This window comes from Sarcophilus harrisii, chromosome 2, assembly GCF_902635505.1.
Source record: "Sarcophilus harrisii chromosome 2, mSarHar1.11, whole genome shotgun sequence".
NCBI lineage: Eukaryota > Metazoa > Chordata > Mammalia > Dasyuromorphia > Dasyuridae > Sarcophilus > Sarcophilus harrisii.
The window spans coordinates 30236794-30377892 of record NC_045427.1 but is presented as its reverse complement, the minus strand read 5'-3'; the positions used below and the strand labels follow the sequence as shown (position 1 = coordinate 30377892).

The 141099-nt window shown below is 48.0% G+C and overlaps 4 protein-coding genes across 11 annotated transcripts; 2 read left to right on the top strand and 2 right to left on the bottom strand.

Moving 5' to 3' along the window:
* Window positions 1–17188: 17188 nt before the first annotated feature.
* SH2D6 (SH2 domain containing 6) lies at window positions 17189–26529 on the bottom strand. 3 transcript variants are annotated; one of them, XM_031949775.1, is made up of 15 exons: window positions 26366–26529; window positions 26259–26284; window positions 26030–26094; window positions 25570–25640; window positions 25271–25379; window positions 24569–24618; window positions 22190–22244; window positions 21455–21533; window positions 20936–20978; window positions 20486–20510; window positions 19596–19704; window positions 19381–19427; window positions 18068–18192; window positions 17743–17901; window positions 17189–17393 (listed from the first exon to the last, which is right to left on the bottom strand). In XM_031949775.1, exons 1-15 carry the CDS (start codon window positions 26366–26368, stop codon window positions 17277–17279), a joined length of 1083 nt encoding a protein of 360 aa, XP_031805635.1. In that variant the 5' UTR covers window positions 26369–26529; the 3' UTR covers window positions 17189–17276. The 3 variants fall into 3 exon arrangements, with proteins under 3 accessions (XP_031805635.1, XP_031805636.1, XP_031805637.1); XM_031949776.1 differs by lacking the exons at window positions 26030–26094; window positions 26259–26284; window positions 26366–26529 and adding an exon at window positions 23519–23573 and having other exon boundaries at window positions 25570–25641; XM_031949777.1 differs by lacking the exons at window positions 26030–26094; window positions 26259–26284; window positions 26366–26529 and adding an exon at window positions 23519–23573 and having other exon boundaries at window positions 25271–25406; window positions 25570–25635.
* Window positions 26530–74511: 47982 nt separating this feature from the next.
* Window positions 74512–97135, top strand: CAPG (capping actin protein, gelsolin like). Of its 2 annotated transcripts, none has more exons than XM_031949769.1 (10): window positions 74512–74810; window positions 84534–84573; window positions 85192–85364; window positions 85559–85713; window positions 86231–86398; window positions 91026–91175; window positions 91351–91443; window positions 92557–92689; window positions 95723–95811; window positions 96314–97135. In XM_031949769.1, the coding sequence occupies exons 2-10, from the start codon at window positions 84551–84553 to the stop codon at window positions 96377–96379; spliced, it is 1050 nt and encodes a 349-aa protein (XP_031805629.1). In that variant the 5' UTR covers window positions 74512–74810; window positions 84534–84550; the 3' UTR covers window positions 96380–97135. The 2 variants fall into 2 exon arrangements, with proteins under 2 accessions (XP_031805629.1, XP_031805628.1); XM_031949768.1 differs by lacking the exon at window positions 74512–74810 and adding an exon at window positions 80468–80486.
* Window positions 97136–97947: 812 nt separating this feature from the next.
* Window positions 97948–122131, bottom strand: ELMOD3 (ELMO domain containing 3). Of its 5 annotated transcripts, XM_031949774.1 has the most exons (13): window positions 119279–119375; window positions 114513–114704; window positions 114188–114371; window positions 112166–112240; window positions 111021–111090; window positions 106784–106858; window positions 105978–106069; window positions 104793–104916; window positions 104370–104492; window positions 103853–103983; window positions 100727–100803; window positions 100169–100296; window positions 97948–99735 (listed from the first exon to the last, which is right to left on the bottom strand). In XM_031949774.1, exons 3-13 carry the CDS (start codon window positions 114239–114241, stop codon window positions 99557–99559), a joined length of 1128 nt encoding a protein of 375 aa, XP_031805634.1. In that variant the 5' UTR covers window positions 114242–114371; window positions 114513–114704; window positions 119279–119375; the 3' UTR covers window positions 97948–99556. The 5 variants fall into 5 exon arrangements, with proteins under 5 accessions (XP_031805634.1, XP_031805633.1, XP_031805632.1 ...); XM_031949773.1 differs by lacking the exon at window positions 119279–119375 and adding an exon at window positions 121884–122131 and having other exon boundaries at window positions 114188–114704; XM_031949772.1 differs by lacking the exon at window positions 119279–119375 and adding an exon at window positions 120132–120193 and having other exon boundaries at window positions 114188–114704.
* RETSAT (retinol saturase) lies at window positions 119554–139888 on the top strand. The gene is made up of 11 exons (XM_031949767.1): window positions 119554–119831; window positions 124993–125175; window positions 126894–127135; window positions 127976–128177; window positions 128822–129019; window positions 131800–131919; window positions 137290–137428; window positions 137714–137823; window positions 137912–138078; window positions 138316–138475; window positions 139575–139888. The coding sequence occupies exons 1-11, from the start codon at window positions 119666–119668 to the stop codon at window positions 139718–139720; spliced, it is 1833 nt and encodes a 610-aa protein (XP_031805627.1). The 5' UTR covers window positions 119554–119665; the 3' UTR covers window positions 139721–139888.
* Window positions 139889–141099: the final 1211 nt, after the last annotated feature.

The window sequence follows — 141099 nt, the reverse complement described above, 5'->3', positions numbered from 1 at the left end:
ACCCAGTCCCAGACCCAGACCCAGACCCAGAACCTGCCCAGGCACAGACCCGGGACTAGGCCCAGAAACCCCAGGCCTGGAACTAGGCCCAGGCCCAGACCTAGAACTAGGCCCAGACCAGACCCAGACCCAGACCCAGACCTAGAACTAGGCCCAGGCCCAGGCCCAGAACTAGGCCCAGGCCCAGACCCAGACCCAGACCCAGACCCAGGCCCAGGCCCAGAACTAGGCCCATGCCCAGACCCAGAACTAGGCCCAGACCCAGTCCCAGACCCAGACCCAGACCCAGAACCTGACCCAGGCACAGACCCAGGACTAGGCCCAGAACTAGGCCCAGGCCTGGAACTAGGCCCAGGCCCAGACCTAGAACTAGGCCCAGACCAGACCCAGACCCAGACCCAGACCCAGACCTAGAACTAGGCCCAGGCCCAGGCCCAGAACTAGGCCCAGACCCAGACCCAGACCCAGACCCAGACCCAGGCCCAGGCCCAGAACTAGGCCCAGGCCCAGATCCAGATCCAGACCCAGAACCAGGCCCAGACCCAGAACCAGACCCAGACTAGGCCCAGACCCAGACCCAGACCCAGAACCAGGCCAAGGCCCAGGCCCAGACCCAGAACCAGACCCAGACTAGGCCCAGACCCAGGCTCAGACCCAGACCCAGATTAGGCCCTGCAGAGGGCCGCAGACAGCAGGGGAACGCTGGGTGAGCCCTTGGGCTCAGAGGGAACCTGCTGACCCTGTCTGCTTCGGCTCCCCATCTCCCCCAAGGGCTCTTCCTTCCTGAGGAGTCGGGGGCGTGACCACCTGTTGAAATAAGGATGCTTCCAGCAGGTGCTGACTCCGGGGAGCTGGTGAGACAATGGTTCTCTAGGTTACATGTACTTAGTACTTAGCCCCGCGATGTGATAGTTCTCTAGCTCACACATAATCAGTGTGTGGTAATGATGTAATTGTAATGGGGTATTTAAACTGGGGACAGGAAGTCAGACAGGGGTCAGACAGGGGTCAGACAGAGGTCAGACAGGGGTCAGACAGCACGACTGCCTCTCAGTCTCCTTGTATCAGCCTCTCACCGGAGGAGGTCCATTCTGGGTCAGATCCAGCAGCCACTGGTGGGGGCTCCTGTATCACCACTATCTGCGGCCCTCTACAGGGCCCTCGTGCAACACCAGGCTCAGACCCAGGCCCAAACTCAGGCCCAGACCCAGATTTAGGCCCAGACCCAGACCCAAACCTTGGCCCGGATTTAGGCCCAGGCCCAGATTTAGGCTCAGACCCAGGCCCAGACCCAGACTCAGACCCAGGCCCAGATTTAGGCCCAGAACCAGACCCAGATTTAGGCCCAGACCCAGATTTAGGCTCAGACCCAGGCCCAAACCCAGACTCAGACCCAGGCCCAGATTTAGGCCCAGACCAGGCCCAGGCCCAGAACCAGACCCAGATTTAGGCCCAGACCCAGGCCCAGAACCAGACCCAGATTTAGGCCCAGACCCAGGGCCAGGCCCAGGCCCAGATTTAGGCCCAGGCCCAGACCCAAACTTAGGCCCAGATTTAGGCCCAGACCAGGCCCAGGCCCAGGACTAGGCCCAGACCTAGACCCCAGGCCCAGACCCAGATTTAGGCCCAGACCCAGGCCCAGAACCAGACCCAGATTTAGGCCCAGACCCAGGGCCAGGCCCAGGCCCAGATTTAGGCCCAGGCCCAGACCCAAACTTAGGCCCAGATTTAGGCCCAGACCAGGCCCAGGCCCAGGACTAGGCCCAGACCTAGACCCAGGCCCAGACCCAGATTTAGGCCCAGACCCAGGCCCAGAACCAGACCCAGATTTAGGCCCAGACCCAGGGCCAGGCCCAGGCCCAGATTTATCCCCCCCCCAGTTCTCTCCCTGCTCTGGGACCTGGGCGCTGGAGCTCGGGGCCAGGATTGTCTCCCCAGGGAGGGGGCCTTGGCCGGCAGGAGGGCTGTGGGATCGGGGCGCTGCTGGCTTACCTGTCAGCATGGTCCAGGCTGAGCTCACTGGCTTCTCGGATTGCATCAGCTTCAAAGGCAGGAAAGATGGAGGAAGGGATGGGGGTGGGGCCTGGGAAGGGAGATCTGGAGGAGCCAGGGAAGGCGCAGGAGGAGGGGGCTGGCAGTAGGAGGAGAAGGGAAAGAACCAAAGGAGCCGCGGCCGCCCGTTGCTCAAGCCCCCCAAGCTGCTGCTGGCCTGTTGTCATCCTGGGACACTGCTGGGATCCATCCCGGGCCTGTGGAGGGAGGGCAGGAACCCCCCAGAATGCACCACCCCTCTCCTGGGCGAGGGTCAGGAAGCGTGTCTGAAGCAGAGCAGTCCCGGCCCAGGCTGAGCAGTTTCCTGGGGCATCCTGCCCACCCCGGGGAGCCCACAATGGGCCCAGGACTAAGGAGCCGGGGAATTCCCCGGCCCCTATTGGGCCCGTGCAGCCCCTGGGGATCGAACAGTCCCCAGGTCACAGCCTTGGTGCGGTCCCACAGTCTGCCCTCTGCCATCTCTCCTAGCCCGTCCCCCATGAACTTCCCACTAGAATTCTCCCGGCCAATTTTCTGCTTGGAAGGGAGGACGGGGTTTATTAGCTCTGCTTCACGAGGATCTTGGGACATTAGGGCCGCTATTGTTTGAGGGAGAGCGGCCCCATGGCCAGGCAGGCTGGGGTGAGCCTCCGAGCGTGGGAGGGATGGGAGGCAGGTGTGGGATCCTGGAGGGTCCAGACCCGCTGAGCTCACTGGCCCGGAGGGTTGCGTCAGCTGCCAGCTGGTGCTGCCAATCCTTCAGGCGAGCAAAAAGGATTCCCAGAATCCGTCCATCACTGCCTCCCACCCTTTGGGAAAGGAGGGGGAAGGAGATCTCTTCCCAACCAGAGGTAAAGACAGAGGCGTTCTGGCCCACCGAGGGCTCACCATCCTGGGCTTGAAGTCTCCCCAGAAGGGGCCCCCGCACCTTCCAGGGCAGCCCCGTATATGTGGGTCCTGCCCTTTCACAGACACACAGAGCTGTGCAAAGGGTGGAAACTTCTTGGTGGTTGGGCCTCCTAGAAGTTTCCTCACGGCTCTCTGTGGGGGCTCTTTTCTCTGCTGCCATTTTATGGGGTCCACCTAGGATCCCAGAATGCTTCCTCTCTCTATGGTAAACAGTCATCTCCTGCTTCAGTTTCTAGTCCGGAGCTCTTTTAGTGAGAAGGGAGGCTCTCACGCCTGATCAGACTAAGGAAAAATGGCTTTCTTTTCAGTCTAGGTTCTAGAACAGTGGTCCTCAAACTTTTGTTCTCAATATCTTTATCCTGTTAAAAATGATGGAGGATCTGTCCAAAGAGTTTTTGTTTATGTGGGTTCTAGTTATAGATATTGATCACATTAAAAATAAAAACCAATTATGAATTTGTAGACTCTCTGAAAGGATTTCAGAGATTCCGGGGCTGCTCTGGACCAGGCTTTGAGAACCACTGTTTCTAGAATCTTGGAGATCTCGAAGGCAGGATTCCAGGAGGGGGCTATAGCCTGCCCCCCCCCGGAGAAATCTTGAGATACTCTGGTATCAAGATACAAACTGAAGGAGCTTCGGGCATAAAAGTTATTGGGAACTGATTTATGCTATGAGCTGAATTCCCTTCCCTGCCCAGAGAACGCTGGGGGTGGGATTGTACCCCACGTGTTGGGAAGGATATGTGTATATTTGTTTCTATTATAGCTTTTATTTTATGACTTTAAGTGGTTAAGCAAAATTATGGGAATGATGTAAAATTCTTTTAGGAAATTAGGAAAGAGCCTGTTTCCTTGGATTGAGGTTCCTGGCTATGCTTGTTTTCCAACAATTTGTGCTCTTGGATGACTCCATCAGAGATCAAACTTACCCTTCCAAGGGACCGAGATGGAGGAATTGATTGAATTCCTGAGGGAAGAATCCAAAAACCTGATTAGTGGCCGTCAGTGGTGCAGTATTAAATTCCAGGTGAGCTATGACTACTGGGAAGCCTCCAGGTCACGGACATCCAGGGAAAGAGAAGGACAAGAAAACGGGACTAAACTTAGGTGCTTGTCACAGAAATAACAAATGCTTATTGACGGATGAGATTTGCTTCTTTATAACTTTGACTCATTGCTCCCCTATCTTACCAGAGACCTTAAATGACCAGGTTAGTCCCTAAGCCAGGATGAGAGGAACTTTTCCACCCGGGCTGGAGTGAGGAAAGGGGGCACCTGCACTACATGAAGATGACTCTGCTCTTAAGTAATTTGTAACCTGTAACTGGAGGGTTAAGGTTACCCAGTGCTATACTTTAAACACTTCTCAGGGGCAGCCGGTGCAAATGATCTAATCCATGAGGAGCAGCCCTCGTCTATAGAGCCGGGCCTAGAAGGCAGCTGAGTCCATGTTCTTCCTCTCACACGTACTATCTATGTGACCTTGGGTATAACCTGCAGGGATACAGGGAGTTTCCTCATTTGGGAATTCCCTCTGTCAATTAAATGACAGGTCTCGCCCCTCTCTCCATTTAATAAATAATCTAGCGAGGGCATAAGGGGTATTTGGAGTGAATGACTGACTAGTAGAAGGTAAAATGGTGTCATAGATGGAGGGACTAGGAGGCTGGCCATCAGAAACGCCAGGTCCGGTTCTTGAGCCACGTTACCAGGGACGAGTCCTCAATATCACAGGTCAGTTGCCAGTGTGTATTAGTGGGGGCAATTCCTTAGAGAAAAGAAAGAGATTTATGATTTATTGGAGTAATTGGGCACAAACTCCTGAAGGGCAAAGAAATTCTACCAAGTTACCTTCTTTGCAATTTAGAGTCTGGAGAGTTTGTCCAGAGTGATTTGCCCAGCGTCGTGCTGCCCGGATGTGTTCAAGGCAGAATTTAAAAGCAGTTCTGAAATCACAAGTCTGGGGCAAAATACAAATATATTCAAATAGGACACAACTTTTGAGAGACAAAAAGTATTACAGAGTTTTTTGTCTTTTTTTTTTTTTTTTTTTTTGCTGAGGCAATTGGGATTATGTGCCTTGTCCTGGGTCACACAGTGTTAAGTGTCTGAGGCCAGATTTGAACTCAGATCCTCCTGACTCCAGGGCTGGTGGTCCTGCACCACCCAGCTGCCCCTACAGAGTTTTAAAGGAAGAAACATCCTACTATCCACTGGAGGCACGGCCTTGACTCATAAATGTCCCTGGGTAGCCAGAGAGCAGAGGAAGTTGCGTGCTTGGGTTGAGTGACTTTGAATTAACTTGGGCCTGGGGGAACATTGGGCGGTTAGGCCTGGAAACTCTTCTACTTTCCTACAGGACGGGACTTTAGGGAATTAAAGCTCTTCTTCCTTCTTCTTCCCCCTATCTCCTAGGTAGGATTTCAGAAGAAATTTTCCATACCCACAATTCCCTTCCCTCCCAGAAAAGGTCTCTGCTCTCTCTGCTGACTTATGGCTGCATTTTGGGGAGAGTTTTGAATCTAATTTTAAAGAAGCCCTGAGCCCTAAGTAAGTTGTTCTCAGCCCTTTACAACTCAGCAGAAAGGATGAAAGAGGTCACTGACTTGGAAAATGACGGGAACAATGGAAGCCTGGCTTTCAAGACAAGTTCTTCTACTTTTATCACCCATTGCCTCAGGCCAGCCCTGGAGCACGAGGATTAAAAATTTAAAATATTGCCCACAAGGGGGGGGGGGGGGGGGGGGGAGGTAGTATCTAGGCAAATCTGCGGCTGAGGAGCAAAGCAGGTTGGAGACCTAGGGTCCTAAGAAACCAGCTAGTTTTAGCTCTCAGAGGAGGCCCCAGAGGCCACAGGGAAGTAAATGACTTTGTCTTATGATCTTTTGTCTTCAAGGTCTGTCACTCCAGTGGCTGAACCTTCCCCTTTGGGCCGAGTTCTTAAAACAGGTCTCTCTTCTCACCATGGGATGGCCGATTTCCCCAGTTCCTGCTGGCTTTGTCCATGTGGGCAAAGGGCTCTGGGCTCCCTGCAGACCCTCCCTCAGAGCTGGGCTTGGAAGCCACCATCAGGAGCTCCAAATCCTCCCCACTCTCTATATTTACTTAAAGGGAATGTTAACTTTGTTTCATAATTTGCCTTTGGACTAATTGTACTCTATATCAATAAAACTAGAAAGCAATCCCTATCTTAACTGCCAATCATACCACCCAGCACATTGGGAAGCCTTTCATAAAAGTGTGTGGGTCAGGGGCAGCTGGGTAGTACAGTGGATGGAGCACCCGCCCCAAAGTCAGGAGGACCCGAGTTCAAATCTGCCTTCAGACACTTAACACTTCTTAGCTTGTGACTTTGGGCAAGTCACTTAATCCCAATTGCCTGAAGGGAAAAAAAATGGATTAGTTGAGAAATGAACTAGTTAAACAAAGTTCAAGGCCATAACTAGGCTGGGGCATCTGGGGCTTTGTATCAGGTACAGGAGTTTAGGGGGCACACCACTCAACCCTTTTTGGTAGCCAACCAGCCGCTTTTATACTCTTCTTAACCTGCCCAACTTTGCCCCCAGGAGAGGTTATAATTTCCTTCCCCTCATGGGCTGCACTTTTATTAGGGCAGGAACCTCCGGATATATTTCCTTTCACCCAGACTGTAACCAGGTGAGCCTCTGGCCTGCCTTCCCTTTTCCCAGGTGAAAATATTTCTACTTATGGTGTCGCCAAAAACTGTTTTCTCCGAGGTTTTAACTTTCCAGTACGGCGTCCTCACCTCTCTGCTTTTCCTAGGTTTCGCATCTTTAGCTGGGGAATGAGAAACAGTGGGATGGAGGAGAAGTTTTCACCAAGAAGCCTAGAAGTTGGTGGGGTGGGAGGTCGGCACAATTCCCTTCCATTCCTGAGGGGAGCCCTGGTGAGACGCCGCTCTCTGACTTGGAGAAATCTAGGGCAGATTTCTGGGGCTCAGAGACACACGTGTCTCTGGGAGTGAAGCGAGCGAGGACAAGGAAAACTGATGGTGGACAGAAGAGAAAGAAAGGGTAAGAAGATGAAAAGGGGGAAAGAAAAAAAGGGGAGAATGGTGTGGAGGTGGGGGATGCTTTCCTCCTCTCCTAAGCTTGAAGATTAAAAAAAGTAAAAATGAAAACATGTGAAAGTCTCTGGGTTCTTAGTTCTTTGTTTTTTCTTAGAAACAAGACTCTCTCCTTAAAATGGGAGAGGAGAACTGGAGTAAAACAGGAAGGCCCAACTTCCCCATTTGCCTAGAATTCAAGCAGCTGGGACAGGGTGCCAGCCGGAGGGATCATATGCTGAACCCCAAAAGGCTCATCTCTCTAGAGGAGTTCAAGCAGCCCTCACAGAGCAGACAAGTAAGAGCTAAGCAGAATGTAGGCTCCTTGAGGTCAGGGACTTTGTGTGATGTCTTTCTATCTATATCTTTTTTTTCCCCTTCACCATGTAATTTTACTCTCAAGGCAGAAATTCTCGCATATCGGCCATTCGGTCTTGGACAATCGCCTGGAACAGGATTCTGGCCATTAATACAATTCTTGGACATCAAGGGAAAAATGTGAAAGAAGGTGACCTAGATCCCAACTCTATTATAAAGTAGTAATCATCAAAACAACCTGATATTGCTAAGAAACACGGTGGTAGATCATGGAATAGATGAATACAAAATGTATAGTAGTAAATGATGAAAGGGATCTAGTTTTGGATCAACCCAAAGATCCAAGTCTTTGGGACAAGAATTCATTATTTGACAAAAACTACTGGGAAAATTGGAAAATCATTTGGCTGAAAGTAAATATAGATCAATTTCTCACACTGTATACAAAAATAAGCTCAAAACGAGTACATGATTTAGACATAAAGGATGATGCCATAAGTAAATTAGGGGATTGTAGAACAGTTTACCTGTAAGATCTATGAATGAGGGAAGAATTTCTACATTGTATACAAAAATAAGCTCAAAACAAGTACATGATTTAGACATAAAGGATAATGCCATAAGTAAATTTGGGGACTGTGGAATAGTTTACCTATAAGATCTATGAACGAGGGAAGAATTTATAACTAAACAATAGGTAAGGAGCGTTACAAAATATAAAATGGATAATTTTGATCATAAAGTAGTTATCAAAACAATCTGATATTTCTAAGAAACAAGAGTGGTAGGTCAGTGGAATAGATTAGTACATAATGTATAGTAGTAAATGATTAAAAAGATCTTGCACAAACAAAACCAATGCAGCCAAGATTAGAAGGAAAGCAAAAAATTGAGAATTAAAAAAAAATAGCAAATGTCTCTGATAAAGGTTTCATTTTTCAAATATATAGACAACTGAATCAAATTTGTAAGAATACAATTCATTTCCTAATTAATAAATGGCCAAAAGATATAAACAGTTTTCAGATGAAGAAATTAAAGCTACCTATAGTGATATGAAAAATGCTTTAAATCACTTTTGATTAGAGAAATGCAAACAACTCTGAGGACTGACTTCATCCCTGTCAATCAGGTTGGCAAATATGACAGAAAAGGAATATGATAAATGGTGGGGGGATATGGAAAAATTGAGATACTAATACATGGTTAGTAGAATTGTGAACAATTTAAGGACAATTTAATCATGCATACTCTTTGACCCAGCAATACCAATACAAGGTCTTTGTCTCAAAGAAATTTTTTAAGTGGCAAAGGACCTATTTGTACCAAAATATTCATAGCAGCTCTTTTTGTGCTAGAAAAAAATTAGAAATTGAGAATGTCCTCAATAGGGAAATGACCGAACAATCTGTAGTATATGATTGTGACAGGGTACTCTTATGCTAACAAGAAATGATGAAGGGATGACTTCAGAAAACCTGGACTTACATAAATTGAATGAAGTCAACAGAACCAGGAGAATATTATACGCAGGAACAGCAATATTATATGATGATCAATTGTGAATGACTTGGCTGTTCTCAGCAATACAATGATTCAAGACAATCCCAAAGGACTCATGGTAAAAAAAAATTCTGTCTGTTCCAGAGAAAAAACTGATGGAAACTGAACGGAGACCAAAACACACTATTTTCGTTTTATTTTTTTCCTGTGGGTTTTTGCCACCCAGATACCCAAGAGAGAGCTCTAAATAACCTGATCTTCAGGCCCAATCAGCAGGCTTGCTTTGTGACAGCTCCCTGGAGGGCACAGCAGGCAGCCCAGTGACTCAGGTCAACAGGCAGGCAGGTGGATGGAGCAGGTTCTTAGCTCTCAGGAAGCCTGGATGGGTCTTGGTACCTAGACACATACCTAGATGGGTCTTAGGCTGCTGCCTTCCAGAATGCAAGGGTTCCACTCTCTGGATAAGCAATGCAGCAGAGTCAGAGTTTGCCTTCAGCCCCTTCCCCTCCTCACCCCCATAATCTTACCCCTCTGCCTCTCCTGCTCTGCAAGCTGCCTTCTGGTTGCCTGGCCCTGTGCCGCACTAACTTCTATTGGGTCATTTAAATTGGGTCCCAGCATAGAGGGCACTGGGCAGCTAGGGAGCACCAGAGTGCACAGAGCACTAGGCTGCTAGGGAGCACCAGAGTGCACAGAGCACTGGGCCTGATGAGGATTCATCATTCAAATCCAGCCTCTGACACGTCTTATATGGGTGATCCTGGGCATGTCACTTCACCCTGTCTGCCTAAGTTTTCTCATCTGTAAAACGAGCTGGAGAAGTAAATGGTAAACTCCTCCAGTATCTCTGCCAAGAAAACCCTAAAAAGGATCACGAGTGATCTTACACAACTGAAAAACAACTGAATAACAATAACAAGAATATGGGCCTCTGGTCTGGAGGCTATTTTGCTATTTATAAACTGTGTGACATTGGAGCAGTCATTTGCCTTCTTACTCCCTGTTAGAAATATACTCTTTTTATTTATTTCTAGAAATACATTTTGGGTTTTTTTGGCTGAGGCAATTGGGGTTAAGTGACTTGCCCAGGGTCACACAGCTAGAAAGTGTTAAGTGTCTGGGGTTGGATTTGAACTCAGGACCTCCTGATGTCAGGGCTGCTGCTCTATCCACTGGGCCATCTAGCTGCCCCTAGAAATACCCTCTTAACACTGAAAATCAGATATTGAGGGAAATTTAGTAAAAAAGAATCTTAAGGAATAGTCTTCATGTTTCTGCCCAGAACTGGGCTCTGCAACTCTCTGGGAAGAGGGAGCACTCAGTACAGAAACAAGAGGTTTTATACTCGTTAGTTTGGGTGCAGTCCCTCCCTTCAGAGACTGAATCGGTCCATTCCCTTCCGGGTTATAACCTTCCCTTATACATGTCTCCCCCTACACATGTATAATAAGCATGTTCCTCCTCCCTTGTCATACATCAAAAATGGCAGAAAGCTCTTCCTACTCGGTATGGTCTTTAATATTCAATTGGCCTATTAAGCAAGTGCAGTAGTGATTTGGTCAAGTCAGGTACTGACCCCAACTAGTTTGGGTTGGATGACTGTTATCCTAAATTTGTGGTTTTCTCAAAACCAGAAGACTCTTTTTGATTGGCTGAATCCACCTGCTAGCTCCCCAAATCCTTATTTGCTCAGGGCTTCTATTGATCACTTAATTGTTCAATGGAACCTTAACCTTCCTTAATCTCACATTCTGAAAACCACTTGGTCAGTGGTACCCACGATCCCACACTACCTCGAAAAGCTCTAGGGGAAACCCCCCCCCCCCATTCCCACATCTCTAAAATGACAAAGTTGGTCTCAATAATTTCTAAGATCTCTTCTTAAGTACTTTGTACTTAAAGTAATATTTTGGTACTTTGGTAGCTTTAAGTATTATGGTACCATGATTTCCCCTATTGTTGCTATGATAGATTTACACTACTGACACCCCCCTTTCAAGGATGGTCTGAGCAAGGGAAAAGCTAGAAAATTAGTTCATTTAAGATACCCCAATCTATCCTGTCCCTTCCCTCCTTTTTAAAATTAAAAGTTTTTTCTTTATTATTTTATTTTTTTGGCTGAGGCAATTGGGGTTAAGTGACTTGCCCGGGTTCACACATCTAGGAAGTGTTAAGTGTCTGAGGTCAGAGCTGAGCTTCTTCTTTTGAAGTAATCAGAGTTGAGTGGTCACACATCTAGTATGTGTCAGAGGTGGGCTTTGACCTTGGGTCCTCCTAAGACTGGTGATGTATTCACGGCACCACTTAGCTGCCTCTCTCCAATTTTTTTTTTAAATTTTTTTTTCTTTACTTTTCTGGTTATCCATGTACATTCATTTTTTAAAAATACACATTTCTTTATAAATCATCTTGGCAGAGAAAAATCAGGACAAAATGGAAAAACCATGAGAGAGGGGGGAAAAAACAAGAAGAAAAAGGGGAAAAAAAGTGAACATAGCATTTGTTTTCTTACTTCTTATAGTACTTACTAACTCTACTACTCAGGATAGCCTTTGTTCTTACCAGTTGATCCTGACACCCAAGAGACATTTCCCATTTACTGAATGAATAACCCACCCTGGACCCTTTTCTCTTCTCCCTTTCTATTACTTCACTAAGAAATTACATCAGTTCCCATGGATTCAATTATCATTTTTATCCTGATGATTTTCAAATCAATTTATCCAGTCCTAAGTGTCTGTTAACCTCTGAACCCTATCTCCAACTGCCTATTATTTGTCCCCTAGATATCTTACACTTCCATGTCCAAAATGGAACTCGTTATCTTTCCTCCCCAAACCTTCTTCCTATCTTCTCTTTCTTCACCCTCCTTCCCATCCCCCAGACTCCCATGTTGGGAGTATTTCTGGCCCTGTCCCTCTTTCATCCTTCCCCATCTCCCCACATCCATTTTATTGTCAATAAAATCGCCCCTATTTAGCTGACTAAATTGTAACCTCTTTCACCTCCATCCCTTCTCTCTCTCCTGCTACCACCCTTGGGCCGGTTTTCACCGGACTGGTCCAGGGCGATGGCCTGCCAGCTACTCTGCTCGCCACAAATCTCCAATCTAGACCACTCCCCCACTTGGCTGCCCACACTCCTCATTTCAGGAATTTTCGGGCTGTCCTCCAGCCTGGAATACTCCCCCTTTTCATCTACTTCTGGCCGCCTTTAAGTCCCAATCCTTCCCTAATCTTCCTTAATATCGACCCCTCCCTCTTTTAAATCTCCAGCTTATCTTGGTTTGTAACTAGTTCTCTCCCCTGTCAGTCCCTTGTGAACTCCTGGAGGGAGAACACTATCTTTTGCCTTTCTTGGTGACCCCTGTGTTTAGCATGAGGCCTAACATATAAGTAAACACAATAAATTCTTAGTGACTGATAGGATGGAAGATTGAATGATTTAACTGAAATTAAATGAATGATTCAAGAAAGAACTGATTAAATCAATCGTTTGAATGATTGAATAAATGAATGAATGACTATATTCATAAATGAATGATTCTAGGAAGCAATGGCAAGGGTATTGTGAAGTTAGATATTCCAATGGACCACTGGATTGCAAGCTCTGGAGCAAAAAGACACAGACACTCGTGTCCACGTGACCGCAGGAGAGACCCCAGGGGGTTTCTGGCCCAACTCCTGCAAGCTTTTATCCCAGTGCCTCAAATTTTACCATTTGGGGATATTTCCTTGGGGTTTGGAAGTTTTCTGACTTTCGGGATCCATGGCTAAAATGAAATACTCTAGAAACATGAGTTGTACAGAAAATAAAATAAAAAGACTTTGGTCATATTCTCATCTAACCTCATTTTACAGCTGGGGAAACTGAGTCACAGTGGGACGAGTAACTTGCTCGTTGGTCGCAGAATGAATTAGTGACAGGGCTGGGACCGGGTTCTCCCATGTCATATCTGGAAGAAGGGAGCACAGAGGTCTCCCCGATGACAGGAAGACTTTGTAGGAAAGGGGCTGGATGAATCCCAGGAGGGGAGAAAGGGAGAGAGCAAGGGACAAACACAAGGTCTGTCCGGAACCAGCTCCATGAACAAACTCCCGTCGTGGGGCCTCTGATCGGCTCCTGGTTCCTGTAAATTATATTGGATCATGAATGTCCCAACCGCAGTTGGAGGCCATTCATTCATTCATTGACAGCGGAGACTGAGGACTTCTGGGTGAGGTGACAGTTGTCCAAGTGACTAGAGGCTGGAGGCCATCGGAGCTCTAACTAGAACCTGAAATACCCGTTCCCAGCCCAGGGCCGCCTCAGCGCCAAGCCAGAAGTTCCCCTTTTTGTCACTCCCAGGACTGCCGGCAAAGGCTGGGTTAGGAAGGGCTTTGAATGACAAATGAGTGTTTTGTGTTTGATCTGGAGATGATAGGGATTTATGGAGGAAGGAGGTGACCTTGACTTCTCTGGGCTTTAGAAAAGTGACTCTAAGGTCAGAGTGGAGAATAGATAGACTGGAGTGGGGAAAGAATTAAGGGGGATAGACCCACCAGCGGCTCAATAGTCCAGGGATCCTGAGATGAGGGGGCACTAATGTTGATACGAGATGAGCTATGGGGTAATATAATATGAAATGATATCATACAACATAATGTAATATAATACAACATAATATGACATGGTATAAATAGAAATGATATCATACAGCAGAATATAATGTAGTATAACACAATGTAATATGGCATGGTATGAACAGAAATGATATCATACAACATAATATAATATAGTGCGACATTACATAAATAGAAATGATATCCTACAGCATAATATAATGTGCAATATAGCACAATATAATGCCATGCTAGAGGGATACCATATATATAATACCACATATATTAGATTACATGACATTACATATCACATATTATTTACTTTTCTCCCATTCAAAGTCTCGGGCAGCAGCCCTGAGCCCGTTTGAAGCCATTTCCCGGCACCCCCCTTGCTGTCAGCTCGCCGGCATTTTACTAAAACCTCAGTTAGAGGAGCTTGCAAAGTGCTGTGGGGACTATCTCAGCTGAGCCTCAGGGCAGCCCTGCCCCAGGTGCGCTCGGTATCTGTCCCATTTTGGAAATGAGGAACTTGAAGCTCAGGGAGATTGAAATACTCTCCCCCACAACCTGGTGACAAGAGCTTTGATTGCTAGAGGAAGCCTTCATGAATGGGGGGGGGGGGGGGGGGGGGGGGGGGGAATTGGGAGGGCCCTGAACAAAGGCGTCCAGGTCAGGGCCCAGGGAGACCAGGCTCCTTCCGAAGACTCACTGGGCCAAACGTGGCTGGCTCTGGCCCCGCCTGGCCCCCAGCCCCGGCCCTTGCCAGGTGGCCCCGTGGGGCCTCGGCCTCCCCGTTTCAGAGGGCCCCAGCCCCGGGCGATGGTTTAGGGCCAGCTCTGGGAAGGGAGAGCCCTCTGCCTTTTGAGCAGTTCCCCGGGAGCCTCTTGGGCTCCTGCAGAATCCGTCCCTTTGTCTGGAAATGGTTCAGCTTTTGCTGAGTCACTGCCACATGGAAGCCATTCTGGGAGCCTGGCCAGAGCCGAAGGTCCGGCCTGGGCCCTCCCCCAAGGAGCCAGGCCCTCATCAGGGAGGGGACCTGGCCACCAGGACAGCTTAGAGGCCATGGAGGGACCAGCAGCACATCATGCAGCCTGCCTCTGGCCTGGGGCCCCTCGCCCACATAACCAAGGCTTCTCTTTTCTCCTGGAGGCTCCTGCCCCTTCTTCTGGGCTCGGGGACCCGTGTCTGCACCTGGAGAGAATCTCGGCCGCCACCCAGCCCCATTCCTTCAGTTACAGATGAGTAAACTGAGGCCGGGGACACGAAGTGGCCGTCATCTCCACAGACACTGCCCACTCCAGGCCAGGTTGCCATTAAACCATCACCATAACCATCCCAAGCATCCCTCCCTCCCCCTCCTACAAAACCCTCACCCAGGACAGGTGGTGCTTTTTGAGAGTTAAATATGAATATCTGTTGTGAGATTTAGGTGTTGTGGTCTTGGGGGGTGGGTCATGAAGAATACTCAACTGGGAGGTGAGAGATCCCCAGTGGAACCCTTACTTTGCACTAATTGGCACCCACTAATACCAAGGGTGAACTTGGCAAAATCACTCCCCGAGTTCAGCATATTCACCTGTGAAATGGAAGGCGTCGACTCTAAAACAAGTGAGAAAAATGAAGGTGCAAGGCCCTGGAAAAGCACGAAAGAGTTTCTAAGGTGTTATGGGAAAAATCCAAATAAAATCTGTGGCTAGAGCTTTGCAAAAGGAAAACAAACAAACAAACAAAATTCTGAGGATTTGTAATGACTGGTCCTGATGCCAGAAAATTCACAGTGAAACAGACTTGCCCCCCACCAGTGAAGAGGTGGTGGAGGACGGGTGCAGAGTGGTGGATACCTCGGCCTTCATTGTTTGCTTCCTCGCTTGCTACAAGGGAAGAATGGTACACAGGCTCTTAGGTTCATGGATTTATAATTGGAAGAGCCTGGGAGGGCTTGTCAACCCTTGTTTTATAGGTCAGGGAACTGGGGTGCAGAGATAAAATCGCTTTTCTAAGGGAGTAAGTGAAAGAGGCTAGATTTCAGGTCAGATACTAAGACTTAAATCCTGCACTGTTTCCATGGGGAAAGGGAAAGACTATTAAAAGTTACTCATTATGAAGCCCTAAAACACGAAAACAAGAAAAAAGCATTGGGATTTATGGGCCCCTGGAGGTGGGAAGTCCCCTCAATGTTTGGGGGGTGACCACCATCTGTTTGGTGACTTTCTGTCCTCCCCTTCTGTGGTCTGGGGCACAGGAGAGGTTGGAGGCTTTGTCCACCTGCCCTGGGCCTGCTCCCTGGTTGGCAAGTCTCTCCTTGGCAGGGATGGCCATTTTTGCCCCCTAACCTCCCTCTTCCCTCCATCTTTCTAGCTCTTCTGTACATTTGTCTTTTCTATTGGAGAGTAAGCTCCTTGTGGGCAGTAACTCACTTGACTGTGTATGTATCCCTTAGCATATTCTTTCTTCCTTCCTTCCTCTTTTTTACTTATTCTATCTCTTTAACTCTCTTTAGCTATCTCCTTTCCTATCTCCATTTCTTTACCTTCTTTCTATTTATTTCTCTCTATCTTTATTTCTTTATCTCTTTTGCTAACTATTAACTCAGGAATATCTGTTTATTAACTTAGGAACTTCAAACCAAAATATTGGATGTCACTTGGACCTATACCTTCATTTTACAAATGTGAATTCACCAGTGTAAATTCTATCTCCCTAGACCTCTATGATGAATTCCTAGAGCAGAACTTTTTTTAACTGAGGCAATTGGGGTTAAGTGACTTGCCCAGGGTCACACAGCCAGGCGGTGTTAAGTGTCTAAGGTCAAATTTGAAGTCAGGTCCTCCTGACTTGAAGGCTGATGCTCTATCCACGACACCACCTAGCTGCCCCTTGTTTTGTTTTTGAGCAGAGCTTCAAAAAAAATTTTTTTAACAATAACTTTTTATTTTCAAATACATGCAAACATAGTTTTCAACACTCACTCTTGCAAAACCTTGTGTTCAAAATTTTCTCTGTCCATTCTTTACCTCCCCTTTCCAATCCAATATAGGTTAAACATATTCAATTTTTCTAAACATATTTCCCTATTTATGCCATAGAGCAGAGCTTTTGAACTTTTCTGTGTTAAGAGCCTGGGGCAGGCTGGGAAAGCTTCGGGACCCCTTCTAACAATCATGTTTTTAAATTCATAAAATAAAATATATATGATTACAAAGAAAATTAGTTACGCCGAGATGCTGTCATCAAACTATGAAAATATTTTATCTAAATTTGTCATTTTATTAATAGGGGGTGGGAATAGTTGCTTCTAAATGTTTTTTAGTTTTAAAATAAGGAAGTGCTTCTCCTTAGCCGCCATCTGGCCCTACTCTCTCTGCTCCTTGAGGAAAGTCCTGCCTTTATTTTTTTTCTAATATGTATTCCCCCCCCCCCCCTAATATGTGGCACATTGTAAGCAATTAACAAATGCCATTTAATTCCTTTACTCAGGACAGTGACCAGAAGCAGATTCAGGAGCAAACGGCCCCTCTTGCGCCCCTGCGGCCCTGAGAAAGTTTCTGCCAGCCCCTGCAAAGGCAGCAGAGGCCGGGGCGGGCCCTTCCTCGGGGAGTCCCGGAGTGGCTAAGCTGGAGAAGGGTGGGCCATCCGGCTATTCTCTGAGGGGCATTGGACCCACAAGCCCAAGGAAAGCCCCCCACCTGGCCACAGCTTCCGGAAACGCCAGATGCACTAGAAGAATCGTGTCACGGGGAAGAAAACAATTTACAACCCGTTCCTTTGCTCAGCCAGCATTTATTAAGCGCCTCCTATGTGCTGGGCACGGCTGACCCCGCGCTCCTGCCCCTTTGCTCCGCCGGGGGTCAGGCCTTGGTGGGGAAGAGGAGGCGGGCGTGCTGCCGATCGCCACCGCATCTGTTCACCAGGAGCAGGGGGTGCTGGGAGAAATGCTGGACCAGGGAAGCCACGGTGGGGAAGAGCTGTGGGAGGCAGGCTCAGCTCCAGAGCCCGCCGGAGAGCTCTCCCGGGGAATTCAGGGGGAAGGGATTGGGGTTCGCAGTGGCTCAGCCACGGGCCCTCCTTTTGGACTGGCCATGCCCAGACTCCTTCCCGTGCCTGTGGGGCCTGGGAAGGGCCGGATCCCTGTGTCCCCCAATCCTGGGCGCCCCGCCCCCCCCGGGCGCTGGCTCACAAGCCCGGTCCTCCGGCACCAGGGCTTGGGGGCTCAGACTCTCAGACATAGACCATGGGGGGGGGGGGCCACCTCCTATCACAGAGGACAAGATCCTGGCAGCTGGGACTCTAAGCGGGGACTCTGCCAGCACCCACCTTGTCGGAGCTCCTGCTCTCCCGGCCCAGTGCGTACTGTCCCTGGGCTTCTAGCCACCGGATGGGGATGTGGTAGACGTGGCCGTGGGAGAACACAGCCAGGGTGAAGGGCTTCAGTCCTTGGGGATCGGAGCTGAGCCTGATGGTGTAGGAGCCGTCCTGGGGGGTGGCGGGAGGTGGCTCCAGCTAACTCTCCGGCTGGCCCCCAGGCTCCCCTTCCCCCCCTCACCCAGGCCATCCCAGGGCCCTTGTCCCCAGAGCCCGGAGTGAGGAATTCCCTGCACAGTTAAGGGGGGACAGGAGAGGTCGGGGTTTCCAGACCCACCTTTCGGAGCAAGAGAAGTGTGTTCTCCACAGTTTGGCGGTCACAGTGCGCCGAGTACCAGGGCTGAGTCAGCAGGCCGGCCTTCTGGGCACACACACAACACAGAGGGTCCCACTGACCCCGAGCTGCCGGGGGGAGGGGCTACTCTGAAGCAGGGGGACGGGAGTTAAAGACTTGTTTAGGACATGGGGACTTTCCGAAAGGGCCCGTAAGAATCCAAATTCAATTCACTTCTAAAAGCATGTTCTAAGTGCCTACTATGTGCCGGGAAGCGCCCTCTTCTCCCCTTCTCTATAGTTCAAAGCCCTTTGACATCACCGCTTTCTCTTTCCCTTCACTCTGTGAGGAAGAGGGGACCCTTTCCCCTAGGTATCACCCCCATTCTTTCCTCCTTCCCCCCATTCTCTCCTCCTCCTCTCCAGGATAGACATCTCCCCCCCCCCCCCCCCCCCATTCTCTCCTTTAGCCTCTGGCGAAGGAGGTGGCCCTTCTCCTGCCCCACCAAGGCCAGCCCCTCTCTACATCCCCTCGCTTCCACCCCCTCCCCACTATCTCCCTGCCTTTCTCAGGGATTTCAGTCTCTCCCTCCCTCCGGCCCCATCCTTCCCACAGGCTCCTGTCCCAGCCTCTCACTGGAGTCTCTCCCCTCCTGCCCCAGGGGCTCTCACCTCACTGACTCCTTCCCTCTTCTAGCTTGGTCCCTCCTGCTTTTCCTCTCCCTCCTCATCTCTTTGTGGTCTGGCTTCCATCTCCTTTTCTTGACTGACCTGCCCTCTCCTAAGTCCAGTTCCCTCTCACTGTTATCACTTACTATGGCCGCGTCTCCTCCATTTCTCCACTCCCGTGGCTGCCCGCCCCCATCAGGCCCTGGGCCCCTCTCACCCGGACTGTGGCAAAGCCCCCCCTCAGGCCCCTGCCCCATTCAGACCTCCCTCCTACATCTGGCCATTCAGGGAACTCCTTACTTCTAGGCCCAACCAGAGGCACCTCTTTGGCCCTTCACAACCTGTTTTTTTGGCCTTGTTGCACCCTCCTCCTCATGTTCTGGAGGCTCCGGCTGTGTTGGGTGGGGTCCTCCTCCCTCTCCACAAGGCCTGGAATCCCTCCCACCCCCCCTCAGCCCTGGTGGGCCCCAAATTTCCTTCAGACCTCAAATGCTCCCATCAGCCACCCGGGGCTGCTCGTTATGTAGGTTCATTTTGCCCAGAAGGGCCACATGGGTGCATTTCCGCCTCTCAGAGGGCGGGGCTGTTCCCTTACTTTCACCCCCAGGGCCTGGCACAGGTCATAGTAGGCACTTAGTAAATGCTCACCAATTAATTGATTGACAGCTATGATTTCATTCTTTTTCTTTGCATCTCTGAATGTGGAGGACACATAGTAGGTGTTCAGCAAATGCCTCTTGATTAATTGCTAGGCCCTGGTGAAACAGGCCCCAGGAGCAGGGCCCGGAAGGAAAGGGGGGGGAAGGGAAAGGGGAAAAAGGGGTACTCTCCCTTGCCCCCCGCCCTCACCCCATTTCTCTCACCTCCTCTGCAAGGGGTTTCCCCGTGAATGTACTCCTCCCCACTGGAAGAAGATCACTCGGTGGGGCTGGGGCCAGAGTAATAAGCACATGAGAAGGCTGGACCTGAGCTCTACGAAGGGACCCTCAAGATCAGCTCCCCCATGGTCCAGATAAGGTCCATTTGGGGGAAGGGGCCCCAGCTAGTGAGGATCAGAGCCAAGAATGGGGTCTTGGTCTTCCTGGCTTTCAGACCAGCTCCCTCTGCACTAAGAGGTTTGGTTTGTTGGTGGTTTGTGTAGGAGCAGGGGCAGAAGAGACCCTCGGCTCAGTTATGGAAAGGGACCTGGATTCCCAGAGCGGGGCCAGGCTAGGGAACAGCAGGGAGCCCGAAGGCCTCGGTGAATGAGAACTCGAGGGACCCTGGACTTGGAGTGTATAACCTGAATGGGCTGAGATGGGAGGGGGATATCTGGGGGTCTGGGGAAGAAAGGGAAGTATGCTTGGGAGGGCTGGGGGGTAGGTGGGATATGTCTGGGGGGGGCTGGGGGGTAGGTGGGATATGTCTGGGGGGGCTGGGGGGTAGGTGGGATATGTCTGGGGGGGCTGGGGGGTAAGTGGGATATGTCTGGGGGGGCTGGGGGGTAGGTGGGATATGTCTGGGGGGGGCTGGGGGTAGGTGGGATATGTCTGGGGGGGCTGGGGGGTAGGTGGGATATGTCTGGGGGGGCTGAGGGGTAAGTGGGATATGTCTGGGGGGGCTGGGGGGTAGGTGGGATATGCCTGGGGGGCTGGGGGGTAGGTGGGATATGTCTGGGGGGGCTGGGGGGTAGGTGGGATATGTCTGGGGGGGCTGGGGGGTAGGTGAGATATGCCGGGGGGGGGGGGCTGGATGAAAACTCTGCCATTCTCACCATTGTACGCGATGTCCCCTGACCCCTGGAATACAGGAAGGGACGTTCAGGTCAACTTCTGCCCATCAGACCTTGTCTCCAAACCCCTCCCTCTTGAAACAGGCAAAGTCCCAGTCTCCAGCTCCCTGCGGTGAGCACCTCCCAAGCTGCCCCACACCTCCCATTATTTCCCCTGTTGCCATGTGGATTAAATGGATCAAAAATCACATGTGTGCACACGCACACGACCACCTGGACATCAATGGTGATCCTTTGGGGCGTGTGTCTTTATATTAATGTCATTAATTTTTAAATGATAAAAAAATTGTCATTTTCAGAACTGCCCCGCCCTGAGTGTTGCTTTTTGACAAAGAAGGCAATGAAGTAAAAGCAACCCCACACTTACAGTTCCACACTTGTGCCCCCCCCATTGCCAGCCCCCCTCCCCTATTTTTCACTTCTCATACTCACACTCCAAGCTTCCTGGGGGCCAGAGAGAGCCTTGTAGGCAGGTCTGGGGAAAGCAAGTTGGGGGATTAGGTTAAGGGCCCCTGAATTAGAAGAAGGGTCCCAGGGGATCTAGAACCCTCCTTTCATCATCTCCCGGGGGCCACCAGTGCCATCTCCCCAGGGAAGAAAAGCGTGATTTCTAGGCATTCCGCCCCCATTCTCGCCTTCCTCATGTCCCGGAGCCTGGACCCCAGGTTTTCATCTTGTGTGGAAGGGCCCCGGATCCCTGGCCAAGGTCTGGGCTCCATCCACATTAGGCCACTGAGAATCTCCATCTCCCTGCACCTCCCCCCACCCCCAGCTTTCCCTCATTACTGGAATTGGATTAGAACCAGACTCTGAGGGTGGGTCTGCCGCCTGCACTGGTAGCTTCATTCATTCATTCAGTTTTCTGGATAGTTAGGGCCCAGGCCAAGTGCAACCCCTGCCTCCTCAGGCCCCCGCTTTGGGTATCTGAGAGGGGGCCAGCAGACCACTCACCTGGGGACCATCGTGGGTCTTGGGATCACGGCCGGGGTGGATGGGGCCTGAGGCCCCAAGTCCTGTTTTAAAGGTGAAACTAAAAAGAAAGAGGTTTGCCCTTAGCTTCCAGTAGGTGGGCAAACCCACGGGGGGGGGGGGGGGGGGGGGGGGGAAGGAGGGAGAACAGCGCCTGGGACTGCGCTCCCGTTCCTGGGCCTGAGCATCTCGGGGAGGCCGGAAGGGGCCTCCAGGGGCTCCAGCCCGACAAGGGGCCGCCCAGAGCGGACAGAGGCTGAGAGCTTGGCCGGGGGCTTTCCGGATGCCCAGGGCTGGGACCCCAGTGTCTGGGGAGGCGGGCCCTGCCCCCAACGCTGCCCTCTTAATGAGGGGCCCGATCCGGAGGGGCCGCGGCTGCCCAGGACGGGGCAGGTGTTCAGCAGCAGGATTTAAGCCCACCCCTCCCCCTCCTGTCACCAAGCTGACGCCGGCTGGGCGATATTTAGAGCTCCGGGTCTCCTCCTCCCGAGTCTGGGCTGTTCTGGGAGCTTCCTGCCCAGAGTCAGGGACTCTCCATGCTGGCAGAGAACGGACGCCCCCAAAGAAAGAGTGGGAACGTGTGGGGGGGAACATGTGGGGGGCAGCGGGGGCCCCCATCCAGTCAGCAAGTCTGCAGAGAACTGGATCAGAGAGCGGAACCAACCCAAGAGAAAGGCCGGGGCCCGGCCTGGTCCCAGGCAGAGAGCTGGGGCTCACCCAGACTGGGCTCCAGGTAGATGGCGTCCTCAGAGTCTTCTTCTTCAGCTGGATCCTAAAAGGAAGGGGTGAAAAGGGAGGAGATGGGAAAGAAGGGGGAAAGGTCCAAGTATCCAGTGGTGCCAGTGGGCCGGGCATGGGCTGATCCCCATGGGAGGAGTCAGTGGTCCTAGTGGGCCGGGCACGGGCTGATCCTACAGAGGAGTCAGTGGTCCTAGTGGGCCGGGCACGGGCTGATCCCGCGGAGGAGTCAGTGGTGCCAGTGGGCCGGGCACAGGCTGATCCCGCGGAGGATCAGAATTTCCGTGACTTCCCTCCTTCCCCTTCCCCCCTCTGAGGGCCGGAGTGTTTGTGGCCTAGGGCCCTACATTACACGGCAGAAAGGACTTTGGGCCGGGACCCAGCACCAGGACCCATCTAAGGCAGGACCTGAAGCCGGGTTTTCCCGGACCGGGCCCTAACCACTGTGTCGCGCTGCCTCCCGTCTCACGTCTGAGACAAAGCTGGGGGGGGGGTGTGTGTGACCCCTCAGTCCCCTCCCGGCCCCCTCCGGAGGCTGCGTGGAGGGCCTCCCAGGGAGGTTCTGGGCCTTGCCCCATCCTGGGGCCCAATGGGCCTCGTCCCCACGGCCCGGGCCTCAGGAGGGCAGGGGTGGGGGAGGCGGCTGCGGGACGGCCATTCCCCAGCGCGCCGCAGGGGGGGAGGGACGGAAATCCCCAGGACCCTCCCCAGGAGCCCTCGTGGTGGGGCTTGTCTGTGCTCTCTGCCGGGGAGAAGCCCCTTAACGCGGAGGACTCGGGGCGGCTTCCGGCTTGGAGCCCTGTTCCGAGCCCCGGGGAACGCGCTTTCCTCAGTTTCCTCCTCTGTAGGATGAGCCGGAGGCGGGACGGCAGCCGCTCAGTGTCTCCGTGGGGAGACCCCGGACCGAGCGCCAGCTTCCCAGTGCCACTGACTGGGGAAGGGCGGCTGGGCCTTCCGGCCTCCCCGTCCCATCCCTCTGAGCCCCGGCTAGGGAGGCAGAGGAAGGGCCCCCACTACTCACCGGGCTTCGGGCCGCAGCCAGCCCTGGAAGGAAAAGGGCAGACTGGGCTCTGGCCGCCCGGCCTTAACCCCGTCAGCGGGGCTCCCTGGGGGCTGGCTAGCCTCAGCTCCCAGCCCCCCACCCGGCCTGGTGAGTCCTAAAGGGGACGGATCCTGCCGAGACCCAAGGCTCTGGGCGCTCCGTGGGTGGCTAGCCTGGGCGGGGCCCTTCTCTCACTGCTTGGAGGGCTTTGCCCAGCGGACCGCGGTGGCTGCCGGGACGGACTCCCGGCAGCCTCAGCGCGTTACCTTTTCTCCCCGGGCCGCCGCCTGCAGCCTCCTGCGAGCTCGGGGCCGGCCGCGGCTGCGGGAGAGGGGCCGGGTGAGAGGAGTTCGGGCCTGTCTGGGCCGGGCCCCCCAGCTAAGGAGGGGCTGAGACCTTCCTGCTGCTCGGACCCTCCTTCTCTTGGGGCAGTAACGGGAAGGGGGCCCGCGGGCCGGAACCGGAGGCCGCGCGGGCCCTCAGCCCTCTCCCGGCACAGAGGAGCAGGCCGAGGCCTGGCAGTGACGGACCCTAAGTGACGGAGGGGGGAGCGGCCTCGGCTTCGCGGCTCCGGACGCAGGCCGGGCGCTGCCGCATCTGCTCCTCCTCCTCCCGGGCCCCTGCGCCCCGCGCCCGGCTCTCTGTTCCGTCCCCTACTAGAGCTCCCCCTTTCGGGGGCGAGCCGCGCCCGCCGCCTCTAACCCAAGGTAAAGACTTGGGCTTTTAGGAGCCCTGAGCTCCGCCCTGGGCCAGAGCGCCGCGGGAGGCGGAAGGAGCCGGTGGGGGGGAGCGTGTGCGTGTCTGTGCGTGTGTCCGTGGCCACGAGGCACTGCCGGGCGCATGCGCACGGACAAGGGTGAGCTCACGCCCGTGGCCACGGGCGCACATGCGTGTGTCTGTGTGCATGGGCACACTGAGCCTGAAAGGCGCGCACGCGGGCTGGGCGTGCCGGGCACTGCTCTCCTGCAGCGCGTGCACACGTATGTGCCAGAGCACGTGTCGGGGAGAGGCGTCGTGGGCGCATGCGTGTTTGCACGTGCGCATGCGCGTGGTGCGGTGGGGGCGTGTGTATGTGTGCGCCCTAGGAAGGCGGGACGGAGCAGGAGGTGGGGGATGGCTGACGGGACGGGAGATTTGGGGGAGCCTGATGGGCCTGGGGACAAAGCGGTTGTTCCGGAAGCGGCTGGGGAAGGAACCCCCTCCCCCCAGTCTCGGTGTCCCTCAGATGTAAATATAGGAAACAGGTCACTGAGCCACATCCTGGATTTTCCAAAAACTCTGGGACGGGGGAGGGGAAAGAGGGCCCGGCTGCTCACCCGGGAGGGCCGGGGCTCGGGCTTGGGAGGTCCAGCGGTGACGGATCGATCTGGAACAAAAGCCCCGCCCCCTGTGATGGCTGGTGGCCACTCAGACCCCAGGCTTCCCTTCCCCCCTCTTTGTTCCCGTGTCCTCTCTCTGCGCCCTCCGGCTCTCCCTTCCGGCTGGCTCGTGCTTCCTGAGAGCCGCATCACCATGACAACGGAAGGAGGCCGGCCCGGCCCCTCTGGGCAGCCAGATGCCGGTCCGGGAGCCCCTTCCGGGACCGCTGGGAGAGGGCTGCTGCTGCTGTCTCTCCAGAACCCCCTCTGGCTCCCCTCTCCCCCAGATATACGAGGTTCTCGGTTCCCCGGAAGACTCAGTGATGGGCAGGACGGGAGCAGGGCGGGGAGCTGTTCCTGCAGGGGTCTATGCCAGGGCCGTACTCATTCCCCCATGGCTTCCTTGGTGACGTGGGGAAGGGGTCGCCTCCTCCCCGCCCCCGCCCCCGTTCCCTGGTTTCCAGCCTGGGCCGGGCCGGCTCCCCCCCCGCCCCCCCCCCCCTTCCCAGCAGCCTCCCCGCAGTGAGACACAGAATGGCTTCAGCTCGGTGGGAAAGGGGCCCGAGCCACATCCGGATGCGGGACCCAGGGAGGGGAAGTGGGACGGAGGAGATCAGCCCGGGGAGACGAGAGGCCGTGCCCACCCCCATCAGCCCTCACCCAGATACAGCTCGCTCTTCTCCACAGGGAAAGGGGCCGTGTGGGCGGCCAGGGATTCGCAAGGAGGGAGCTCGTACTCCCCTTCTCCATCCTCTTCCTCCTCGGCGTCCTTGGGGGGAGAGAGACCCCCGAGAGGCTGGAGGGGGAGGGGAGGCGGATGGGGGGCTGGGAGGAAGGAGCGGGGGGGGGGGGGGGGGGGGGGGGGGGGGGGGGGAGGGGGGGGGGGGGGGGGGGGGCGGCGGGACTGAGACCCGGACACAGCACGAGGGCGGCAAAGTGTGCGAATCAGAGGAAATTACCCATTGGCTCAAAAGCCCCGCAGAACCTGGGGAAGCCGGGAGGCAGGCATCCTCTCTCCAAGATGGGGAGACTGCGAGGAAAAGCAGCCGACTTCCATGATCTCCCCCAATCCTGCTTCCCTGCAACCCCCTCCCCCCCCCAGCCCTGGAGACCCGCAGCTGGGAATAGCCCCTCCCCCCCACGTGCGCTCCTTCCTTCAGTCATCCACGTCCTTTAGGAAATGTTCACTACGGGCCCCGCACCGGCAAAATGGGGGGGCCAGGGCTAGCGAACGATGGGAAAGCTGGGGGGGGGGCTGCAGAGGGCGGGCCGGCACCGGGAGAAGCTCCGGGACCCAAGGGCGGAGGGGGGCCTCTGGGGGACTATCTCCTCCCGCAGACGGACACGGAGGGCGCGCTCCGGCCTTCGCCAGCCAGTGTGAGCACGCTGAGTATTTGAGTCTGAGGCGGGTTTGCTCACCTCCACGGGCTGCTCCCCGCGGGGGCTTCCCCGGGGCTCTGGGGGGCGGCAGGGGAGGCTGGGACCTGCAAGCAGAGGCTGGTTAGCCCCCCAGGGCGCCCCCGGACAGCGAGGGGCCAGCCCGAGGCAGGGACCCGGGGGCCGCGGGGGAGGGAGGAAGGGTAAGAAAGGCCGGGGCGAAGGTGGGGGGCTCATGGGCCGGGGAAGGCGGGGACAGGGCATCACTCACGGGGTCCCGTTCCCGCCGGTCTTGTCCTGCCAAGAACACAGAGGCCTCAGGGAACGGCCCTGGCGCCCCCCCCCCCCTTCCCCGCGTCCCAGGGAAGAGCTCCTTACCATCAAGGGGAGCTGAGGAGCGAGTGACTCCCCAGGGCCCGGCCCGACCTTTTCAGCGGAGGCAGGATCAGGGGAAACAGGGACCCCATTGTGCCCGAGATTTGCATCTCTCCGAGCCGCAGAAGGCCCCGGATCTGGGCACCCCGCCCCGCTCCCCGCTCCCCTCCCCCCAGCCAGCGCCCCAGGACCGGAGCGGGTCTGGCCCCGCATCCAGCCGGAGCCGCACCTCCCCGTTAGGCTCACCGGAGGTGGGGGGCGGGGTACATGGGGACAGGTTCTAGAGCCTCTGGATCCTTCTTCCTGCCCCTTCCCTCCTCCTGTCCTAGCATCCCCCACCCGGCGGCCAGACACCCCTGAAGCCCCATGACTCTCTCCATGACGAGCGAGCGGTTATGTTGGGACCCGCTGTGGGGAGAGGAGACAAGACGCATTCGCGATGGGCGCCCGGGGGTCACTGTGGGAAAGGCTGGGCGCTAGATCCCCTCCCCCATTTGTATTTTAAAAGTCGTTAAGTTGTTTTTAAGGATTTCCTTTAAGGAAGGAGCGGTTTACCGGTTCCTTCTTCAGCTCATTTGCCAGATGAGGAAACTGAGGCAAGTAGGTGACTTGGCCAGGGTCACACAGCTGGTGAGTAGCTGAGGCTGGATTTGAACGCATGAAGATGAGTCTTCCTGGCCCAGCCCTCTGTCCGCTGAGTCCCCAAGCTGCCCCGGTTTTTATTTGGGGGTTTTCATGCCAACATAAAAAGATGGGTTTAAAGAAGAATTTCCGGCGCTCAGGCTGGGAACAGTTTCCCAAATAGGTCTGACAAACCTCGTTCCTCCTGGGAAATCTCATCAAAGGCTCGCTTTCATGGGGCAGATGTGGTGCAAGGTTTATTGCTCGATAAACAAGCGGGTCTCAAGGCTCTGTCCCAAGTGCGGGGGGCACAGCCATCCGCAAAGCCGTCCCTGCCCTCACGGAGCTTACCAGCCACTGGTTTTACGGTCTTCTTGCTTGTCTTTGTTCGTTAATTGGGATGAGCAGCCTAAGGGAAAGCGCCCTGGGCTGGCGAGGGGACGCAGGGAGAGAGCGCTGGCCTCGGAACCGGGGGTGCTGGGAGTGCACTCCTGCCTCTGACAATTCCGGCTGTGATGGCCAAGTCACAACCTCTCTGAGCCCTAAAGCCCGACGGGAAACTCTCCCGGCCGAGCCGGGACCCGGGGAGGGCTGCCTGCTGAGTCAGGGCCGGCCTGAGAACTCGGGGCACAGACGCGAGCCGGGAGGGTCCCTGGAGGCCAGCTCCTCACTGGCTACCCGAACCTCGGGCCCAGAGGACGCTGGGAAGTGCCCGAGGTGGATCCAGGACTCAAGTCCAGCTCCGGGCATTTCACTGCAGCATCTGCCCAAGCCAGGAAGTCCTGGAAATAGTGATGGGCTGATTGCCAGTTACTGTGTGTGTGTGTGGGGTGTCTCTCCTGCATAGGTTGACAGTTCATTTACATTTACCCCCAATCCATCCCTCTTTAACAGGTCCTGGCACCATCCCCCACCTCCACACTGTTGTACAGGCTGCTGGCCCTTTGGGGAATGCTTTCCTATTCATCTCTGCCTCAGAGAATCCCTAGCCTCCTTCAGGACCGTTTGGGACCTTTCCCAACCTTCCCTCCCTCAGCCCAGTTAGAAGCACTTGATCCCTCTTGAAATGGTTTTATAGGTATAGGTTCATCAGTAGACTGGAAAATTTTGCAGATTAGGGTTTTCCTTCCTTCCTTCCTTCCTTCCTTCCTTCCTTCCTTCCTTCCTTCCTTCCTTCCTTCCTCCCTCCCTCCCTCCCTCCCTCCCTTCCTTCCTTCCTTCCTTCCTTCCTCCCTCCCTCCCTCCCCCCTCTTTCCCTATCCCCCTCCTTCCCTCTGTTCTCTGTCTCTCTCTGTCTCTGTCTCTCTGTCTCTGTCTCTCTCTCTCTCTGTCTCTCTCTCTCTCTCTCTCTCTGTCTCTCTTTCTCTATCTTTCTGTCTTTTGGGAGTTTGCCCATAGTAGGCACTTTATAGAAATGATCATTGTTTTTGTGATGGGCCTCATATCTGGCAAAGGCCTTGATGAGGCCACCTTGATTCTTCAATCCGGCCCCTTCCACGGCAAAATCAGGCCTTCTTTAATTTGATCAGGTTGCCTAGGGAGCAATCAGGCTCTGGGGAACTGCTTCCTGCTAACCAACGTCACAAGAGGCTAATTTGTCAGCCACTTTATCTATAACGGGAGGACTATCTGGCCAGAGAAGCGGTACCCATCCTGAGAAAATGCAAGGTGCTCTTTCCCAGTGGGCACACGCTTCCGGGAGATCAGATAAGAGCTCAGAAGCCTGCCTGTGAGCAGAGGGGGATCCGGGAGAGTTAAGACAGATTTCCTGAGGGCTATTAGGAAGATTCTGGCCAGCTCTGGAGGCCTGATGAACAGCTCCTGCTTATTCTAGCCTCCAAATAAATACCCCTCTCCTTCTATTATTGTATTTCCTCAAGTTTGCATGGTACCCCTCCTGTTCTCTCCCCCCTTTTAAAAAAGACTTTTTTGTATTTTTGTTTTCTTTTTGATCCAGATACAAACCTCTCTGTTTGGCATTCAAAGCCCTTCCTGACCCAGCCCCCTCCAGAGAAGCCCCCTCCTCAGTCTTCTCAAACCTTATTATGCTCCACTGTGTATTCCTGGATCCAGTAATACTGAACTCTATGCTGCTGTTCCAACAACAAGCCCCTCCGTGTCTCAGCTCTTCCCGGTTGTCCCCCACACCTCCCATCCACTTCTAATGACTGACTTCTCTGGCTTCCTTTAAGTCTCAGTTAAAACCCCACCTTCTCAGGAAGTCTTCCCCCAAACCCCTTTTCATTCCAGGGCTTTCCTTCTCTCTGTTAATTATCGCCTATTGATCTTATACATAGCTTGCATTGTATATAATTGTTTGCTTGTTGTCTCCCCCATTATATTATTTCATATCATGTTATATTGAGCTATATTACATTATGTAAAGTTCAATTATATCATGTTGTGATTTGTTAAGTTCAATTATATTATATTATGTTGTTATGTTGTATTAATGTTAAGTTCAATTAGTTTAAATTATGTTATATTGTATTATGCTCCCTGAGGACAGGGATTATTTTTGGCCTCTTTTTTTGTTTCCCCAGAGCTTAGCACAGTGCCTGTTAATAAATGTTTATTGGTTGATTGATCCGGGGATATTCTTATCTCCCTGATTCAGTTCTTCCATTTTTTTTTTTTTTTTTTTGATTCTCATTAAAATTAGAAATCCTTTGAGGATGGGACCTAGTTTAGTGTGTTTTTTGTTGTTTTGTTTTTACTTTTGTTATCTTCAGGCCTCACACAATACTTTGGAATGGATGAATGGACATTTTGTTTGTTTTGCTTGTTATTGTTCAGTTGTATCCTACTCGTTGTGACCCATTTGGGGTTTTGTTGGCAGAGATCCTGGAGTGAATAGTTCTCCATTTCCTTCTCCAAATCATAGACAGATGGGAAAACCGAGGCAAAGAGGGTTAAGTGACTTGCCCAGAATCACACAGTTAGGAAGTATCTGAGGCTAGATTTCAGCTCTTGAAGATGAGTCTTCCTGACTCTAGGCCGAGTGCTCTGCCCGCTGTACCCCCCAACCTCCCCAGAATAAAGATTTACTGAACTCGTCGTGGTCTCCTTGGATGCGAGCCCGTGTTCTCTGTACTGGAGCTCTTAGCCCCCTAAGCAGCCGTGGCACAGTGACTAGAGTGCTGGGCCTGGGCACCGAATTTAAATCATTCACCCTTTCCCAGGCTGTTTCCTCATCTGTAAAATGGGAATTCTAACAGATCAAGTGAAATATTTTTAAAGCTCTTAGAGCATCTGGCACATAGTAGGTGCTCAATAAATACTTATTTCCTTTCCCAAGCACCAAACACCAAGTAATGAAATGAGACAAGTAAACATGTAACGTGTCCCCAACAGATCTTTTCTTTCCTCTGAAACCCACCCATGTCCCGCCATCCTCCTAGCATCCTCAATGTCCCGCCCCCTTCCCCATATCCCATCTTGTTATCTCGCCTCCAAGGCCCTCCCCTCTGACTTGGACTATCCTGGCAGGCTCCTCAGTGGGCTTCCTGCCTCCAGCTTCTCCTGATTTTGATCCATTCTCCGCACAGACTGGAGCCCAGGGGACTCTGGAGGTGAGAAGGAGGCTGGTGACTTTGCAGAGCTCCATTTCACTGAATCCAAGTCACTTGCAAGTCACGACACCCCCTCCTGTGTCATTGGGTCTGGGGCCCAACGAACCTACTGAAAAAGCTTCAGCGCCTTCCCATGATCCTGAGGTTCAAATGCACCATCCTCTATTTGACATGTGAAGCCCTCCACACCGTCTCTAGCCCACTTTTCCAATCCTTGGCCATTACTTTCCTTTCTGTACTGCATTATTATTATAATAGGTCATTATCATTATTGCTATTATCATCCCTATTAAATAATGATAATAATATTCATTAATTTTATTCACTTCTGAAGTAGTTGAACAAATATTGGCAAGAAATAGTCCTGGAGCGCAGTTAAAATAAATCCAACAAAATTCACACATTGCTTCCTGCCCGCAGTATTGGAGGCGGCTCAGGGGAGAGAGCACTGGGCCCCAAGACCTGAATTCAAATTCATTCTCAGATAATTGCTAGCTGTATGACTCTGGGCACGTCAGCTTCCTTCTGTTTTCCTTACTCTGCTGGAGAAGGAGATGGCAAGCCATTCTGTATCTCTGCCAAGAAAACCCCAAGGTCGGTATTAGCAGGTGTGAGTCCGTGACATCACAGATCATGGGACCCAATTGAGGAACTGCTCTTGCAATATATTTTTATGGAACTATCAGTGGATTCCTTCGTAGGGACTGCTGCCTATGAAGACCCTCACTGTGCAGAGATTCAGGAGGCAAAACCCAGGTTTATTATCCTTCAGCAGAGATGCAGAATTAATTCCGGACCCTGAACAGAGATTTCCTAAAGTCTCGTGTAGTTTCGAATTACATCTGAGAAGAGCAGACCTTCTGGATTAGAGTTGAGAGAGAAAGGAAGGAAAAAGTAGAATTTACATTACAAAGGTAACGGAAGGATAATATTGCAGATCTAGTTTAAATTTTAAAAAAATAACAAGGAAAGAGTCTGGAACTGGATATTATTAATTCTTTTACCCCCATCTGGTTTCTTATTTCAATTAAAATAATTGGGAGTCATAGGAGAAAATGTACCAGCTAGATGATTTTCCTTACAATTAAAGTGACCTTGCTGGACCCAAATTGAGAAATAAAAACAATTGCTATGGGGATATGGTGGCAGTAGGTAAGGCCTTGAGTGCACAAAGGCAAAAAGAGTCAGTCCCTGCCTTCAAGGAACTTACATTCTATTGGAGTAGGGCTAGGGGAGAAGAGAGAAGACCTTCAATTCAATTTCTGGAGCCTTTCTTGAACACTTACTGCCTGCCCAGGCCTGTGCTAGGGCCTGGGTTACAAAGGGAAGCCCTGTCCTCCAGGAGCTTACACTGGGCATCCCATTAACGGGAAAGAGGCAAGACTGAGAAATGTAGTAGCTGTTTCTGGGGCATCATTTCGTGGCTGGAACAGTCAGAAGGGTCCTAGAAGTTGCCCCAGAGAAACCAGGAAGTTATCCAGTGGCAAGCCGGTTCTCCCAATGGGCAGGAGTCACCTGGTGGGATGGCACTGCTGCGGCTGGCCCAAGACTTGGTGTGCCAGGGGCTGGGGTCAGAGGGGAAAGGCCTCAGTGTTGGGTGCCCGGATGCTGAGACAAGGCCACATAGAAGAGACTGGAGCATTTGGGACCCACGGCTCTCAGAAAGCCCATGGTGAGAGGAGGAGAAGCCATCTTCTCCCGATGGACTTCCCTTGGCTTCCAGGGTCATTCATGATCCAGCAAGGGGGCCGGAGACCGTTCTCCTTCGTCCTCTCCATCCCAGTGAGGAGAGGCTCAGGAGGGCATCCCCATCACCCTTACTTAGGAAGGCAAGCAGGAGGAGCTTGAGGAGATGGTTACAAGTAGAGCATTCGGTGAAGGGGAACTTAAGGACCTTGTGATCACAGAATGTTGGAGGGATTCTTGGGTCCCACTTGGGTGGGAGAAGAAATTCCAGGGGTATGTGGGGGGAGGGGGAGCTCAAGCCATTAAATTTGGGGTAAAATAAAAATCCCTAAGCCAGGAAACATTCAGCTCTTTCCCCTGCTATTTGGGGGAACGGGTGGAGAACAAGCAGGGCTGTTTTGGTAAATATCTAACAACTGACTTTCTGGAAAAAAATACACAATTTTAAGTAATTCATCAACTTCTTAATTTCTAAACAATTGATGAAAAATAAATCAATCCATGGCTTGGAGTATTTGTGGATTTTCTCACTTGTCAAGTGCTCCCATGGAATTTTTAACAATGGGTTCTAGCCAGTGGGGGTCACCTTAGGATTTATGGACTGAACCCCCTCTGGTGACCCGAGGAGATACTGCAGCCTCCTGCCACAGGTGTACCAAAGAACCAGCTTGGTGGGAGCCAGGAGAGGGCCAGCTGATGGACGTTATAGTCCCTCACTGGATAATTGATACAGTGACAAAGCTACTTTTCTGGAGCTTGGGGCAGCTCGGTGGCACAGTGGTTAGAGCACCAGCCTTGAGGTCAGCAGGACCTGAGTTCAAATCCAGCCTCAGTCACTTAACACTTCCTAGCTGTGTGACCCTGGGCAAGTCATTCATTCCCAATTGCCTCTGCAAATATATATATATATAGAGAGAGAGAGACAGAGACAGAGAGACAGAGAGAGACAGAGAGACAGAGAGACAGAGAGAGACAGAGAGACAGAGAGAGACAGAGAGAGACAGAGAGAGACAGAGAGAGACAGAGAGACAGAGAGACAGAGAGAGACAGAGAGACAGAGACAGAGAGACAGAGACCTTTGTCTCCTTTGGACCATCACTAATGGGGGTCATATGATGTGCAGATAAAACACCCATTAATGAGAGGTCACTTGAGAAAGGAGAGATGCAAACGAGCTAAAGGGAGGGTTTTCATGGAGGAAGCCGGCTGGAAGGAAGAAGGTGGTTTTGAGAGGTGCAGAAAGAGCACAAAGCCATCCAGAGCTCACTGCCCTCTGCTTTGAATCCTCATGGGACTCACTAACCGCCACCTGCGCGCGCTCTCTCTCTCTCTCTCTTGTTCTGTCTGCCCCTATCTCGGGTCTTTACCTCCTGCCATTTGCCTATGCAAAACCCTCCACCCAGAGAGGGAGGCCGGGCCTGAGTCATGGAAAACTCGTGCCTTCTCTCTTTGTCTGCTCTGGGTCCCTCCCAGGCCCGGGAAAGGTCAGTCCCAGGGAGGAGCACGGAGTGGGCCTGTGGCCAGGATGACAGGGCCCTGCTTTGCTGCTGGGGGAAGTGACCAGCCTGGGGACGACAGGGATGTGGTGGCTTAAAAACTGTGGCTCATTTCCCGAGCAGGGCTTGAGCTAACCTGCCAGTGACTCATGGCTCAGAGACCCAGACAATGTGGGTGGACTCGTTCCCGGGGGGAAAAGTAGGAAATAGTCACCGACAACCCTGTTCTTCGGCCTTTCCAGATCCGGCGGCCTGAGAACCAGAGCTTGCCCAGAGTGGCCTGAGAACCGGAGCTTGCCGGGGGCGGCCGAGAACCGGAACCTGCCCAGGGGGCCCAGAACCGGAGCCTGCCGGGGGCATCCAGGCTTAATGGGAGGTTCCAGATAGGGAACCCATCAGTCTCCCGGAATGAAGGGAAATCCGTGCGGGCCCTCACTCTTCCTGCTGATCCCCCCATATCCTGCAGGGGACAGCAGAAAGTTCTGAGTCACGTGTCAAAGTATAATTTTTAGAGCTTGGCTTTTTAATTGCTCTAGAAATAGTAAGGAATAATATTTCTTTAACTTGAAACCCTTTCCAGATTTTTCCCTTTGACAAGGGGGAAGAACAGCGGTCAAGGTCATCCCTTGGAAGGGAGTAAGGAGGATAACCAGATTTATCCCTGGTCTAGGTGACCCACTTAACCCACCCAAGAACACCTGTTTTGAAATTCAGAACTGAGATATTGGTCACAGAAAGAACTCTTTAGGGAATGAATGGGAACCATTCTAGAATGTTACTCAAAGTTGTCTTTGTTCATTTTAGGACCTTTTCCTTGTTTAAGATTTCTGAAATTTTGGGGTAGCTAAGTGGTGCAGTGGACAGAGCACCAGCCCTGAAGTCAGGAGGACCCCAGTTCAACTATGGCCTCAGATACTTAACACTTACCAGCTGTGTGATCCGGGCAAGTCACTTAGCCCAATTATCTCAGTAAAAAAAAAAAATCAAATAAATAAATACGGTCTCAGATACTTCCTGGCTGTGTGACCCTGGGCAAGTCACTTGACCCCAATTGCCTCAGCAAAATAAAGATTCTTGAAATTTTGTTGGCAGTACAGCGGCATTTTGGAAGGCAAGGACCTTGCCAACTTGAATATTTCTCTCTCTCCATTAGAAATGGACTGGAGATTAGAGGTAATTTTGATAAAACAGTTTCTGGCCTGCTTGAGCCCCAAATCACCAAAACTATTATTTTTTTCTTTAGCACACTTGCCCCACTGGATCATGGGAAGCATCACAAGAAGAGGCCTTCAGGCCCATCTCTTGAGAAGTGGGAAAGCAGGGAAGCTCCTTGGGAGAGAAGTCTCGCCAGCCGGTGGGATTTCTGAGAGCTGCTCCGGCTTTCCTCCGCTGCACTGATGTCTCAGGTTGGGGACACCACTTGCCCAAGAAAGTGCGATTTTACCTTCTTCCTCTTTGATCCCAATCACTGGCACATCAAGAATGGCACCTTTCAGTGCCGATCCCCAGGTCTCAGCCCGTTTGCCCTGCGGCTCTCAAGGCAGCCAAGAACTTAGAACTTCAGGGCAAAGGAGGGAAAATGTGTTCCCTGCCTACACATGCCAGGCCTGTCCTGCCAAGTGACTCCCTCCCTCCCAGGACAAGTGCCCAGTGTCTCTGGGCAGCTTCTGGGATCCCTCTCAGATACTGCTGCAGAAATGGCAGCTACATTTCTTGGTCTGGGTACCTGTTTCTCCTTAACAGAATGGACAACACAAGCTCCTGGACAACTGGGCTGTCACCACTTTTTACCGTTGTAACCCAGGCCCTAGCTGGTCCATAATACATAGTAGGGGTTTAAGAAATGCTTGATGAATGGGAGACCCATGATCTTCCTTTTTTTTCTTTTTTTAAATTAAAGCTTTTTATTTTCAAAATATAGACATTGATAATTGTCAACATTCTTGTGTCCTAATTTTTTCCCCTCCCTTCTCCCTCTCCCTTGGACAGCAAGGGATCCAAAATATGTTAAACATGTGCAATTTACATATTTATACAATTATCTTGATGCATAAGAAAAATTAAATCAAAAAGGAAGAAAAATGAGAAAGAAAACAAAATGCAAGCAAAGAACAATAAAAAGAGTGAGAATGCTATAATGTGATCCACCCGCAGTTCCCACAATCCTCTCTCTGGGTGCAGATGGCTCTCTCCATCACAAGACCATTGGACCTGGCCTGAATCATCTCGTTGTTGACAAGAGCCACTTCCATCAAACTCCATCTTGAAGACCTCTCTTCTCTCTTTCCCCACCTTCCCCCCCAGTATAACGTAAATTTTTGAAGGCAGAGATCTTTTTGGCTTTTGAACACTTGGGGCCTAGTCTAGTACCCTGGACCAGTTCGTGAATATGTTTGATTGAATTGAATACGCCTGGGTTGTTGCTTATCAATATCAAAAGGTGATATTCAAACCCATTTCTATTTCTTGTCTCACTTTATCAGAGACACCGAAGGTACTTTCCCTTCCTTGTGTAGAACTCAGGCTTTGGGCTTGTTCTCTTATTTTGGGGTCAGGTTCCCCAAAGCTCACATTTACTTCTTTCCCCAAGGTTCTGAGGGAGGGTGAACTTTAGCAGTTGTGGAGTTTTCTTTAATGCTATTGTGGATGAGACCTTATGCTATGTGTTCCCCAATATCAACTCTCCAATTAATATCCCTCAAAATCAACTTTGACCAACTGATCCCTTTCCAATATCAGTCCACCAATGAACAGCAATTAAATTTTACTAAGGGATATTTATGGAAAAGATACAGCAAGAACTAAAACACATTTGCTTGCATTTTATTTTTGTTCTCATTTTTTCCTTTTTTATCTGCTTTTTCTTGTGCAGCAAGATAATTGTATAAATATATATGCATATATTGGATTTAATATTTCTGCCATGTTTAACATATATTGGACTACTTGCTATCTAGAGGAGGGGGTGGGGAGAAGGGGGAGGAAATTGGAACACAGCATTTTGCAAAGGTTAATGTTAAAAAAACTATCCATGCATAATAAAATTTTTTAAAAAAGAACTAAAATGCCGAAATCTCTAGAACACAGAGCCCGCTCTCCTTTATCACTTCCATGGGGGGGCGGGGGGGAGAGAGTGGACTCAAACTTAAAGATATGATCACCAACACTGTCTGTAACAAGGTCATTTCTGGGTGGAGTACTGCTGAGGGACAAGGTAAGGTGCTCCCAAATTTGGAGGAGAGACAGATAGAGAGACAGAGAGAGAAAGAGCAATGGGGAAAGGCGAGAAAGAAAGACAGAGACACAAAGAGACAGAGAAACAGAGACAAACACAGAGAAACCTAAATATGCATGTGTATTATATATATATATATATAGAGAGAGAGAGAGAGAGAGAGACAGAGACAGAGAGAGAGAGAGAGAGAGACAGAGAGAGAGAAGAAGAGAGAGAGAGAGAGAGACAGAGAGAGAGAGACAGAGAGAGAGAGAGAGAGAGACAGAGACAGAGACAGAGAGAGACAGAGAGACAGAGAGCGAGAAAACACTCTTTACTGTTTAAGCCTCTGTCACATACAACTTGTTCAGAAGGGCACCAGACAGAGTATATTGTACATGTTCTAAGGACTGGGACCTCATTGCCAAGTCTTCCCATTGTACTTGTTTGTGCTTTCAACACATATTAATTATTTACCTCCTAATAGCATTAGCACTTACAAAGCTAGGTCAGAGAGCCTGCCCTTGGGGATCTTACAAATGTATTGGAGGAGACAAGATAGGTAGAAAATGAAACATTCAAATACATTCAATCCTCAACTTTTGGAATAATGTCTCTTGAAAATGGCACAAAAGTTTAAAAAATCCAAATGTTGATAAATTTAAATGGGAAATAGGGGGTTAAGATTCTGCAACCACTAATTGTGAACAGATCCAACCATTCTGGAGAGCAATTTGGAACTATGATCTAAGAGTTAACAAACTGCATGTCCTTTGATCCAGCAGTGTTTTTTTTTTTTTTTTTTTTTTTTTTTTTTTTTTTTTTTTTTTTTTTTTTTTTTTTTTTTTTTTTTTTTTTTTTTTTTTATTTAATAGCCTTTAATTTATAGGATATATATACATGGGTAACTTTACAGCATTAACAATTGCCAAACCTCTTGTTCCAATTTTCCCTTACCCCACCCCCCCCTCCCTAAATGGCAGGATGACCAGTAGTTTAAATATATTAAAATATAACTTAGATACACAATAAATACAACCACAACATTATTTTGCTGTACAAAAAAATCAGACTCTGAATTATTGTACAATTAGCTTGTGAAGGAAATCAAAGATGCAGTTTATAAATATAGGGACTGAATTAATGTAGTGGTTTTAGTCATCTCCAATTCTTTTTCTGGGATAGCTAGTTCAGTTCATTACTGCCCATTAGAAATGATTTGGTTGATCTTTGCTGAGGATGGCCCGATCCATCAGGACTGGTCATCATCAAATTGTTGGAAATAATGATCTCCTGGTCCCTCATTTCAAGCATCGTTTGAAAGCTTCAGGTTTCTGAAATCATCCTGTTGGTCATTTCACAGCAGAAATTCCATAATTTTATATAACTTTATTCAGCCATTTCCAACATGGAATCCTTCAGTTTCCAGTTTCAAACCATACAAAAAGGGCTGCCACAAACATTCAATAAGTTTCCCTTCTTTATAATCTCGGGATATAATCCCAGTTAACAGATCAGCAGTGTTTCTACTGGGCTTATCTCCCAAAAGAAAAGGGAAACACTTGCAAAATTTTGTGGGAGCCCCTTTTTGGAAAACAAACGAATTTTATCGTGGAAAATTTGAAAAATGGGATATAATGTTTGGAATATTTTTCTGTAAGAAAAAATCAGGAGGAGTTTCGAAACCTGAGAGTGAAATGAGCAAAGAACCAAGAGAACATTGTAGACAGAAATAAGATTATGCGATGATCAATTCTGATGGATGTGGCTTTTTTCTTTTTCTTTTTTTTTTCCAGAGAGATGAAAGGTTTCTTTTTAAAATTTTTTTTTTATTATAGCTTTTTATATACAAAACATATGCATGGGTAATTTTTCAACATTGACAGTTGCAAAGCCCCTCCTCTAGATGGCAGGTAGTCCAATATATGTTAAATATGTTCAAGTATATGTTAAATACAATATATGTGTATATATTTATAGTTATTTTGCTGGACAGGAAAGATCAGATTTAGAAAGAAAGTAAAAATAACCTGAGAAGAAAAAATAAAAATGCAGGCGGACAAAAATAGAGGGATTGGGAATTCTGTGTGATAGTTCATAGTCATCTCCCGGAGTTCTTTTGCTGGGTGTAGCTGTTCTGGTTCATTACTGCTCTATTGGAACTGATTTGGATCCTCTCATTGATGAAGAGGGCCACATCCATCAGACTTGATCCTCATATGAAGTATATAATGATCTCCTGGTCCTGCTCATTTCACTCAGCATCAGTTCGTGTAAGTCTCTCCAGGCCTTTCTGAAATCATCCTGTTGGTCATTACTTACAAAACAATAATATTCCATAATATTCATATACCACAATTTATTCAGCCATTCTCCAACTGATGGGCATCCACTCAGTTTCCAGTTTCTAGCCACTACGAAGAGGGCTGGGATGTGGTTTTTTTCAACAATGGGATGATTCAGGCCAATGGTGTGGTAAAGAAAGGCATCTATACCCAGAGAGAGGATTGTGGGAACTGAATGTGGATCACAACATAACATTCTCACTCTTTCTGTTGTTATTTGTTTGCATTGTTTTGTTTCCTTTCTCAGTTTTTTTTCTTCATTCATCAGATTTTTGTTGTGTAGCAAAATAACTGTATAAATATGTATGCATATATTAGATTTAACATATATTTTAACATATTTAACATGTTTTGGATTACCTGCCATGAAGGGGAAGAGAGGGAAATTTGCAACATAAGGTTTTGCAAGGGTCAATGTTGAAAAATTACCCATGCATAAATTTTGTAAATAAAAAGCTTTAATTTAAAAAAGGAGGGAAAAAAAGATTCTGCAACCAAAAATCATAATTTTTTGCTAAAGGTTCCTAGAAATATACTTTCTGCATATAATTCTTCATGTCTGCAAACTTTTCTTAACTGTAACCATGAAATAACCCACAAAGTGCAGTATGCAAAATAAAATTGATAACATACAAAACATTTTTTTCTTGCTAGTAATTCCTTAGTATTCTGTGACCTTGTGTGCTAATATCTAAATTTTTTAAAAAAATATTTCAGACAATTGTTACTTTTTTAATGATTGAAATCCATGGTACCATAAATATTATACAACAAATAAAATTCCCAAAACTATTTTTAAATCTTAACCTTACCTTCACATGGCATATATACTATATTGCTGTGAATCCCCACCTTGGCTGCCCTCTGAAAACCAAAGGGAAGATTTTTGTTGGGACCTTAGTTGCAGCTGTCAGAAGACGTGGAGACTGTTAAGATCTTGACATCACCTCTGACACTCTGTCCTTCATGACTGATAGATGGTGTTAGAGGTCTGGAGGGACCCACCAGCTTGAAATAATCCTTCAGGAGGGTCTGCTTCCTGAATTTTTTGAGATCCTTAAGGGTCTCCAAGTATAAGAGAATAACAGAGGCTAGCTAATTCATATTTAATTTTGATGTTGCCATTGATAGCTCTGGTCAACTGGTCGATTAGGTTCAGTCTTGGAAACTGTGTCACAATCTTTCAAGTATGCTCATTGTTATTATCTTTTCTGTCCTAAAGACCTTGCTGAGCCAATTTCTCATTTATAAGCTCATGGGGTCGCTCCTCTGGAAAGTCAGTGAGATTTTTCTCTTTCTTTCTCTCTGTCTTTCTTTCTCTCTCTTCTTTTTCTCTCTCTTTCTCTCTCTCTTTTTCTCTCTTTCTTTCTCTCTCTCTTTTTCTCTCTTTCTCTCTCTCTTCTTTCTTTCTCTCTCTCCACACACACACACACACATACACACACTATATATATATATCTTTGAATCTTTTTGCCTGGGTTGATGTGTGCTAGACATATGATTGCCTCAATATTTTACCTTCCTGTTTCATCACACCTTAAAGCCTTCAGAATACTGGATCCAACCAGGCTGAGTCTTTGGGTTTTTTTTTTCCCAGCAGTTGTTCAAAGTACCCTGTGAAAAGTTTTCCTAGCTATGACTTGAAGCCTGGTGACAGAAATCCATTATGGTGATTTGCAGGTTTGCTTCCAAGTATTTGTAGCCATGGTAGTAGATTTCTCTGGTAGAATGGGACTTGAAGGTTTTTATGATTCCTTGATCCTTAGTTTGGGTCAAAGAAGTGATATTAGGTAGCATAAAAACAACATCTATATTTTCATGGGCATTTTCCAGCTGTTCCCAAATATGAACCGGTACATTGGTGAATATTTTTAAATTAAAAGAATCTATTAAAAGAATCTTGAACTCAAGGTTCCTTCCCTGCAGATGTCATTCGGCCTTTGGAAAGAAGTGGTTGTTGGACCAACCCCAAAAGATCTCTGCAGTCATCCATGGTTTTTTGTTCCAGCTCCAAAGTGCTGACATTCTAATCTTTTTTTCCTTTCAAAACCCTGGGATTTGGGGCTCAGTAGGTCAGTAGGGGCTTATGCTGGAAGTCTCTAGTGGCACACAACAATAGGGTCAAATGATTTGTAAATGCCTTGGACCCAGGATGTTAGATAATGATTTTTTTTTTTTTTATGTCTGTGCTCTTTCTTAACTGTTTTCATACCCAAACCAGTCTCACAGGCAATAAATGTTTGTTCTAGGTGCTTTTTTCTCAATCAGTATGGACATGTTTTAAAACTCAGCAGCAGCCACAGCAGCGACAGAACCAGCTTCACTACCAACTTTCATATTTTTAAAACTATACTATAACTTAAAATGACAAACCCAGCCTTGGTCAGCTGCAGAAGCTTCCCATTTTCTTGGCCCATTGCTACGTGTGTTGGGCCTTCAAGTTGGGGGTTAGCTGGATGGTTTTTATTCTTCTACCATCTCATTTATTTACAGACTTAGCTGGTTTTCCGTCTTTTCAATTCCCTCATTACACATTTGAGAGGTTACTTTAGCACTTTCTAGAGCCGATTCAAGAACTCTTTTACAAATACTTTCCTCCTTTTTTTTGTGAATATAAGGGACCATTCATACTTAACACAAGTTGTGATATCTGTAGATATTCTGGCATGAGTTTCTCTTAATGCCGTTATTTTCCCACCAAGCCCTGTCGCTGACTTGGCCCACTTGGGCTTAGAGTCCTAAGGACCTGCACTACGCTTTGGGGTACAACTGCAGCCCAAAACTTGAGTTTTAAAGACAAACAATGAAAGTGGGCAACAAATTCTATTAAGACCAGTGGAGCACTTAGTAGGACCACCAGTATGTTCCCCATACTTGTGGCCTGTGATACATCTCATTTTTTTTCTTTACCATGCATAGCCAGGAATATGTGCAGCAGCCAATGAGAAGATGAAAATGAAGTTCCTAATAAGTTCATATAAATCCTTGATGTTGCAAAAGTTAAACGCGCTAAACGAGAATTGATTGTAATCGTATGAAAAAATTCTGATTGACCACTGATCCAGAGGGCAGGTGAAGAGTACAGCTAATATGTCTCTGACTTCTGAAGGGGACTGAAATGATAAGAGGCAATCGCTCATTCATTTGATTCAACATGTGTTATGTACCAGATACTGTGCTAAGTATTGGAGATGATAATAATTAATAATAGAACAACAATAGTTAACATTTATAGATTTATATATAGTGTCTACTATGCGCTATATTGTATATGCTAAGAATTGAAGATAATATTTATTAATAAAAATATTTATATAGCCTCTACTATGTGCTAGACTGGATGTGCTAAAAAATGGAGATAATAATAGTTAATAATACTAGCTAACATTAAAATAGCCCCTACTATGTGCCAGACAATATTTGTTAAGAATTAGAGATAATAATAATAGTTAATATTTGCATAGCCCCTACTATGTGTCAGACACATTGTATTAAGAACTGGAGATACAGAGTGTTGCAGCTGGAAGAGCCCCGGATTTGCAGTTGGGAGGATTTGGGGCAGAGGCTCAATTTTGAAGCTTGCCAGCTATGGGATTTGAGACAAGCCACTCCCCCTCGCTGGGTTTCAGCTTCCTTATCTGTCAAGTGGAAATACTAATATTTGCACTATTGAGATCACAGGAAAGCTGTGAGGGAAGGTCTTTGTAAAACCTGACTTGGCACAGAAATACCATTGTATTGGATTATAATGGTTGGAAAGACTTCAGAATCAACCAGGATTTCAGAGGACCAATGATAAAGCTGGTCAGAGAAGGGATGGACCCAGGAATACATGAAAAAGAGGGGTGTAAAACGCATTATGAAGAGAGATTTCGTATAGCACTAGATTTAGAGCTGGAAAAAAAATCTCAGATATCAAGTCCAAGATCTGATGCCTGAGCAATGGAAGAACTGAGAATTTAAGCCCATAAGATTCTAAATCTCAATGTGGAAGGGGCTTTAGAAACCAGTAGTTCAACCCCTTCATTTTTTGGTTGAGGAAGGTAGAACCAGGAGGTAAAAGTGGCAGAGGTCAGATTCAAACCTGGGTCCTCTGGCACAGACCTGGCACCATTTTCGCTCTGCCACTTTAGGGTGGAATGGCCACTGGGATCATAAAACCGTGGCTCTAGGATTTGACAGGAATTTAGAATCATCTAGTTCATTTCCCTCATATTACAAATTAGGAAATGTAAGTTAGGAGAAGCAAAGAGACCAGTCAAGCAGGTCTTTAACGGCAGTGCCAGGATAAAATGAGAAAGGAGTCATTTTTTTTGCTCTAAGCTATAAGGTTATATCTCTGGAATAGCTGCTGTAATTCTGACCTAAATGAGAGAGGATGCTGGGAAGAGAGTTCATTTCAGGATGGAGGTGAGTTATTCTCAGGGTTAGGGATCATGCTTTTAAACTGAACATGACCCTCGAGATCACTGAATCCAAACCTCTCCAGACGGATCAGAGATTCTGTGCTGGAGAGTACCTGGGAAGTCTGGGAGTCTTGTTTTTCAGAGCCTAAGGCCACTTTTTCAGAGTTACACAAACAACAATTATCCAATGCACTTAGTCAATAAGCATTTCTTAAGTGCTTGAGAAGGCCAGCTATTATGCTAAGCTTTGAGGATACAAAAACAAAACAAACATCCAAGAGGGAGCTGAAAAGCAGTGTGGGAAGGAAGGTGCCCATGTGGAGGTATAGTGACAAAGTCCAAAGAAGAATGAGAGAAGAGTGAAATAAGGATGGTCTAGTGCTCTTCCTCAAAGTGGGGTCCCAGGAGGAGCTCACCAGTGGAAGAAGAGGGCCTTAGGGGCCAAGGAAAGTTCTATAGTGGGAAGATTGTAGGGCCATCTGAGGGCAGGAGGCAGCTAAGGCCTATGTGAGAAGGGGAGCCAGAAAAGGCATGGAGAAGGGTGACCTTGACTCTTCAAATACTCTGAGCCTAGAATCCTATAAACCAATGGTTCTTAATCTGAGATCTGTGAACTTGGTGATAAGATTTTTTGATAACTGTATTTCATTATAATATATTTCCTTTGTAAGAGTATATATATTTTTGCTGAGGCAATTGGGGTTAAGTGACTTGCCCAGGGTCATACAGCCAGGAAGTGTTAAGTGTCTGAGACCAGATTTGAACTCAGGTCCTCCTGACTTCAGGGCTGGTGCTCTATCCACTGTGCCATCTAGCTGCCCCAAGAGTATATATTTAATTCTGTGCATTTAAAATTATTATTCTGAGGAGTCCATAATGGGCTTCATCAGATTACAGAGGCATCCATGAAACACAAAAAATTACAAACTCAAGCTATAGTTTATGCCAAATTGCCTCTTCAGTTTTAGATGGGTTGTTTTGGTGACAGCAATACAACATCTAAGTGAAAATGTCCAATAGGCAACTAGATATCGCTGGGGCTCCAGAGAAAGGTCAACGTGAAAGCTATAAAGTCATAATTCTTCTGAATCAAGATGGTGGCTCACACTGTGGGAGAATGGGATGGATAGACAAGAATATAGAGAATTCAAGGCCTGGGCTTTAAGGGATGTCCTGAAAATAGGAATGGCTTGGGACAGAACCAGGATGATGTCATTTTCCAGTATTTGTAAGGTTTTATTTTCTAGTATTTGAAGTACTCTGTGTAGTTGATGGTTTGGATTTGTTCTGCTCGGACCCAGAGGGTAGAACTAGAATTAATAGATAGAATGGCAGAGAGGATGATGTGGAAACAGAACTGGGGGCAGCTTTGCTCAGTCTCCCTTTGTAATTGTCTGGGAGACCCCCGGCAAGTCATATTACTATCATTACCATCACTGTCACCACTACCATTATCATCATCATCATCTCCATCCTCCTCCTCATCATCCCCAACATCCTCATCACCACCACCATCATCATCATTATCATCACTATCATCATCCCATCATCTCCATCCTCTTCCTCCTTATCATTCCCAACATCCCCATCCCCATCATCATCACCATTAATATCATCACCATCCTCATGACCACAATCATTCTCACCATCATCACTACCATCATCACCATCATTACCATCAGCATTACATTTATCTAGTGCTTTCAGGTTTGCAAAGCACCTCAGAAATATTATTTCATTTTATATGCATAACAGTTCCTAGAGGTAGGTGCTATTTTGATCATGTTACAGATGAGAAAACTGAGACAGACAAGCCCAGGGTCACACAGCTAGTAATTGTGGAAGGCTGGATTTGACCTTAGGTCTTCCTGACCTCAAGCCCAGTGCTCTACTCAACTGTCACAGTCTAAGGTCCTCATCAATAAAATGGCAGCGTGTACTGGGTAGGGTGAAACATATGTGCTTGATGGGATGGCTGTGAAGATGCAAGAAGAAAATGTATTTCAAGAACTTTGCAAATATTAAAATTATAGAAATAAGGATAAGGAAAGCTTTCCCTTCTGAGCCTCCTCAAGTGGAACAGACTGTGTCAGAGGGACTGGGTTCCTCTGGGCTATTGTTAGAGGTTTATTAGTAGAGGCTGGATGACCGCTGTGTCTGTCAGGAGGAGTCACATTTGCTCTGATGTCTCTTTCAACTCAGATTTTGTCAATTTAAGTGTCATAGGAAGCAAATCACTTCATTTCTGACTGTTTCTTTCTCTGTAAAATGAGGTAGTTGGACAAGATGATTTCCGAGGTCTACATCTTAGGGTCTTAGTTAGTCAATGATTGTGGTCCAAAAATGTAATTAAATAATATTGTGCTGTAGGAAATGAATAGGAAGAATATAAGCCTTCAACAAACATCTATTAAGCACCTACTATACACAAAACAAAACAAAAATCAGAGTCTTTGGTCTCAAGGAGCTTTAATTTTATTGTGAATCAGTAACACAGGAAGATTTAACTCTTTTTTTTTTAGTTCTTTGTTTATTGGAACATGTGTGTTTGCTGATATTCATAATAAATGTAATAGAGGTCTGGCCAAGGAGAACTCAGTCCTTTTGAGCACACACAGCAGCTTTGCCTGATAAAATCCCATGTGTATTGTGGAATTCTTTCCTGTCTGCTTACCCTGTGGGAGAGAAAAGAGCCTCTCTAATTCATTGTTGAGCTAGAAATGATTGTGCACAAAAAGATTACTAGTTTAGACCAATATCTCACACTGTACACCAAAATCAAAATGAGTACATGATTTATACATAAAGGATGATACCATAAGCAAAATAAAAGAGCATGAAATATTTTATCTGTCAAATTTATGGATAAGAGAAGAATTTAGTATCAAAATAAATATAAAGAACATTACAAAATATAAAATAATTTTGATTATATAAAATTAAAAAGGTTTTGCACAAACAAAACCAAAGTGACCAAAATTAAAAAGATAGCAAAAAACTGGGAGGAAATTTTTGCAAGTAGTATCTCTGATAAAGGCCTTATTTCTCAAATATATAGAGAACTGAGTCAAATTTATAAAAATACAAGTTATTATGCAATTGACAAATTGCCAAAGGATATGAGCAAGGGATTTTCAAAGAAATCAAAGCTACCTATATGAAAAAATGCTCTAAAGCACTATTGATTAGAGAAATGCAAACTGAAACAGCTCTGAGGTACCACCTCACACCTATTAGATTGGCTAAAATGATAAAAATGGGAAATGTTGAATGTTGAAGAGATTGTTGTGTTTGCAAAGCACCTCAGAAATATTATTTCATTTTATATGTACAACAGTTCCTGGAGGTAGGTGCTATTTTGATCATGTTACAGATGAGGAAACTGGGGCAGACAAGCCCAGGGTCACAGAACTAGTAAGTGTGGAAGGCTAGATTTGACCTCAGGTCTTCCTGACCTCAAGCCCAGTGCTCGACTCACTGAAAACTGGGACATTAATGTGCTGTTGGTGGAACCTAAGAATAGGAGGTAAAACTTTTTTTGATTATATAAAATTAAAGAGGTTTTGCACAAACAAAACCAAAGTTATCAAAATTATAAGAAAAGCAGAAAACGGAGGGAAAATTTTTGCAGCTAGTATCTCTGATAAAGATCTTATTTCTCAAATATATAGAGAAATGAGTCAAATTTATAAAAAAAATACAAGTTATTCTCCAATTGATAAAGTGTCAAAGGAAACGAGCTGGCAAGTTTCAGACAAAGAAATCAAAGCTACCTATAGTCATATGAAAAAATGCTATTGATTAGAGAAATGCAAGTTAAAACTACTCTGAGGTACCACGTCTCTCAGACTGACTAAAGTGACAAAAAAGGAAAATGTTGAATGTTGAAGGGATTGTGGGAAAACTGTCCTAATGGTGGAATTGTGAACCGATCCAACCATTCTGGAGAGCAATTTGGAACTAGGCCCAAAGGGCCATAAAACTGTGCATACTCTTTGGTCCAGCAATACCACTACTAGGTCTGTTTCCCAAAAAAGATACAAGGACATATTTGGACAAAAATATTTATAACAGCTCTGTTTGTGGTGGTTAAGAACGGGAAATCGAGGAGATGCCCATCAATTGGGGAAGGGCTAAACAAGCTGTGGTATATGATTGAAATATTTTTGTGCTATAAGAAATGACAAGCAGAATGATTTTAGAAAACTCTGGAGAAACATATGCATTGATGCACAGTGAAGTCGGCAGAACCAGAACACTGTACACAGTAACAGCAATATTGTTCCATGAAGAATGGTGAAGCTCTTCTCAGCAGTGCAAGGATCTAAGACAATCCCAAAGGATTAATGAGGAAGCGTACTCTCTACCTCCAGAGAAAAAACTGATATTATTTGAAAACAGACTAAAGCTTGCTTCTTATTTTTTTTCTTTCCTTTTTTGATTCTTGTACAAAATGACCCATATGGAAATGTTTTCCATAATTGCACATCTAATTGCTTACTGCCTCAGGAAAGGGGAAGAGGAAGAAAGGAGGAAAGAATAGAATTTGAAACTCAAAACTTTAATTAAAATTTTTTAATTGGGGGGAAGGAAAGATGGCCAGAGGGCAACTTATTCTCTCTTTCCTGGGGGTGGGCTGTAACAGAAAGGGCTGTCATGAGTCTCCAGGTGGGAAGGGAGTTGGTAACAACAGCGACTGTAACTTCCTTCTATGATGGGAAGATAATTCCCATTTTGGCCAACATATGACAGAGTCTGTTTCTTTGCCCACTGAAAACTGTTCTTTCCTTAAATGAAGGAGACAGACTAGACCAGGCTGCAACCTTGTAAGCCTCAAATGATCAGGACAGCCCTCAAGTGTCCGGGAACTGCAGTGCACACCTGAGTTTGCTGCGGCTGAGCCAGGTGAGTCACCAAGAAAGCCCTGAGGACTAATGTGCTGGGCCGAGCCCACAAGTAGATCCACTTCCAGATGGTGACTCCTGCTATGGCCAGGAATGATGACTCAGTCCATCACAGCCAGCCATGTTGCAACTAGGGGTGAACTTGGTGAGGTGAATGCTTTGTATTAACTTCTTTGTAGCAGCCCAGTGCTACAAAGTCACAGGGTTTGTCCTAGAAGGGGCCACTGGGCAGCTGAGTGTCCCACCGGAGAGAGCCCCGAGACTGGATTCAGGGCTTCCTTCCGAAATGTGTGAGCCTGGCCAAGTCACAGCACCCGTCTGCCTCAGTTTCCTCAGCTGTCAAATGAACTAAAAAAGAAAATGGCAAACCTTTCCAAAGTCTTTGTCAAGAAAACTCCAAATAGGGCCACGAAGAGTTGGATGTGACTCAAGACAGCTGGACAAGAAAGCAGCCCTGTGTCCCAGGGACTGAGGAGGCAGGGAGGAGAACGCATCCTGGGTCAGTGGGGTTGAGTTTGTACTTTGGTCCTTGAAGAAGAAGAAGAGGAGGAGGAGGAGGAGGAGGAAGAAAAGGAGGAGGAGGAGGAGAAGAAGAATATATAGCAAGGACCAAAGTACAAACTTAACCCCACTGCAAGATAATTTTACATAAACTTTTTTTCTTTCTCCTTCTTTCTCCTGCTTCTCCTCCTTCTTCTCTGAGGCATTTGGGGTTGTGACTTGCCCAGACTCACACAGCTACAAGTGTTAAGTGTCTGAGGTCACATTTGAATTCAGATCCTCCTGACCTCAGGGCTGGGGCTCTATCCATTGGACCACCCAGCTGCCCCCTTGCTACATAGTCTTAGTAACCATCTCTTTTGTAGCACCCAGCTGGTGTTAAGCTGATTAAATCATATCGGGGCAAAACAAAGGCTTCTGGTGCTATTGAGGGGCTATTGACTGGCAGTGATTAGATTTTACTGAAGGGCTAAAGTAACGATCGATATTGGGGAAAGACACCAGAACTGGGGGCTTGAGGTGATGGTAGTAAGAGAGAACTCTTCTGTGGTCTTCTAGAACCCTAAGGGAGAAATGGAGCTAGCTCTAAGGGAACCTGATTCATGAAGTTCAAACAGGATGGGATCTATGGGTCCTGAATAGTGCTGTGGGAGAAGGGAGGGAGGGAGGAGGGAGGGAGGGAGGGAAGGGAGGGAGGGAGGAGAGAGGGAGGGAGGGAGGGAAGGAAGGAGGGAGGGAGAAAAGGAGGAAAGGAGGGAGGGAAGGAGGAAGGAAGGGAGGGAAGGAAGGAGGGGAGGGAAGGAGGGAGGGAGGAAGAGAGGGAGGGAGAAAAGGAGGAAGGGAGGGAGGGAGGGAGGGAGGAAGGAAGAAGGGAGGGAGAAAAGGAGGAAGGGAGGGAGAGAAGGAAGGAGGAAGGAAGGAGGGAGGAAGGGAAGGAAGGAGGGAGGAGGAAGGAAGAAGGGAGGGAGAAAAGGAGGAAGGAGGGAGAGAGGGAGGAAGGGAGGGAGGAAGGGAGAGAAGGGAGGAAGGGAAAGAGGGAGGAAGGGAGGGAGGAAGGGAGAGAAGGGAGGAAGGGAGGGAGGAGAGAGGGAAGGAGGAAGGAAGGGAGGGAGGAAGGAAGGAAGGAGGGAGAGAGGAAGGAAGAAGGGAGGGAGAAAAGGAGGAAGGGAGGGAGGGAGGGAGGAAGGGAAAGAGGGAGGAAGGGAGGGAGGGAGAAAGGGAAGGAGGGAGGGAGGGAGGGAGGAGGAAGGGAGGGAGGGAGAAAGGGAAGGAGGGAGGAGAGAGAAGGAGGGAGGGAGAAGGAAGGAGGGAGGGAGGAAGGGAAGGGGAGGGAGGGAGGGAGGAAGGAAGGAGGGGAGGGAGGGAGGGAGGAAAAAAGGAAGGAAGGAGGGAGGGAGGGAAGGGAAGCAGGTGGACAGCGGGCCCGAGCCGCTGGTGCGAAGGGGACCCGCTGCAAGGCAGCTGACTCCCCAAGGGAGCGCCGGCTCTCCATCCAAAGGCGGAGGGGACGCTCCCCGTCTGGGCGGGAGGCGGGGCCCGGGAGCGCCCCCAGGCGGCTTTGCCGGCGTTTCCCTCGCTCCGAGGAGGGTTCGCTGGGTGGGGGAGGGGGGCGTCCCGCAGCGGCCGCGCCGTGAGACACCCAAGCGCAAAGTGACCGTGAAGCTCCCGGGGGCGGCCCACGGCGCCCTCACCGCCGGCCGCGGGCTCAGGGAGACACCTGGCGGTCGGGCTTTGCAGCGGCCTCTGCCCCCTGACCCGGGGCTGCGGGGCACATCGGGAGGAAGCGGGGAGAGCCCGGACCGGAACCGGCGGAACCGCCGCTCGCCGCCGAGGCCCGTTGGCGGGGCGGGCGCTGGCGGCTCCCGCGCCTCCCGCGGCCTCGTCTCATTGTTCGGGAGGCCGGGGACACACCCGCGGGCGGCCGCGGCGGAGACCGGCCCTGGAGAAAGTGGAGCCTGCCGGGGCTTCCTTCCCTGAGCGCTGATTGGGCGCTTGTTCCGGGCCGGGCAGTGGGGACATAGAGACCAGAAGTGGGCGTGTGTGGGGAGAGACACAGAGACTGGGAGAGAGACAGAGACTGAGAGACACAGAGACAGAGAGAGACACAGAGACTGAGAGACACAGAGACAGAGACAGAGAGGGAGACACACAGAAAGAGACAGAGACTGAGAGACACAGAGACTGAGAGACACAGAGACAGAGAGAGACACACAGAAAGAGACAGAGACTGAGAGACACAGAGACAGAGAGGGAGACACACAGAAAGAGACAGAGACTGAGAGACACAGAGACTGAGAGACACAGAGACAGAGAGAGACACAGAGACTGAGAGACACAGAGACAGAGACAGAGAGAGAGACAGAGAGAGAGACAGAGAGGGAGACACACAGAAAGAGACAGAGACTGAGAGACACAGAGACAGAGAGAGACACACAGAAAGAGACAGAGACTGAGAGACACAGAGACAGAGAGAGACACACAGAAAGAGACAGAGAGACACACAGAGAAAGAGACAGAGACAGAGACTGAGAGACACAGAGACAGAGAGAGACACACAGAAAGAGACAGAGAGAGAGACTGAGACTGAGAGAGGGAGACGGTTAAAGTTGTCCGGCATCTTTCCATGGTGTCTGACTTTACAGTGGCCCCATTTGGGTTTGTTTTCCCCTGGCGGAGATCCCGCAGCGGCGGCCACTTCCTTCTGCAGCTCATTTGACAGATGAGGAAACTGAGGCAGGCAGGGTGCAGTGACCTGCTCAGGGCCATGGAGTTAGTGTCTGAAGCCAGACAGGAATTCAGAAATAAGAGTCTTCCCCCGGCGGCTGTCCTTGTGCCCCCTAGCCTCCTCTGTCTCTGTCTCACTCTCCCCTGTGCTGTAGTTGTTGTGCTCCAGGTGCCCATGGGCATACACTCGTGTCCACACACGCGGGGCACATATAACTACACACGTGCTGTACACGGGTCATGTGGATGTGTACACAGAGAGAACACACACAGGCCCATACACACACAATCTGCACACATGCACAGAATTTATATACATATATACACATGCACAATACACAGACACAAGCACGTATACATGTATATACAGGCATGCATATAACACACATACACAATATATGTATACTATACATACACAGACCTATATATGTATACATATAGGTGAATATATACATGTATGTATCTTACATATAACAGTCCCTGACCGCAAGGAACTTAGTTCCTGTTGGGAGGAGACAGCTCACCTATGAACAAGCAAACACACAGTTAATGCAACCAGATAATATGGTGACAGACAGCAAATGGGAGCTGTAAAGAACCAGTAGCTAGAGAGCCAGCACCAGAGGCAGGGAAACCTGGGTTCCAGGGCAGCCACTCGCCGTGTGATCCTGATGGAGTCCCGGTGCCCAGCGGCACTATTTGGGGAAGTTCTTCAGGGAGCACCTTTTAGTGATAAAATCACAGGCCAAGATTTAAAGAAGAAAACAGAAAAAAAGAAAAGCTGAAGCCCCACTTGCACCAAGAAGGGGGAACTACACCCAGACCACAGGCAAGAAGGAACTGTGCCTTAGCTGAGCTTTAAAGGAAAAGAGAAGGAACATTGCCCAAAAGAATAGAAACTAAATGTTATGAAACGATCGTGACCAAGCTTAAGTCCAAATGAGAGACTGAAAATGCACCTCTCTCCCTTCTTTGCTGGGGAGGGGGAGGGGGGGCGTGGATATGGAACACTGATTAGGCGTTACTTTTGCTCAATTCTTTTTTTCTTTTTTTGGATTCTTTGTTATGAGGTGAGGGGAAGGCTATCTTAAGAAATGAAGTTATTATAAAAATAAATATATTTGTTGCACTGAATAAAGCCTGAGATAAAAGGAAAGGAAAAGGACCAGATCCTTGATGCTCTGGGCAAAGGGCACCCTACTGCCTCTGATGTCAGCTGGCACCTTCTTAGATTTGCTTGAGTTGGAACCCCAATCCCTTACCCGGGATCACGGGGTCGCCGTGAGTCAGAGGCAGCTCTCTAGAGGCAGCATGATGCTATTGCCAAGAAGGTCCCTAAGAAGCCTGTCGTGACCATTGATGGGAGAAGCCACAGCCGAAACCTCCATTTTCAGCACAAAGGCTGGAGAGGAAAGAAGTTCCACATGTTCAAGGCTCTAAGGACCTTCCTTCCTCAAATGGGGCCTTCCTCCCTCTTGCCTCATGTCATTGACCTGATCCAGGCCCACAGTCCTCCCATGCGCCAGGTGCTGTTTGATGGCCATGTACTCTAAATGCATCACACATGTGAATATGTATCACACATATAAGTACACATGACACAAGAGAAACAACTTCTGCTCCCAAACAGCAGACTTTCTCCTGGTGCAGTGAATGGGGCCACATCCTGCCTCAGTCATTTACTAGCTGTGTGACCCTACATAAGCCACTTAATTCCTCTCAATCTCACTTTCCTCATCGGTTAAATAGAGTATTAAAAAGGTACCTAATAGCATATGCAAGGGCTTTGTACATCTTACAATGTATTTACAGCCCAGCTGCTGTAATAATAATGCTGAGTCAGAGACTCTTCATATCCCAAAGAGAAATAAAAGTATGGCAAGATAGCAGGTTCTCTGCCCCCCTTGGGGAACCATTGACCCCTTTCTGATGCCAGAAGAACCAATAATACCAGGAGAGAGGGATGGGTGTCCCTGAAGAGCATCGAGTCCAGACTGGGTTCAGTGCCCCAAACACAAGCCTCAAGCAGCCATCACACCCCAAGGCTGTAACCTAATTATGAACAAGAGAGAAATGTTTCTGTGTGGAGGAGCTATACCTGGGGAAATCTGGCCAGCAGCTCCAGCAGAGCCAAAACAGCTGGAGCCTGGGAGGGAATAAAAGCTTGCCTCAGCCACTGTAGACTCCCTCTGGTTAAGTTTTATCAGTGTAAGGCTGACAACCTTGGAAGACAGAGTCCAAGAACAAGGGGCTTTGTCTTGCTCAGTTTTAGGTTAGAGAGAGGACAAATGCTATAGAAACTAGGGAAGTATCAACTTCTCCAAAAGGGTGTGTGTGTGTATGTGTGTTTGTTTGTGTGTGTAGAGTGAGAGAGAGAGAGAGAGAGTGACAGAGACAGAAAGAAGGAAAGACACAAAGGAAAAGAGGGAGAGAGAGGAGAAAGATACTAGTCAACAAAAGACCTTTCATTCAATAATTGAAATAAACTCAAATACTGCCCATACCACCTCCTTAGAACAACAGTTCATTGTTCCCTGAGAAAGAGTCCAAGATTTAGAATTAAAAGGTCCCTTGTAGGACATCAAGTCCAACCACAGCATTTTACAATTACCTCAAGCCCAGGAAGGTGACCTGTCCAAGGTCACACACATTATTAATACTGGTGATGATGATGGTGAAGGTGGCAGCAGTAGTGTTGGTGATGATAACTAGCATCTTTTAAGATCTGCAAAGCATTTTAGACATCCTTATAGCAATCCTGGGAGGTTGGAGCCATTGATTGCTCCATTATACAGATGAGATCACTGAGGCTGAGAGGTTAAGTGACTTGTCCAGGATCATTATCAGCTAGTCAATCAATCTGTTAATAAACTTAGGTGCCAGACAGTAAGTTGTTTTATTTTTCTTTTAAACAATAGCTTTTCATTTTCATAATACATGCAAAGATAGTTTTCAACACTCACTCTTGCAAAACCTTGTGTTTCAAATTTTTCTCCCTTCCTTTCCCCCTCCCTCCAAGTAATCCAGTATAGGTTAAACATGTGCAATTCTTCTAAGCATATTTCCACATTTATCATGCTAATGTGCTAAGTTTTTAGGGCTCAAAGAAAGGGAAGCTTTGAACTCAGTTCTTCAGAGAAATCCAATGCACTATATCCACTGTGACTCTGTGAGAGAAGTAGAATTTGAACCCAGTCCTTTACATTTAAATTCATCCCTCCCCCAACACATACTATACCACATCTAAGCTAAAAAGGTGAAAGGTCAATCACCGGAACAATTCCACCGATGATCCTAAATTAACACGGAACCCTCCCTATTGGACATCCCTGTCTGAAGCTGTAATCAGAGATGTTTCCGGTTAGAAACATTCCAGCTCCTAAGATGTAGGTGATTGTTTTGCCTTAACAACAACAAAGAGAACCCAATTCAGCTTTTAAGCATTGAAAAACTGTCTGAATCTTCCAGGGTAAGAGTTGGGTACTAGAGGAAAGGGGGAGAGGGGACTCTCCCCAAAGAATGATGGGGGGATGATCTCAAGCACAGCCCAGGAAAAGCTTGAAATGGGGCTAGAGATGGAAAGTCCAATGTATGGCTGACCAGTGTTGTGTCATTGCTCCCAATAGGGCTGTAACCTGAGGCCCCACCTGGGAGCCAGAACTGAGTTGAAAAGAGGCCTCAGGAGACAGGCTGCCCAGGGACCAAGGACAGAGCACATACCTGGGGCTTCCTCCCAGTCAACAGGCAGAACCCTCGCTGGATACAGGGAGCTTGGGGTAAGTCACGAGCTCTGAGAAGAGATGAAAGGGCTAAGGTGGGGAAGCCAAGGTCAAGATCTCTCCCCCTAAGCTAGGATGCACAGCTGGGGTTAGGAACAGCAAAAAGATGGGGACCCTGGTGTTTTTCTTCCCTCAGTAATTCAGGCCTTGCCTTTACCTTGTGAGATATGCATTTAGAGCTGGGAAATCATAATAGAATTAGGACTAAAGGAAATGTTCATTTAATAGGTGAGGAGCTTGAGGGCAAGAGAAGGAAAGTGACAAGTGAATCACAGCTATGATGGGTTGATCTGTCTGTCTGAATCTCTATCCATTATTTGATTTATAGTTGGGATATCCAGTCATGTGTCTTACAAGTCATTTAACTGTGCCTCAGGTTCCTCATCTGTAAAATGATCCATTTGGATCTTGATCTAAATCAACTACACTAAGATCCCTATCAGTGGACCAGAGAAAACTAAGCAGGTTGGATTGGGAACCAGAGAGATGCTCCAAATCTCCCTCCAGAGCGCAGCTGCCTGACCCTCTGAGCTGAAATTAGGGAAATTCGGGTACCCTACTATTACCGTCCAGCTTGGGTGGGAGCCCATTTTAGCTTCATCTTCTTTCCCAAGTCCTGAGATGCCCCTGCACGTCTCCAGGGCCCCTCTCTGCCAGGCTGCAGTGAGAAATGGTTCTAGAATAATAGCTTTAAGGCTTGCAAATAATTTGACTTCTCGTAATTCTCACCAGGGAAGTGGGGAATGGTAGCTGCTATTATTATTCCGATTTTAGGTTAACTGACTTGCCCAGGGTCAGTCAATAAGCATTTTTTATTAGGTGCCTTCTCTCTCTGACCCAGAGTGAAGAGTGGGGCAAAAGACGGTCTCTTCTCTTTTTTTTTTTTTTTTTTTTTTTTTTATTTAATAGCCTTTAATTTACAGGATATATACATGGGTAACTTTACAGCATTAACAATTGCCAAACCTCTTGTTCAATTTTTCACCTCTTACCCCCCCCACCCCTCCCTAGATGGCAGGATGACCAGTAGATGTTAAATATATTAAAATATAACTTAGATACACAATAAGTATACATGACCAAAAAATTATTTTGCTGTATAAAAAGAATCAGACTCTGAATTATTGTACAATTAGCTTGTGAAGGAAATCAAAGATGCAGGTGTGCATAAATATAGGGACTGGGAATTCAATGTAATGGTTTTTAGTCATCTCCCAGAGTTCTTTTCTGGGTATAGTTAGTTCAGTTCATTACTGCTCCATTAGAAATGATTTGGTTGGTCTTGTTGCTGAGGATGGCCTGATCCATCAGGACTAGTCATCATCTAGTATTGTTGTTGAAGTATATAATGATCTCCTGGTCCTGCTCATTTCACTCAGCATCAGTTCGTGTAAGTCTCTCCAGGCCTTTTTGAAATCATCCTGTTGGTCATTTCTTACAGAACAGTAATATTCCATAATTTTCATATACCACAATTTATTCAGCCATTCTCCAACTGATGGACATCCATTCAGTTTCCAGTTTCTAGCCACTACAAAAAGGGCTGCCACAAACATTCGTGCTCATACAGGTCCCTTTCCCTTCTTTATAATCTCTTTGGGATATAATCCCAGTAGTAACACTGCTGGATCAAAGGGTATGCACAGTTTGATACCTTTTTGAGCATAGTTCCAAACTACTCTCCAAAATGGTTGGATTCGTTCACAACTCCACCAACAATGAATCAATGTCCCAGTTTTCCCACATCCCCTCCAACAATCATCATTATTTTTTCCTGTCATCTTAGCCAATCTGACAGGTGTGTAGTGGTATCTTAGAGTTGTCTTAATTTGCATTTCTCTGATTAATAATGACTTGGAGCATCTTTTCATATGACTAGAAATAGTTTCAATTTCTTCATCTGAGAATTGTCTGTTCATATCCTTTGACCATTTTTCAATTGGAGAATGGCTTGATTTTTATAAATTAGGGTTAATTCTCTATATATTTTGGAAATGAGGCCTTTATCAGAACCTTTGACTGTAAAATATTTTCCCAGTTTATTGCTTCCTTCTAATCTTGTCTGCATTAGTTTTGTTTGTACAAAAACTTTTCAGTTTAGGTATAATCGAAATTTTCTATTTTGTGATCAGTAATGATCTCTAATTCTGCTTTGGTCATAAAACCTTTCCCTTCCACAGGTCTGAGAGGTAAACTATCCTATGTTCCTCTAATTTATTAATAATTTCATTCTTTATGCCTAGGTCATGAACCCATTTTGACCTTATCTTGGTATACGGGTTAAGTATGGATCAATGCCTAGTTTCTGCTCATATTAGTTTCCAATTTTCCCAGCAATTTTTATCAAACAGTAAGTTCTTATCCCAAAAGCTGGGATCTTTGGGTTTTGTCAAAGACTAGGTTGCTATATTTGTTGACTGTTTTATCCTTGAACCTAATCTATTCCACTGATCAACTAATCTATTCCTTAGCCAATACCAAATAGTTTTGGTAACTGCTGCTCTATAGTATAGTTTTAGATCTGGTACAGCTAAGCCACCATCATTTGATTTTTTTTCATTAATTCCTTGAAATTCTTGACCTTTTGTTTTCCATATGAACTTTGTTGTTATTTTTTCTAGGTCATTAAAATAGTTTTTGGGAGTCTGATTGGTATAGGCTAAATAAATAGATTAGTTTAGGTAATATTGTCATCTTTATTATATTTCTGCCTATCCAAGAGCATTTAATATTTTTCCAATTGGTTAGATCAGACTTAATTTGTGTGAAAAGTGGTCTGTAATTTTGCTCATAAAGTTTCTGAATTTCCCTTGCAGATAGATTCCTAAATATTTTTATATTATCAGTAGTTACTTTAAATGGAATTTCTCTTTGTAACTCTGACTGTTGGATTTTGTTAGTGATATATAAGAATGCTGATGACTTATGTGGGTTTATTTTATAACCAGCAACTTTCTAAAGTTGTGGATTATTTCTAATAACTTTTTAGCAGAATCTCTGGGGTTCTCTAAGTATACCTATCATGTCATCGGCAAAGAGTGATAATTTGGCTTCCTCATTGCCTATTCTTATTCCTTTAATCTCTTTCTCAGCTCTTATTGCTATAGCTAGCGTTTCTAATACAATATTAAATAGTAACGGTGATAGTGGGCAACCTTGTTTCACTCAGATCTTATTGGGAATGGTTGCAGTTTGTCTCCATTACATATGATGCTTACTGATGGTTTTAAATAGATGCTGCTGATTATTTTAAGGAAAAGTCCATTTATTCCTATACTCTCAAGTGTTTTTAATAGGAATGGAAGACGGTCTCTTCTCGATAGGAGCCGGGGGTGCGGGGGTGGAACGGAAAAGAACTTGGTTCTAACAAGATCTGCACACGCAGGATAAATGGGAGGAGATCAATGGGAGGACGTTGCCATTAACGCTCGGGAAGGACTTCCTTTAGAAGGGGCCTTGAAGGAAGCCAGAAGTGGAGGCCGGGCTCGGGAGCATTAGGCACCCGGAGCCCGGCGTTGGGAGATTAGAAAACCTACTTAAGGAACAGCCCGGAGGCAGTGTCTCCGATGGAGGAGGGGAGGGGAGGGCTTCAAGTGGAAGGAGACTGGAAAGGCAGGTTATGAAGGGCTTCAGGTGATAAACAGGGTTTTTACTTGATCCTGGGGATGAAAGGAGCCTGTGGAGTTATTTAACACAGGGGTGACGCGGGCAGATCTGCGCTTTGGGCGATCAGTTTGACAGCTGTGGAGAGGGGGAGACTTGGAGCAGGCGGAGCCTTCCCCGCGGGTTCCAGCAGTGACGCGGCCGTGGGGGCCGCAGCAGGTGGGGGCAGGGCGAGAGGAGCTTCCCCCTCTTTCCTCCCCATCCTTCCGCCGTCGCCCCCTCTCTCACCCCCTCCCCCACCCCCAGCCACAGGTTACTGCGGTGGACCGTGGAGGTTTGCCCCGGGGCTGGAATTGTCAGAGGAAAGGGGCGTGTCCTAGAGGTGTTACAAAGGGGAAACTGAGGAGAGGGCGGGCCCCGGCACGGGAGGGAGGAGGGAGTGAAGGGGAGGGAGTGAAGGTGAGGGAGGGGAAGGCGTCCGGGGGGACTCAGCCAGGAGACTGCTGGGACCGGAAATGTTGTTCAGAGACTGGCCCGACGTCCCGCAGTGGCAAAGCTAGAACTGGAACCCAGGGCCCCTGACTCCAAGAACGCCCTCTCCCCGCCTCTCACAGCGCCTTTCTCTTCCTCAGGAGGGAGGGGTAGGGGATGACGGGCCACGGAGCGGGGGTGGTCCCAAGGTCCGAGGCACGAGCAGGATCGGGGAAGGGGGCAGCGAGAAAAAGCCCAACTCAGCTTAGGGTCCCTGCCGGAACCTCGGAGGGCAGGGCTAGAAGGAGCTAATTGACCACTCCCAGAGGCAAGGGGCGTGGTCTTTTGCTGTCTCAATTCTGATTGGTCACTGCGAGATGGGTGGGGCACACACGGGCGAAGGATGGGTGGGTTGTTCTCTTTTCTAAATCGTCATTGGTCATCACCCTCTTCCCTCGAAGTCGGGCAGAACGATTCACAAACTCTTAGATTAGGGAGAAAGGCTTCCATCCGAGGTCACCCAAGCTTAAGCTCCATCCCTAACGAGGCCCGGATCTTCCTGCCTCCCAATCGGCATCGCGAATCCGCGGAATTGTGGGATTTGTAGTACAGCCTCCCGAAGGGCAGCAGAGAGGGGACTTCCCGAAAACTACCGTTCCCAAGATGTTCCGCGAAAAGGGCGGGTGGGGCTTTGGAAGGAGCTAATCTTGGGCGTTCTGAAGGAGAACGTGGGGGAGCTCGTTGGGTGTGGTGGGCCTGGTGTGGCCTTCATTCTCGGTCTGTCAATTAGGAGTCCCTTCCACGCCCCCAGCCTCTTTCCTCCCTCCTCACCGCAACCTGGGATGACCCTCCTCCATCTCAGCCTCCTGCTGCAAGTCCCCGGATGCAGGGCATCCTCCAAGTGCAGCCTCCTCCAAGAAGCCTTCCCGGCTTGGGGGCTTTCAGCTAAGCCCCTCATAGCTCTTCATCATGAGCCAGCTCGCAGCGATTTTGTCCTCTATTTTTTTTCCCCCTGGGTGTATTTTTAATGCATAGTTGCCTATTGGACTACTATTCTCTCTTCTACTACTGTTGCTGTTACTATTACTCCTACTACTTCTACCACTGATACTTGTAGTACTACTACTACTATTACTTCTATCACTACACTTCCATTACTACTACTACTACTGCTACCATTAATATTAGTACAACTATTACTTCTACCACTATACTTCTCTTACTACTACTACTGCCTCTACTACTGTTACTTCTCTACTTTCTTTTCCTCTTTGCTTCTTTTTGCTGTACTATTCTCCTACTGCCCCCCTACTGATTGTTTGAACCTTTTGCTACTGCTATTACTTCTAATCACTTTCACTTCCAGTCTTTTACTTCTCTACCCATTAATTATTTCCACCTATTGCTTCTCCACCTATGGCCTCTCTTCTTACTCTACTTTTCCACTACTTTACTGTTACTATTACTGGCTCTTTTCTCTACTTCTGCTATGTTAACATTTTACTCCTCTTTACTTCTCCAATGTTTGGTCTACTTACTTTGCTTCTTCCTACCTTCATTCTCCTACTCTGCTCCATTAATTGGTACAGCTATTCTTCCTGCCTATACCTCTCTTTCCACTACTTGCCTCTACTCTTTCATTCTGTCTTCTTTTCTCTCTTCTGCTTGTTTAACTTACTCCTTCCTACTCTCCACTAATGCTTTGTCTCACTACTATTTATTCTATCCACACCACTTCCATTCTCTCTCTCTACCTCATTAATTTGGCATATTTTCTCCACTGTGTTTACTTCTTACTACTACTGCCTTCTACTGTAACTATTATTTGCTATTGTCTCTGCTTCTACTCACTTTGCTGTTACTTATTCTCCTACTAGCTCCACTGTCTGTGTTCTCTCTTTATTACTTCTATCACTCATTCCTTACTACTCTCTGCTTCCATTAATTAACAATATTGCTTCTACCACTATGCTCTCTTCTTCCTCTCCCTCCTACTCATTGCTATTCTACTCTTCTGTTTCTCTAGCTCTACTCTGTTGCTGTTGCTATTCTCCTACTGCCTCCACTGGTATGCTTTTCCTCTGTTGCTTTATTCCACTTTCCTTCAATTCTATTATTTTCTGGCCTTACCATTAATCATTATACACTTTCTTCTCCACTATTCCTTCCTTTTTACTTGCCACTCTACTTCTGAATCTTCTATTACTGTACTTCTGTTTCTCTACTTCTACTATTTGCTTGTTCTATTGCTTCTCTTCTTCCGCTAATTTGCATGGTCTACTACTACTATTTTGCTCTTATTCTTTTCCCTCATTCTCACTCTACTGTGCTACCATTAATGTTGGTACGGCTATTCTTTCCATATGCCCTTCTCTTACTACTACTACTGCCTCTACTACTGTTACTATTATTACTACTTCTATTTCTCTACTTCTACTACTGTTGCTGTTACTATTACTCCTACTACTTCTACCACTGATACTTGTAGTACTACTACTACTACTTCTATCACTTCCCATTACCTACTCTACTGCTCCATTAGTATTAATAACTATTACCTCCACTATCCTTCTCTTACTACTACTACTGCACTCTACTGCTGTTCTATTACTGTGCTTCTGTTTCTCCTGCTTCTCTATGTTTTTCTTCTCCTACTACCTGCACTATGCTGTGTACTACTACTACTATTAACTATCACTACCTTCATTAACTGCTACTTACTGCCTCACATTATAATTTACAACTATTACTTCTACCACTATACTTTCTTTACTACTCTCCTCTACTACTGTTCTATTATTTTGCTTCTGTTTCTCTGCTTCACTACTTGTTGCTTTCTTACTCCTACTACTTCCACTGATCTTGTAGGTCTACTCTATATTACTTCTATCACTACACTTCCATTACTACTACTACTACTACTGCTACCATTAATATTAGTACAACTATTACTTCTACCACTATACTTCTCTTACTACTACTACTGCCTCTACTACTGTTACTATTACTACTACTTCTATTTCTCTACTTCTACTACTGTTGCTGTTACTATTACTCCTACTACTACTGCACATTTTCTTGTGTTACTACACTACTACTCTTCACTACCTTCCATTACTACTACTACTTGCTGTAATATTATTACCCAAATTACTTCTACCACTATGCCTCTCTTCTACTACTGCTTGCCTCTACTACTGTTCTATTCAGTACTTCTGTTTCTCTGCTTCTTATGTTTAATTGCTCTTCTCCTACTATCACACATATCTTGTAGGGTACTACTACTACTTCTATCACTACACTTCCATTACTACTACTGACTACTGCTCCTTAATTTTTGAATTTACCTCCCACTTCCCTCTTACTACTTTCCTTCTCTACTTTACTATTCTATTTCTTTTTCTCTCTTCTATTATGTTGTTGTTTATTACTATCTACTCCCCCACCACCACCAATTGGCTCGTTTTTAAATATGTTTACTACTTTACTCTACCTACACTTCCATTACTACTACTACTGCCATTAATATTTAAATTTCCTCCCTTCCTCTTTCACTACTGCCTCTACTTATCATTAACTCTACTTCTTCTCTTTCTATATTTGATTCCCCTACTTTTACAACTTTTCCCACCACCACCACCAAACTATTTATCTTAATGTACCCTCTCTTCCCATTTGTTTGATACTCCACTCCCCACTTCCTTCTTCTACATTAATTGCCTAAACTTTCTCTCCTCTCCATAATTTATTTTATTCTCCCTTTTGTTCTCTTCCACTACTACTCTTTTCTATTAAATTAATTAATTTCTATTCTTCTCCACTCTCTTTTTTTCTGCACTATTGTTGTGCTTTCCTTTCTATAACTCAGCTGACTAATGCCCCACCATTTTTACTCTTTCTTATCAACCTTTAAATGTTTTCCACCCTTTAAAATTTGTTTTAATTTTTTCCCTACATACTTTCTTCTTACTTCTATTAAATGTTCTACCTTTAAACTTTCCCTCCCTACTTTGCTTTTATTCTTTTACCCTTTTAATTTTTCTACCACCTCTACTTTTCTTTTATACTACTATTTCTACCTTATTTTTTTTTTTTTTTTGACAAGGTAATTGGAATTGAATAACTTGCTCAGGGTCACATAGCTAGTAATTGTTAAATGTCTGAATCTGGATTTGAACTCAGGTCTTCCTGACTACAGGGCCAGTACTCTATCTATTATGTCATCTAGTTGCCCCTCTTTCTACTCAATACTACTACTACTTCTACTACTCCTACCATTAATACTATTTTTTTCACTACACTTCTGTGACTACTGCTTCTACTACTCCTACCATTGATACTAATACTACTTCTACCATTAATACTATTATTTTTACCACTACACTACTATTATTACTATTACTACTACTACTGTTACTATTACTCCTTCTGTTCCTCCTCAATACTACTCCTACTTCTGCTACTCGTAATACTATGACTGTTAATGATGTGTTGCAGCCCTTGGAAATGATGTCCTGGCCTTAGGAATGTAGCTACTGGGAGGGATGTGGGCCAACCCCGGAGAATGTGTGTGAAAGAAAGGGAGTTGAGCCTGATCTCTTTATTCCACCAAGCTATCCTTCAAGGATTTCCAGTTTGTCATCCAAAAGTCTGGGCTGCTATCTGCACCTGGATTCAAACAATGAGCAATTCTTTGTTTCACGAGAGAAGAAAAGTTGTTATTAGACCCCATTCCCAAACCTCCCACCAATCATGTGAACCCTAATCTCATGATGTCATTGACCCTGCTCTGTTCTTTGTACTGACTCCCCCAATCCCCAAAATGTACTTGCTTGCTCCTTGCTAAATTCCTCTCTTGGACTTTAGCCCACTCGAATTGGTGTTACGATTGTAATAAAACTTTGTCTCTTGACTTTAAAATTATTTAAGCTTCCCAAATTCTGTTGGGACACCCGTGACACCCGTGTGGAACCCCAATATATTTGGGGGCTCCCTCTGCACCCCAACATTAATAGTACTTCTATGATTATTACTAGTAGTGCTGCTGCTGTGGACAACAATGATTTAATTAGCATGGGAAATTCTTAATCAATCAATAAACGTTAATCACTTATGTAGCAGGCACTGTGTGCTAAGCACCTGGGATACAAAAAGACAAAATATAGTCTCTTCCCTCAAGGAGCTTCCAGTATACTTGGGGGAGACAACAAGCAAATAAATATATATACAAAATGAGTTAAATGTAATATAAATAGGCGATAGGTAAAAGAGGGAAATCATTGGATCCCTCTACCAAAGCAAGTTGGCAACATCTTTGTAACTTGGAGCCTGAGCAAATGCCCAGAGTGCTTCAGAGTTAAATGACTCACCCAGAGGATGTGTCTGAGGTTGGATGCTGACAACTCATATTTATGCAGTGCTTTATATTTTACAAAGCGCTTTCTCCACAAAAACCCCTGTGAAGTGGATGGATTTCCTGTTATCCCCACGAGTGGAATTATCTCATTTTCTTCATCTCTTTTTCTCTATCCATTTCTCCCTCCTGTCCACCGTAGCCTCCTCTCCTTCTGTTGTCGTTGGACAGTGCTGGATCAGTAGCCAGAAAGTCCCAGGTCTCCATGTTGCTATGTGGCCATAGGCAGGTCTCTTAGAACTCAGTTTCTTTAGCTGTAAAATGGGGTTTAAAAATGGCTGTGATATCTACCTAAATTGTTGTTAGCTTTCTGTGGTTTGATGTGTGCAAACTTCTTTGTAATCTTTTTAATGCTTTAAAAATGTCAGCTGGATGATATACTGTGAAAAACTGCAGTCCTGGTAATAGACTTGAGTCTGCTTTCTGAGGAACAGCTTAGCTGAGTCCTGGGAGGTTTTTCACTCAATCAGTGACGAATTCTTTGCACATGGCACTCATGAAACAGAGAAAAACTATAAGATGGCCTCTGTCCTTCGAAGCCCCTTTCCACTTTCTCACTGAGGATGGCCGAGAAGGAACAAAAGATGGTAAGAATCACACCATTTTGAGACTACAAAATTCAACTTAGATGTGAAATCCTTATTCAGTGACCCATGTGTAGATATACTACAGTAGGAAATAAATTCTATCTCCACATTTTCCCTGTAAATAAAACCAAAAGTAGCTTGCAACTGAGTGCAAAGACAGATCGCATGGATAAGTGAAGGAAATGGTAGAGTTATTCTTATCCTGTGCCTACAGGCAACAAGAAATATAAATTTACTTTATTCATTTGTTTATTAATTTTAAAGAAATATCATCTTTAAAATAGTTAAAGGATAGGAACAAGCAGATCTCAAAGGAAAAAAAAGACACTTTTGACAACCATATGAAAAATGCACCAAATCAGTGATAATTAGAGAAATTTAGTTTTTAAAAACCTGAGGTTCCATCTCACACTTTTTCAATTGGAGAAGATGACAAGGACAAAATGACAATTGTTGGAGGGGCTTTGGGAAAATAGGCACACTTCTGCCATCTATTGATGGAGTTGCGAATTATTCTAGCCATCCTGGAAAGCAATTTGGAATTATGTCCCCCAAATTCACTAAATTGTGTGTGTATATGTATGTGTGTATGTGTATAGACATATATACATATACATGTGTGTGTGGAGAGAAAGAGAAAGGGAGAGAGAAAAAGGAGAAAAGGAGAGAGAGAGAGACAGAGACAGAGAGAGGGAGAGAGAGAGGAGGTCATTTCCAGGCATTCTGACCTATATCTTGCCACTCGACTCAGATGAACCTGGAGAGTAAGGCTGATGATTTTGCTTAGATCTGCCTCACATTAAACAACATCCCCTTCCTGATATGGGTTATAGTCCTTTTCAAGAAAAATGGCCAAACAACAGCAATGGATGTGTATACACATGCGCTCACACACACAATGCATACTCTAACCCAGAAATATGCTATAATTAGCCATATACCCTAAAGAAATAAAAGGAAAGGGACCTATATGTACAAAAATATTTGCAGGAACGCATTTTGTCATGGCAAAGAACAGGAAACAAGAGGATGCCCACTAATTAGGGGATGGCTTGAGCTAACTATGGTATATAAATGTAATGGAACATTATTTCTTTGTAAGAAAAGTCAAAAGAGGGATTCAGAGAAACCTGAGAAAACTTATGTGGACTGATGAAGAGTGAAAAGAGTAGAACCAGGAGAATATTTATACAGTAACAATAATATTGTAAAGAATGACAACTTTGAAGGATTTAAGTTTATATTCAACCAATGTAATAACTGAGCTTAATTCCAGAGGATGCATGATAAAGTAGGCAATGTGCTATGGCAGAGAAGTGATGGACTAAGATATGGAATAAAATATACTTGTAGATGGAACTAATGTGGAGGTTTGTTTTGCTTGACTTTTGTTCCAAGGGTTTTCTTTTTCTTTATTTTTTTCATGAAGAGTGGGAAGTGCTGAAGAAAGAGGGATATTAGGGGTAGGATAACTAAAAGAGAAAATTTTTAAAAGGAAAAAGCATTATTTTTTTTAAATGCATAAAAGGAAAGAAGAGGAAAGCCAGAAAGAATCTGAGGCACAAGTAGGACACCTTTGAAAGTTACTTGCTGGATTCATTATATATTTTAAAATAAAACCATAAGAGAAAGTTTTGCAAGGATGAATATTGAAAATTATCTATGCATATGCTTTTTTAATTCAAAAGATAGTTTAATATTGGATAATAATAGATTTCCCTTCATGTAACTTAAAGGTTTACATATTATCTCATTTGGTTTTCACAATTATTCAGTGGGATGAATAAAACAAATATTATTGTTCCCATTAAATGGATAGGGCAAGAAATGCAAAATGAGCTGGGGAAGGAAATGGCAAATCACTCCAGCATTTTTGTCAAGAAAACCCCAAATGGAAACACAAATATTCATGCAAAACTGAGATCACTGAACAACAAGAAGAAAAGAAGGGTGAATTACTTCACCATTATTACTTGAACCAGAACCCCAAACTAGATATTTTGAACCTACGTGCAGTGCTCTTTTTGTACTACAATACAATTCATACTACTATTGTAATAAATTTACGTTTCTTATATTTAGGATCTCTTTGAGGTGGTAGAGTGGATAGAGTTATAGCTTGGAGGCAGGAAGATGTGAGTTCAAATCCAATCTAGGACACTTATTGGCTGTGTGACCTTAAGCAAGGTCTGTGCCTCAGCTTCCTCAGATGTAAAAATGAAGATAATAATAGCATCCTACCTCCTATGGGTATTCTAAGGAGCAGATGAAATGATATTTGTAAAGTACTTAGCCCAATGCCTAAGTACATAATCAGTACTATATAAATGCTATATGCATATGTTTTGAAAATAAAAAGCTTTAATTAAAAAAAAGAAACAGAAAAAATAAAAGAAATAAAAGATAAAAATAAAACCATAATAGCATTATGTACATAATTATATTTAATAGAGATTCATAGCTGAATGTATGACTTTTTAAAAAAAAATTCTACTATTTATGTGGAAATGTACATTTTATTTGTCATGTAAATATAGAATTTTCAAATAATTGCTAAAATCACTTCATAGCATATTTGATCATTCTGTATTGTAATATTTGTGATATTGTGAACAAATGTAACTCGTGTGCAAACACTAATAGTGGATAAAATTGAGAGATTCAATGAGAAATTGTATATATCCTCCATGTTGAATCTGCATATGTTTTGCTACTCAATGACATCAGTGCAAGGAACAGGGGCAATAGATTTAGAAACATTTTGGAAATATATAGTTCAGGAGAAAGAAACGAGAGGCCAAAGATTGAAAGTCTTCACAGAAGCCTCATGCCTCTAGATCATGAATATTTTTTCCAAGGGAAAAAAATCAGTAGATGCTGGGTATGACAAGCCTTGACTAATCACATAAAGATAAAATTGCGTATATTTTAACAGACAAGAAACAACTTGTTGTGGATGTGGGAGTTTTCTATGAATCAGTCATCTGTATACAGTCATACTGCCTACTTAGGGCAGAGAGCCAGAGATAACAAAGTTAGTAAAATAAAAAGGAGAAAAAGATGGGACGTGTGATTCAAACCACTTCATCTCAACTTACCGTTTATTATCAAATGAAATAATATTTATAAAGTGCTTAGCAGAGTGCCTGGCACACAGTAGTCACTTAATAAATGCTCATTCCCTCTTACTTATTTTAAAAAATTATTAATGATGAAAATAGGGCACAGATAGAAGAAAGGACATAGACAAAGATTACAATATTTAAAGTCACTAAGCAGTGATCAAGTCCTTATTGTGTAATAAGTGCTAGGATACAAAGACCGAGGTGAAACCATCCCTTTCTTTGAGAAGCTTCCAATCTAGCTGGAGGAGATATGTCCCTAGGGACATGTCTCCTTGTAAATTGATTGACTATAGTTTTTAAAAGTCCTTTTGGTCTTGTTGTTTCGTTATTTTTTGAACTTTATGAAAATTTTATATATTTTTATAAGTTATATGTCTACACAAAATATACATACCCATATAAATAGACATATTTGTGTATCTGTGAACACACATGAATAGGAAGGAGGAAACTCTCTAATCCTCTGAATTCATCACCTGGGAAGAAGAAGGGGACTTAATCGTCCATTTATTTCCTTTTCTAAGTATCCTCATTTCCAGCTCACCAATCAAAGGCTCCCTCTTCATTTGGTAATGAGACCTATAAAATTGGAATGGTCTAAGTCCCATGAAGAAGCATGGGCCCCAGCTTCTTCCATATGGGCTGGCTGTGCAGAGAGATGCTAAATATACTTAGAGCACACATAGTCTTCCACTGCCAAGTCCCACACACATCAATATATATAAGATCAATACAAGGTAGGTTGGGAACTAGGGGTTTTAAGAGACAGAAATGGGAATACATTCCAGCCACAAGCACGTCTGGGACAAAGGCACAGATGGCAACTCGAGTCTCGTGGGTGTAAAATGAGCAGGCCAATAAAGCTGGATTTCAGTAGTGCATGGAGTGGAATAATGTGTAAAATGACTGGAAAATTAGAAAGGGGCCAGGTTGTAATGAGCTTTCAATGGCAAACTTAGGATTTTTATTTAATCTTAGAGGTCATAGGGAGCCACTGGAGTTTACCGAGTCAGGACATGACATGCTCACACGGGCTTTGAAACATGGCAACCAAAGGCAATACTGGTTTAGCACCTAGTCTCATTTGTAAAATTTTACAGGGAAGCATGATCACTGATTTATGAACTGTATCATCTCATAAAATAGAACTGAGCAATGGAAAATAAAATTAATTTAAAGAGAACTTAATTAGAAACTCAACTGAGCAAAGTCAAACTGAGAGCATCTAAGGATGCAAATGGAAGGACAATAAATGGAAGAAAAAAGGGGAAAGATCTTCAAGGATCTTGATGGCATTTTATTTTGTCCTGTCAGGGACGACTGAGCTGTGAATTCCTGCTTGAATGCTAACATTGCAGAACTGATGTATCTATAGAAGAGATTGAAATGGACTAAAGAGAACAAAGATGGGAAAAGCAAACTGTTCCAGATGAAATTTATATGTACTTTTTTTTTTTTCCTGAGGCAATTGGGGCTAAGTGACTTGCCCAGAGTCACACAGCTAGGAAGTGTTAACCTGAGATCAGATTTGAACTCAGATCCTCCTGACTTCAGGATTAGTGCTCCATCTAGCTGCCCCCCATGTACATTTTTTTAAATCCCACTTAGCACATATTGGCACTTAACTGCTTGTTGATTACTTGGTTGTGAGTGTATTGAGGAGTTGATTCACAAGATAGATATCTTAATGAAGGAAAGATTTTAAGGGCCTTGGAAAAGCCTTAGATCAGATTAATCCAAAATTATAACAAAAAATTTTTGGTGATCATTGGATGATAATTATCACATATACTTACCAGATATTCACCACTGTGACAGAGTGATTTAGAATAGAATCCATATTAAAGAGGTATTCCTATGGATGGTGAAATGCAGGAGATGTTATTGCTTGCAAGTAACAAAAGGCTGGTTGCAGCAAATCTGGAACCACCATGGAGATTCTTGGAAGATAACTTGGAAGGTCTCGATAAGAGTTTGTTCTGACCAATCAAAGGAAAAGCTAAATAGATACAAAGTGCCAGTTATTGTCCAGATCATGGCACAGATTAGGTGGGTGACCATAGATCTCATCCATTCATTATCTTCTTGGGCAGATGATTCAAACGAACAAAAGTACTTGGCTTGTGTGTATTGACTGACAGACTTTGTATCCAAAGTCAAACAGGAGGATGAGCAGGCTGGATTGCTGTTGAGAAATTATGGAACTCTTTTAATTATGAGACTTTTCTAATGACTCCAAATTTCTCTTGGTACATCTTTTTTTTCAGATTACGAAAGATTTTATTTTATTTTTAAGAATAGCTTTTTATTTTCAAAATACATGCAAAGATAATTTTCTTTTTTTAAAAAAAAATTTATTTAATAGCCTTTAATTTACAGGTTATATGCATGGGTAACTTTAGAGCATTAACAATTGCCAAACCTCTTGTTCCAATTTTTCACCTCTTACCCCCCACCCCCTCCCCCAGATGGCAGGATGATCAGTAGATGTTAAATATATTAAAATATAAATTAGATACACAATATGTATACATGACCAAACCGTTATTTTGCTGTACAAAAAGAATCAGACTCTGAAATATTGTACAATTAGCTTGTGAAGGAAATAAAAAATGCAGGTGGGCATAAATATAGGGATTGGGAGTTCAATGTAATGGTTTTTAGTCATCTCCCAGAGTTCTTTCTCTGGGCGTAGCTGGTTCCGTTCATTACTGCTCCATTGGAAATGATTTGGTTGATCTCGTTACTAAGGATGGCCAGGTCCATCAGAACTGGTCATCATATAGTATTGTTGTTGAAGTATATAATGATCTCCTGGTCCTGCTCATTTCACTCAGCATCAGTTCGTGGAAGTCTCTCCAGGCCTTTCTGAAATCATCCTGTTGGTCATTTCTTACAGAACAATAATATTCCATAATATTCATATACCACAATTTATTCAGCCATTTTCCAACTGATGGGCATCCATTCAGTTTCCAGTTTCTAGCCACTACAAAGAGGGCTTCCACAAACATTTGTGCACATACAGGTCCCTTTCCCTTCTTTATAATCTCACAAAGATAGTTTTCAACATTCACCCTTGCAAAATCTTGTGTTCCAAATTTTTCTCTCTCCCTTCCCCCTACTCCCTTCCCTAGAAGCAAGTAATCCAATATATGTTAAACATGTGCAATTTTAAAATACATATTTCTACATTTATCATGCTGCACATCAAATCAAATCAAAAAGCAAAAAAATGAAAAAAAAATCAAGCAAAAAGTACCAAAAATGGTGAAACTACTATGATGTGATCCACATTCAGTTCCCCATAGCTGTCTCTCTGGACATAGATTACTTTCTCCAAATCTATTGGAACTGTTCCTGAATCACCTTATTATTGGAAATAGTCACATCCATCAGAATTGATCTTCATATAATCTTGTTGCAGTGAACAATGATCTCCTGCTTCTATTCACTTCACTCAGCATCAGTTCATATAAGTCTCTCCAGACCTCTCCGAAATCCTCCTGTTGGTCGTTTCTTATAGAACAATAATATTCCTTAACATTAATATATCATAACTTATTCAGCCATTCCCCAACTGATGGGCATCCCCTCAGTTTCCAGTTCCTTGCCACTACACAGAGGGCTGCTACAAACATTTTTGCACATAGATGACTCTCTCCATCACAAATCTATTGGAACTTTAAGGAGTCATCCACATCGATAAGATGGCAAATCATTTGAATACTTGATTAATTAAGAAGCTATCAGGATGGGGGCACCATCCCTGAAGTCAGGAGGACCTGAGTTCAAATCTGATTCCAGACACTTAACCCTTCCTGGCTGTGTGACCCTGGGCAAGTCACTTAACCTCAGTTACCTCAGGAAAAAAAAAGGAAAGAAAGAAAAGAAAAGAAGCTATCAGGATGATCTGACTTGCTCTAGTCATAAAGCTAGCTGAGTATATTGGATCTTGAACCCAAGTTTTACCTCCAATTCCCTTTCCACTGTAGCCCTCAACATATTTGCCAAAGAGCCTGGTGACCACATCACCACCACACAGAGAGTATTAGTGGTCAGCTCTTTAGAAGCCTCTCTAGATAGTAAGTGCATCATTAGTTACAGTAGAAAGTTAGCAACTGGCTATCTTCCTTCTCTAACTGCCCCACTCTAGGCTAACTCCTTCAGCCCCAGCCCTGCCCCATTGATTTCCTTCTCTCCACCAATGGAATTTGTCTTGAGAAGTTCATTTGAAGGCCTGTTTCATGAAGTTTAACCGACATGAAAATTGCTAGTTATAGTCTAAGAGCCAGGGCTTGGAAATGTGGAATGGATATTTCAAAGAAAGAATGAAGCAATGATTGCATGAAATGCAAAGAGATGAGCAGTAACCAAGGGAGAAGGCAAAGTAACTGCCATAATATATACCAGCAGAACTTACACGAACTGATGCGGAGTGAAATGAGCAGGACCAGGAGATCATTATATACTTCAACAACAATACTAGATGATGACCAGTTCTGATGGACCAGGCCATCCTCAGCAACGAGATCAACCAAATCATTTCTAATGGAGCAGTAATGAACTGAACTAGCTATACCCAGAAAAAGAACTCTGGGAGATGACTAAAAACCATTACATTGAATTCCCAATCCCTATATTTATGCACACCTGCATTTTTGATTTCCTTCACAAGCTAATTGTACAATAATTCAGAGTCTGATTCTTTTTGTACAGCAAAATAATGTTTTGGTCATGTATACTTATTGTGTATCTAAGTTATATTTTAATATATTTAACATCTACTGGTCATCCTGCCATCTAGGGGAGGGGGTGGGGGGGTAAGAGGTGAAAAATTGGAACAAGAGGTTTGGCAATTGTTGGTGCTGTAAAGTTACCCATGTATATGTCCTGTAAATAAAAGGCTATTAAAAAAAAATATATATATATATATATACCAGCAGAATCTGGATTTTTTTCAGAAAGAACCTATTGATTTCCCAGCCCTGCTCTACTGATTTCTCTCTCTCCACCAGTGGAATTTGTCTTGAGAAGTAAGTTCATGTGAGGGCCTGTTTCATGAAGTTTAAGCGGCATGAAAATTGCTAGTTATAGCTCTAAGAGCCAGGGCTTGGAAAATGAAAGAAAGAATGAAGCAATGATGGCATGAAATGCAAAGAGATGAGTAGTAACCAAGGGAGAAGGCAAAGTAACTACTGTAATATATGAAGGAGAATCTGGATTTTTTTTTCAGAAAGAACCTTCTGGTTTTCCTTCATGTAAAATATATGTTAAAGCCAATGTATGTATACATATCCATACAGTTATTTTGCTGCACAAAAAAAATTCGATCAAGAGGGGAAAAAATAAAAACCCTGAATGCAAGCAAACATCAGCAAAGTGGGACACGCCTTTCTTCAGCTTTGGCTGGGTGACAGGGACTCTGCTAAGTGTGATTGATCCCTCAAGGGCTTCGTCCAGCTCTAAGTCTAAGTAATGAGAGAATAATGGCTTTCCTCCCCATCCCCACCCCTGTCAACAGGGGAAGAGAAATAAGGAGGGCAGGAAATGAGGGTAATTTACACCTTCTTAATTTCTGCAACGTCCGCGGGCCTTCCTCCAATTTCGGCAACAACCCCCAGAATGAGGATCAGGGGACTCGAGCCCCCTTGGAGCGAACGCGCATTTACTGTAAGCCGGAGGCCCTGTGCGGGGTCTCTGCTCCCCGGAATCTCACACAGTCCTGGGGGGCCAGACGGGTCTCGTCGGAGGAGGGAGGGCCCGGAAGGAGGAGACCCGCGAGGCAGGTCCTGCAGGACGTCGGGGGTTCCCGGAGGGCGAGGACCAGGACCCCGGCCAGCGCCCTTTCCCAGGGAGCCCGAGAGCCCGGCTTCCCCCGCCCCCGCGGCCACCGCGGGCCCTCCCCTGTGACTCACGCGAAAACAAGTTGGGAGGAAAAGTTGCCGGGCCAGTTCCTGGCGGGAGGACGGAGCCGGCTCCGAGCGCGGGAGGCTCTCAGGCAAGTGGCGCTGGACAGCGCTGGGGGACGGGAGGGAGCCCCCGGGAAGAAGCGGGGCGGCCCGCGCGGAAGAGGGCCCGGGGGCTCGTCTCCCCCCGGGCTGCGGCCCCTGGGCGTGGGCTGCAAGCGGACGGGCCAGGCGGGGACGGGATTGGCTCCGGCCCAGGCGGACCTGGGGAGAGTCGGCTTCCAGGCGGGGGGGAGGGGGGGGGGGACCCAGGGAGGGGAGGGAAGCTGGGGAGAGTCTCCAGCCGAGCCCCAGACTAAGAATCTGGGGAGGGGCCCCAGCGCGGAAAGCCCGAGCCCGCCCCACTTGGGACTCCGTGGCCGCCTGCTGCTGCCCGCTCTCGTTTCCAGGGAAAGGCAAGTTCGGGCCCAGAAGTGGCTCTGACAAGTCCTGAATCACAGAGCTAACGAGGAAAACCGCTGGCGCGGAGCCGTGTCCCGTTAAATCCGGCCTCTCCTGCCCATTAGCTTCGGGCCGCGGTCGTGGCCTTTCTCCGCATCTCTCGCCCCGCACGGTGCGGGCACCGGGAGCCGCTCGGCCGGGGCTCGTTTGAGAAAGAAGAAAGACCGGGGAGTTGGGTGGGAGGGGCCGGGGTCGCCCCAAAGAGCTCATTCTGGTCCTTCTTTAACGGGTCCCCCCAAAGTAGGTTCGGCCCGTTTGCAGGTGGCTTCCGGCGCCGGGGACTGGTTCGATTTCTTGCTGTGGGCGGCAAGGCTGACATTTCCATTAGGGAGTCAGCGAACCAGTTCGCTTCAGCCCGGTTCCGGCTGTAACATGTAACGGGACGTTGCGAGGGATGGAGAGCTGGAGAATCGTTATTTCAACGGTTCCCAGCTTTTGAGTATGAGGATCCCCTTTAACAAAAACCAGGCAGCAACATTGTAGCGGCTGTGCCATTCAGAACCGATGAGTCAGGGGGACTGTAACTAGGGTGGGGCAATAGGAAGTATGCTCCAGGGCACCGACATTTAGAAGGGGGGGACGGAGGGAGAGAAGTATGTGTATGGAGGGCAGCTAGGGGATGCGCCCTCCTAAAGTCACGGCTTCAGACAAGTGTGGGACCCTGGGCAAGTCACTTCACCCTGTCTGTCTCAGTTTCCTCATTTGTAAATTGGGCTGGAGAAGGGGATGGCAAACCCCTCCAGCATCTTTGCCGGGGAAACCACCAGTGCGATCGCTAAAAGTTGGAGGTGACTGAACAACGAAAAGTATCGCCAGAAGAAAATAACACTCGGTCTCCTTTACAAAGTTTGCTTCCCAGCAACAGATTAGGAAGCTGAAGTCTCAGTGTCTTACCGGTGACTTGTAGGGCAAAAAAGTCTACGGATGCCTTCAGCTTCCTGGAAGGAACCAGAGTTATTAATTACCCTTCCTGCTCAATTAAATCGCTTTTTGTACAACAAATTACAAAGCTGATTTGAGGGAAGGTTTACAGCCCTCTCGGCTCATAGCCCCAGAATCAAAACACTCTTTTTAGTTCCGAGGGCAGGTCAGACCGAAGGCTCCCCGAATTTCTCCCTTTTGTCTACTTGGTTTTCTTCTCCAGGAATCAGCATTAGGAACCCACAAACTCTTGAGGTAGTAGAATGAGGCAGGTGTGAGGAGCAGAAAGTACCACTAACCTTGGAAGTCACAGAGAAGGGAGCTCTCCTTGTTGGGGCACTAACCAGCAAAGATGGGTGGGTCAGCTCCCCTCACTTCAGTTCCCCAAACATAAGTACTTGCTATGTATCCCGGCACAAGAGTTTTGTGGCTATACTGGAAGGACCTTCAGGTTCATTGGACAGACGAGGAAACTGAGGCTCCCAGAGTGTTCAGTGGCTTGCCCAAGGTGCTGGGGATATAAAAATTAAAAAGAGACAATTCCTACCCTCAAGAAGCTTATGGCATTGGGGCTGCTATACAACTGGGACACAGAGAAGTGATTTTAAGGTGTATTGGGGTGCTGTGGAGATCAGGCTTAGCCTCTGAGCTCTAGTTTGCTAGGAAATGGGGGAGGATGGATTAAACGATCTCTTAGAACTGTTCTCACACTAAAATGCATGATTTCTCAAAAAAAATCAGTCTACAATGCAAATCAGCTTGGAAGCCAAGCTCTGGTCTTCCCTCTATCTATTTTTGTGAGTGACCACAGACAATTCATATTACCTCTGGTTTTCCCCATTTACAGAATAAGGAAGTTTTACTAGGAGGAAAAAAAAAAAACCCACTTAAAAAAATCATTCTTTTTTTTTTTATTTTGAGTTCCAAATTCTCTCCCTCTCCTACTTCTCCTCCATTCATCGAGAAGGCAGTAAAGATATCATCATACATGTGAAATCATGTAAAACATATAGAAAATTTTTAAAAGGCAAAAAAACTGCTGAGTTCATATTTTTTTATGAATTTATGTTTTATTCATCACAGCAGCATCTACTTGCATTTGCAAAATAGTCATATCGAAAAAAACGACTGTTTGCTTATTTATTTTACAGAGACATTTAATGAGGCAGACCCTTATCATTTCTTTGAGGATGCCCAGGAATTTGAGACCCACAAGTTGGGGACCATTGGTCCAATCCCATGTTTTAATTTGGATTAAATTAAATTTTAAAAAATTAATTTAATTTAATCCCTCATTTTAAAAGATGGGGAAACTGAGCTCCCAAGAAGTTCATTTCTTGATTCCCATTGACCCTGAAATTGTCATTAGGTGCTCTAAGCTTTGGGAAGCCCATTGTTGGGAGAAGGCTTTCTATTTTTGTTTTTTCTTGCTTTGATTTTTATTTTTGCTTTTTATATCAGTATTTCTGGATATTTTCCTTCTTCTCCCCTCACTGAGTTTCTAAAGAAGAAGAAAAAGTCAAGATAGGGCCAATTTTGGGGACACTCGGGTTAGGAAACTGGTCCATACTTTGGGACAGGGCAGGGACGGTGACAGTGGCACAATTTAGCCTTAGTTAAGTAGAGCATTTAGAAATTAAGGGACTTAGACAAGGTCCCACGGCCAGGATGGGGGAGAGGCTGTTGAACCCTGAATAAAAAATCATAGCCACCACCCCCTTCCTTGCCAGTAGGACTGGAAATTGAGTTTAACAAAAGAGCCCGGGTGCATTATCTCCATCCATGCTAGGATAGTTCCCCCTCCTTTTGAATATTGCCCCTTGCCTCCATGTCTCCTGTCCAGAACCTTCTTATCCTGACCCCTATTCTGTCAGGATTAAGTTATGATCCTTTCCTGGGATTATGGCTTATCTCTCCTCCCAGTGTCCTTGCCCCCTTATCTGCCTTTGTTTCTCCTGTAAACTTGTATACTCAGGTTGTGTATTCTGTCTGCAAACCCTAGTTAGCTAAAACCCTATATAAATCCCTGCCTCGGTTTATTTGCGCTGAATGCTTTGGACAAGAGTCCCATCTGGTTAGCCAGCTTAAGGTTCACGTTAAAGATCAAAAACCAGTCTCTGTCTGCCTCAGTTTCTCTGGTATTACAAGGCAGGACTATATCCAAGTAAACTCTGCTGAGGAGATGGAGAGACAGAGACAGAAAGACTTAGAGACAGAGGCAGAGAGAGACAGAGACAGTAACAGAGAGAGACAGAAACAGAGAGACAGAGACAGAGAGAGACAGAGACTCAGAGACAGAGACTCAGAGACAGAAACAGAGAGAGACATTCCACTGAGAAAAACAAAGACAGAGACAAAAACAAAAATGGAGACAGAGACAGAGATAGAGAGGCACAGATTGAGACAGAGCCAAAGAAACAGATAGAGAGAGATAGAGACAGAGACAGAGGAGACAGACACTTTGCTGATAGAAAGATAGGAAAGACAAAGAGATAGATACAGAGAAACAAATACAGAGACAGAGACAAGGAGACAGAGGGAGACAGAGAGACAGAGACAGACATTCAGAGATAGAGAGACAGAAACACTACACTGAGAAAGACAGAAAGACAGAGAGAAACAGAGACAAAGAGACACAGAGAGAGGATGAGAGGGAGAGAGAAAGAGAGAGACAGAGACACACACACACAGACCGAGACAGAGAGGGAGGGAAGGAGGCAAACAGTTTAACAAACCAGGCAATACATTGACAGAACCCAAGAATGAAGTGGCTTTTGCAGATAAGGGAGGGAGCTTCCTCTTTAGCTCATAGAGTTCCCCCAAACTCCTAACCTCGCTCAGGAAAAGGAGGCTAAAGGAAAGGGGAAAGGACGGGCACCTGAGGACGGTGAGAGGCATTGTAGGGCCCGGGTTCCTCTAGTTACCCTTCCCTCTGCATTCTGGGAGAGAAATGAGGATGTGGCCTGGAGGAGTGGGGGAGGGGAAGGCAGAAGCCCCACCCCCACCCCCGGGGTGTGTGACTAAGCAGTGCAAGGCTGAGGCTCCCCTGTCTGTCCACGGCTACGGGAGCATCTGGTACATCTGGAGCAGAGGCCGCCGGTTTCCTGTGTCTCAGGCCTCAGACTTCCTGGGCAGCCAGGGCTGGGCCCTGCTTCTCTCTCTCCGCAGACCCCCTTCCCCATGCCCCTGGGCAAAAGGCAGGGCCCCCAGTGGGTATGATTACCCTCCAAATAACCCATAATAAGGCTACCTCTCTGTGTAAGGATGGAGTGCTGGGCTCTGGAGTTAAGCAGACGCTTCTCTGTGAGTTCAAACCTGGCTTCAGACACTCACTAGCTCTGTGACCTTGGGCAAGTCACCTAACCCCGTGTGTCTCAGTTTCCTCATCTGGAAAATGGCCCACCGCACCTGTGTCTTTGCCAAGGAAGCCCCAAACGGGGTCATGAAGAGTCAGACGCGAGTAAAAACAACCGAAGGGGACCTGGGATCAAATCCTGCCCGGCCACCCATTAGCTGTGCAAGTCCCTTGGCCCTTTTCAGTCCGACTTTACTCATCTGTAAAATGGGGATGATAATCGGGGCCCCTCCCTCACAGGTTGGGGTCCACCAAAGGTACCGGGGCTCTCCTTGCAGTGTCTTCTTTAAAGGAGTGAGACCCGGTGGCCAAATCAACAAAAGCATTTCGGGAGGCCCGTGCCCTCCGCGGGCTAGACTTCTGGAAGGAGCCGGAGGCCCACGGGGATTTTATAGACAGAGACAAGAGACAGAGAAAGACAAAGACAGGGAGAGAGAGAGACACACAGGCAGAGAGATTAGAGACAGAGACACAGAAACAGAGACAGAGAGACTGACAGAGACAAGAGACAGAGAGACAGAGAGAAGAGACAGCAAGAGGCACTGAGCCCAAGGGCCGTTTCAGAGCTTTTCCCCCAATCACAGATTGTCGGGGTGAGCGGGTGCGGGCGCAGGGATCTCCTCAGGACCATGTGCCTTCGTGGCTTCGCAGTCCAGTCCTTCGCCCCCTGGCAGAGAGGAAAGAGTCTGCCTTTAGAGCCAGAGGTGCTGGATTCAAATTCTGCTCGACCTTGGACCACCCGAGGGCCATCCCCCAACTCGGGCTAGTCTGTGGCAAAGACAAAATCGACTCATCTCTCGGAGGAAGCGGCTTTTCTTTTCTAGGCCCCAGTTTCCTCTGTACAATGGGCAGATGAAGTGGGGGCCCTTCGAACCTGAATAGATGATCCGAGGGACTTTAAAGAGTCTCCCACTCATTTTACAGATGAGGAAACTGAGGAACAGGGAAGTTGAGGGACTTGCCAGGGTCACACCGCCAGGAAGCATCCAAGGTGGGAAGCGGACCTAGTCTTCTGGATTAAGTCCTAAACCCTCCGCCTGCATCATCCTGCCTCCAGCCTGGCTGTTCCCCCCCCCAAACCCCCCCCAGCCCGCTTCCCTCCACGACCCCCCCCCTCCCCCGGTCCATACTGCTTTGATTGTTCTGCTTCGTTTAAAGTGTTAGAAGTAGGAAACTAAACCGCTAACCCAGGACTTCCTCTAAGCCCCTTCCTCCCCGCTGCAGATGGAGGCCACATGTAGCTGAGGAGAAATCTGAGGGGCGGCAGGGGGAGGGGGCAGAACTGGGGTGAGGATGAGGTTGGAGGGAAATGAGGGTGGGGGAGGAAATGGCGGGGTCGGGCTGGAGGAAGGGGAAGAGACCTAGCAGAGACAAAAGCAAGCGGAGGCTCTTCCACTGCTGGGTGGGGAGAGTGAGGTTCAGGTGGGAAAGACTGGATGGGGCCTGGGAGAGGGACGTCAGAACTCAGCTAACCTATTGTGGTATTTTGGGGGGGACCGAGTTTGGGAGAGGGAGGAAGTTTGGGGGGAGAGAAGAGGCAGGCAGAAGACCCTTAAAGGAAACCCATTCATCTCCCTAAAAGAGTAAATGTAGAAAATATTGGTGGTGAGGAAGGCCGGCCATAGACTATTCCAACCCACAGCCTTCCCTGGTCTGGTTGTCTGTCAAAAAAGGTAAAGAGGTGAGTCTAATATTCTTGTCTTGCATTCTTACCTAGAGCTGTGCTCCCCCCTTCCCATTTCTTCCTAGGCTGTTCACTTAACTGCCTTCTTATAATATTGTAAGACACGGAATAGAAAAAGTTCACTATCATAGAGCTGGCAAATCCCATTTTCCTATCCATTTTTAAAAAAATGAGGACATCCGCCTTCCATTATTGTGGCAAATCACCCATTCTCTATTGTCTTTCTTTTTAAATTATTGTTTTCTAACAAAAACCTTCCCTCCCTTCCCCCGAAAACAAAACAAACATTTATAATCAATCCATGTTAAAAGACAAATATCTCATTCTGAATCCATCAACTACCTAGATGGACAGCATGTTTTATCATGGATCCTCTGGAACTGTGGTTAATCATTGTATTTATCAGAGTTCCTAAGTCTCTCAGAGTTTTTTGTCTTTACAGTATTATAGCTATGGTCTAAATTACTGGCTTCACATTATATCAGTTCAGCAACTCTTCCCGGGGTTCTCTGAAATCATCCCTTTTACCATTTCTTACAGCACAATGTATTCAATCACACATGCCATAACTCATTCAGCCATTCCCCAGTTGATGAGCATCCAGTTCTTTGGCATCAAAAAAGTATTTTTGTACATATGGGTCTCTTTACTCTTCCTTTGATCTCTTTAGGGCGTAGACCTAATAGTGATATTACTGGATATTTAAGAGTTTGGGGGGCAGAGGTCCAAATTGCTCTCCAGAATGGCTGGACCAGTTCACAGCTCCATCAACAGGTCATCAGGGTCCCTGTTTTCCTATTATCTTCTATCATTCTTCATTTTCCTCTTTTGTCAGCTTTTCTAATCTCTTAGATATGAGGTGGAACCTCAGAGTTTTAAAATGGTCATTTCTGTAATTATTAAGGATTTAGAGCACATTTATAAAATATTTTTATTGCTAATTGGAAACTGCCTATTCATCTCCTTTGACCATTCATTAGTTGGGCAGTAGCTTTTATTCTTATAAATTTGAATCTATTTTCTATTAGAAATGAGACTTTAATCAGAGAAATGCTACTAAGATTTTTTATTTTACTGGTTACTTGCTGATTTTCTCATCTTAATCATATTCCTTTAGTTTGTGCAAAGCCTCAAAATTTTATGTAATCAAAACTGTCCATTTTGCCTTCTGTGATCCTATTTCTTGTTTGGTCATGAATTTTTCCCCTATCTAGGAAGCTGACAGTTAATTTCTTCCTTTCTCTTTTAATTTGTTTATGATATCACCTTTTACATCTAAATCATATGCTGATTTAGGGATCATCTTTGAATACAGTGTGAAATGGTGCTTTCTATAATTTCTTTTTTATTGATACATTTTGTTTGGACATAATCCACTCCTTTCTGCTACATACATTAAGCACATTGCCTGAAAATAGTTAAAGAAAGCTGCCCAGCACTGTATTTCAAGTGGGACATTGCTTTCCACTTGGGTAGTTTAGATATTGTTAACTCTGATAGTCAAATACCAGGATTGGTTGTTGTATTTGATCTAGGTTTTTATTCTCTTCTTATTATACATAGCTTTCTAAAATCTAAACTGATTAATGAATTCCTTGGTTATACCTATGGGGAAAATCCCTTCTTTTTTTCTTTATTGGAATTTGTTTCTCATTTGTCTAAAGAATTTCACTTGTGACACTTTTCCGTTCTGTCTGGACTAGTTTCCACTGTAGGATTTTAGTGGATGAGAGTCTCCTTATCTTTTCTCTAATACTTTGAAATCTGTTCTCCCCCAAGCTAGGGTGCATATCCTATCGAGCCCATCTCTATCCCAGATTCAAAGAGAGAGCTTATGCTCCTCATTCTCCATCATTTCCAATGGGCTGCCGATTCCTGTTGATGAGACTTGGAATCCAGAAGGTTATTTCCCCTGGTTGGTTCTTTCACTTTTTGAAGAGTGAAATTGTCATTATTATCCGGATCAGGAAATGGCCATTCAGAAATCCAAATCTGAATCCGAATCAAAACCACATTCTTAACCCATTTTTCCTTTCCCAATGATCATTGTTAGCAGCTGAGGCAAGATTGGAAGTGGTTAGCAACCGAGGCAGGATTAGAAGGCTTCAACTATCATGATCCAACAAGGCAGATGGAGGCATATATTCTCCAAACAAGATGACAGCTTATGAGCTGGGCACAAATCTGGTAATAAAGCAGGTATAAAAAGTTGCCTCAGTTTACCCCAAAGAGGAGAGACAGCTTGTTTTTATAAGAATAGTACAGCGTAAGTAAAGAAAGAATATAATTCATTTCAGAGTCAACAGCATCATAGGGGCGAGAACAATATAACTGGTTACATCAGGAAAAAATTTCATACATACCTGGGGAGCCAGGAATACCCCTCTCTATCTTGGAGGAAGGCTTTGTTGATCTATGGGGATCCACCTCATTCGGAGGCCATTGATAGTGGATCATGGACTCACTGACTCCTGGGAATGAGATAAGATTGTTTTTAATTGGGCTAGGATTTGATTAGCTCAAAGATAACACAGTCATCATGGAGTTTCTCAGGAGGTAAAGTTATGCTGGAGAATAAATTTTCTTGGCACAAAGCAATTTGCAGGTGCTGTTGACTAACAATTCCCTCAGAAATAGTGTGTTTTATGAGAATATGAACCTCTAGACTTTGCTCAGTTTTTCTTTAAAACTGATTGATGGGAACGCTGCTTTGGCATCTCACTGTGAGAGAAGCCTGAATGTTTGAGCTTTTGGGACAAAGAAAGGGTTGAGTTATAGAAAATTCAAAATAGAACCAATTTCAGAATGGAATCCAATGTAAACAACCGGATCGACGCTTAGTTTTCACCCTCAGATTCAGGCTTTGTTTCTGAAACTCTCATGGGTTGACCTGTTTTTGATCTCTCATTATTGCATAGAGCTTTCCAAGATCTAAACTGATTAATGAGTTCCTTGGGTATCCCCATCGGGAAATCCCTCCTTTTCCTCTTTATTGGAGTTTCTTCTCTTGCCTCAAGTATTTCGTTTGCAACAGTCTCCCCATCCTGTCCAGACTGAACTCCAGTTTGATAGACCCCAGGCTGGAATAGGGTGGGAGCAACATCAGTTCTCACCGCTGCTAACATGTCCGGTTCTCCATCACCTGCAGGAAGAGTCCAGAGCTCTCTGCTTGGCATTTGAGGCAGAAGTGAGAGAATTTGGGATCTCTCGGATAGAGATGATAATAGTGAGGGGGTAGATAAAGGAAGGAAGGAAGAAGGGAGAAATGGGAGATGGGAGAGGGAAGGAGAGGAACTATCCGAGGTACCCAGCTGGGGAGAGAATTCTAACACCTCTTTAATCTTCTCTCTCTAGGTGCGACGACAGCAGCCATGTACGGATCCATCCCCAAGAGGTACTGTGCCTGCTGCAGGCCTGCTCCGCCTTCCCTCCTGATCCAGGGCCTAACTGCTCTTAACCCTAACTTAAGTTTAAACACAGCCTTTTTTTGGCCAAGTAGCTGGGTTAAAGGTCACACAGCTAGTCAGTGTTTGGTTAAACTATGTCTTAAGAAAGAATCTGACCCCAGAGCATATCCCGGTGGGGAGGGAAACAGTGAGGGATTGCACTGGCTTCTGGCTTGTGAGCCAGGATTTAGGAGAGACTCGGGTCCACATCTTGTCTCTGACATTTATGGGCTGGGGGAAGGGGAAGGACTTAGTTCTCTGTGACTCAGTTTCCTTGTCTGTAAAGTGAGAGTCCCTTTCAGCTCCAAATCTTGGATCCTGTGATTCTTCCTTCTCTGGACTTTGGTCCCAGACCTGTCCTCCCTGCTTGGTCAGTCTCCTTACTCCTCTGCAGGGTCAGAGGTTTGGACATGTCAGAATCTGGTTATTTCATCCCTCCCCATTGTCCCCATCCCTGCTCCTTCCTGAAGGCTTCCTGGTCTTCCTTGGGCCCCCTCCCTTTCCCCCACCTTCCATGCTCCTCCGGCTCCCCACTAAGTCTCTTCTCCCCACTTCCCTCCTGGCAGTGCTTCTCCATTTGAATCTACAGTGAAGGAGCCGGGCCTTCACGTATGGAGGGTGGAGAAGCTGAAGCCTGTGCCCGTGCCCCCTGAGAACCGCGGGGTCTTCTTCTCCGGGGACTCCTACCTCATCCTGCACAACGGCCCTGAAGAGCAGTCCCATCTGCACCTCTGGATCGGTCAGTGGAGCCGCGGCCCGGAGAGCGGGCACGGGCTGGGGCAAAGGGTCTAGAGAAGGAGGCAAAATCGGAGGCAAGAGCCAGAGCCGGGGAAGGGCAGCTCTGGGGGGGCGTGGGGAGGGCCGAGGAATGCTGACGGGGACCCCAAACCCCCCCTCCCTGGCTCCTTCTCCTCCCCTTCTCTCCCCTCCCAGGCCAGCAGTCCTCCCGAGATGAGCAAGGAGCCTGTGCAGTGCTATCTGTGCACCTCAACTCCTTGCTGGGGGAGCGGGCGGTGCAGCACCGGGAGGTCCAGGGCAACGAGTCCGACCGCTTCATGAGCTACTTCCCTCGGGGCCTGCAGTACCAGGTCAGAGCCCACGCTGCGGGCAGGGCCCCAGTGGCTCTGCTCTCAGGGTGACTCACAGGGAAGGGTGGGCTCAGGGCCTGTGGGCCCATCTCTGCCAGCTTGACCATTCAGGTCCCAAAGGCCAGACTTCCCGTCCTTCCTAAACATTAGCCCCCATGGGCTTTTGGGGGTTTGTTTCATCTCCTTTTCCTACTCCAGGCTCTCATAGGGTGACAGTCAGAGGGCCTTGAGGCTCTCGTTCCTCAGGGCCTTGGGTACTCTCTCTCTGGGGCCTTGGAGCTCCCGCTCCCCAGGGCCTTGGGGCTCTCTGGGCTTTGGGGCTGCCGCTCTCCCAGCCTTGGGGTTCTCTGGGCCTTGGGGCTCCTGCTCCCCAGGGCCTTGGGGCTCTCACTCTCCCGGCCTTGGGGCTCTTGCTCTCCCGGCCTTGGGGCTCCTGCTCTCTGGGTGTTTGTCAGTTTCTCTCCCAAAGTGGGAGCCTTAGCTCAGCTCGGCCTCCACCATCTGTTCTGTGTTCTAGGAGGGAGGCGTGGAGTCCGCATTTCACCGGGCCTCGTCTGAAGCTCCCTCAGGCCCCATCCAAAGACTCTACCAGGTCAAAGGCAAGAAGAACATCCGAGCCACCGAACGGGCCCTGAGCTGGGGCAGCTTCAACACCGGGGACTGCTTCATTCTGGACCTGGGCCACGTGAGTTGGCGAGGGCTGCGCCGCCGGGACTGACTCCCACTAAACTGAGCAAGCGTGTTTGTGATGGTGGGGGGGCTGCCCCGGGGCAGGGAGCCCCCCTCACCCACTTGGTGGCTGTGTGTGAAGGTCAGGCCGGGGCAGTGCCATCTTGCCCCTCCACTATTGCTGGGCGGAACTCCAGCACCATTTCCTTTCCTGGGGTCCATGGCATGATGGGGGTGAAGGACACCAACTCTCACCCAAATGCCAGGCGGGGTGGGCGAGTTTCTGCTCAGTATAAATGGAACCAGTCAAAGTCAGCCTTGAAATCTGGATCCATCGATTGCTCCTTGGTGAGCCCTTCTGCCTCCTTCTGGTTCTCTGCTGAACTGCGGCCAGTGGAGAAAGCCCGGCTCAAGGCCGTTCCCTCCCTTTTGTGAGTCAGACCCCGGCAGCTCAAGTAAAAATCTTCCCTGCCGGGAGGCTCAAATGATTGGTTCCAGGGAGTGCTGGGGGTGCTTCTAGAGGGAGGAGAAGCAGGCCGCAGTGTGGGTGCCCGTTCCTTTTAGTAGTTTTTATTTTATTAAAGAATAACTGAATAAAAAAAGAAAAATGGGAACGGAAAACAAGACAAAGCAGAACTGCCATGTGCCCAGCAGAACATCGGGGAGGATTCAAAATCTATAACCCTTTCAGGATTTTAACAAGAGAAATCGGGTTAAAAGGACCATGAAAGGTTGCTCTAACGGGGAAATAAGCTGCAAAAAGACAGATGCGTGTGTGTGTGTGTGTGTGTGTGTGTGTGTGTGTGTGTATTTATGGAAGGAGTTATTTTCCCTTAAATGTATAATCCTGAATAATATTCTAACTATATTGACTTTGAGGTAGTAGCGAGACAGTTAAATGGAAATGTTTAGCAATATTTAGAGAAACTGTCAGGGCTGGGATGAGAAATTGACTGATAAGTTCTAGGAAAGTGTACCAAGTTCTTTATCTTTCTGGGCCTCATTTCCTCATTTGCACAGTAAGGATAATATCAAGATTTTAATGAGGATGATACAAAGTCTTTGTAGTTATTGTTGTTTTTTGTGGAGATAAAATGAAATAATGAACATAAATGTCATTTATTATTATTCTCTGTTTCAGAGTTAGCAGCCTAAAGGTGATCCCTCAGACTAGTAAACAGATGTGCTATCTGACAGCCATTGACAAAGGCAGCAATATTGGATAAAGCATATTGCACACATTGAGGAAAGAAAACAATAAAGTTTATTAAGGGGAAGATCAGTGTTAGTTTGAACCTCGGGAATATCTTTAAAGTTCAGCCAAGTGGCTTAGCGGTTAGAGTGCTGGGCCTGGAGTTAGTAAGCTCTAAATTCATTTACTAGCTGTGTAACCCTGGTCAATTCATTTAACTCAGTTTCCCCATATGTAAAAATGAGTTGGAGAAGAAAATGGCAAACCACTCTAGTATCCTTGCCAAGAAAACCCCAAATGGGGTCATGAAGAGTTGGACGACACTGAATGACAATCTTTAAACATCCTAAAATTAACATCCTATACAGGGGTCCCAGCCATGGGATTATTAAACTAAAAGTATGTTTTTAGTGAGGTGAGACATCTCTAAACTAGGTAATAAAGTCTTGTTAACAACATATAGGATTCTATTTTTCCAGAACTCCACGGAGGAGGCAGATTTGTTTTTCTTTTGAGAAATGAATGCAAAATGTAGGAACTAATTAGGAATTTAGGAAATGTAGAAATTTTGGGAAGAATATAATTGTGATAAAAGAAATATAGACATTAATTGGGAGAAGAGCCAGAATTAGCCACGGAAGACGGTTTTAGTCGGGGAGACAGTCTGTACTCGACCTTATAATTACAAGGAAACCCAACTGAGGCATGGAAATCTAATCTTGTCAGCTTCAATATATACAGGTCTGCTAGGTCTGATGATGCACTTAGTACTTATCCACCCCTATCATGTTTGGGTTTATTTATTTCTTTTTTATTTAATTCTTGAATTAACTTTCCTACAGAAGCCTCAACTAGAAATACATAATTTGTCACAAAACAGAATTTTTCCCTCTTGGGACTTCACATCAGTGGAAAACTTGAGGAAGTAAAATTTATTTCTTATGAATTCATTTGCCACAGGGAATAAATGGCCTTAACATCTCCACTCCCATCCCCAACACTCGCACTCACCTCTCCCTGAGGAAGAAGCAGCCTAATTTTTAAACAATTTGGACAACTACTTTCTTCTGAAAGTGCATTCTACTCCAAGGAAGCAAACCAGAGAATGGGAAATTGGCAGGGACCCAAGAAGGCAACAAAGATAATCTTATTTCCTCGTTCTAATAGCCATTACTAATTGAGCTAAAATGTTGCTTTGGCTTGTTGGGAGTCAAATTGTAACTCAGAAAAGTTTCCCATGATCTTGACTGGCTAAATAGATCCTTTCATAAACATAACTGAACAACTGGGAGGTTTCTGAGGGCTAATCTTCTGCAGTGGGTATTGCTGACAAATTCTGTTGACTGCTATTGGTTTAAAGAGAAGAGCAGTCAGTGGGTGTCTGCAAAGGCCTTAGCTGTTTACTGTAGCACCTTCCTTTTCTACTTGAGATATAGTTGTCTTTTTTTCTTTCTGTTACTTTATACAGGAAAAATCCTCTCATTTCTTTTCTCTTTAAAAAAGTTATTTATTTTATTCTGAATTTATGAAATAAAATAAGCATTTCCATAACATAATAGAACAGAAAAAAAGATAATAGTACATGAAATTGCAAATCTGTTATAAACCACTTGCTATGCCTTTTAAATATATAATAAAGTTATCATGTAATTTCCTTTTTTCTTTCTTCCCCTACTCTAGACACCATTAGACACAAATATGTAAACATGTATGCATATATGTATATGTAAAACTATTTTATACACACTTCTATTTATCATTTTTTCCCTCTGGATGCAAATGGTGTCTCCATATATCTTTTGTAGTTAATTTAGATAGTTATAATAGTGAAAATGACAGACATTCAAAATTGTTCTTAAAACAATATTGCTCCTATGGAATACAACATTCTCTTGGTTCTGCTCATTTAACTCTTCATAATTTTGCAAGTCTATCCATGTTTTTCTAAGTTTATTGAGTTCATTTCTTCTTTTTTTAAAATAGCTTTTTATTTACAGGTTATATGCATGGGTAACTTTACAGCATTGACAATTGCCAAACCTCTTGTTCCAATTTTTCCCCTCCTTCCCCCACCTCCTCCCCAAGATGGCTGGATGACCAGTAGATGTTAAATATGTTAAAATATAAATTAGATACACACTAAGTATACATGACCAAACCGTTATTTTGCTGTACAAAAAGAATCGGACTCTGGAGTTCATTTCTTATAACACCACAATTTATTCAGTCATTTCCTTATTGATGGGTATCCCTGCAGTTTCTAATTCTTGCAGACATAAAGAGAGCTGTTACAAATATTTCAGGACATATGTTCTTTCCTTTTCCCCTGATTATCTTTGGTTTTTTTCTTCTTTTTCTTTTTTTGGTTGAGAAAATTGGGGTTAAGTGACTTGCCCAGGCTCACACCTGGGCCAGAAAGTATCTGAACTCAGGTCCTCCTGACTTCAGGGCTGGGGCTGATGCTCTATCTACTGCACCACCAGCTGCCCACCTTGGTCATCTTTGGAAGTGAACCTAGTAGTGTTATTGCTGGGTCAAAGGTATAGGCAGTTTAATAACTCTTTGGGCACAATCCATGGTCATACAGCTAAGTAAATGTCTGAGGTTGGATTTGAACTCAGAAGATAAGAAAGTAGGTAAGAAGGAAAAAAGGAAGGAAGGAAAGATCGATCCCAAATCACTTTGTATCCCACAGGATTATTGTGGCTGAATAACTGTGTTTGTAAAATATCTTAAAATGCCAGTTACTCTGTCACATTTTGCAGACGGTTTGAGCTGCCAGGGAGGTGAGTGGTTTGCCCAAGGTCACAAGGCTAGTGACGAAGCAGGGACCTTACCCCAGAGCCCACTTGTGGCCCCCAAAGCCCTGTGCTTGTCAGACCATCTCCGGAGCACTGGGCACTGGTTTGGAGGGGCCCATTTTAAGAGAGATTAAGAGAGAGTGTGGCCAGGGAGGGAGCTCAGTGTCTAGGATAGCAGCCTGTTTTGGGGCAGCCATCATTATCGTGTGTTTTATTCCCTTACGTTGGGTTGAAAGCTGGCCGTCCTTATTGGTTCTATCCTCTGCTTCAGCAGGTCACATTCTCCTTCCCATAACTGTCTTTCTGATTTTGAAGGCAATTATCATGTCCCCTGGAATCATCTCTTCTCTCTCCAATCAAGTTCCATTGACAAACATTATCTTCATACATCCGATAAAATTCCCATCCACTTGTAGGGCCTTTATAAAAAGCGGGTGCACCAGCTCTCTGGCCAAGCTCCCTTGGGTGGTCTCTCTGTGGCAGACGGGAAGAGATCTGGTTCCCCTGGGGGGCTTCCCAGCTGGTAGAAGGTGCTGGTGCTAGTGGGAGGAGGTGGCAGGTCCCTTTAGGTCCCAGGCTGTATCTCCCTCAGGAGGAGGCGAGGGTGGGGACCCGAGGATCCGCTCCTCACTCTGCCTCCTCCTCCTCAGACCATCTTTGTCTGGTGCGGGAACAAATCCAACATTCTGGAACGAAACAAAGCCCAGGATCTGGCTCTGGCCATCAGGGACAGTGAACGGCGGGGAAAAGCCCAAATGGAGATTGTCACCGACGGGGAAGAGCCGCCAGAAATGATCCAGGTTTGGGGGGAACGCCAGAAGGGAGGGAGGCTAGTTTTGGGGGAAGGAATAAGCAAAAGGGGGCCCTTGGGTGAATCGGACCCTGGAAGAGACTCGTAGCCTGGGGGAACCAGTGTGGCGGGAGGGGACGTAGCTTGAAGAGGCCTGTGAAGTCCTGTCGAGTCGTTCTTTGCAGGTCTTGGGGTCAAAGCCAGCCCTGAAGGAGGGAAATCCAGAGGAAGACCTCCGGGCTGATCAGACTAACGCGCAGGCTGCTGCCCTGTACAAGGTGAGATCCCGGGTGGGGGAGCGGCGGGTACCGGGACTGTCAGTTTGGGAAACTGTTAAAAAATGTCATCACTAGCCATTCTTGGGTTAGAAAAAAAAAAAAGAAGATGTGTGATTTTGGCCGGAGAAGTCGGAGCTCAGCGGTTTGTTCCAGTGCTTGGGGAGGAAAGATTAAAAGAGAAAAAGAAGGGGGCTGGTTTTAGGTTTCCCTAAAGGGAAGGGGGCTGATGTTTCACCCTACTTCCACTCAGAGTTCCTTGGGGAAGTGGTATCCTTAGCCCACTGTATTCGGAATAAATTGTTCCTCTACTGGCTGTATTCCTACTAACCTGGGGCCAGACCAGTGCTTTGGGGATGAAGGGCTTCTTTGGGATCAGGGATTGAGAGTTGGAAGAGACCCTGGAGAGGCTCTTTCCCACCACTAGGTGTCCTCACCTCACACCTACCTCCTGCATCAGAGGTTCTTAATGTGGAATCCTCGCTGGAGAGATTTCAATTGGTCCATGAATTTTGATGGGGAAAAAAATGACATTTATTTTCACCCACTTTTGGCTTCTTTTGTAATGCAGTGCATTTTATTTCATGCACTTAAAAATAATGTTTTAAGAAAGAGTCTCTAGGTCTTACCATGATGCAGAAAGGATTAAGAACCCCTGGGCTAGGTGATCCCTGGAGATTAGTGCCTCAGATAGTCTGCTTCAGAAACAGGGTGGGGAGGGAGGGGAGAGGGAATAAGGAAATTCAGATCATGTATATAAAGTACTTTATAATTCTTAAATTACTCTATAGGGGCTTTTATTATTTTATAGATTATTTTCTATATAGCTTTTTATTATTATAATATATATATAATAGATCTATATATCATAGATATTATAATATCTATAATAACCTATATGTATCTATATTATAGACTTATACATATATCTATATTATAGATATTATATCTATATTTATACATCCATAATATACATATTAGAGAGTACACTAGCCAGTGAATGATTTGGGGGTTGAGAATTAAGAGAAAGTGATGTGGGTGGTGGGGTTGGTCAAGTATAGCGGAGTAAAGATCCTGCTGGCCTCCTTTTACCCCTGGCCTTTTTCCACCTCCTAGGTTTCTGATGCTACTGGCCAGATGCACCTGTCAAAGATGGCGGACTCTAGCCCGTTTGCAGTTGACCTCTTGATTGACGATGATTGCTTTGTGTTGGACAATGGCCTCTGTGGCAAGATCTACGTCTGGAAGGGTACGTAGAGTTTGAACGGGAATCGAAGAGGGATTTATGGGATCTCCCTTTACAGGGGCTCTGCTGTGACGTCTGCTGGTTATTTTTAAGGATTCTTGGAGTTTTCCTAGACCGCATGTTCATGTATTGATCACTCTTCTCTATTTCTTCCCAGTGCTTTTTTGGTATCTTTAAATCTAGTTTGACTTTACCCTGGATTGACACACTTCCGTCTCCTATTTCAGTGGGTCTTGTGTTTTGTTTGATGTCTGCACGTTGTCCATGTTGGGCTAGCCTGTGGGGCTTCTCTGTCCAGGGCATGGCTTCTCCTTAGCCCAGAGAGGAAGCATAGAGGGGGAGAGGGAGCACTGGAAGTGGGGATGATTATGCACTATCTCCTTACCCTCCCTAAGGCAGTTGGTTCCAATTTCCTGAAGTTGCTCTGAGGATTAAGAGATGTCAGGATGTGCTTTGTAAGATTCAGTTCTTATTAATTAGCTTGTTGCAGTTGGTATCTTAAAAAAGTAGCAGTCCTTTGCTTTGCTTATTTTTAATATTGGTTGATTTCTAATTTTCTTGTGTGTTTTAAAAGTCATTTTTTTCTCTTTGGGATTTGTTTCTGAGGGGCCTCCCTTTGGCCCTCTCACCCCAGCATTTTTTATTGGTGATCTGGGATTGAGACTGGAGACTTCAGAGCTGGTGCCAGAACCATCAGCCCCAACTTGAGCCACAAGCACGAGCCACGAGTCTCTTTAGTAGCTTGCACCAAAGGGAGTCCCCGTGGAAGGCTTCAATAATAGATGGAAATCGATGGATTTTTAATAAGTGGAAAAAACTAGAAATTTTAGAAAAGAACATTTACATCAGATAGCAAGAGAGTCAGAATTTTAGTGCCCTTCGCCACACTACTTCAGGCAGGCGCAGGTTAGAGAGGGAACATGATAACCTGGAAAGGTCTTCACATCTGCCTCTTAAGTTTTGTCGTATCTAACGTCACTTGAAAAACTTGACGGTACACTCCAACTCCAGTTATCGAGCACTTATTAAGTGCTTACTATGTGCCCAGGGCTCAGGATACAAAGAAGGCAAAAAATAGCTCCTGCCCTCAAGGAGCTTATACGCTCTGTTAGGGTAGAGAATAGCCGGGGATACACAAGAGATGGACAATGGGAGCAGCAGCAGCGGTGGAGCTGAGAAAGGCCACTTGCAGATGGAAGGATTTAAATTGTCTTGGAAATCCAGGAGGTGGAAGGAGGCAGGGGTCACTGAGATGGGAGACACGTGTCGTGTGGACGTTGTACATACATTAGAGTAAATGGGTCAGTGTGATTGGATTGCCGAGTACAGAATGGGGAGGAATAGGTGAGAAGATAATTTCCTGATGGTGTGAAGGCAGATTTAAGACAAATAAAAAGCTCTTTTATGCAGGTGATACACAGTGAATCTGCCGAGAAGTTACAGAAATTACAGGAACTTGTTAAAGGAATTCTATGTGATTTTATATTCGATGGGGTTTGATATTTTGAAAATGCTGACGGGGAAGACGAGGTATGGATCATGGCAGGTGGAGGACTGGCTTGGGAAATAGGAAAGACATCAGTCAGGAATTGTACAGTCCTGCCTCTCAGGGGCAGATGGACGGGACGAGACGGAGAGTGGACCGTGAAGGGCAGGCGGCATCCACCTTAAAGCCAGGAAACCTATTTATTGTCTACCTTGCAACTGTTTCCTTTTGTTGCTAGATTTCCTGAATGAGGGCACATCTGCTGCCCTGCCGTCTTCCCCATCCAATCTCCCTGTGGTTCCCTGAACTCTGGCTTCTGTCGCCCTAATTCTCCTGAGACTGTGACAGTCACTCAGAACCTTCTCACCCAACTTTTCTTAGTATAGAGTGGCTGCTCTTAACCTCTGTTTCCATGGGAAACATCAATAGCATAAGACAGGGCCTCAGCTAAGGGGCAGAGAGGCTGCCTGCAAAGGAAGGGCAAGTACCAGAAAAGCTGAGGAAGAAGGGACCGGTTTGGGGAAGACTAGTTGGCATTAAATCAGTGCTTTAAGGCTTGCAAAGTACTTAGGAACCATTTTATCTGCCAAATAGACCAGGGAGGTCGGTGCTATGGAGGAAGCAGACAGAAGAAAAATGACTTGCCCAGGCAGAAAATGCGGTCAGGCTTGAATTCAGGTCTCCCTGTGACCCGGTGCTCTCTCACTGTGCCATTAGATATCATTGGAGTGAAAGGAGAGAGAACGAGATTAATTTCAGAAGGAAAGAAAAGCTCAGGAGGGGATGCTCTGGTTTTATAGAAAGGACCATGTTTGGCTTCTGACGTGCTGCCCAGTGGGAACGTCCAGCACAGCTGCAAAGGCAGGGGCGGAATCGGGCCCTTTTAGAGCTGCCTTGGAGACCAGATAGTGTCTGCCCACCAGCGTCTCTCTGATACGAAGCACAGACTAGAGAAGCCCAGGAGAGAGAGGGCCTACTGTGCTGGGGGGAAATGGTCAGCTGCCATTCGAGCCCTTCACAGTGGGGCCCTAACCTATCTCACAGACCCCAAGTTTCAGGACACGGGTCCCCCCATCCTTAGAAAGTGGCTCCCTATGGAGCTCTCCGCTGCCAGTCCCTGGGGCTCCCGGTCAATACCCCATTGTTTGTATTCCTGGCTCCCCTTCCTTAGGCTTCACCTTGCATCTTCTGCCTTGTCTGCAATGGACTGGTTTTTCTGTGGACAGCACCTAGCAAAGTGACGGGTACATAGTAGGTGCTTAATAAATGCTGTTTGACTCAATCTGAAAGATAGCCGTGGGAGTTCTCGTTAGACAGAAGACCCAGGAAGCCGCTTAAGGTGCTTATGGCTAGAGCCTCTGCCAAAAAAATGCTCATCCTAGTGGCTCTAGGCCCGGAATGGCCTCGTTTGGGGGTAACGTGGTGGGGTTCGCTTCAGTCTCCTAAACTAAGCGTTAGCTGCACTTGTGGCTTGGGCGAGGTTCTGACTGGATCCCCTAAAAGTAGCGGCATGAGGGTTGCGCCTTTATTTGCTCTTTTCCCGGACGCAGGGAGAAAAGCCAATGAGAAGGAACGGCAAGCCGCCCTGAAGGTGGCGGAAGACTTCATTTCCCGGATGCAGTATGCCCCCAACACCCAGGTGAGGCCCCCTGCCCCTCCCCGTCTCCCTGTCAGCCTCGGAAGCGCCAGGTGCAGTCAAGCCCCTGCCTCTGAGTAACTGCGTGGGAGCCCCCTCTCGCTGCCAAAAACTCCAAACTCGGGTATCTGTATGAAACGCCCCTTCATTAAGGGCACAAAATCCCACAGTCGCTCCAAGTGCAAGGGGGGGCAGCGAGGTGGTCAGTGTGCACAGAAGCTTCGTTTGCAGACTCCCACCTGATGCTTCTGTCCCAAGCGATGCCTTAGAAGCACGTTCTCTAAGTCACAGTCCCCCGGTCTCCCTGCGGCGTCTCCCGGCCTGTAAACATCCCACCCAGAGGGAGGAGAGAGCCGCCGGGGCCCAGATTCCGAGCGGGCCTGCCTAGGACTTGGGGGTGCCTCTGGAGGCCAGGATGCCGGGGAGCAGGGAGGAAGGGAGGCCCCTCCATTGGGGCCAGGAGCAGCGCTGCCAACGCGCCCATGCACTCTCCCTGTCTTTGCAGGTAGAGATCCTGCCCCAAGGTCGGGAGAGCCCCATCTTCAAGCAATTTTTCAAGAACTGGAAATGAGCATCCCCCTGCCCCCCTTCGCCCTTGCTCCCGGCCCTTTAACCACGTTATACTACGGTTTATACACTGCCTGACCATGGCTGGCCAATGGTTTCCCGTGCCCCTTCCCCACTTGTGCCTTCCTGCTTCTGTCTCCCAACCACTTGTGCTTGGCATCTTGGAGCTAATTAAAAGGAATGAACTGGACCCACTTCCCCCTCCCCTTTCCTGGGTGCCCGACCAGTCCCGATACTGATCCTTACTTCTCCATGGTCGGTACGTGAGCTTGAGCATGAGACCCAGGGGGCACTGCATCTGCCAGGCCCGGGCGTCCGGCTTCTGGCTCAGGCCCATCTCTGGCCACAGGCCTCGGGACCACCTAGAGCAGACTGGGGAGGGGGCTGTGTCACTACTCTGCCCTGGTCACCCTCAGAAGTCAAGAGGGACCATTGATTGCTGTGGGACAGAAAAGTTTCTGCAACTGGAAGAGCTTGTAGGAAACCAACAGGAGGAAGCATTTTTTCCCAGGTATCGGGACTACTTTTTTTTTTTTTTTTTTTTTTCTGAGGCAACTGGGGTTAAGTGACTTGCCCAGGTCACACAGCTAGAGGGGCCACTTTCATAGCAGGAATTTGGTTTTATATTCCCAAGGTTTTCTCACTTTGTGGAAAGCTCCCACTTCTTATAAATCCAGGATGTATCCCATATCCCAATAGATAATCGATCATATGTACAATCCTATAATAAACCAATGATCCAGTTTTCAAGAGTGTCCTATAGAACCTTGTCTCCTTACCTGAGAGTCGCACGTTCTAAGCATCCTAACAGGGAAGGGAAAGCAGGAGGAAAGGTCTCACAAAGCTTTCCGCGACCCTTGCAGGCAGGGGCAAGCTTCAGCCGGTCTGCATTCCCCTTCTCTCTAAAGTGAAGGGGACAGACAAGGGGGTCTCCTAGTTCCCCCCAAGCTTTAGGATTCCGCATCTCGAATGTATGGCTAGGAGGTCTCTTTTACACACCATGACACAGAGAAGTGGGGCAAGGTCACCGTCCCCAAAGAGGTGGCCAGAGAGCCCAGGACAGCCCCGGCATGTGAGACAAAAATGCTACTTTCAATATGGCCGCCTTTATTTATTTATTTTTTAACTTCAATTATCCCAAGCCAAGAGTCTCTGGGCGGCCAGAGGGAGCCAGAGGCTTCTCCGGGATCTCGGGCCGGCATCTGACTAGCCGGCTCTGTCTGTAACCCAAGACCTGTGACTGACTGTGGGACCTGGCTGTAAACACCAGGTGACCCCAGGTGCTCTTTGCTGTTGCTCCCAAGCCCTGGGATAACAAAAGAGCATTTATTCAGTGCTCCCCACAGGCCCAAGCGCTGTGCTGAGCTGACCCGAGCACCGGGGGCAGCGCCCGCTCTCTGGGAGACTCGCTGTGGGAGGACGGATGGGAAGATGGTTGGGAGGACGGCGAGGGCGAGTGGGCCCCAGGGAAACAGCACGGTCTCTGAGAGCAGCACGAGGCTTCTTAGAGGCAAAGTAAAAATCACAGACAGCCCTTAAAAAATTAAGTAGAAGGATTTTTTTCCTCCAAGCTTCTCCAATTCCTTGTACTTCTGAGTAAACTTTTCTCCTTTTTGCTGAGGCAATCGGGGTTAAGTGACTTGTGCAGGGTCACCCAGCCAGGAAGTGGTAAGTGTCTGAGGCCGGATTGGAACCCAGGTCTCCTGAGGCCAGGGCTGGCGGATCTCCCCTGCGCCCCCTGGCTACCTCTGAGGACACCCATTTGGGCTGGTCTGCTAAGGCCTCACTCAGCTGTGGGAAGGAGAGACCAGCCCAAGGCAGCACAGCTCCTGTTTGAGGCTTAGGGGGGTGGGGCAGTCTGAAACACTAGAGTTTGGGGGCCCAGGGCTCTCCTCATGCAGGGAGTTGGGGGGAGGTGGGGGGGGCTTATGCTCCAGGGGAACCTCAGGGCCTGGCCTAGGAGGAATGGCCCCTGATGGAGACAGAGAAACCCTCCAGGGGGAGCTGAGCGGCCCCTGCTCTCCTGGCCGGGGCTCAGGGCTCCTGGTACCTGCCGTGAGTGGGCGGTCCCACTGGTAACTGGAAGAGGAGTCCGGCTGAGGACTCCATGGAGGAGTTGCGCCCTTTCTGGATGGCCATTTTCTCCCTGCACAGTCCCAGGCTCCCCGGCTTTAAGTGAGGGTGTTTCTGGGGCCATGGAGGGCTAACTGGCTTCCATGGGACTCAGGGCAAAAGCAAACTTCCCTCCTCTGAGACTCCTGCAGACAACGGCTACAAAGAGCAACACATCAAGGGATGTCACACAGTGGCCCCACTGCTGCTCTCTCTCCCTTCCCCACTTCTGCCTCTAACTATACTCAGAAAATTAATGAAAGAAAAATAAAAATTCTGTGAGAATTTAAAACTTTGATAATCTTTTTTTATTTGAAAACTGCTCCTGTGAAAAGCGGCCCTTCCTCCGCCTGGCTGTCTCTAGCCCCATCTTTATGAAAATGGTCCCACATTAAGTGGCGGGAAGATCAGGAAGCCCAGGGGCTCTGGGTGTCTGGCCCGGAGGAGCCACCCGACCCTGAGAGAGGGGGGACGAGGGCCCGGCCAGCCTCCCACAGGCCCGACAACCTCCGACAGCGGTTGCTGCCGTCACTGCCTTTTTCTTCTCTTCTATCCTACTGCTCTTCAGACTCAGACTAATTTTGTACCTAGTCACCGAGGTCATTGAGCCTGGGAAGCTCTCGTGCCAAAGAATGAACGCTCTACTTCTTCAGGAGTTAATCTTTCTTACCTCAATCTGCCCACGCCTCACCCAAATATCAGGCAGAGCGAGAGCTTACAGCCCCGTTGGTCTCTGCTGAATTTCGGGAGTGCTAGGAAGGCCTCTGCCCATGGACAGGCCAACAAACCTGGGGCAGCATCCGCGTGGAGCGGACCCTAAGTTTCGCTGCCTGTGCGTCCCGGGGATCTGGCCCGGGGGTGCTTACCACAGCCTAGGGGTTCGAGGTACTGGATGATTCTGTCTCCGGGCCAGGTTCTCCCTCTAAAAGCTATACCTCAGCAACAGAAAAGGGTCAGCCAGGCCGTACTCCTAGGTGATGGCCCGCGTGGACCTCTCCAAGAGCGTCGAGCTCTGGTGTTCAAATCTTGGGGTTGCTGGAGTGGAACAGCCTGCGCCCCTCGGTCGTGTCTAGTGCAGGTCACATATTCCTGTGAAGTGGAGGGTCTTTGGGTGGGAGCCGTGGGATTCAGAGATGGCCTGTGTTCCCGACAACTTCCCCGGGGAGAGCCCTTTGGTCCTTTTGGTCAAGTAGGTGTCCAGGTTCCTGAGCAACTGCTTTGGATTCCTTTTGGCCAGGATCTCCAGGTCTGGAATGGAAAAGGGCGGACAGACCCCTTTATCCAATCCCGATAAAGGGATCTATCCCATAGATAGCTCTTAGATGGAAAATAAGCCTTCAGGCAGCCCAGAACCCCAAAGGTAACCGCTCTGGGAAACACTCCTGAGTTCTGGAAGCTCTGGGTGCTCCCAAGAAGAAAACTTCAAGAAAAGGTGGCAGAAGGTCCTTTCAAAGGGATGAGAGCAGGATGGGGCCTGGCGGGGACTAAGGGAAGCCAGAAAGGTGGGGTATGGACAGCGAACAAGTGCTAAAAACTGGGGCAATGGGGAAAGAAAGCAGCTCTAAGGGACACACAAAGGAAGTCTGCTACGGAACCGGGGAGCCACTTAAGAAAACACAAACCCTGCGGCTGAAGGAACTGGCCTAGGGGTTCTAAGGTTCCCCTGGGGGGAGGTACCCACCTTTAAGAACAAAGCTGGAGTCTAGAATGGTTTTCTGCTGTGTCTTCCAGATGTAGGCCAGGTGGAGAAAGATGGCTACATACAGGCTGTTCACGACGGGGATCACTGTATGCTGGCGATTGCATTCTCTACAAGGCAGTGGAGGAGAACACGAGTGACTGACTTTGAAAAGCTCAGCAAGTCATTCTTATGCTCTGGACTGATACCGGGGGACCCCCAGAACCACTGTTGTTCTCACGCCACTACTGGTGGCGTCTCCACCACTGACCACTGATCAGAAAGCCCATTCTTGGGCCATTTCCTGACGCTCCCAGGTGACGCCGGCCTGGCTAACGCCACTTTCTCTGGCACAGCCCCAGAGAGGGCTTGCTCGTGCTAGAGAATGGCTCCCTCAGCACCGGTGCTGGGTGCAATGGCGAGCACAGATTATACCCCAGACCACATGTCCACAAGCGGCTGGTCATGGACTGGGCCGGAGGCAGATGAGGGACGGGCTGGCCAGTCGTCCTGAACCACGCCAAGCCGGTGGATTTTCCACAGGAGCAGCTAGGGACTCACTTGGAGAGACACTCCTCCCGAAGGGCGTGGATCACTATCTGGGTGATGTTCACGGACATCACACAGAAGGGAAAGTGCTGGAACAGAAAGGACACCAGGTCAACGGCAGCCCCGGCTCCGACGCCCTTTCCCCCCCACTTCTACATCCTAAAGCCCCTCTGGGCCATCAACCCTCCAACACCTCCATGACCTCCCTTCCCTAGGGCAGAATTTGAACCCAATGTCCAGCCACTCCCTGCACATCACGCCGTGTCCCTAGAGATGGAGACACCATAAGGGTCAATTCCCAAACATTCAGCAACAGACCGCAATCAGGAACGGACTGAACTCGTCTTATACGGTTCAGCAAAATCCTGAGGTGGCAAAGTGGCTTCCATGGCTACTGGGCCAAGAATCAGGAGGTTCTAATCTCTTATCAACTGCTGACCAGCTATATAACTTCAGACAATTTATATCAAGGCTCTAAGACCAGTTTCTCATCTGTGAAATGGGGATAATATTTGTCTTACCTATCTCACTCACAGGGTAAGGAACTATGGAATAGTTCATGGAGGCACTTCTCAAGTTGTACAGGATTAATCAAATTTAAGATATTATTATAAGATACATTAGAACAAGAAAAAATTAACTATTAAAATAATTTAAGGGCAAAACCAATTTAAAAGCAAATAAACTCTGCCCTGAAGAACTATGCTATGTGCTGGTGGCGGCCTGTTCTCGAGACCAATTGGACGAGGTATTGTGCTACAGAGTTGGGTCTAAAGGAGTGGGGATGAGGTTCTTAGGACTAAGTTCCTTGAAGAGGAAGCTGTTTCAAGAACCTTTAAAGCCCTCAACAGGAGATCTTGGGGTCATCCCTCAGGCTGAGTGCCCCAAACTTATGTTTGATCCCTCAGGCAGCTCTTTGGAAGGATTGAGGATCTGAGTTTAACCTTCTAAAACCCACAAGGGGGTTACACAGAAAAATTTCATTTGTCTAAAAAATCACAGAACATTTTAGAGTGTGAAAGGGTTTAAGAAATCACCTCATCCCTCGCTTTCATTTTTACAAGTTTAGAAATAAATGATATGGAGTTGATTTGCTTCTGGTCACACAGCTAATTAATAATAGCCACAGATGATCGGATCACTCTCCTTTCTACTATTACCTCTCCACCTCCTTGTGTGATAAAGTATATTAAATTAGTAAGCATTAAAGAGAAAAAATGCAGCCTCACAAAGAATCCCATAGAAACAAATTAAAACTGAATGATATGGTTGTAGGCAGATAAAAAAAAAACAAAAACAAAAAAAAAACAACAACAACAAAAAACATCTAGAGCTCTCGGCTTTTAAAAATAGAACTGGGTGGATGAGTGTCTAGCTGGGCTGATTTTAGGGAAAACAGCCCTGAGCAAGAGCAGAGAAACATGGACAAGGAAAATCAAGCGGCCCTCACTCTCCGGATCCCGCCTTGCCGTGGAGGACAATCTGTGGCAGTGGGGGTGAGCCCTTCTCCGAGGGGCCTGCGAGGCAGCCCCCCGAACACAGACCAGAGAGCCCCCGAGGAATCATACTAGTCACGGTCGACCCCGAAGACACCACAGACTTGGCTCCATGTACAAATGGCCCCCAGCACCTACTCTAGTCGGGCCCAGTCTGACTTTTTTCTTAGGAGACTGGGCTTCTTCACAAACCAGCGGAGACTTTCTTCCAGAAGGGCAGGCCCGAAGACCAGCCATCCCGAGAGTCTTTCTGAACGGAGGGCGTAAGAAACCACGGCACTAAGGCCGTCTTGGGGGAGACAGCTCGGGAAGGCCTAGGGGGCCATTTCTCTGTTTGCCCTGGAGCCCACAGTGCACACAACAGGAATGGGGGCCACTGCTCAAAGAGAATTTTCTCCGCCTCCTGCAAGGTACGGAGGAGGCCCAGGGAGGGGACATGCACTGGAATTCCGGGCTCTGCCTCTAACGCCAGAGGCAGCAGAATTAGAGGGAATTTCCCCATGAAGCTCAAACAGAAACAACCAGAGGGGAAAGTCACCAGAGCTGAGCTAGTAGGAAATGCACTTTTAAAATGGTTTCCCCTTCAATACCCGGATGAAGAGGACCAACTTCCCAGTGATTATCTTCTTCTGAGATCACTAAGTGGTGATGCAGGAGAATGAAAAACCCCCAGAAATTAAAGGGGCACTTGCTGTTCACAGCAGAGAAGGCCTTGGGAATCAAAGGACCGCAGGGAAATCCCCGGGCTTCTGACCAAAGGCAACCTTGCTCCTCTGCCCCCTCCTTCGGGATGGGTCTAACTGTTCCTCCAAGCCCCCTAAACCTTCATGGTCTCTCTGAGACAATCAGTGGGCACCGAGCCCTGGGCCCTGGCACTGGGGATCAGAGACAAGGACGGAACGTTCCCTCCCCAGGAGAACTTGCATTATGTCAGGGAGGACGTGAACCAAAAAATGAGAGCAAAGGTGGAGTAATGGGTGGTGGGTGGGGGAGAGGGCTTCATGTACTTTCACTGGCCTCTGAGGACAACCAGGGATTCTCAGAGGCAGGGAGCGGGAAGGTGGGCAGCTGGAGCCAGACTCCTGACAAAGGCACCTAGCACTGGGCCTTGCATGCCATCGGTGCTTAATAAAGGCTTGCTGAGTTGAAGACATTTGGGTCCCTCAGTGGGCTCATCAAGCCTGAAGCTGGACTATGACGGCCTAAGAAGTCCCTGGCCAACTACCCACGCAGATGTTTTGTTATAAAAAGATATAATAAAAAATAAAATTAAAAAACAAAGTCCCTGGTGACCCCGGGGAATAATAAGGTCATTAACAAGCCCTGTCCGGAATGAGCTGGGGGGAGAGCAGCTCGGGAGCTCCCAGAGGCCGCTCCTCGCTGTGCAACCTCAGCAAGGCTTTCGCTTTGCATAACATTCTCCCTTTCCCCATAGGGTCTGAGAACAGAGTCATGCAGAGGCTGAAAATGGAAAGGAGAGGAAGTCTCCTAAGGAATATTAGCTCAGGCCTCTGGGAGGCTGACCTCAGGGAGGCCCGCCCGCTGGCAGCCCAAGGCCTGTGGCCTGCTGTGCGCCCCTCCCTCAGCCCAGGACTGGCCGTGGTGCCAGTCAGGGGCTGCAGGACAGCTGGGCCGGCCGTACCTGGACATGGTGCTGGGAAAGTCGGAAGATCTCATGGGCTAGCAGAAGGGTTTTGGCGTCCATCACCAAGTAGAGCAGATGCAGGAGGGCCAGGAAGCCTGCCCCTCGAAGGTCCGTGCCCGGGTTCGATCCTGTAAGATAGAAGTATCCGAGAGGTGGAGCAGGACCGGCGCAGGAAGTTGGAGCCGGGCTTACTGGGGGGCAGCGAGCTTAGGAGTCCACTGCTCCCCTTCTACCCCACCTCCCACCAGGGTCCTGGACTATCCCGGGAAGGGGGCTGCTTTCTGAGAGCCACTGCTCCCAAATTACTTTTGAAGGTTCCACAAAAGCAGCGGGCCTGGTGCAGCGAACTCTGGGTCAGAACTGTTCACCCCAAGGGTCAGAGAGCAGACCCAGACAAAGTGCTAGGTGCGCCCCTACCTGGAATCACAGGAATCTGTCTGAGAGCTTTCAGTTTGCTTCGCTAGCCCACCTGCTCCGCCCCCAGTTCCAGGCCCAGAATGTTCTGCTCTGTTACCTTGAAAGCCCAGTTCCTCCCAGTGGGTCCCAGAGAGGGCGCAGTCAAATCTGGAACCCGTGAGCTTCTTATAGATGGTCTGCAGGACGCGGCCGTGCACGGGGTCTTTGTGGTCTAGGCTGCCTGTGTCACAGACACACAAGTCCGCTTTCCTCCCCGCGCGCTTCCCCCGTGACGGCCCTCCAGAGGAGAAAAGCTCTGGGGCTGGAGGCTGGGACATCCCATGCTGAGGCTGGGCCGGGCCCCCAAGCCTTCAACAGCCGCTGCCTCCCTAACCGCCTCCAGGGCTTCCGGCTGACCCAGAGGTCAGTGACATGCGCCCCCACCCCACCCTTGCGCCTCTCCTCGGGTGTCTGAGGGCTGGCCCTTCCCCAGGCCTGGGTCCTGACTCTGGGAGCGGGCACGCCCGAGGGCGTCACTTACACTGGGCAATGGCCAGGATCAAGTCCCGTTCTTCCTGAAGGCCGTCGCGCAACTGGGGGGGCCCAAAGAGGCAATGGAGGAAAGCCGAGAACCCCCTGCGGGGAACCGTTGACTGGATCTTTTCCTGAGGAAAAGAAAGGAGCTGAGCTGGGGGACAGCCAAGAGACAATCATGTCTACTTACCAGGAAGCAGGGGCCTGCCAGGGGCCTGCATCCTGGCCCAAAGCCTGGGGAAAGGCCCTTTGTGGGACCCATCTCAGGTCTAAGCCCTTTACAGCCGCTGTGGCCCCCTCTGGACTTTTCTGCAAACAGAAACAACTATCTTGACTGGAGATAGCCTCCTGCGGCTGGTGGGAAACACCCCCTCGGCACTGGCGGGCCGGGGCAAGCTGCCCAGTGCTTGGTCCACAAGTTCCTCCCCTTGCAAGGGGCCACAAAGGATAAGGGCCTGTAGCTCCCCATTCTGGGCCTGGGCCCTTTCTGTGTCACGGTCCCTCGGGCAGTCCGGTGAATCCTTTGCACCCACCTCACAGGCAGGATAAAGACACAACAGAATCACACAGGGAGAAGTCAGAACCCGGCAGCGCTGTGTCAGGAGCCACCCCACAGGGATAGGCTTTCTAAGCTGAACAACGCCAGGGCCGGAGCCTAAGGGGCCTGGTCTATAAAGAGCCCGGCATATCCTGGGCCTGGTATAAGGGGCCTGGTCTATAAAGAGCCCAGCATACCCTGGGCCTGGTGCATTAGGGGCCTGGCGTATCTGGGGCCCAGTGTATAAGGGGTTCTGGCGTATCGAGCCCAGCCTTCCCCAGGCCCAAGAATGCCATCCTTGCCCAAGGGCTCCTGGCTGGCCACCCTCCTCCGCCACCACCTGCTCCTGTTCTCAAAGGCTCCCTTCACCCCCTTTCTCTGGGCGGGACGAGTTTCTGAAATCCTCCTCGCTCTGAAGCCGATACTGGTAACCCAGGAGACCCCCGGCAGTCTCAGCGGTTCCTCATTTTCCCACTCCCCCAGATTATGTAATGACTCAGCTGACTTCCTGTCCGCCGGGGCTGGGCCAGCTCTGCGGTGTCTGCACACAGGACGCCTTTCATCCTTCCTGGCTCCTTCCCCCGGCCCTGTGAGCGAACCTGGGGCCTGGAGAGAAGCCGGCCGGCCTCAACCTGACAGCCCGCCGTGCCGTACCCTGCAAACGGAGAGGTCGGCTGACTGGAAGTGCTGGAGGGCCTCGTTGAAGGAAATCAGCTGCCCGGCCCTGTCTGGCCTCTCCCAGGAGCCTGTGGACAAAGAAGGGTGTGTCCTGGGGGTCACATCCTGCCTCAAAGCTGCTCCTACGTCTATATGGGCTACCCCTCCTGATCTGGGCTCGACCTCTGCTCCACACCCAGGTGTGAGAACCCTGGAGCACTGATCCCCTTGTGGGACTCAGGGCAGAGGCTGGACCTTAGGCCAGGGAAGAGGGAAGTGTCCCTGGTGCTCCATGACCCAGCCCCCACCCTGCCAGCTGCTTTAGCTGCCGAGGACTTAAGGTGTTCTCTCTTCCAGGGTGGACTCTGGGACCCGCTGGGCAGGGCTGGGGCTGCTCTGTCCCACCCCCTCCCACATCTCCAAAGGGTCCCTGGGATGCTGAGCTGCCCTCGGCCACCCTGCTTCTGGTCCCGGTCCGGGGGGAGCCAGGCAGGGAGAGCGCCCTTCTCACAGCTCTGGGGCAGGAAGGGCACTTGTCCCTCCTCCCCTCGGGACAGCGAGTGACCGGTGGCCTTCCTGAATTTGAGGGCCTCTTTCTAAGGAGCCTTGTCCCTGCCACGGAATAACTAAAGTGCCTCCGTCAGCACCAGATGCAGCTCCCTCGCGCCCTAAGGCGGGGGACCTCCAAAAGCCAAGACCACACAATGGAAGCAGCCCCTCCCCTCCCCCCCTCCCTGCGCTGCTGCCTCCCAAGGGCCGGCTCCCCCACACTGGAGCTCACAGGGCCGCGCTCCTTCGCTGACCTGCTTCTGGCTGAATACTCTCCACTGACTGCCACTCCTCCTCGGCTCTGAGCATCTCCAGACTGTCGCCCGCGGCTGTGAGAAAAGGGTCACAACGTGGCTGAGGGAGTCCCCGCCATCACTGTATTTTAAAAGGCAGAAGGGCTCCTGGCGGCCCTGGGGACACAAACTGGGAATCTGGCTCTCCCCATCACTGGATCCAACCCGGGGCTGGTGCTTCCAGGAGGGCGGGAATGGCGGCCTGGGCCAAGGCTGGAGGCTCGTGCTGCCTCCCAACGCTCACCTGGGTCACTTAGTCCCAAGTTAAAACAAGAGCCCCAATGAGCAGAAACTCGGAGCTTTTCCCCCAGAAGGAGAAGAGGCAGGGAGAGAAGCCGAAGGGTTTGTGAGGGGTCTGGAGAGGGACCTGGGGAGAAGCTTGGTGGAGAGCCCGAGGGCTTGATGCAGACACGGAAAGGGAACCGAGCCAAAGCAGCATCACAGAAGTCAAACTGGAAAGGAGTTCTGGCCAATCCCCCCATTTCTCAGTAAAGGAGACTGAGGTTCAGGGAGGTTCTGTAATTTGTCCAAGATCACACAGCTAGTACACCTAAGAGGCAGGATTTGAACTCAGGCCCCTGACTCCATTCCCCTTCAAGATGCTGCCTTCCCTGAGGAGAAGCTCTACTCTGAGAAGAACAGAAGGTTTCTCTTCCATCTTCTGGGTTATTCTTTGAATATTCAAATGTCTATGGGTGATGATGATTGTCAAATTTTTAATAAAAAGGAGGAAAATCTGGAAAGTCAAGAAGTCAAAATGATGATGTCTGAGAGGATTTGGACTTTAGGTTACAGCTTATAATACAGAAAGGGCAGCCTGGGGGCTGAGAATGATTGCAGTTGAGCAAAGGCTGGAGTCCTGTGAAAAGGGAGTTAGAGAGAAAAGGAGGGGAAGGGATACGCTGGGTACCGTGTCTGCCCCGCAGAACTCTGAACCGGCCCACAAGGACCCACACATAGATTTCAGGAAGGCTGTGATTATGAGGAGGGAAAAATTATAACACTATTTTTCACTAACTTCTACTTGAAATTTAACATTTCCTTTCCTTCAATGGTAAGATTTCAAAAGCCCACATTATTCAGACAGGCCCATGAGATAAAAAAGGCCAGAGAGAACAGTAACTCAAGGAGGAGGGGGCCCCGAGAGCCCACCAGGCTGAGGAAGACTTCCTTGGTAGGGGGCCAGCCTCGGGGGCTGCTCTCCAGAGCTGGAGGGCCTGGCTGACAAGGAGGGAGGAACACGCCTGGGAAGGAGCCAGAACTGACGGGCCTCGAAGGCAGGTTGTCTCCGGAGACCCGCTGGGTGCCCAGGGGTGGGGGTACAACGGCCTTCGCATCTGTGGGGTTCGGGGAAAGGACAAAAAGAGTCCATCAGACTAAAACTCTACAGCAGAGTCAGGAACCCCTCAAGAATGATTGGGGAGACGCAATTCCCAAGGAAAAGCCAAGAAGGATGCACATGGAATTTATTAACCAGCTCAGGTTTTAAGAATCTCATCTGTTTGATGGATTAAAAAACCACCCGACACTCACAAATTTTGCTGGTCCCAAACCTGCTTCGCACCCCATTCAACTATCTACCAGGATGACGGGGGCACACTACTGCTGGCTGCGCTGAGCTCCCCCACCCCCACCCCCAGACTTTCAAAGGCTGGCTCTGGAAGCATCAATAGTACCAATCCTACCATGTGACAAGTCACCACTGCAGTGACGATCCCCCAACTACTGGGGACAAAAGTCCCTTCTCCAGCCACTTTCCCCCATGTGTAGCCTATTCCCCATCAGAATGTCAATTTTCTGAGAGGGACCACCCCATTTTTGTCTTTTGTTAAGTCCCTAGAACCCTCACACATAGAAGGTAATGTCTATTAAATGCCTTCTAATTAAGAAGTCATGAATGAAGTTAGAAGCAAGGACAAGTACCAAAGGACGGTTACACAAATGTGATATGGTCTCACAGAAGTCTTGGGTTCTCTCCCTCAACAAACTGAGGCTGTCAAAGAAAGGGAAGGAAAACAGAAAGGAAAACACAATACACTGAGAAATAAAGGAGCATCCAAGCAGCAAAAGGGTCTCTATCATACAGGACAGTTTGGTGATAACTGACAAGAGTGAAGGCAATGATTTAATTTTTATTTATTTATTTTTAAGAAGAAGAATGATGTTTGGATTCAGAGAGCCAGGACAAACACAGCTAACAGAGACGAGACTCCCCAAATCAGTAGGAAGATAGTCAAAGAGCTTCTGGGTGCCCCTGATGAGTTCACAGTACTTGACCCAGCAGAACTAGATCCTTGGGGGCTGAAAATACTAGCACATGCAACTGCTGAACTACTATCGATCATCTCTGACAGGCCATGGAGCAATAATGTAAAGAAAAATACCATCAAGAGACTTAAGAAGTCAGTGACATGTAATGAAAATCTGGTTTCAAGAGAGCTGAGGAAGAGGCCCACTTACAGAGACATTGTATAAGAAACATGGAGTGCTGGAAATGCTATTTTGGGGGACTTCTCTTTGCTAAAAAGAAGGATTCTGTGGTGGAGAGAAGTTTACTGGAAAATGATAATAATGTTGGGGGGGAAAAGGAAGCAAAACATCAAAAGTATTTAAAAAAAAAGACTGTGGAGAAAAAAAGACAGGAATAGAGCTACTAAATGTCCCAAATGTTTTTTTAAAAAAGAGAATAGAATCTGGAATCACAGACCAATGAGCTTACTCTTAATTTCCCGGGAAAATGCTTGAATGTATTATTGAAGGGATAGTTAGTGAACATCTGGGAAAGAAAGCAGAAATGACAAAGAACAAGCCCAGCTTCAGCGTTACATGAATTCCACCACATTGGGTTCTTATGGCTTCTTGGGATTTTTTGCACCAGGCTGTGGGGCAGGAAGGGAAACGAGCTTGAAAGTGGGGAGATGTGAGGATTCCATCCCCATGAAAAAGGCTTCCCTCACCTAAGCTCTCAGGACAGTGGGGAGGGACTGTTCTTGATTAATTCTGATGTGGCGCAGCCTTCATGAATGGTGTAGTAACAACCCTAGGCTATCTGGCCTTGGAAATGGTGGAGAGACCTCAATAATAATAGAGACCCCAACAGTTTTCAAGAAGTTCCAGGTCCCTTGGAACGGCTCACCTTGGAATGTCACCTTAGGAACTTAGCTACTGGGCAACAGGGCCCAACCTTAGAGCATGTGTGGGAAAGAAAGGGAGCTGGGCCTAATCTCTTTATCCCAGGAGGCTATTCTTTTGAGGATTTCTGGTTTGTCATCCAAGTGTCTGGGATGCTATCTCACTCCTGGATTTCTCAGTTTAAGAAAGGGGGTTTTGTTAGCTCCCATTACCAGACTTCCCAGCAATCATGTGAACCCCAATCCCATGATGTCATTTACGTGGCTCTGTTTTTTGTTCCGTATCCCCAAATCCCTATAAATTCACTGCCTCCTCTTTGCTATCTTGGAATTTAGCTCACTTTGAATAGGCATTACAATTGTAATAAAAATCTGCTTCTTGACTCGGAGATTATCTAAAGCTCCAAATTCTTTTGGGACACCAGTATCACTGGTCCAGAATAACAATATTCTGGAGTCCTCTTGAACCCTAGCAATCTGACTTGGTGTCATGGTAGATTGGCCAGAATAAAGACAATCTCAACCCAAGATGTCAATCTAGCATTTCAAGTGTGGGGAGATTTGCCCAAACCTGATGTCTTTCTAAGAGAAAACTCTTAGTACTCTGTAAATTACTTCCTCTGATTCTCCTCTCTCTTCAGGAGATTAAAAAGGTAAATATTGTTCCTCTTTTACAGCAAAGGAAACCGAAATCCAGGCAAGATAACTGAAAAAAAAACTGAAAAGAATTGAGGATAGCTACTGACATTTGCAGAGGGCTTTTTTGAAAGTGCTTTCAGGGATATTTTATCTGTTCCAAACAACAATCTTTAAGCTAAGTAGCAGATATTATTCTGATTTTACAAACTGAAAAATAGATACAGAAATTAAATAACTTGTTCAAATAACCTAAGAAATCAGCAACCAAGCTGGAAGCAGAGTCTGCTCTTCTGAAGCAGGAGAGCCCAGTGCTCATGATCAAAAAGAGAAGCCTGTGGGATCCTCTGAGAGGGGCAGAGACCAGGAACAGCTCTCTGGAGGCCTGACTCAAAGCTCTAACTACGCCTGGGGTTAGCTGGAAGACTCACCGACTGGCTCCAAGCTACTGTCTTCCTCAGTCAGATCCTGGAGGTCCACGTGGTATTTCAGGGCAGACACCTGCAGGAGCCAGAGACCATTAGTATGGGGATGGATCCCAATGATGCTTCTATGAAGTTTCATGCGTTAAAATGCCCTGTCGCCATCAGGTTTTCAAGCCCTGGGGTCTCAGAAGGAAAGGTTCAGAGACAATATGAAATTATTGGAAAATCATGAGCTCAGAGCTGGGAGGACCCTGGGGTGTGATGACAGCCCTGACCCGGAGGCTTTCCAGCCAAACTCAAGAACCTTTCTCTCCCATCATTCCAGATGAAGCCCCCCTTTAAATGATCTGCCCCCTTCTTTTCGAGGTCTCTGTGTCTCGAGGAAACACTCCAAGACAAAGAAGCACCTCAGCTTGCGTTCTAATACTTCAGCTTTAGATATTATTTGGAGACAGACAAGGTGCCTTCCTCACAAGTACCTCACGGGGGAAGCAGTGTGCTCATTATTCTGATCTTACAGATAAGGAAACCAAAGCTTAGAAAGCTAGGTAACTTCCTGATGGTCATGCAGGTAAACTAGGAGCCAGAAATGAGGATCTGAATATAGGTCTGCTGACTTTAAGATCACTGCTCTTGCCACCAGACCCCAGTGACTCCAGAGATGCTCTTTATGTGGCCGTAACTCAGTGAAAATATCTGAAGATTGTTTTCTGGAGGGTGGGGACTCTGCCTCCCTATCAAAAGTTCCAGGGTCAATGATACAGCAGAACATGTTTAACATATACTGGATTACTTGCTGTCTAAGGGAGGGGGGAAGGGAAGGGAAGGGAAGGAGAAAAAAATTCAAAACACAAGATTTTGCAAGAGTGAATGTGGAACACTATTTCTGCTGTATTCTGAAAACAAAAAGCTAAAAACCAAAACGATACAGCAGAGATGGCAAATGTTAATAATTAATGGAACTGGATAGTGTTCCTTGAAGCCAAACAATCTGAAATAAGTTAACTGGAGCTTCAAAGCTTCTATGATTACAAGTAATGAAAGGGCAGTACAGAGAGCTAGGGGATGTCCACATATATACAAATGGTGGCTGAATGATGGATCTATGGGTCCCGAAAAGCCAGAATCGATTCAGGTAGAGAGATACATACTGGAACACATCTGATGGCTGGGAGGAAAAAGCCGTTCTCATCAATCAGAGAGGACTCAACAGAAATTCTCATAGCCTACAGGAATTGAGAAGAGGAATCAGTTTACTAGGTGTGCATCCACCTCCCATTTAATAGTTTCATGCCCATAAGTGTCTTATTGCTTCTTGACTCCAATGTTCTTCAAAACAAATTAATTTCTAGGAAGGTAACTTAAAAAAGGGAAGAGAAAACTATCAAACTGCCTCACATCCTGTTCCTTCAGTTCACAAATGGGGAAACTGAACCCGAACATCAGGGATTGGCTTCCTTTGTTCTGATGTGCCCAGAACCGCTCCCCGTGATAGCCCTTGACACACTGCTGATTCCTCTCTGAACTCTTGGAAGAGTTTACCATTTGCACACATTTAGGTACCTCGCCTTCTCTAATGGACTATTCCGAGAATCACCGACTCTCACCTTTGGTCATCTAATCCACACTGTCCCTAGGAGTAATTCCCTTTGTTACAGCCCTACAGTGGTGGTGCCTCCATTCAAGGACGAGCGGTTCCTCGCCCAGCACACCCTGCCCTTCCCAATCATTCTGAAGGTCATCAGCCAGACCCCAATGCCCAACCCCCCTCACTCGATTCCTCATTCCCATTCCCTTCAACCCGCCCTGAAAAAATGGCAATTAAATATTGCCCGTGCCCTCTGCAATGCCTATTCTAAAGGCAGTAAGCTTCTCTTCATCCTAAATCTTTTCCTCTCCCACTCCTTCCATCTTCTAGCTGTCACGGCTTCCCCTAATGATCCACCGCCTTGGCCACCCTTCCCAACACTGGCTACCCCTTCACTCCTTCCCCTCACTCACTGGTCAAAGCAGGTTCCTTGCTCCCCACCCCCCCCAGGTCCTCCCCATACCCCATCACTCATGCTGTTCATCTCTACTGTACAATCAAACGGTGCAGCTGATTCTTGTCATTCATGCTTATTAATTCTGTAAAGTCACGGGGATGATGAGTTAGAGAACAGGGAACTGCTATTCCCGGCTCCGGCTTTGGCTCAGGCTCCTGGGAGCCCCTGATCACAACAGGGCCTTACACACTCTCCAGTAATGGACAGATTGGTGAGTTTTGCTTGCTCTCTTCTGGTTAACAATTAACTCAGGACCAGCAGCTCTGTCATTCATGTCTAAATGAGGCTTCCCAAAGGCACAAACTTTCTCTCTCAGGGGCTTCCCACCCTTCTTCCACTTAGGATCATGAGACAGCAGTAAAACACTGTCTGGGGCCATTTAAACAATGAAATCTCTGACCAATAAGGTGGAACACTGTGGCACCGGGTAAACCACAGAGGCCACTTGTTCAGGGCGGGGAGACCATCACTGCATCGACCCTGGCTGTAACAGGTCCTCGCTCTGCACGTGGCCAAGGGTGAGGCAAGTGAATCCACAAATACAGGAGGTGTGAAGAGCCCGGCTGGCTGGGGCAGTGCCTGCAAACCTCCAGGTCACTCCCTTTCTCCCCAGATGGAGCCAGTCCAGAGCTCCCAAGTTTTCTGGCCCTCATACTAGGGGTCTTAACGCTCCTGGGCTGTCATTCAGTGTTCTCTCCTGGCTCCCCTCCTGCCTCTCTGACTGCTCCTTCTTTGCCTCCTTTGTTGGATCCTCCTCTAAGGGTGTCCTTCAGGGCTCTGTCCTGGGCCCTCTTCTGTACACCTTACCTCAGTGACCTCATCTGCACCTAGAGATTTAATTACGGTCGGATGATTCTCAGATCTATCTCACCTAAAACTTGATTTCTTCCCTTATGCTTAGCACAGCAATCCACCCAAACTAGATACTTCCCAAATGTCTGGTAAATTAAACTTGGATATAAACATTAAGTTCCTCAAATGGAAGATCTTCCTGGATGGGATGAGTTTAAATGTGATGAATGAAGGTCAGGAGACTAAATCTTCTCCCATATATTTCTAAATTTGTTTTCCACTCGCATCAAAAAATTATCTTCTCTAATTCTCTGGTCCCCAGGTCAGAGTACTTACCTGGTCTTCTCCTCTCCCTTCCCTCTTAGGGGGATAGCAAGTGTCTTCATTCATGTCTTAACAGTATTCCTTTTGGAAAGCCCTGGTGGCTCAGCACAAAATTTCTGGCAAGGCTGGAAATCGAGAAGCTGCAGGTGATGAAAAACCACGGCCTCTGTCTTTTCTCTGCTCACATGGGCTGAGGCTGAAGAAAGAGAACTCATAAGGAACCAGAAGGCTCCCCTCCAGCCATCTCTGGGGGCCTCACTTCTCCCTTGGGATCTCCCAAAGACGCGCTGATTCTGGAGATGTGGATTGGCTAACTTTTCTGCGCTATCAGGCCAACCTGTTTCTATAGCTCAAGTCTCTGGATCCTCAGATCCACAGGAATGGTCGATTCTGCCTCAGTTCTGCTAACATGATCACTGGGCTATGCTTCCATGAACCAGAAAGTCCTTACAAGATCCAGGCCCAGGGAAGAGTTGGTCTTCTTATGCAGCAAAGTCCTAGGCAGAGGTCGGGGCTATTGGGATCAACCCTGCAATAAAAGGCAAAGCCACGTTATATCTGCAACATGGTCTCCTCTACGGAGGGGAACTGTGCCCTGAGAAGGGGATGACACCATGCCAAGGGTAACCAGCTGCAGGATGGGATAATGGGTCTCATGTCACCTTCCACTATTTTCTTTTTTTATTGTTTATTTTTTTTCTGGTTATTCATGTACATTAATTTTTAAAATACACATTTCTTTATGAATCACATTAGGCAATCCATTATCTTCAAAATACTACCATCCTGCCCTTTGCAACATCCCCACTGCCTCCTTCCAACCTTTCCCCTCTTGAACTAGGTGGAGCTGCAGCAGCTGAGCCAGGCCATATTCCTCTCCCTGCCCAGCCCTCCCCTCAACAATGTGCCCACATTCTGCCTCCCCCCGCCCCACCCCGATTACCTCAGGGCCGAGGCAGATGCCCATAGGAAGGTATCTGTCCCCTTTTTGTTCTTGCTGGGACAGAGTGAGCATGTTGCACCATTGGCCTCAGGATATTATCTTTCCTTTAGAAACCACCAATTTCCAAACTCCTGTTTCTGTTCAGTGTGTCACCATCTTTTCAGTCACCTTTCCCCCTGATCTCTAGCCAAATCTTGTTCATAATACCTGACACCTTGCTTTTTTCTGCCCACTTCTCTCCACTGAGATGACCCCTCTCCCCAGACTAATGCAATAGCTTTTTCCTCTGCTTCCTGAACTTGATTTTCCTGAATAGAATCCAGCTTCCATACCTGCCAAATTGATAGAACTAATACATAGGTCATTCCTTTACTCAATCAAATGGTAGTTCACCATTGACTCTAGGATGGCATTTCTTCTTTATTTAATCCTTTTTAAAATGTCTATTTTTGTGCAAGTTTAATAATATATGCAATTATTAGTAAATCAGATATAAATACAAACTTTATATATATATTTTGAGCACACAATTCAAATACATACATATATATATATATAAAGTTACATATATATATATATATATATATGTATGTATGTATTTGAAATGTTTGCTCAAAATCTGTTTTACTTGTTGGGGTTAGGCCATTTGATTGCTTTCTTACCAAGGATTAAGTTATGATCTCATAACTCCTTGTCTTGTTGAGACAGGAGACAGCGAGACATAGGACGATTTTCAAAGTCCCGAGGGAGGGAAGGCTGGAGATGGGGAAACGGGCGCCTGGATGATGTTTTTTTTTGTGATTTTTTACTGTGATACAATGGTATGTGAAGGGGGGTGGGAGCCTCAAGGTTTAAACTTTTCTTTTAAACCCAATTTTCCCAAGCCTAATTACACAAATAAAAAGGGGAGGGGGGTATGGCCCGCTATCCAGGCCCTACAAGTAATGGGGTACTGCACTGCCCCTTCCCAGGGATTGGAAAAGCGGAGCTGGCTGCCTTCTACACTGGAGGAAGGTTTGCCCTCGCCAAGCAGTCGCTCGTGTATCCGCAGAAGGGGAGGCCCTCGCAGGTGCTGGAAGTGAGTAACTGATTTCATCCATGTCCACACTCAGGCAGACAACACAAGTACGTTAGAGCCCTGAGTCTCGGCATCCACTCCAAAGCAGCCAAAAGTCAAGCGAGGTCGGGGGCCTCATTCACGGAGGTCAAGCTTTTAGGACCCAGGAGGGGATCGGTCACTCTCCTTCTTCCCATTCAGCCCCTACCTGGGACAATGCCTTCAGGTCCAGGAAGTGCAGCTTTAGGAGGGTTAGAGACAGGGCAACGGGCGTAGGGAAGGGCCCGAGTCCCCACAGAAAGCTTAGGTGAAGGCAACGGAGAAGTCTCAGATGACACATGGTCACTGTCTTTTGGAGGAGGCATTATACCTGCTCTGCTGCCTTCCAGGGAGAGAGCCAGGGGCAACACAGAAAAGGGACACATTAAATTCGATCTCAGGAAAAGCTTCCCAACTATCAGTGCTGCCTGGAGAGCTGGGGGCTCCTTCTTCCTGGGGTCCTCAGGCAGAGGCCGGATGACCACTTGTCAGATACAGCACAGTTAGGCTATGCCCTGGGTATCAGAATATGTGGCTCCATCGCTCCCAGCTTCTTAAACTATGGGTCGCAACCCTACATGGGGTCTCGTGACTGAATGTGGGGGTTATGAAATTATGATTTATTATCAGTGTTTGGCTTGCATACACATTGTATACACCTATGGATCCAATCATGTAAAAATCTCTCAGGTGAAAGGAGGCTGTGAGTGGAAAAAGTTAAGAAGGCCTGGCCTGCCATCACTCACTAAACAGAGAACTAGGGATTATGGGAGAATAATGTATCTCTGGCCGCCCGCAGGACACTCATAGAAGAGACCTTTCCAAGATGGCTCATGCTCAGGAAGAGCTAGGTCAGAGATACCCTCTCGGTGGTGAAAGCCTAATTACAGTTTCTTCGCTGTCACTAAGGCTGTTTTTCATTCCCAGTGAAAACTAGCCTCCTGTTCCCATGACAACCAAACAAAGCATCAGGCGGAGCTAAGATTCCTACATGCTCCCGGGAGTGAAGCCTGTGGGAGTTTACTTCATGACCTCCATGGGGCAGCAGCTGGGGAGAATAGAGGCTCCTAGATGCAGCTCAGAAGACCTGCATTCTGCAGCAGAGACAAACATCAGAGCCTGAAAACAACGCCCCCTTGAGAACACGGAGGCCCTGAGGGAGAAGTCACACAGCTGGCGAGAAGCAGAGCCAGAGCGTGGGCCCCTGGGGCTGGAGCCAAGACCTGCTCCGGTGCCCCTTTGGACAACTCATCCTCTCTCTGCGCTTCACTTTGCCCTTCCCCAAGGGTCATTTGCAAATAAACAAATACGATCCACTCCTATCTGCAAGGTACTGCTTTAGGTGGCAGGATCTTTCCAATAGTCACTCTGGGAATGAAAAAAAAGTCTCCAAAAAAAAGGAGCTTAGAGAAGGAAAAGCATCATAGCACAGTGGAGGGTGTTGCGTCTGGGAGTCAAGAAGACTCCAGTTCAAATCCAGCCTCTGACACTCTCAAGCTGTGTGGTTTGGGCAAATCATTTCAGTTCTAAGCCTCAGTTTACTCATCTGCAAAACAGGAAAGAGAGCATCTACCTCATGAAGTTGTAAGGCTCAAATGAGGTCACTTAGTAACATGCTTGGCCAATAGTTAATGCGCTATTTTCTGTCTCTACAGCATCTCTGTATTGCCCTTTCCCCCCACTCACTCATGCTGGGATTACTCCCAAGTGGTTTCTTCGCCTCAAGTTTTTTCTTATTCTACTCCATTGTCCACAAAGCTGCTGAAATTATTTCCTAAAACTTACAAGTCTGACTGATAACCCACGGACCTCCTGCTACTTCTAGAAGCTCTTCTGTGTAACACTAGAAGCTCTTCACAAATTGACCTTCTCCTCCTTCCTCCTTTCCCCCAATATCCCCACATGGCCTGCAATGCCTTCCCCCCAAGGCTGCCCTCCGTCGCCTCTGTCCACAGCTACGTGACCTATCTGTGTTCCATCTACCTCTCTCTCTCTAGTCTCTGTCTACCTCTCTATACGTGCCTCTTTACATGTGTGTATATTCCGTATGTATTTCTCTCTCTCTATTCTCTTTATACATCTCTCTCTATAAATATATATACACTCTTTGTACACATCTCTCTATTCTGCATACATCTGTCTACATCTCTCCACATATATCCTCTGTAGACAAATGCATATTTCTCTGTATACATCGGTAGATATTCTGCACACATCTACATACAACTCTATAAATATGCACATACACTTTGCATACATCTTTCTCTATACTGTATAGAACAGACACATCTCTCCCTATAGAACATAGTATCCTACATATCTGTGTTCTGTATACATTATTCTGTACACGTGCACACGCATCTGTAAACATCTCTCTCCATACTCTGTGCACACGTATATATTTCTGTATGCATTTATGCAAATTCCGCACATATCCATATGTGGGCTCTGCATGCATTTACATACATCTCTCTCTCTTTCCACATATTCTCTATACATCCATAAATGGCTCTCTCGGCAGACTCCATTCACACCCACGCACAAGGCAGTGCAGATAGAGAGCATCCTCTATATACGCCCCCCCCCCCCTCCCGTTGGAACGGAAGCCCCCGGCGGGCAGGGAACGGCGCAAGGGCCGGAGCAGGCTTGGATGCTCCCCGGACGGGGCCGCGGCGCAAAGGCCTGGGGGACGTTCCCGCTCTCAGTCCGCCCGGAGACGGCGCTGGAACAGCCACGCACCCCGGTGCCGGGTTTTGTTAGGCACTCCGAGAGATGCTTTCATCCCGTCGGCCCCCGCGGCCCAAGGGACGCATTTAAGAACAGCTCGGGGAAAGGGTGCTTCGCCCCGGGGCCCGTGACCCGGAGCGGGGGCGGCCCTCGGGCGCCGCAGCCCCCAGCCCCATCTGGGCCCCCTGCCTGCGTAGGGGCCCCCAGGCGCAGGCGCAGGCGGGGCTGGAGAAGTTACTTTGTGCCCCTCCCTCAGTCACGCCCCCTTCTGCCCGGAAGGAGGCTCTCGGGGGCGGGCGGGGGGCACAGGCCCTTCCGAGACGGGTAAGGGACCCACCTGCCTCAGCCTCCTACGCCGCCGCCGGCCCGAGCGCCTCCATCGTCCAGGAGCCGCCTCCGCGTAGCAGCTGCCGCTCTCACCAACGCCCCCCCACCCCCCGAGTCTGCACCTGCGCAGTGCGTCCTCCGCGCGGGCCCACCCGGGAACTACACTTCCCAGCAGGCTCGACGAGTGCCCCTACGGCTGCCGGCCGAGCACAATTTTTGCCTGCCCGGGCGGAGCCCCGAGGTGCAAAGGTCCAGGCTGGGTTCTCCGCGGGCTCGCCGCCAGCCCCAGTGGGGCGGGATGGGCGGGACGGGCGCCCCGGCGGGGGCGGAGCCAGGTCCGCAGCCTTATCCATGACCGGGTGACTCGGGGCTCCATTCCCCGGAGGCGGCCGGCGCGATGTGGTTGTGGGTTGCCTTGGTGGCGGCGGGGGTCGCGCTGCTAGTGACCCGGGCCCGGAGGTCGCGCCTGGGCCGCGGCCGGAACCCCTTCGCCAAGGACCTGAGGAGGCCGCGGGCGCCGCTGGTGACCGACCGCGAGGCTCGCAAGAGGGTCCTCAAGCAAGGTGCGTCCCCCCGCGCGGGGCCCCGGCCCCGCTGTGCTAAGTGGGGGCTGCAGGGAGGGGGCGCGTCGCTGGCGGAGCCCCGCACCCGAGGGGGCGAGGTACCCGCGGCTCTGGGCTCGCTCGGCCGCGGTGCCTTCGCGCGTCAAATCCGGGGTCGCCTCCTGCCCCTGCTCCCGCCAGGGGCCGAGCCTGCGCTCCGGGCCCGCGGGGGGCCCGCGGGGGGCCAGCGGGGGCAGGGCCAGCCTGGCTCGGTGACCTCCAGCCACGGAGTCCTGAGGTCAGCGGTCGTGCCGAGCTCACCTGGGGCAGAGTCCAGGTACTCGCGGAGTCTGCGCGCTTGGCACGGAATAGCGAGGGGGCGGCGGGACCGGGCAGGGAATAACGCGGGGCGGCGGGGCCGGGCACGGAATAGCGAGGGGGGGCGGGGCCGGGCACGGAATAACGCGGGGCGGCGGGGCCGGGCACGGAATAGCGAGGGGCGGGCGGGGCCGGGCACGGAATAGCGAGGGGCGGGCGGGGCCGGGCACGGAATAGCGAGGGGCGGGCGGGGCCGGGCACGGAATAGCGAGGGGCGGGCGGGGCCGGGCACGGAATAGCGAGGGGCGGGCGGGGCCGGGCACGGAATAGCGAGGGGCGGGCGGGGCCGGGCACGGAATAGCGAGGGGCGGGCGGGGCCGGGCACGGAATAGCGAGGGGCGGGCGGGGCCGGGCACGGAATAGCGAGGGGCGGGCGGGGCCGGGCACGGAATAGCGAGGGGCGGGCGGGGCCGGGCACGGAATAGCGAGGGGCGGGCGGGGCCGGCACGGAATAGCGAGGGCGGCGGGGCCGGGCACGGAATAGCGAGGGGCGGGCGGGCCGGCACGGAATAGCGAGGGGGCGGGCCGGGCACGGAATAGCGAGGGGGGGCGGGGCCGGGCACGGAATAGCGAGGGGCGGGCGGGGCCGGGCACGGAATAGCGAGGGGCGGGCGGGGCCGGGCACGGAATAGCGAGGGGCGGGCGGGGCCGGGCACGGAATAGCGAGGGGCGGGCGGGGCCGGGCACGGAATAGCGAGGGGCGGGCGGGGCCGGGCACGGAATAGCGAGGGGCGGGCGGGGCCGGGCACGGAATAGCGAGGGGCGGGCGGGGCCGGGCACGGAATAGCGAGGGGCGGGCGGGGCCGGGCACGGAATAGCGAGGGGCGGGCGGGGCCGGGCACGGAATAGCGAGGGGCGGGCGGGGCCGGGCACGGAATAGCGAGGGGCGGGCGGGGCCGGGCACGGAATAGCGAGGGGCGGGCGGGGCCGGGCACGGAATAGCGAGGGGCGGGCGGGGCCGGGCACGGAATAGCGAGGGGCGGGCGGGGCCGGGCACGGAATAGCGAGGGGCGGGCGGGGCCGGGCACGGAATAGCGAGGGGCGGGCGGGGCCGGGCACGGAATAGCGAGGGGCGGGCGGGGCCGGGCACGGAATAGCGAGGGGGGCGGGGCCGGGCGGAATAGCGAGGGGCGGGCGGGGCCGGGCACGGAATAGCGAGGGGCGGGCGGGGCCGGGCACGGAATAGCGAGGGGCGGGCGGGGCCGGGCACGGAATAGCGAGGGGCGGGCGGGGCCGGGCACGGAATAGCGAGGGGGCGGCGGGGCCGGGCAGGGAATAGCGAGGGGCGGCGGGGCCGGGAATGGAATGGGGCCGCGGGCCGAGCCTAGGCACAGCCCCTTCCACCCCGACCCTACCGTGCACTTGGCCGTCATCCCACATCCCGCATCCCGCATCCCTCCTCTGATACATTCGGGAAGGTGGCCTCTCAGCGCCTGCCGGCTCACTCTCCTGCAAACCTCCTGCAGTTCGACCTCCAATCTCTTCTCTTACTTGGAATCGAACTCTCCCAAATGATCATCAGATTCCTTGTTAAAAATGATTGACAACTTTAAACAAAACCCAATTTTTCCTTCGAACTCCTCCAAGCCCGACTGAAAAGAAAACACTTAGTAAACCACTTAGTCAAAAACAAAACAAAACACTAATTCCTCATGTTAAAAAAAAAAGTTCCCACCTGTATCCTGCGGCTCTTACCTCCGTTGGCAGCTCCAGGGCCCTCCGGATTCTTCCCTGGACTTTGCATTCATCAGAGCTTCTAAGTCTTTTAAAGTTATTTGTCTTGACAATGGTATTATATAACGAGTTCTGCTTCAGCTTTTTTTTTCCCACTTTGAATCATTTCATTCAAGGTTTCCCAGACTTCTGTTATAGTATTATGCTTTTATCATGGTTTTATCAGCCATTTCTCATTAGATGGGCACTGTCTTAGTTTCAGTTCTTTACCATCCCCAAAAAGAACCGTGGGAAAGATTTTTGCATGCATTGGTCCTTTTGCTCTTGCTTTGATTTATTTGGCTGCAGGCCTAGCAGTGGGTTTATAATTAAGTAACTCTTTGGGCTCCGTTCCAAATTGCCTTCCAGAATGGCTGAAGCAATTTACAGCTCTGCCAACAGGGCATTTAATGTGCCCCTGATCTTCTAACGTGTGTTATTTTCCTTCTTTGTCATCTTTGCCTAGCTGAAGGTTGTGAGGCGGAACTTCAGAGCAACGATACTTTGTATTTTTCTAACTGTTAGTGATCTTGAGCTTTTTTTCATATGGCTGTTGATAACTTGAAAACTGCCTGTTGTCACCATTTATCAGTTGAAAATGGCTTTTGTAATAGATTTGAATGAATTTTTTAAAGATCTTGAAAATGAAATTAACAGCGAAATTTATTTCAAAGATTCCCATTCCTATGTTTCCCTTCTAATTTGAGTTGAATTGATTTTGATTATGCAAAAACACTTTAATTTTATGTAATCAAAATTGTCTATTTTATCCTCTTTAGCCATATTTGGTCATGAGCTCTTCCCTATTCATAGATCTAAAAACTGCTTTTTTATTTGTTCTCCCAATTGTTTATGATGCCATCCTTTATGTCTCTAAGTTATGTACCCATTGGTGATCAAGATCTTAAAATTTCAGTGGTTCTCAAAGTCTGGTCCAGAGCATCCTGGGAATCTTTGAAATCCTTTCAGAGACTACAAATTCATAATTAGTTTTTATTTTTAATGTGATCAGTATCTCTAACTATAAACCACATAAACAAAAACTCTTTGGACAGATCCTCAATCATTTTTAATAGAAAAAAGATATTGAGAACAAAAGTTTGAGGACCACTGTCTTAAATCTTCCGTGGCCTTCTCTGGAAGGTACTGACCACCCTTTTCTCCTGGAAATGCTCTTCTCTCACCTATTGGACGGCTGCTCTTTCTTGGCTTCCTCCCACTTCCCTGATTCCTCCTCCATCTCTTTCACAAGAATGATCTTCATTCTTGTCACAGTTACTGCCCTCTGGTGTCTCCCAAGTTCTTCCTTAAAGCTTCATTTCTCTCTACACTCTCTCCCTTCGAGATTTTGTCAACTCCCATGGGTTTATAATGATCACCTCTGGCAGGTGATTTCTACACCCAGCCCTAGTCTCCTATACCTCAGTCCCACATCACCACCTTTCTATGAGACATTTCAAAGAGGAGATCCCATGGGCACCTCAAATCCAAATGCCCTCATTCTCTTTCTCCCCAAACACACCCATCTTTTGTACTTTAGTGTATCCTTTGAGGGAACCACCACCATTTTCCCAGGCTTGCAAGCACAGCATCATCCTTGTTGCCTTATTGTTTCTTCCTCATCCCATCTCCTCTATCTCTACTCTAGCCATCATCATGTTTTAGATCACCATTCCCTCTCTGTCTTCTGCTCGTTTAGTCTTTTAATTAATCTCCTTGTTTCCAGTGTCTTCCTATTTTAATTTATCCTCCATTCAGCTATCAAAGTGATCTTCTTGAAGCTGAGGTCTGTTCTTCTCTTTTCCCCTGCTCCCTTTCCCCATCCTCCCCAATTCAATAAACGCCATTGATGTCCTGTTACTTCTAAGATCAGATATTAATTCTTCTCTTTGGCCTGAAATCTCTTCATAACGTGACCCCTTCCCAACTTTTTCTGCTTCTTATATCCCTTGTGCGCACTCCATATTTATTCCAGCCAAACTGGATGCTTGCTATTCCTGTAAAATGTTAAAAAAAAAAAAGTAATAATACCTGTTCTTTATATAGTACCTACTATGTACCAGGCATTGTGCTAAGTGCTTTAGAAGTATTATCTCACTGGATCCTCACAACCACCCTGGGAGGTTAGGTACTCTTATTATCCCCATCCTTCAGATGAGGGCACTGAGGCAGACAGAGGTTGCATGATGTGCCCAGGGTCACATTGAAGCTACTAATAGTCTGAGGCCGGATTGGAGCTTTTCCTGACTCGGAGACCATGCTCTGGGCTCCATAGCAACACCAGCTCCCTCTGATCAGTGATGCTCCACCTCATCTGTGCCTTTGCCCCGGCTAGTTCCACAAACCTAGAATGTCCTCTCTCCTCACCTCAGCCTCTTGGGCTCCAGTGGCACCTTTTTATGAGGCCTTTTCTGGGAGCCTCCCAGTTCCCTCTGAGGTCACCTTCCATGGGTACCTATAGCTGTATAAGTCATCTCACCCATTGAACTATAAGCTTCTCACAGGAGGCTGCTTTTCTTGTATCTTAGCGGGGGCCTGGCCTGTAGGAGGCCCTTCATTGCCGAATTTCAAAGGGGCAGGTGTGGGTGTGATCCTTGCATTACATGTGCCCCGAGTGGCTTGGGCTGCCCAGACCATCCCAGGGAGGGCAGGGCCCCTTCCCCAAGGCTGAGCCGCCACACGGCTGAATCCTATCTGTTGGAGGTGGGCTCGTTGGCCCTGAGGGCCTTGCCCACTTTGAGATGGCACAGGTAGAGAAAGGATGCTGGGTTTGGGATCTGAGGACCCCTCTGCCTGTGTCCGCACTGTCCCGTACTACAGACACTGCAGGATCCCCGGCCTCCTCTCTGCCGGCCTGGTCTTCCTGTTCCGGTGCCATTTGGGCTGCAGGTTCCAGGCTGCCCTTGCGGTTCTCAGCTGCTCTGTCCAATGAGGCACGCCCTCTCCGTGGTGGGGAAGCTGCCTTTGGGACGGACTCTGCCAGTTTGCACGTCTCCCTGCTGGTTCAGCGCCCCCTGCTAGCGTGGCTTTGCCCGTGGTGTCCGTGTTCCCCCTTGGCTCATATTACTCTCTCTCCCACATTTGCCTGCAGCTTTCTCGGCCAGCCGGGTGCCCGACCGGCTGGACGCCGTGGTGATCGGGAGCGGCATCGGGGGCCTGGGCACCGCGGCCATCCTCGCCAGAGCGGGAAAGCGCGTCCTGGTGTTGGAGCAGCACACCAAGGCGGGGGGCTCCTGCCACACCTTCAGCCATAAGGGGCTGGAGTTTGACACAGGTAAAGCGGGTCTGGGGAGGAGCGGGCACTCACCAGGGGAGCAGCACAGGCTGTGGACAGAATCACCAGCCCGGGGCCCCAGCCGGACCCTGCTTCCTCCTGCCTCCCAGGGCCTCACCCATTTGGCCTTCCCCTCCAGATGAAGGAAGGATCTCATTAAAGTCCTTCACCAGGTGTCTTGGACCAGGATGGAGGAGACCGGACATAAGCAGATACTCCTTCCTAGGGATGGTGGGGTTTTATAAATTTAAAGAATATACTTGGGGCAGCTGGGTGGCACAGGGGATAGAGCACCAGCCCTAAAGTCAGGAAGATCTGAGTTCAAATCTAACCTCAGACACTTAACACTTTCTAGCTATGTGACCCGGGGCAAGTCACTTAACTTCCATTGCCTCAGGAAAAAAAAAAGAATATACTTTATGACATTATAAAAGAGACCGAATTCCAGTGAACAATAACCTTATAACAGCCATTGAAAAGAATCCAATCAGAGTCATTCTTTTTTTTCTCCCTCAGTTATATATAATAAGTAACAGTTCATTAGCTCAATTACTCTGTTGTAACACCGATGGGAAATTCTCCAAGGATATACTGTCAAATTCCTTAGCATTTCAAAACCTTTTAATAATATCAGTGCAATACATGTGAATTTTACAATATCATCTGTTTTCACAATATAGTCACAAAGGAAAACATTAGGAGGGTTTTTTTTTTTTTAATTACGAAATTCAAAGGAAAGTGCTTTGTTTTTGAACACTATTTAGAATCTTTCACATTAATGTCATGCTCAAATTCTATTATGTTAAAAGAAAAATCTGGTCAAATTAGAGTCCCTGCAGTTCATCTGTTTTGCAAAAGAGCCTAGATGGCTGTCTATTCAATTGTATTCATGCAGTCAAATTTTTTTAATGATCCACTGATGAGATCCATCAAATATAATGAGATAGTGAATATGGTTATTTTAAAAATTACACAATTGTTAAATATTATTAATTTTATAAGACTGAGTGCTTTGGAGTTCTCATTAACTTTTTTTTTCCTTTTACAGAGGCGATTGGAGTTAAGTGACTTGCCCGAGGTCACACAGCTAGGAAATTTTAAGTCTCTGAGGTTAGATTTGAACTCAGGTCCTCCTGACTTCAGGGCTGGTGCTCCATCCCCTGTGCCACCCAGCTGCCCCTCTCATTAACATTTGTCAAAACTGATCAGATACTTTTCTTGTGCAGCCTGATAAATGTGGAAATATATTTAGAAGAATCGCATATGTTTAACCTATATTGGATTACTTGCTGTCTAGGGAGGGGAGAGGGAAGGAAAGAAGGAGAAAAATTTGGAACACAAGGTTTTGCAAAGGTGAATGTTGAAAATTATCATTGCATGTATTTGGAAAAATAAAAAGCTATTAGTTTTAAAAAATAAAACAAAATTTATCAGATAACCTAAAATTATACTCCTATAACTTTAAAATCCTGACAGGTTAGTAAAAGCCACAATGAAAAATTCTAACATACATGAATTTCCATGTTCAGTGAGGGGCAAAATAGAAAACCCTCCCACAAAAAGCCTCTCATTAACTTTAATTCCCTGGAGATGAACTAAAGTCTGGGGGAAACCAAAAGAAAAGGGGTAAGGCCTTTTATTCTCTTTAGCCTCGCTCATGGCCTCTCTATCTCCTCAAGTTCTAGACTTGCTCAGACCACTCCTTGCCACTTTGACAGGAATCCACTATGTTGGGCAGCTGAATGAGGGCAGCATTAGCCGCTTCTTCGTGGACCAGATCTTTGAGGGGCAGCTGGACTGGGCTCCCTTGGACTCCCCCTTTGACATCGTGATGCTGGAGGGACCCAATGGCAGAAGGGAGTTCCCCATGTACTCTGGGGAGAAAGCGTATGTTCAGGGGCTCAAGGAAAAGTTCCCCAATGAAGAGGCCGCCATTGACAAGTACATGAAGATGGTGAAGGTAAATCCAGGACAACCTGGGGGGCCTGCAGAGATCCAGGAAGAGCCAATATGGACACGCAGGGGGACGTGTAGATTGAGGAGGGACAAGAGTCCTGGGCCACCTGCTTCTCCTCAGGACTTGGAGGTCATTGCCGTGACTAGGCCATTGCCTCAGGGATTCCTCAATTATAAACACTGAGGGCTCTCTTGAAGATATCAATAGGTTTCTGGCAGAGGTGGACGGTCTTTAGTACTTAACAAGTCACTTGACAGCCAGCTGCCTCAGTTTCCTCATCTGTAAAATGGGGATAATGTTCACATATACTTCTGAGGATTGTCATGAGGATCTAATGAGATAAGACCCTGGGCTGGTACTTAGTAGGGGTCATAAAAGCTGTCATTATTAACTAAATCTTAATAGGCCCCAGTTGATTAGGTTCCTGAAGAAAAGGATAAGGGCAGGGGAGGTTTGATGAAGGGAAGGAAGGCTCAGGACAGATTGAGGACATCGGACACTGCTGTGATTTGTGGGAGGGGCACAGCCTGGAGGCATTGGACATGGGGGCATGGGGTGGGGGCCATGAAGTGGAAAATCCCTAAAACAAACATCAGGGACTCCCCAGTGTTACCTGGAGTAGAGCAGGGCAGGGTTCAGATCACCGAGCTCCCCCAGGAACAGCATGGCTCTGAGTTAAGGATGAGTGATCAAATGCTCAAGATCCTGATCTTTCTAACTGGGAGGGATGCCCCTTTACATTTAGGCTGAGCTTCTTTCCCAGAATGCTTAGAGCCTCAGCTCTGGGCCAGCAGGGCCAGAGATTCAGGAACTTCTTTCTCCCCAGTGCCTTTCTTTCCCCAGGAAGTAGCCAAAGGAGCCTCTCATATGGTCCTGCTGAAGATCATCCCTTTGCCAGTGGTGAGGCTGCTGGACAGTCTGGGGCTACTGGCCTTTTTCTCCCCTTTCTTGAAAGCGGCCACCCAGAGCTTGGAGGAGGTGCTCAGCCAGCTGCCTGCCTCCCAGGACCTCAAAGCAGTGCTCAGCTACATCTGTCCCACCTATGGTTCGCACCTGGGGCTCTGGGATCCTGGGGGTAAAGGGTGCGAGAGCGTAGGAGGGTGGGCTGCTGTCCCCTTGGCTCTTCTTGCTTTGCCAGAAGTAGGAGTTTGGGGGCCCTCAGGAGCCAGTTAACAAGAGATCCTGTCATCACCTCCAGGTGATACAGCTCTGGGCCTGGGGTCAGGGGGAACTGTGTTCGAATGCAGCGTCAGGCATTTAGCAGCGGTTTGACTCGAGCAAGTTTTCACTTAATCTTGTTTACTTCAGTTTTCTCAGCTGTAGAATGGGAATCATAACACTGCCCTCCTGGGGTTGTTGTGAGGAATAAGTTCAGATTTGTAAAGTGTCGGCACAAAGTCTGGCGCGTGGTTGATGCCGGGTAATCCCAGGTACCTTCATTATCATTGTCGCTCTGCCCCACAAAAGTTTCACTCCGTGGCGGGGAACCCTGGCTGTCCTGTGAGCCGCGGTGTGACATCAGAGACTGCGGAGGTTCCTGGGTTTGGTGGCTGACGGGGTTCCTGACAGATTAGGGGTCGGGGGGGGGGGTTCTGTTCATGGAGGGAAGCTCCTTTTGGCAGGGAGGTTGTCCTGACCTGTGGCTGGGAGGACCAGGCCTAAGATGCTTCCCTGGCTTTTCTCCCACAGGTGTTCCCCCAAAGAGCGCCAGTTTCTCCATGCACGCCATCCTCATCCACCACTACCTGCACGGGGCCTTTTACCCCCGCGGAGGCTCCAGTGAAATCGCCTTTCACCTCATCCCAGTGATCCAGCGGGCAGGGGGCGCGGTCCTGGCCAGGGCCAGGGTGGAGAGCGTGCTGCTGGATTCTGCTGGAAGAGCCTGCGGTGAGAGCAGGGAGACTCCGCCATGAGAGTGGGGGCAGACTCAGGAAAGCGAGGCAAGAAGGGAGCATGGGGGGCCTCCAAGGTGCAGTGACAACTGGGCGCTGGGGTCGGCAGCTGGGGTGGGGGGTGCACAGTTCTGCCGAATCCGGCCCCAGGGAGACTTCCTGGAGGCTTCCTGGAGCCCTGCTGAGCAGGGCTGTGGAGGCCGCCTTCGGGGAGTAGAGAATCGGGTTCAGAGATCCAGTGGTGCAGTCAGCAAGCGCTTTCTAAGTCCCTGCTTTGTGCCAGCCACTAGACGTGCGAAAACCCATGAAATCGCCCCTACTCCCAGAGAAGTGAGGGGCCCTCAGAGATGGCCCGTGATTGTAGAAGTTCCGTTAGTGTTTTCGGCTCAGGGAAGGAGGAACTGCTGGGGGTTACACGTCGGGAGGGTTTTGTGCAGGGAGCGGCACCGGAGCAGGGACTGAAGGACACTGAGCAACCCCGGAGCTTGGGTTCCAGGCCATGGCCTGGCCAGCATTCAGCGGAGGAGTAGTGGAGGGTAGGTGCCAGGTCCAGCCGGCAGGGTGGGCCAGAGGCTGCCGAAAGGGGAGAAGGTACGAGATGCTGGAGCAGCAGGCGGGGCCATGTGCGAAGGCTAAATCATCCAGAAGGAGAGGAGCAGGCTTCATGCTGGAGGCTCAGGGGGCCGCTGGAGCTCTGAGTACAGGAGCGGGTGCTGGTGAGGTCCGCCCCTCAGGGAATTACTGTGTGGAATCTGGGTTTGAGAGAAGAGAGACTTGGTAGGGGAGCCAAGGGGGAGATAGTTCCAGCAGTCCGGACCAGAAGCGGCGAGAGGCTGAAGCAGCCTGGGGACCGTTTGAGTGGGGAGAAGGAGGTGGTGTCAGAGATATTGTGGAGGCGGGCGGGATGGCTTCCTTGTGATGAGAGAGGGGGAACTCACCGATAATGCTGTGGAACAGGAGACCCAGATATTGGCTATCGGCACCCATAAGCCCAAGTTGTTGGTAATCATCACATAGGTTGTGACAGGATCGTTGCACGGGGACAGACCAAGCACTAGGGAGTTCTAAGGGCAGGAAAAGATTCGGCGGCAGAAAAGTTTACATGGGACAGGCGGCATTTTCAGTGTGGGTGAAACTGAGGCAGAACCAGGGGGCTGGGGGTGATGCAGGGAAATAGCAAAAGCAAGAAAACAATGTGTATGGGGACCAACAAGAGTAGCCCCGTTTTATTGCATCAAAGTAACTGAATAATAAATGACCTTTTATAAGTGCTTAGGAAAGTCTCAAAGTGCTAGGTGCTGGGCCGGAGGCAGAAGACTTAAATCCTGCCTCAGACACTTCCCAGCTATGGGACTGCCTCAGTTTCTTCATCTGCAAAATATGCCGGAGAAGGAAATGACAGACTACTTCAGTATCTTTACCAAAAAAAGCTCAAATGGGCAGGACTGAAAGCAGCAAGAAAGTGCTTCCCATGGGTGAGGCTGGGGGTTAGCTACTCAGGGTGCAAAGAAAAGGGAAAACAGCCCCTGCCTTCAAAGGACCTTATGCAGGGTGAGACTGCTCGTACATAACAGACAGGTGCAAAGAACCTGCCATGGAAGATCCTAGTAGCAGGGGGTCTAGGAAAGGAAACCTGGGAGCTAAGTCTTGAAGGAGGAACTTTCAAAGAGAAAAGTAAGATTGGACAACTGGCGAGGCGTCGAGATGCGTAAGAGTAGGGAATCGGGAATGACTCCTTGGTTACAAGTCTGGGGCCCGGGAAGGGTGATGGCTCCCTTAGAAATCGGGGGAGGCTCAGAAGGTGGTCATATTTGGGAGCACGGGAATGAGTCGAACTTGATGTTTGACTTTGAGACGCCCTTTGGACCTCCTCTGAAATCTAATGGACAGTTGGTGACATAGAATTGGGGTACAGGAGGTGAGGATTGGATCTGGAAATGAAATCATCTTCCAAGAGGTGGGGGATCCTGCACGGGAAATGGGGGAGCAATCAGAGAGGTAGGAGGGGAACCGAGAGGGAGAAGAGCGTTTCCAGGAGCAGCAGCGGGTGGTCAGCGGAATCTGATGCTGCAGGAAGGTCTGGCAGTCGTTGGGAAGGATGAGCTGGGACCCAGATTATGGGGGCTTAGAAGAGAGTGAGCGCAGGGGAAGCAGATGGCACAAGCAGAGAACAGAGAGAGGGCTTCAGCTCAGAGGCGCATAGGGCAGGAACCGGGGAGGGGATGATCCTGTGGGGAAGTTTTTTAAAGTTGAGGGGGGTCATGAGCGAGAGTTTGTAGACAGCAGGGAAGACACTAGGGAAGGGGAAGATTAGAGAAGGTGGCAACAAGAGAGGGGCGGCATTCTTCTAGAAGAGGCAGGAGCCGTTGGTATCATAGGCCGTGTGGAAGGACTGACCTTGGCCAGGAGAAGGGCTGGCCCTTCCTCACGGTCAGTTAGGGAGGCGACAGTGAGCGATGCTGGACTTATGGTGGGACTTTTGATGAGAAGAGAGGACTTGAATGGCTGAGTTTTTTCAGGAAAGTGTAAGGGGAGATCTAAGCTGAGAAAGTCAGGCGAGGGGCTGCTATTGGGAGGAGAAGAGGAAGTTGGAGTTGGCCACCGAGGTTAATGGCGTGGGGAGCTGAGGAGGGGAGTAGAAGCATTGCCTTGCTGTAGTGAGAGCCCAGTTGAGATTAAGGACATAGAGTGAGGGTCCAGCCTTTGGACTGTGTAGGGCCGGGGGGCTTCTGTTCCTTTCTGTGCTTCCCAGACCTCATCCCGTCTCCTCTGTAGGTGTCACGGTGAAGAAGGGCCACGAATTGGTGACCATCCATTCTCCCATTGTGATCTCCAGTGCAGGAATATTTAATACGTACCAGCGCTTGCTGCCTGAGCCCGCCCGCCACTTACCAGGTAAGGGCTGCTTGTCCTTCCCGGCTGCATTTCCAGGCTGGCTTAGGCAGGATGGGTCACTGCCCCTGGGCCCTGCGCCCAGCCAGACCTGGTGTCCGGCTGGTGGCTTCCTCCTGCATGGGCCATGAATCCCGATCGTCCTCCCCTTTCCTGATCCTTCTTGGTACACGAACCCTTCTCCTGTCCATCTGTCCCTCTCTCTTGAATATCTGTCGGCTGGTAGCTAGCCCTTGTGTAGCATGTGGCGGTTTTCACAGCTCTCTGTAGATAGTTTTGCATTTGATCCTCAGAACCCCGGGAGGTAGATGCTGTTATTAACCCCATTTTGCAGGTGAGGGCACAGGCAAACAGGTGAAGTGGCTTGTCCAGGGTCACATAATGGGAAGTGTCTGGGGCCAGATTCGAACTCGGTGTCCCCGCCAGAAAGCAGGAGGCTTGGCAGCTGTTAGGCAGCAGTCATTGACATCGTGCCCTTGGGGTTCTGAGCCCCTCGTTGTGTCCCGACAGTTGCAGGATTTCACAGGGGCTGCGTCCCTCTCCCAGCACACACACACATTTTTAGGTTTGGGACCAGCAGTGGAGAGATAACCTAGGTTCTGTGGGAGGCTTCGGGTCCCCTCAATCAGGGGCTAAGGGGCCAGAAGAAGCTTGTTTGGTGGGAGATGGGCTTTGTGTTTGAGATGTGTAAGAAAAGCAGGAAGTCAGTGAAATCCAATGGGGGGCCACAGGCAATTACTGAGCACCTACATGCGCCAGGCTGCTGCAAGGATAGGAAATTTGACACCAGAACACTTGCATTGGAGCTGCTCAGTCCCCCTGTGATCCTAGGCATTAACCCAATGAGCTAAAAAAGCATCATCCTTTGAACAAGGGTTATTGGGAAGAGAAGGAGAAAGGAGACAGGCTCGCAGGGTAATAGCCCAAAGGAAGTGGCTTTAACACCAAGGGGCAAAGCAGGGACACAGGGCAGCGAAAAAAGGAGTCTCCAAAGCTGGAATCTCCTGGAAGATTCATAGGAAGGGTTTGTTGGCTGAACAGGGTTAACAACTGTCTGTGCCCACTGGGGGATTGTGGGATGTGTCAGTGGGTCAGCTGAACCATTTGCTTTTTCAGTCTTTGCTACAAAGGAAAGTTTGCTGAAGAGGGAAAAGGGGAGAGGGGAGGGGCACATTTGGAAATGAGGGTGATGTCTAAATGAAAAGCCCCAATAAAAAGTGAAAAGTGCACCTAGATGAGACCCAGCGCTGTGGAGAAAGGGAGTGAAACGTGTCAGGATCCTGTGGAGAGGCTGGAGAAGTGGGGCCAGAACAGGATGTGCATGTAGAGGGGTTGGGTTTGGCGGGGAGAAAGGCTTCATCTTCACAGGAAGGCGAGATGAGGGAGGAAATCTTGTGGAAGAAATGAGGGACTGAGGCAATGAAGACATGGCTCTGAGAATGGCCTGTTTTTTCAGTGAAATAAGAGACTAAGTTCTCAACTAAAGCAGGGAAAACTATGGGAGGCTCGAGAATGGTTGGGAAAGTTTGAAAATATTGTTATAGTGAGAGGTACAATGATTCCATGAAGGAGACATAAGAGAGGGGAAGGAAATGAGCATTTGGATGATACCCATAATGCACCAGGCACTGCTTTACAGTTATTATCTCATTTGATACTTACAACAACCCTGCTGTTATGATCCCCAGTTTACAGATGAGAAAACTGGGGCACACAAAGTTAAGTGATTTGAGCAGGGGAAGTGTCTAAGGCCAGATTTGAGCTCGGCTCCTCCTGCCTCCAGTCCCAGCATCCTCTCCCCTGCCACTCCTCTTAGCCGAGGCTTGGCTCACCACAGGGAAGGTTCTGTTAAGATTAAGTAACTTAAGCTTGTGTGGATCCAGTCAAGAGCGTTTCATGAATTTGTTCGGCTTCATTCAGTAGCACATAAGTAGGGGCAAAAGTAGGGGATGGTCATCATGATCCAAGGGCAAGATCTCCCCTAGAATTAAAAGGCAAGGGACAAGAGAGAAGAAGACAGTATAGGGGTGAGCTTATTGGGGTCCTTGACAGTAGGATAAGGAAGTTCAGAAGAAGGAAGAGTTTCAGGGGAAAGATGATGAGCTCAGATTTGGACATGTTGCGTTAAAGATGTCACTGGGACATCCAGTTTGAAGGATTTGATAGGCAGTTGGAGATGTGGGCCTGGAGGCTGGGAAAGAGATCTTCAGGGGGTCAAAATGGGTAAGGGAAGAGTAGAGGGGTCACCAATATAGGAGTGGTGGGCTGAGAAAAATCTGCTGGGTGGCTGGATTGGAAGCAGCAGTTTGGGGCACAGCAGATTATATCAGTCAGATCAAGCAATTTCAGAATTCCTTGCCCTTGTGAGTGATGGCACTGTGTCTGTAGGAATGATGGGAAATGAGTAAGCTGAAGAATTAAGAGGTAAGGGGGATAAAGGAATATCAGTAGATGGGTGGAATACTCTTAGTATGAAGGGAGGTGCTGAAGGGTAAAGAAAGACTGTGGCCTAAACACTGGACTTGCTCGAGCAGGAAAAAGAGCAAATGAGGTCTGCAGACAATAGCTACTGAATCTGTTTTTTGTTTTTTTTTTTTTTTAGTTTATTTATTTTTAATGTACATTGTTTTATGACTTATCTTGGGAGAGAAAAATCAGAACAACAGAGGAAAAACCATGGGAGAGGTAAAAAAAAAAAAAAAAAAAGTGAACTTAGCATGTGTTGATTTACATTCAGTCTCCTTAGTTCTTTTACTGGACACAGGCATTTTCTGTCCAAAGTCTTTTGGGATTACTTTGGATCACTGAACCACTGAGAAGAACCAAACCTTTCAGAATTAACCATCATACATTCTTGTTCTTATTGTGTACAATGTATTCCTGGTTCTACTTGTTTTGTTCAGCATCAGTTCACATAAATCTTTCCGGGACTTTCTAAAATCAGCTTGTTTATCATTTTTTATAGAAAAATAATATTCCATTACCTTCATATACCACAGCTTGTTCAGCCCTTCCCCAATTGATGGGCATCCACTCCTTTTCCAATTCTTTGCTACCACAAAAAGAGCTGCAGTAGCTACTGAATTTTGATTGGGTGATAAACATGGATTGAGTGTACTTTGTAGGGGGAAAGGTGATTGAGACACAGCAGTGGAAGTGGCAGTGAGGAGCAACGAGGATTCCAACTCCTCTACTAGATGAGTGGGAGGTGGGGAATACAGGGTAATGAGTGAATGTGCAACCAAGATGGCAAAGGGTGGCCAGGGAAGTTGGGTCATAGGGAGAACCAAGACTCGATGAGGATGGGAAGATAGAGAGAGGGAAGGAAAAAGTTGAGTTCAAAGTGAGTGTGTTGCCTGTGGAGCAGTTCTTCCAGCAGGTTCAGTACAGGGGTTTCAGATTGGATGATTGGGGTGGGAAGTTGAAAGGGATGGGAATAAGGGAGCAGTCAGTGGCTGATGGAGAACTGGGTTTGAACAACACAGTCCAAAGGTCTGCATCCTGCGATGGGTTGTGATTATGACTAGAGGAAGTATGTTAATTAAGGAGCAATGATTTGAACCAGGTGATTGTTGTCCACAGGGTCTAGCCTAGGGTGGATTTGTCTCAGGGCTCAGTGTGGCTAGAAAGAGAAGGGAGCGTGATGGTACTTGGACAGGGTGAGCCACCCCTGTGGAACTATAGATGCTGCTGAGCTATTGATAGCTACCTTATCAGTCAGGGACTCCCTCCTCCCAATCTCAGCAACGCTTTGCCAATCTCATTTGCTTCCTTTCATTGAGATCTTTCATTTCTTTGGATTTTAATACTTTGTACATTTATATAAAGACATCTAGACCAGGACTTTTATGGTTAGAACTTTTCTCGGATTTTTCCTTGGGCTTGTGAATTTATTGGAATTCCTATAATATTCTTCCTCTGTTGTTTTGTGCTTTATGGTACCTAATTTGGTAAATAAACAGGTAGTTTATTTTCTGTTTTCCTTTTTGATTTAGGGGCAGGGGAAGGGAATAAGCATTTGTTAAGCTCTACAGTGCTGAGACATTTACAGATCTTATCTGGTTAGATCTCATGTACTCTTTGCAAGTAGGTGCAGGTGAACAGGTGAGGAAACTGAGGCAGACAGTGAATAAGGGACTTGCCCAGGACCACACAGCATTATGTGTCTGGGTCCAGAGTTGAACCTAAGTGTTCCTAAAGTCAGGCCCAGTGTGCTTTCCACTGCTTACAACCCCAAGCCACCCAGCTCTAGCTGTGGGCAGGAACACATCATTGCTGTTTTTTAGGCCATGAGCCAATAGCCAGATTTAGGTTTCACACATCAGTTTCTTACACTGTTCACGTCCTAAATTTGTCTTTCTCTTGTAAGACTTTTGTCGATAAGTCAGCAGCAGTGATTAAAATATTTGGGCCACTGAACCTTCAATTTTTTAACAGAATGAATTGATGAAAAAACTTTTACTAAGTATTATGAAGTGCCATCAAGTAGAAATGGAGACAGTCTGCTCTCAGGGAGTTCACACGCACGACACTTGTGAGAGTTTAGGTAGAGGTAGATAGGAAGGCCCAAGGACATCCACCGAAATGGAGGGGGCTGCAGCAGGATGGACATCCTACTGGTTCTCCACCTTACTGGAATGGTCACAGCTGATGAGACCCAAGTCCTCTAAGGGGAGCCCATGGCTCCTGCCTGGCCAGCCCAATGGCGTGAGGGAAGGGAAGAAGGGAGAGGGCATCTCATTGGGGACTGGCCCAGATAGCCTATGGCCCGAGACTTCGTAATCTTTGGTGATGCTTTCTGTCAGCTAACAGGTTTGTCCTTGCCACAGGCACCTCAGGGGTGGTAGTGAGCTTTGCCAAATCCTGAGACGTTCTCTATCTTGTCTTGGAGACTGACCATGGAAAGACACCAGAAATCTGGATTAGTCGTAGTCATACCTAGCAGACAAATGGCTTCCTCTCTCCTCTCGGGGAGTCGCCATGTGCTACTGGCAGCATGTACAGTTAGCCTTATTACTGCACGGAAGATGAGTGCCGCTTCTGTCTTTGGGAAAAGCCTCATTTCTGTTGTTTAGCTCAAAATGTCCTCTACTACATTCTTCTACTCTCTAACCTCCAGACGCAAGTCAAGATTTTCTTCTGCAAAAGGATCCTTTCTCAATTCCTTTCTTCCATGAGATATTTTAGAAGTAGGAATAGTGTCCCAGTCTGTTCACGAGAGGAAGAGAAAATATCCAGCACGTTGACACAGGTAAGAGGGGTGTGCCAGCAGGCAAGCTTCTCTGAGATCTGTGACTTTCACCAGCCCCATCTTGGGCATTTCCATGACTGCCCGTCTTTGTCTGGCTCCTGAAGTGCTGGTCTTTCTGACAGGTATAAAGGCTCAGCTGGGAATGGTGCGGCATGGTGTGTCCACACTTTCTATCTTCATCTGCCTCCAGGGATCCAAGAGTGACCTAGGCCTGGAAGCCAACAACTGTTATGTCTACTCTGACACAGACACTGACCACGCGTAAGTGCTAAAAGAGGAGAGAGGTCTGTGAGCTTCCTCTTTCCTAAAATCTGGGCAGGAAAGGGGCCCAGATGACTCATAAGCCGGGGTCTGCTCTTTCCAGTTGCCCACTTTCCCTCATGGAGCTCAGGCCCCCGGTAGCTCCTGTCTCTTTTTCTCCTCCATCTCCTAAACCAGCTTCCTCCTGCCACTTCTACACAAAGGGAGAATGATTCCTGTCCCCTTCTTGTGAGAGAGTTCAGGTCCATTGATCTCATTAGCTCATCTCCCTTTTCCTGCCCATAGGATGGAGAGATATCTGTCCCTCTCCAGGGAAGAAGCCGCCGCACACATCCCCTATTTCTTCATCACCTCCGCTTCGGCCAAAGACCCGACATGGAAGGACAGGTTCCCAGGTGGGATGGAGGCTGTGGAAAGGGGGGCAGGGAAGAGGGCAGGAGGGGCTGGGCACCAGGTACAGTGACCCAAGCTCTGTTTCCTCAGACCAGTCCACACTGATTATAATGCTTCCTGCCCGCTACGAATGGTTTGAGGAGTGGAAGGACGAACCCCAGGGCAAGAGGGGGAGTGACTATGAGGCCGTGAAGGAATCCTTCGTAGAGGCTTCCATGTCTGTTTTGATGAAATTTTATCCTCAATTGGAGGGGAAGGTACTAGAATAAGTGGGTAGAGGGAAAAGTCATGAAAGTGAGTGATAGAAAGGGACTATCTCCTTGTCTCAGTGCAAGAGAGAGGGGTCCTAAGGGAATGTCACACCTGGGGGTGAGGGGATAGAACCCTGGGCACCTTGGCGGGGTGCAGATGGGAGAGAATGCAGAGAACAGAGAAGCTGGAGTCAGGGGCACTACTGGATTTCCTCACCTTGGTTCCCTTCCTCATCTTCTCAGGTGAACAGTATTTCAGTAGGGTCCCCACTGAGCAATGAGTTCTTCCTGGCTGCCCCCCGTGGAGAGCCCTATGGGGTCAACCATGACCTGAGCCGTCTGCAGCCCCGCGTCATGGCCGCAATGCGGGCCCAGAGTCCCGTCCCCAATCTCTACCTAACAGGTACGTTGTCTTACTCTGCAGTCTTTCTGCTGTCCCTAAGTGCCATTGCATAGCTCCCCACCTGCCCCTGAGCGTAAATCCCTTCCTCTTCCCAGGCCTTGCCTTTAGTATTAATGATGGGCACATGGGAGCAGTCAGCGGCACATGGAATCCCAGCAAAATCAGGGTAGAGGGTCAGGGGAATGATGGGAGAAGGAACAAGGACTGTAGAGTGCCTCGGGGCAGTGCCCTGAAATCTCCAGTGCTGCTCTGAGCAGTGACCCCATAGCACCCAAGGCCCACTTGTGTCCTCAGCTGGCAGCCACTTGTGCTGCTCTGATTAGCGTCCCCCAAAAGGGCAAAGCTCCCAGAGAGGCAGAGCAGAGACCAGACCAGAGGGCCCTTTCTCTCCTGAGCTCCAGTGCCAGGCTGAGAGACGGGGTCGGAATTCCCTGAACCCACGTTCAGACTTTAGAACTTGAGATCTGGAAGGGACTAAAGAGGACATCTTGTCTAACTCCTACATGAAAGGTCGTTCCCTCTCTGGGTGAAGACTTGGGCTGCCCAGTCCAACCCAGTGCAACCTAGTCCAACCCGGTCCAATCCGGTCCAACCCAGTCCAATCTGGTCCAACCTAGTCCAATCCGGTCCAACCTAGTCCGACCCAATCCAATCCAGTCAACATTGATTTAGCTCCTGCCACTGTGCTGAGCACTGGGGATCCCTGCCCACCCTCTAAAGGGGAGACAACATGCAGAAGGGGGCAGGAAAGGCAGGGGGGAGACCAAAGGGTGCATGCTGTGGGAGTCCTTGTTCCTTGGAGTGGGCACCAGGCAGTGGATGCAAGATGGAATGGGCTCAGAGTCCAGTTTCTTCCCTCTACAAAGGAAGACATCGGGAGTCAGAGGGGAGAGGGAGCTGAGGGTCTGTCACTTTGTGATGTCAGTCCAGGCGAGCGTTAGCTTGGGGATGACATTAGAAGTGAGGGACCCAACCCGGGGAATGGGGGGGGGGTTCCGTATTCCCTGCAGTCACACCCCCACCACCTTGGATGCCTCTCTTGTTAGTAAGGTTCTCTTGACATGACTCCCGTGACCCTGCTTTTGTTTTTGCCTTCTAGGACAGGATGTGCTCATTTGTGGTTTTTTCGGGGCCCTTTTTGGGGCCATATTGTGCAGTAGCACCATCCTGCAGCGGAACGTGTACCAGGACCTCCTGCGGCTCCGCACTCGGGTCTTTGCTTCCCCCGCCAAGAAGATGACTTAGTCCAAGTGGACCCTTTCTGCAAAGGAGTCCTTGGTCCCATGTGAGCCTGTGAGAGCAGGGGAAGATTCCAGGAGCTTTGACATTTATAACTTGTAACTCAGTGCCTACTACACTCTGACTTGGGGAAAGGAGTAACTGCTCAATAAATCAGAGTAATTTTAACAGTAATTGTTGGTTCTATTTCCAGTGCCTACCCCATAGGGACGCTCTTTGATTTTGGGGTGTGGTTCTCAAAGTCAGGTCTCTGAGGCTCTGCTAGCTGGGCTCAGTGGTGTTGCTAGCCCTACTTCTGTAACATGGATCTTTGGGATTAGGTACATGATGTATAGTAGTCAGTCACCATATAATCATGTTTGAGAAACCTAAATCGCCATATAATCTAATGTTCGGCAAACCTAAATCGCCAATAATCTAACGTTCGGCAAACCTAAATCGCCACATAACCTAACGTTCGGGAAGCCTAAATCGCCAATAATCTAACGTTTGGCAAACCTAAATTGCCATATAATCTAACATTTGGCAAACCTAAATCGCTATATAATCTAACATTCGAGAAACCTAAATCTTCATAAAGGCTAATGTTCAACAAACCTAAATTGCCAATAATCTAATGTTTGGCAAACCTAAATTGCCATATAATCTAATGTCTGATAAACCTAAAATTTCAAATTTTGGTGGGGCAAGAACTCATCGTTTGACAAAAATTTCCGGGAAAACTGGAAAGCATTTGGGCAAAAACCAGGCAAAGACCCACATGTCACATAGTATATCAATATAGGATACTGTCAAAATGAGAAAATGAGAAGCAAATGCACTTGTGGCTACAAAGGATCAAATGCCCTTTCTGGATAAAGATCAGATGACTGACCAGGGGAGGAGTGATCGTACCTTTCTCTGTGTCACATTACCCTGGGAGCACTGAAAATTCCCCACCCCATAGACCCAGCTCTGAAAACAGCAGCATGGAAAAGCCTGAAGTGTGGAATGATGTCTGTCCTCATCACCACAAGTGAGCAGAGCCTTAATATATATTTAAAGTCAAGAAACGGGTTGGAAAAATCCACAAGCAATAGTAAGTTATGTTAAGCTGGAAGGGAAATTAAGGGAGGCAGGGGTCAGAAGAAAAACACTTTTGAAGAAAGATTTGTTTAAGAAAAAGAGAGAAAAGGATAAACAGAATGGAGGAAAATACAGTAAGTAATCATAATTATGAATGTGAATGGGATGGACTCATAAAATGGAAGCAGATAGCAGAGTAGACCAGAAACCGGAATCCCGTGATATGCTGTTTACAAGAAATACTCACAATGGAAAGACACATGTGGAGTTAAAATAAGGCACTGGAGCAGAACCTCTTAATGTTTCAGCTGAAGTAAAAA

Excerpts from the sequence above, each read along its gene's own strand:
- ELMOD3 (XM_031949773.1), bottom strand. The coding sequence starts at position 114,241 with ATGAATGAAGACACTTGCTATCCCCCTAAGAGGGAAGGGAGAGGAGAA. Across the intron at positions 106,070-106,783 it reads GAGTATTCAGCCAGAAGCAG|GCTCCTGGGAGAGGCCAGAC; the intron begins GTCAGCGAAGGA and ends CTTTGTCCACAG. Across the intron at positions 100,297-100,726 it reads CGGGAGGAGTGTCTCTCCAA|AGAATGCAATCGCCAGCATA; the intron begins GTGAGTCCCTAG and ends ACTGCCTTGTAG.
- CAPG (XM_031949769.1), top strand. The coding sequence starts at position 84,551 with ATGTACGGATCCATCCCCAAGAG. Across the intron at positions 84,574-85,191 it reads TACGGATCCATCCCCAAGAG|TGCTTCTCCATTTGAATCTA; the intron begins GTACTGTGCCTG and ends CCCTCCTGGCAG. Across the intron at positions 91,176-91,350 it reads AGCCGCCAGAAATGATCCAG|GTCTTGGGGTCAAAGCCAGC; the intron begins GTTTGGGGGGAA and ends CGTTCTTTGCAG.
- RETSAT (XM_031949767.1), top strand. The coding sequence starts at position 119,666 with ATGTGGTTGTGGGTTGCCTTGGTGGCGGCGGGGGTCGCGCTGCTAGTG. Across the intron at positions 137,429-137,713 it reads GACACAGACACTGACCACGC|GATGGAGAGATATCTGTCCC; the intron begins GTAAGTGCTAAA and ends TCCTGCCCATAG. Across the intron at positions 138,476-139,574 it reads CCCCAATCTCTACCTAACAG|GACAGGATGTGCTCATTTGT; the intron begins GTACGTTGTCTT and ends TTTGCCTTCTAG.
- SH2D6 (XM_031949775.1), bottom strand. Across the intron at positions 24,619-25,270 it reads GAAGAGCGAGCTGTATCTGG|ATCGATCCGTCACCGCTGGA; the intron begins GTGAGGGCTGAT and ends CTTTTGTTCCAG. Across the intron at positions 18,193-19,380 it reads AGCTGTCAATCAATTAATTG|CTCGGGGTCAGTGGGACCCT; the intron begins GTGAGCATTTAC and ends TCCCCCCGGCAG.